Source organism: Lissotriton vulgaris, chromosome 6 (genome assembly GCF_964263255.1).
Source record: "Lissotriton vulgaris chromosome 6, aLisVul1.2, whole genome shotgun sequence".
Taxonomy (NCBI): domain Eukaryota; kingdom Metazoa; phylum Chordata; class Amphibia; order Caudata; family Salamandridae; genus Lissotriton; species Lissotriton vulgaris.
In genome coordinates, this window is record NC_141694.1 from 1,314,762,989 (window position 1) to 1,314,907,167 (window position 144,179).

Sequence of the window (144,179 nt, forward strand, 5' to 3'; positions counted from 1 at the left end):
GGCCTTTCAAAGCCACGCAAAGTGGCTTTTTCGTGGGATCATAAATATGATGTTGTGGTATTCCCTGCAGTAGCATGACAAAAAGTGGTGCTGCAGCAGTGCAAGGGGATCACAAATATGCCTGTAAGTGAACAACAGCTTGTCACTTACGATTGAATCAATTATTACTGTTTTTAAGATCCATGCCAGTAAACTAAAACACAATTTGCAACAATTGAAGTACTATTGATGAGTTTATTATTTATAATAATTGTGATAGAATCACTGGAGTTTTTGAATAAGCAAAATAAGTGGGATTTTTACATCGAATCAGTAACAGATAATGCAACCAGTAAACATGTTTTCCAATAGGAATTAGGTGTTACCGAAGCCAAGAAGTATAACTTGGCTAGCAGTAGTACGTGTCCATGTAGGATTAAACATCGCGTCTAGACCGTGAATAATAAAGGGCCAAAAATAGGCCGCAGAAAGCTAGATCACAAATCTCTGTTTGGGGACGCACAGAATTTTAATTCGCAGAATAACATAAACAAGATGTGAAAGCTTTTGATAAGTGTCCCCTCTAGCCCCAAAGGCGGGTTGGTGATGTCTTCCTCCCTCTTGCTGCAAAGCAAGAAAGACCATGTTTATATATTTTCGCACTTTTTTCTCTGGCCTAATTAGAACACTGCAGCTTAGTGAACTCTTCGTGCACCCCATCCGTCAGCAACCAAGGAAAGTAACAGTGATTCATTTGCACGCACACGCCGTGCAGTCTCTGCACGTGTCCTCAAGTCCCTAAGACTTTGGGCCTAGATATTCTCTTCTGCCTCACGCATTCGTGTGAAGGTGAGGAAATACGGATTTAAACCCCTTTATATTTTTTAAGATTAATGAGGATCACATTTTTTAATAGATGGAAATACTGGGCGCGTATACACACCAGAACAAATAGCATTTGTGGTGGTTTGTGGGTGACATTTCCACCTGATTTGAACAATAAATGAAGAAAATGTGTAGACAGGATGTGTACGCCCGTTTGTGCATGTTTTTGGGGATTGCCCATCATCTACTCAATACTTTCTGGACTATATATGGGAGTCGCCAGGGGTCGCAGTTGCGACTCCTACCTTGCTCCCTGCTGCCCCTGAATTATCATCAAGTGATCATACATAAAAACATTTTAACAATCATTGTAATACTGTAGGTTAATAACGGTTTTTGTTTTGTAGCACAATGGCATTCTGTTAAAAAGAGAAGTGTAATGTTTTCCTAGAATCACGTTTCAGCATTCTAATTAGAATACATATCTGAATAAAAAAGTTGTATATTAGTGTTAGCAACTGCTCTGTTATGTTAATGGTGCACGTATTATGGGGCTTTTACCGTCATCGATGTTAGAACTGGGGGTCTCTAATTGGCAGAGGTAGGTACCGTTCTCCAAGTAGGGACCCTTGCTTCTAGTCAGGGTAAGGGGGATACACACTTTAGATAACCCCTGTTCACCCCCTTGGTAGCTTGGAACTAGCAGACAGGATTATCCCAAAGGAAATGTGCAAATTATTTGTACACCAAACACACAGTAATACAGTGAGAACACCACAAATGGACACCACACCAGTTTAGAAAAATAAAATATCTATATCTCAACTCAACAAGACTAAAACGACAAAAATCCAGCATACATGTAGAAAGATAGCACTTAAAAAACTGGTATTTCAAAGAAAAGCTTCTAGAAAACAAATAGCTTCACCTGGGGCTATTATGAGATTGTGATAGCAATAAATTGATAATACGGCGCTGACAGCGAGGTGCGCAGTGTTGGGCACGGAGTCACATGGACCCCCAAACAAACAGTACCTTGGAAAATGTATTCTATGACAATGCACGTCGTGGTGGTGGTGAGGCGTCGGTGATGAGGTGGAGGCCCGCGATGCAAAGTCGGCGAGTTCGTTGAGTCACCCTTGGCAGTTATCGGCGCTGCGATAACTGGATGCAGGCTCTGGCAGTGACGGAGTCGTGCGAGTGCTTGCATCTAGATGGCCAATAACTTCAGGTGTTGTGCACTTCATGAGCTGTGCCCCTGGCCTCGGTGCAGTTGGCAGCATCATGGCAGCATCGCTGACTGTGTCAGAGATTGCTTTTCTTCCTTCTCTAAGGTTTCATTTAGCTCCCAACAGCAGGAACAACTTCCAGAGACCCACAACTGGAATAGGTGGTCCTTGCAGATCAGAACTCCCAGCAATGGAGTTCAAGGGAGCTGGTGGTTGTGTCCTTGAGACTTCAGCACGCACAAGCCCTTGGAGATTCTTCTTCAAGCAGGTTTCTCAGGAAAGTTCCAGACTTGGCCTTTTCCTTGGCAAAAACAGCAACTGCAGGCTAACCCCACACAGCACACAGCAGAGGGGCAGTACTACTCACAGCTCTCAAGCTCTTCTCCTTGGCAAAGGTTCCTCTAGAGTTCAGAAGTGATGTATAGTTCTGCAGTTTATGGTCCATTACCTATAGCCCATTATAGCTCACAAGGTCTGACAAAGGGGCGGAGACAAGAGGTACCTCCTGAGTTTTGTGTCTGCTCTGGCAGACTATGTTGTGCGAACCTTGCTGGGACAGATCCTCATACCTAGCACTTACTTAGATTTCTTTTGTTTTCTTCTTTCAACAAATTTCTATTTCTGGCGAGAAGTGGGTGTGTGGGGTTCTTTGCCAAAGCCAGGTTTTGGGGTGTCTTCATGATTTTAGGCTGCAAGAAGTAAGCGCTCTTTGCAGACGCCCCCCCACTTTTTGACCAAATTTGGACTTCTATAGGCTTTTTTAAAAATCTGAACGCACACTGGATCCTGCTAACCAGGACCCAGTGCCAGTGCTCATTCCACAAAACTGATATGTGTAAATTGGCAATTTCAATTGACAAGGACCTTACCCTCCTTAGAAGTCCCTAATATATGGTAGCAAGGGTACCAATGGCATAGGTGGTATAGGGCTCCCTGGGCTACAGCATGGTTTTCCGCCACCTTTGGTGACCCAAGGACAGTGGTGGCTCCTCCATACAGGTGTGGGGGCATCACCCCACTGCTTTCTTGCAGTGCTTTCTCGCAGGAAGAAACATAAAATGGTAAACTACCAAGCGAGAAAGCAGAAGTGCTGGAGATCCTGGATGTGGGCGGGCGGTCCTGCTAAAGGGCAGGAGGGGATTGGGTTTGCCCACTGTTGTGAGTACTGACTGTTTGGTCAGCCCCAGGGCAGACCAACTCAGTCATGCGCACTCTCCCTTTTTCTCTATGTAGGCTGCTGCATGCAGCCTACATAGAGAAAATAGCCCGGCTGGGGCGCTCTGCGCTGTGCCTCACCAATCACAACACTGCCATTGCAGCGTTGTGGTTGGCTAGGGTAAGGGAGGCTGCATGGCCTGATGGCTCCTTCAGTGCTTCCTTTAGGAACACGCAGACCCGACTGCAGCATTACACACCGTCCAGGAGCGGAGGCCACGCAGTACCCAGGAGTAAGGTAGGTAAAGTTTTATTTCTATTTCCCATCGGGGACCCGCAAACACCCGCGCCCCCATCTCCCGTGAGCATGCCGGCCGTGGCTGGAAATTAATAGATAATTCACAGTTTTGCAGAGGGAAACAATTAAAGGAGTGGTTGAGTGGAGGATGGCCGACCGTATTTAAATGTTCATGTTGATACAGTGACATAGTGCACCCAGGAGACATTATTGTAGTTACTGGGGTCTGGAGCAGAAAAATCATGCAACAGAGGCACAGGATCAGGGTATTAGTTCCAGGCGCAGTTGTAAAATCAAACATAACTGGAAGTGCCTGGGGTGACCAGGTAATCCATGTCATTTTTATTGAGCCAATTGGGTATTACACTGATACCAGTGATGTGTAAAAGTCAAGCAAAGACCAGGAACAGAAACGTGGTGTGTCGGTGACAAGGAGCCATCTAGTCACAGTGTCCCTTCACTGATTTGTGACTTTCTTTGTGTGTGGCGTTTCAAGGGTGACCAGATTTTGGAAACTGCAAAGCAGGACATTTCACAAAAATAAAAGAAAGGACTATAGTTTTACACCAGATGAGGGTCAGAGACTGACTGCGCTCATAGAAGAAACAAACCGGGCACTAAGGGAAAACATTAATTGCAAGTTTTAACCCTAGAATCATATCTGGTAATTACATTGCTTTTGGATACGCTGCTAGCAAGTCCTTCTTGGCACACAAAATAAACCTTCCTCCTCATGTTTTCAGTCAACCCATGCTAAAAAACAGGACATTAGTGACTTTGCCGAAATCTGCCGGGACAACTGGTTGAAAACTGGAAATGCCCTGGCAAATCTGGGCGCCTGGTCACCCTAAAGAGTGGGTGCATGCAAGAACAATTAAGAACGGAAGCCTCAGAGTACACTTGAAGGGCAGAGTGCATGCAGGGGGAATGACCGAGTGTCTGGACTCGCCAGTTATTGAAGATGCGCTTTAAGTTATGGAACAGATCTATTGGTTTTGCAAATGGTTGTCAATACGCTAATTCCATTCAGCGTTGTGGGAAAATATGTCAAAGCTGACCTATGTTGTTGTTGCCTTTTACTGTAAAATGCATTATGATTCACATTTTTGGGAATGCCCTGGATTGTGTCAGAGTGCTAGCTAGCGTCACTAGCTGATTCTGAAGTGCCTGTTGAGGGGTGTTGTGATACAGAACTTGGTGGCCCCTTTAAACTGGGCATCAGGCCACTGCCAGTGACAGGTTAAAAGTGTGCAGGACTCTGTTCCCTCAGTGATATGTTTTTTTATCTGTCAATGATATGATTGTGGAGGTCCTTGGTATCCCTGATGCCCGTTTTGCTGTCCTAGCTATTCACAGTAGTACATGTTTTGTAGTGTGGTTTATCGGTGACATGAACTGGATGCAGTCACGTCACAGTGGTGTGTTTGGCGGTCTGTCGTCTCAGTGAGCTCAGCTCATTGGTCACATTGGTCTCTGCTCTCCGTTTTGTCCGCGGTGTGAGTTGCCTCGTCTGTGAGTTGAGATTGGTTGCTGTGCATTGGCTTCTGGTCTCTGCTATGGTTTATTCTTAGTTGCTGTTTTGTGCGGTTGATGGCGTGCTCACCTGTGCTTTTCAGGGAATGCATTCCTTTCCAGGGCCGACCCAGTACTTAGGTGTCGGCGACCAGGGCACAAGTCGTAAAATAAGAAGTGGGGGGACACTGTCACCAGAAGTGACGTAACAACAGGAAGTGATGTCATGAAAGGTGCTGAGCTCCTCGTCCCAGAGAGGCCAAAGAGTGAAGTCCAGCTGTTTGGCAGGGGGGATGGCGTCCCCCGGTAAAATAAGTGGGGGACGCCGTCCACCCACTTGGTACCCCGACTCGAGCCCTGTCGGTGACCCTCCTGCGGGTGCCCTTCACTGCAAAGGGACCGTAAAAGGCCTACTGAGTTCAGTCTCTTCGTGAGGAGGGGTGGCCTTAACATGGCCAGAAAGCACCGCCAAAGTCTGATCGGACCTGGTGGTACAAATTGTTGATGAGACAAATTCTGATGCGAGTGCTGAGACAGTTTGATAAGAGAGTGCTGCTAGAGTCTATCAGACGCAGTGCTCAGAGAGTCCTGCAAGAGAAATCTGATGAGTGCTGTGAGTCTGATCAGAGTCAGTCTGATGATCTGATCAGAGAGCCATGAGAGTGCGCTCAGGAGTCGGGAGAGCTAGTGCTCGGAAAGGCTCATTTAGGTAGATTCTGATAAGATAGTGCCACGAGAATCCGCTCAGATGGTGTCTAATGAGAGTACTGCGAGAGTCTGATCAAAAAGAGCTGGTGACAGAGTGCTGAGGGAGTCTGATTAGAGACTACTAAAAGAGTGCTGCGAGCATCTGATTGGATAGAGCGACTGACCCGAGAGAGTGTCATGAATCATGATAATCCATTCAGACTGGTGCAAGAGTCTCATCAGATAATGCTACAAGAGTACCATCAGAGTGCCTGTAGAAAAAGTACTGAGACATTCTGATAAGAGACAATCTGATAAGAAAGTGGTCGGAGAGCTTGTGTACAAAGTCGCAAGCATCTGATAAACGTCTAATGTGAAAGTTCGGTCAGAAAGTGTCTGGTGAGACAGCCTGTTTGGAGAGAGTTTGAAAAGAGTGCTGCGAGAGTCCGATTAGAGAATGAAATGGTCTTCTAACCAGCGTACTGCGAGATTCCGATGAAAGAGAGTCTGATCAGAGTGCTGCGACAGTCCACTCAGAGAGTGTCAGGAGAGCATGCTGCGAGATTCTGATAAAAGAGTCTGATCGGAGTGCTGCGAGACTCCGCTGAGAGTGTCTGTGAGAGTTAAGCAGGAGTCTGATCAAAGAGAGTCTGGAGACAGGGTACTGAGGGGATCTGATTAGAGAAAGATACAAGAGTGCTGCGAGCGTCAGATTGGAGAGAGTCTTAAAAGAGTGCTGAGAGGTTGCGATCAGACAGTGACATGGTGTCTAACTAGAGTGCTGCGAGATTTTGATTAAAGAAAGGCCGATCAAAGTGCTGTGACAGTCGAGGTAAGGTGATGCGCGGGGCAGATACGGGTGATGTATTCATGGCAGCTATTTGGTTATACTGAATAAGTAGCTACCTATGTTATGTGACATCTCTTTATTAATGTAATAACTGCACTTTCACAATTGCTTTATTAACCTTCTGCTTTCTCAAATTTGCTTTAAAATGCACCATTAGTCCACTTTTTTTCAAAATTTTCTTGTGGCAGAACTCTTCCGAACCCCCTGTAGATTGTTACCGCTCACTCGCTGCGGTGCAGTATTACAATAATTTTACACCATACCACTTTCAAATGTCACCAGCCACCACTGCCCAAGGAAACTACTGCCAGTAGAACTGCTTTTGCAGACTGCAGGAGCAGTACAAACTGCTCGAACTCGACTGCCCTTACCATGTGTGGCACAGTCAAATGTACTACCTTTAACATTTGTCAAGCATCTCTAAGGTAGGCCTTCTCAGCCCAGGAGGCAGAGTGCAGTATATTAAAGGAGAGGACATACAAGTGCAAGCCTATATGTCCCTTTAGTGCCGTTTGCCACTGGAAAATACTATAAGTGTTAGCAGCCAATATGAAAACTTGAGCTGCCACCTGGGCTTTCTCGAGGTTGGCAGCTCCATTAAGGTTCAGCCAAAATATGTTATGTTTGGTATCAAACAATGTGCCTTCTCACCCTTGACATAAATCTCATGCCCTGAGTACCGTGGCATGGATCCAGGTAATTACCTTAGAGGTTACCCACCTAGTTTCCCCAGCTTCTCTGTTCTCTGATTAGCATGTCCGTGCTTTCCCGTGCCTGCTGCCACCAAGACAGGATTCGGAACTCCTGCCAGGCAGTGTGATCACTCCCAGGAGTCAGGAACAAAGTCTTGGGTAGGAATTCGGTCACATGTCCCTCCTCCCAAGCAGGATAGTGAAGAGGCACATGAAGGCGGTGAGCTTCAAAGGCTATACCACCTTTGATATGCTTTATATCTGGCTCCCAGTGGAGAAAATAGCCCCAGTCCTACCCCAGGCACATTTGCTCCCAGGCAGGTGAGAAATTAGCTACAAAGGGAGGTGTACACCCTGGAAGGCTAGCCTTACATCCAGGGCAAGCAGCCTGGTCTGTACACCGCAATTGGATTTTTACAATCTTTAGGAATGCCAGAATAAAGGGTTCTGGGTAGAAAAGATGACCTACACCTCTAGATGTGGTAACTTAAGGGGCAGACTATCTGTGGGACCAGCTGCCCATTGGATACTAGCTCCCACACCCATAACTCTCCTAAATCTAGGAGTTAAAGGGTCCCCCCTTACCCCAAACCTCAGACCTAAACAACTGGCATCAAGGAAGGACCAAGAAGAAACCAGTGTCATCAAAAGGCAGGAGTTTGCCCACAGCACTAAAGCAAAAGAGGGATACTTTGTCTCTGTGATAACAGAATTGTAATTGAGTGAGCGAGCCTCTCCCTTGGCAAAAACTCGGCACTCCCAAAGGGAGGGACCACTGTGGAAACTAGAAGCACCCTTAAGCTCCCCTGGAGGATCACCCAAATCCAGGTGATTCAGTGCATTGTGGGAGTTTTAGTCCCACCTGCCACAAAGTTTCAGGCTGCTACCTCACTCCCCGGGACCTACTGAAGTTCCAGTACCTTTTTGCTGTGCCTACCGCTGCCATGGTCTGTTGGTTGCAAATCTGGCAACTAACCCCCACACTTGATGCTGCATCAACAGGGAACACTGTGCAACCTTTATACGACATCAGCAGCTTTTATCAGTTGTTTTTTTGCACCTGTTTCTTGTAGCACCGTGTAAGCGGTAAAATCAGCATCCCGACTAACAGAGCGCGTTACAAATCAATATATAACATACCATAACATATAACATAGCATTACACTGTGAGGTCTAACCCCCACCACATAATACTCCACTTTCTTACATATGTTATTTGTTATGTTGGCCGTTTCCAGTAGGGTCTGTATTTTCTATGTTTTCAAAGAGACTTTTGATGAAGGGGATGGGGACTTTTTTGTCTTCTGACCTGTCAGTCCACTTTCTTCCTGCATCGCCTATTCTCTGTCGCTTTGCATTGTCATTGCTGTTTGCTATGGCAGTGCTTTTTGAACTTCACATGTGACTGTTCAAGGTCATTGTTTCTGGAGGTTGGTGGGCCATGCAGTAATGATTCTCAGCCAATACCAGCTCCCTGCTGTTGGCTCAAAGAAGGTTGGTGAGGTTTGTGATTCTTTGGGGTTTAGCCTGTGCATGGGTCCCATGGTCGGGCTGTTGCCTAGTGGCACTGATGTTTGGAGTGGAGTGGTCCATTGCCTGCTTGAATGGTGAAGAGAGTATGTTTCTGCACTCTGGAATCCTACCACACCGTTGGTCCAAGTCCTCTCTTTTGTTCACCTTTTGTTTGCGCTGGAGTGAGTGGTTTTGGGGTCAGTGGACCCAACCAGTCTGTCTTCCTGTTGTACCCCATGAAGGGGCTCATGGTAGTCAGTTCTGGTTTTTCTAGTGTCCTCTAAGGCTCCCTTATCTTTAGACTTACAACAGTTTGTTCTGGAGCACTTTGCTTCCTCACATGTCTCCTATTAAGCTTAGGTTGAGCCAAGGCCATTCTGGTTTCTCTTAGGCCCTTGCAGGGCTTGATGTGTTTGACTGTGGGCATTCTTTATCCCTCTTGCGTCTCTAGTGAACCTGAAGTGTGTGATATTAACCCTAGACATCTTGACTTTCCTCTTGTGCTCAATACTGGGCTTGGAGTGTTGAGGAGGTAAGACACTGATTTATTATCAATGAAGTTCTTTACAACAATAACCCTTCTTTGTACCAGTACTTCCACACCACCCTCCTTTCTCATGGTTATTACCTCGATCCTTTTTGCTTTAGGATTTCAGGAAGTTCTGCTGGTCTCCACCACATTCATGGCCTCTTGTGAGAGATGAGATTTAAGGGGGCTTTAGTTTTAGCTTAGTCACATGATGTCCATGGGAAAGTGAACATACCTCAATTAATGTATAGTGGGATAAGAAATCATAATCAGAGCAATGAGTAAGTAATCAGTGTATTTTCTGGCACAGGCAGTTAGCAGCAGGTAGAACATGGTGGTAATTGCCTGATCTAACACAAAAGTGAGTGTAATTTGCATGCAGTTCCTAATGTGGATCAAGGCTAACGGGAGGAAAAACATTTGCACCCATTGAATTGCAAATGTAGGGGTCCAAATTAACTAGTTTACATATGCCAATAGACCAGTGTGTTTCTATAACATGGTATTCCATTGTACAGAAACAGAAACAAATCTGAGTGTAGTTTATAGATTATTCTGTATTGTTTATCATGTGATGTAAGTAGCATGTGATTTTAAATCTCTGTGTTGCAGGTTAAATAGACATCGATTTGGCGAGGCCTAGGAACCACTGTGCAAGTACATTGACTGCATTACCTACTTTCATCAAGGATGTTGATGCGACTTGATATGATTTGGCAGTTACTCCACTAAAGGGACCATGGAAGAATTTCTAGCTATCACTAGATTACACGTTCTAACATAGGCATGTTTCCACTTTAAATGGAGGTACCCCACCACACTGGTGCACATGATTATATGATATTTCACAGCCTCTTTATAAAATTTCTGGCAAAGAGAAAATTCACTTTCCCTTTTTAGACACTAAATAGTTCTTAACTGCCAATGTTTTACATTTCAGGGAGGAAATCATGATGTGGCGGGTTGTCTTCCTTCAGAGGAGCAGAAGCCTTGACCCACTGTACCCGCTACCCCCACACCCCAAGGTTTAAATAACCACCTCCATTTTGACTAGCAACTTACTAAACCATCTCAGCACTTGTTGCTCTTACAGTGGCCTGAAGCTTTTTCACTTTATAATATGACTCACTTGTAACCAAAGTGTGGTAAACGTTTATAGTGAGTTCTGAAACAATCCACACCTGTAGTCTCTACATGCCTTATGACATAAATTGTGTGGATTAACACTGATATGTTTCTTTTTCTTGTTTGTGTTCAATTAGGCTTCATTAGATAAGTTACTCAACATACTGTTGTTAATATTATGTGTGTAATTAATTTGTTTCATCTATATTGTACTGAGTGAACAATTTATTTTAATTATATTGGTTAAATATTTAGGTTCCCATGAGAAGAGGGGTAATCTGGTGTTATGTACAGACAGGCAACCTACACAAGCAATCCATGCATTCTCAGAATATTATATGGTACACAGTGAGTTTTAAGGCAAACATCCTCTATTTGCTTGTTCAAATGCATCAAAGGTATATCATGACTTAACTAACAAAAGTACTTAAGACCCAACAGCTTATGTCAAACAAATACATCACAAACAATTAGGTCATATATTCCCATGAGCTTTCAAGCTTTCATTGAGATGTATCTGGTAACTTTCTTGTTCTGTATTTGAACTTTCAGTGGACAACTTCACTTTTCTCTTACCAAGGTTGAATAGGGAGAGAAGAATGTGAGCAGCAGCCAAAATGCAGGTCTCGGCTCAACTTTGGTTTAGCAGGACCATAGGATAAGGATGGAACTTGACCCAGACATTTGAACCTAGCCAGTCTCAGGCCTTCGTTAGCTCATCCACCAGTTGATAAAATGCAACAGACCCTAGACAAGTACATACAGGTTCAAATTCAATTGGACATCATACGTTTTTCCCTTGAGAAAACAGCAGCCTCACAATCTCAGGAAGAGATATTCAAGGAAAGGGTTGATAAACAGCTTGGAAAGCAGAGAACAGGAAAAAAACCGAACGAGCTGGTGAACTGACATTTTCCTGGACAAAACAACACATAACAGTAAAATGAATAGTACAACTTGACATGTTAATCACCTGAACTTAACAAACCATCATTGTTAATCCCTAAGGAACAGCAGTCTATTGGTCACATGCCCACTAACTCAGGTGACCAAGATTTCCTTTCCATCAATCACACACTTCCTTCAAAACCTCCTTTCAGAATTCTGTCCCTTTAGAAACTCATGCTATGGATTCTGAAAACCCATCTACATCTTTCACAACCTTGTCGCCTTCTTTAATTCCCACCCATTGACCAATCATCATACTCTGTCTAGTTGTCCCATGCTTCCTGTCATGATGTTCATTGTATAAGCCCTGGAAGCATTCTGTCCCCTGTTCCCATTCTGAACCCTACCACACCATTGGGCCAAGTCCTCTCTTTTGGTCACCTTTTCGTTTGCGCTGGAGTGGGTGGTTTGGGGGTCAGTGGATCTAACCAGTCTGTCATCCTCATCCACAATCTTCTCTAGCTTCCTATTTCACCTCAACCAGCGAGGCAATATATATCTTGGTTAGGAATCCTGTCCCTCTAGAGTTCAAGTGCTGTACAATGAACAGCTAATCATCTCCCAAGAGTTTTTTTCACAATCCTCCATTCATTTCTTGCTGGCATCTTTGAAGGAATGCAGATGTTCTCGGCTCCCAAAAGGGATCATTTAATTTGAATTATGTCAAAGATAAATTGCACTACACGTTAGCTGGCCTATACATCCTTGACTCTGCAGAAAACCTCCATCGTTAATGCAATCATACCCCAATTCACACAGAAAAGTTTACAAATGGAGCAAATTCTCACAAATTGGCTCGATCATATCATACAACTTTTTTGCATTTCACAAACAGGTTTAAAAATGCCCACTGGGAAATGGGATCCTGGGGAATATATCCTATAACATTCACAGTACTATTCTTGGAAACCTCCACCTGATGCGGCTTACCAACCTACTACTTAAAATGTTTGCGAATTTTCAGAAGTTGTAAATTTGCACTGGTCCATATTTTATGGGTTTAGATTTACTACTTTCTTTGTGAATTTACCCCAGTTTGAATGTTTACATACAACTGTCCCAGTTCCCTATCTACTTTCTAATACACAGTATTTATAATACTCCTATATATATATATATGCATTTTTTTTAACAGAATTATTCTGTGCAAATAGTCCCACGCTTTCCCTAATCATTCTCACACACCTTTTGGAATAATATCTAATATGCTTCACAATTTATAATTTCCCTCTCACAAACTCCTAAAACCAATACACACATTGGCCTTCTGGGGAAGCGATAACTATTGAATCTTTTAAAATTCAATAGTATTTGGATTGTAACTTGAAAGGAGAAATAATTATAACCTATTACAAGTTGCGTCTTTCAAAATAGGTCGTAATGTGGATTTTGGGGATTCGCACATCACTGTCCCGGCAGGAATTTCCAATCTGAAAAATCAATTAGGTTTCACCTGACAAAATTTGCCGGTGGAAAATTGCAGGGAAAAGTTGCAATTACCAAATATTTTGCAGTTCCAACCCTTGTGCAAACAATAGTTTGTGCAGGGATATGAATTGAATGGGCCACTAGTATTTAAGGCACTTGGCCCAGATTTACTAAGCTTGAGGCTGCACTGCTTCTCAGAGAAAATTCTTTGTGCTGTGATGTGCACATCAGTTTTTCCAGTTTAGCTCCATATTTACTATGCCAAGATGCACAATGACACAGAAGCACAAACAAAGTGATACACCCATACATCACTTAAAATGTCAATGTGCTGGGCTAACTTTTGATAGAGCGCTTGCAGCACTCTAAATGTTATGTGTGCATTGTACTCATGGTTTAAACGCACTCACATGTATTTCATCGTTTGCAGTGTTTTATGTTTATTAAGATGCATTTATTTACGCTATATAAGTATTGAAATGTATTGTACACATTCAAGCAGGATTTTACATATATTAGAGACATTTATAATTCCTGTACGCATAATGTGCAGGATGACATTATACCCATATAAATGTAACTGTGTGTCATTTAATTTGCCTGTACAACAGGCCTAGATCTGCTGGTTGTAATTAGTTTCAAATCCATGGTTGCTCAAGAAATAATTAAATGCATCCTTTTTTGTGTGTAAGACAGTATGTTCTCATCCTTCTGCAGGTGCAGAAATTCGACCTTGTTATTCTTAGTTTTAAGGAGATACCCAGAATGTCTTTGAAGAAGTCTGAAAGGCGAAAAGAGCGGATGCCTTCCGTGCCTGGCCTATCTGAAACTCAAGGTCACTGAACAGGAGTTGAACAACACAGCTCCGGTGGACCAGTACAAGCAGAAGAGATTGCAAAGTTTTTATGTGATGTATTAGGGGCAGAACTTTGTCTTTTTGTATGTTGCACAGGGACAGAGTAAAGGGACTTCTGCATTTTTTCGGAGGAGAAGGAGCATCTTAGAACGAGCTCCATAGCCTTAAGCTATTTGACCCATTGGCATGAGTACCTCTTAGGAAGTCAACATGTGCTGACATCTTTTGGGTATGATATAAGGGAAATAGGCAGGGCCCTCAGTGAGAGCAGTGTAGGGAAAGATAATCTTTGTTTAATTCCTCATGATAAAGGATTTGGACTCAGCTTCCATCTGAGTTGCATTTTGATTTCAGAGCTCATCACATTATGCCTTCTATGCCAAATTAATTATATTTGTAGGTTCGGCTATGGATTGATTTTTATGTACCTATATTCTCTAATTTTAATGTGTGTTTATATTCAATTATTTTTGGCCTTATAATAAAATCCATAAACTAGAAATCAGAGTCTGTGGTCTTTTAAACATGACTACCTTGTAAGTATAATTTTGAATTGTTTACTCCCCTCAGCCACTTTTCGCAGGCATATAAAAGTCCATCTGTGCTAAATTTAGTAGGGAAGACAAAGTTTAAAATTCAGCATAATGAAATGGTAGCAGAGGATAGTTTGCCTCCAAAGTGAGGGGAGAATGAAGGATTTAGAGTAAAAAAAAACAGAGGAAAATTGGGCTCTGGACTGGAGTAGACGACGGCGAAAAATGAAGATTGATGGAGGTTGGCGGATGCTGATAGGGTGGCAGAAACAGTGGTAGAGTGAGTGGGAAACTGTGTGGCGTGCTTGATTGTGGTGAGAAATAAATTGTGTGATGGCTTGCGGAGTTGTGATGCAAGCTGAGTGGTTGTGGGTTAATTGGTTTACTTGTCCGCACACGTGCGGATCAGGCAGTTTGTTGAACAGACTCAAGAGAAGTCCAAGATCCCGGTATAATTTTGTATATGTGATTGTCTGATCAAAAATTGTGAGTGTTGTGAATTGCTATTGGCGATCCACTTGTGATAGGGAACTTTGTGTGAATGTAGGAGTAACGTTGCGGTGGAAAACCTCGGGTACTGGGGCTAGACTACTGTGATTAGGTGACCAACGCAGGTCGGGGGTCACAGCAGATGTTCTTGTAAGAGTGTTCTATCCATCTTTTAGAGGACGGACAATTACTGTATCTGTAAGTTATTGTGGCTGTTAGTAAGCAGTTACTTGGTTTAATAACTTTGGATAATACAGTTACTTGTTAGTACGAATGTGTGAGTGAGTGTACGAAGTGAAATTGTAAAGGAGGGTGAGCCGCTGCAAAGAGGGAGTTGTGATGTCAGTGCAAGCTGCGCTGGGAATGGTGGAAGTTAGTCCAAAGTTGCATATTGAATTCTGGATTGCAAATAATTGATTTTCACAATGAAATGTTTTATGGTGTTGCATGATTTGTTTAGAGGCGACACAGGGGTGGTAACTCGGATGGGAGAAGACGCTCCACCAGAGGATACCCCAGCACATTACATGGCATCCGATGTAGGACTCCATACTATATTGTGGCTGCAAAATTGGCATAAAATTACACAGAAAGAGGGTGAATTGGCTTTCTCTCGTTATGGGTCATTTCGGATGGAGGTGCTGTACTTGCTGAGAGAAATGATGTCTTCTCTGAAAACCTCCGCCTAGACCAACGCAATTTGAGGCAGTAGATGCATGGATGAGAGCAGCAATGGCAAAGAGAAGAGAAACTTCACAAGGAAGAATGAAGAAAGCAATGAAAGCATAACATGATGAAAGGTAGGATGCACAATTGAAGAGGTGGAGAGTAGACACCAAGAGGGAGAGCGCTTACAGCCGTTCAGGTTGCTAAAAGGAGGGTCTGAATGACAGAGTAAGACAGAAGAGGACAGTGATACAGATAATAGTTTCCTTGAAAGATTGCTAGCAGAACGTCCTCCACCTAGTGACTCCGGGCCGGAACCTGAGAAAACGCAGCAAGTTGGGGAAGCTTTAGGAGTGGGTCGAACAGGTTCAGAGGAGAAGACAACAGGAGTAAGAGGGAGAATGGCAGTGGGAATAAGAATTCCAGGGGATCAGGAGGGCCAGGATATGCAGACCATGAGCACTATGAGAATGCATGTACCATGCAGTTACCAGACTCTCTTACGGTACCAGTTACATTTGGACCTATGGTTTCAGTCTATAACCCAAAAGAGAGAGCAGGTGAAAGTCAACAGCAGACAAGAGGAGAGGAACAGATTATATCTGGAGGGAGTCTTACAATGAGTGGAACAGGTATGGCTCAGATGCCAGTGGAAGCTAGTACTCCATTGCCAGCTACTGCTGATCCATCCAGAATGGACAGTGGGCCAGAACGAAGATAAACAGAAGCTTTGGCAAGATCTTGGTCAGATATCAGAATGTGGGTTCCGCCAGTGAGGGAGTCAATGATACCAAGAAAGGAACTGGAAATGAGATGAGAGGCACCTAGAGTACTATTCGAACCACAGGGTTTGTGTGAAGGTAACCATTGGAGAAGTCAAAGTTGTGAGAGGGAAAGTCGTCCAGTGTTGAGAATAGAGGAGAGTGGAGGTCCAAGGAGGGTACAAAGTTGTGGCAGGGAAAAAACAGGAAGTGAGAGGGGTCAGAGAATCATACAAGTGGCAATGAAGGAACCATTGGTGGATGTGGTATGATTGAAAGTTGAAATAGATGAAGTGATAGTAGGGAATCTGCCATTGGGCAGTATTGAAACATATGACCCATGTGAGTTGTTATTTGTAGCTAGGGATGTTACTTAAAAGGCAAAGCGGGCTCATGAAGCATTGGCACAGTTGGCATGAAGGTATGAGGTGGATCTAACCAAGACAAAATTGATGCAGGGAAGCTGCAGAATAAATTATACTGATCAAGATGTAGAGGAAAAGCAAAGAACAGGAATAAAGACACAAATTAGAGACTTAATATTAGCTATGCGACTATGAAGAGAACTAGATAAATGGGAAGAAAGATGGTCGAAAAAGAAAAGTGCCAAGAAAGTGATAGAAGATACTCCGCCTCCGGGTGGAAGGATGGGATCAGCAGGAAATTACCATTTGAGAGAAGAACAAAATGAGGGGTATGTACATGTGCCATGGAGCAGGGGTGATATGGCAGCATTTACAAATGATTTTCCTCGGCTGAGGGAGAAACCTGCTGATTGGTATAAACAGATTGACCGGTTTGTCAAGATTTCGAAGGTGTTATAGATTGATTTGAATACCTCGTTTGATATAGTGGTCCCGGGTGATCTATGAACGGCATGTAAGGTTGCCGTTGATTGGCCTGCTGCAGAACCGGTTAGAGATGTGGTGACTCATGGTCCTTCGGCTGAGGTAATGAAGAAATATGAACAAGTGATTACGTGGTTGCAGACTAAAGTAGCTCCACAGACTGTTGACTGGCTTAAAATCGATCGTACTGCTCAAGATCCTAAAGAATCGGTACATGACTATTATGAGAGACTTTTGGTGGCATTTAAACAACATAGTGGATTGGATACCTTGAACCAAAGTATGTGGGACAGTTTGTTTTGAAGTTTGTGTTAGGATTGAGGTCCGACATCAGTTTGATGATACAACACCACTTGATATGTTGGCTGAACAAATCTGTTGACGAACTTTTGCGTTATACAAAATACTGCAGTGAACAGGTAGATGCAGCACAAATGAAAACAAAGGAGAAATTGATGTTGGTACAATTGAGGAATGCCGAAAGGCCTGATTGGGTGCAAGGGGTTGGAGGAGCAGAAGGCAGAGGAAGAGAAAGTGGTAGAGGAATGAACCAACAGACGGTATCACAACCAGGTCAGGGAAGAGAAAGGGGTACGGATGTCGGTATGGAAAGTGATTAGGTAGCAAGTCAGAAAAAGGTCACAGTGTGCCACTATTGTCACAAAATCGGGCATTGGAAGACAAGTGTCGATTGAATCCAGTAAATCAAATGCAATATGAGGGAGAGGGACAGATGTCAGAAGGTATGAATACTGTGACAAGACACAGATCCATGTATGGGGAGGTTGTGGGTCCCAAATGCAGATTAAGCATGTGTGAATTTTGCGAATTCACAATTCGCAAATTTTGCGAATTTGCGAATTCGGGATCCGCAAAATCCGCGAATTTGCGGATTTTGCGGATTGTGAAGGGAATGGCCGGGCGGGAAAACGGTGCACATCACTAGTTTGAGGGGCAGGGCCAAACGGGGGCGAGGCTTATATGCGAGTTCACATGCCTCTTGTGTGCATAAACGGACAGGCACGGATCAGAGAAGCTCGTGGTCACAGGAACTGCACTGGGATTGAGCTCGGGAAAGTCAATAATACAAAGGCCTCCATCAAGCATCATAGCTATTTTTCGACGATAGATATGGGGAGAACGCACACCTGCCCAGCCTCGACAAAACTCACATTTTTGGGGGGGGCTGACTAACTTTGCCATCACACCAAAGAGCGCCGAGGTCCCTCGAGTGAGCTGTCCATCAAGTGGGTAAAGGGCGCGAAGACGGTGCACACACCACTAGTGTGTGGGGAGGGGCCAAATGGACGGGGCTTATATGCGAGTTCACATGCCTCTTGTGTGTATAAAAGGACAGGCACGGATCAGAGAAGCTCGTGGTCACAGGAACTGCACAGGGATGGAGCTCGTGGAAGTCAATTATGCAAAGGCCTCCATCAAGCATCATAGCTAATTTTCGACAATAGATATGGGAGAGCGCACACCTACCCAGCCTCGACAAAACAAACATTTTTTGGGGGGCTGATTAACTTTGCCATCACACCAAAGAGCGCCGGGGTCCCTCGAGTGAGCTGTCCATCAAGTGGGTAAAGGGCGCGAAGACGGTGCACACACCACTAGTGTTTGGGGAGGGGCCAAACGGACGGGGTTTATATGCGAGTTCACATGCCTCTTGTGTGTATAAAAGGACAGGCACGGATCAGAGAAGCTCGTGGTCACAGGAACTGCACAGGGATGGAGCTCGTAGAAGTCAATTATGCAAAGGCCTCCATCAAGCATCATAGCTAATTTTCGACGATAGATATGGGGAGAGGGCACACCTACCCAGCCTCGACAAAACACACATTTTTGGGGGGCTGATTAACTTTGCCATCACACCTAAGAGCGCCGGGGTCCCTCGAGTGAGCTGTCCATCAAGTGGGTAAAGGGCGCGAAGACGGTGCACACACCACTAGTGTGTGGGGAGGGGCCAAACGGACGGGGCTTATATGTGAGTTCACATGCCTCTTGTGTGTATAAAAGGACAGGCACAGATCAGAGAAGCTCGTGGTCACAGGAACTGCATAGGGATTCAGCTAGTGAAAGTCAATTATGCAAAGGCCTCCATCAAGCATCATAGCTAATTTTCGACAATAGATATGGGGAGAACCCACACCTACCCAGCCTCGACAAAACACACATCATCCTAACTAACTATTTTAGGATGGCGCCGGCAAGCTGCCAGCGCCATCCTAAAATAGTTACTAAATTAGCTTCATCAGGAAGCACTAATAGATAAAATAAAGCAGGTGCTCGAGCACCTGCTTTATTTTATCTATTAGTGCTTCCTGTTGAAGCTAACTAAGTAACTATTTTAGGATGGCGCTGGCAGCTTGCCGGCCCCATCCTAAAATAGTTAAAAGTTCAACAGGCTTGAACTTTTTCCCCCGAAATCCGCCGCTTGCGGATCGGATTTTCAGTAAATTCGGGGAGTTCGCGGATTTTCGGTAAATCCGCGAAATCCGCGAGCGGAACGGATTTTCCGCTCATGCCTAATGCAGATACCCCAGCCTCCAAGAATACCCATGAGTAATCAGGTATAACACCAGATGCCTTACTTTGAGAAACAAGACAGTTTAGGTCAAATACAGGTTATCATGAGTATCAGAGTGCGGTGCAGGGAGAGGGCATTTTGGGTGCTTAGGTGTAAGGACATCCTTTTTGTTAGCGAAATAAAAGGGGATGATGGACGGAGCGTTTGAGAAAATCACACACCCAACCCCAGTCAACTGATCTGGGTTTAATCCATCACCATTCTTTAGCTCACTCAGCCACCCCAGTTCAGACATGGCCATAAGCAAATCAATCTGACCCTGTGCCTCATGGGAACAGTCCAGCCCAAACTGCCAAGCCATGTCTTCCCTGGACTGAAAACAAGCATCCTGGGACCGGTTTCGGATTCATAATCCTCATCAGCCAGGCTATCTTGAATCCAGTGGCCAAGTGAGCAAGGGACTCACGTCTGAGCATACCTTGCCAACTTAGGGCGAACAAAGCAAAACAAAAGGGGATGATGGACGGAGCGTTTGAGCAAATCAAACACCCACCCCCAGTCAACTGATCTGGGCTTAATCCATCACCATTCTTTAGCTCACTCAGCCACACCAGTTCAGACATGGCCATATGCAAATCAGTCTGACCCTGTGCCTCATGGAAACAGTCCAGCCCGAACTGCCAAGCCATGTCTTCCCTGGACCAGAAACAAGCATCCTGAGACCGGTTTCGGATTCATAATCCTCATCATCCAGGCTATCTTGAATCCAGTGGCCAAGTGAGCAAGGGACTCACGTCTGAGCATACCCTGCCAACTTAGGGCGAACAAAGCGAAACAAAAGGGGACGATGGACGCAGCGTTTGAGCAAATCAAACACTCACCCCAAGTCAACTGATCTGGGTTTAATCCATCACCATTCTTTAGCTCACTCAGCCACCCCAGTTCATACATGGCCATATGCAAATCAGTCTGACCCTGTGCCTCATGGGAACAGTTCAGCCCGAACTGCCAAGCCATGTCTTCCCTGGACCGGAAACAAGCATCCTGGGACCGGTTTCGGATTCATAATCCTCATCAGCCAGGCTATCTTGAATCCAGGGGCCAAGTGAGCAAGGGACACACGTCTGAGCATGCCCTGCCAAGTTAGGGCGAACAAAGCGAAACAAAAGGGGATGATGGACGGAGGTTTGAGCAAATCAAACACTCACCCCCAATCAACTGATCTGGGTTTAATCCATCACCATTCTTTAGCTGACTCAGCCACCCCAGTTCAGGCATGGCCATATGCAAATCAGTCTGACCCTGTGCCTCTTGGGAACAGTCCAGCCCGAACTGCCAAGCCATGTCTTCCCTGGACCGGAAACAAGCATCCTGGGACTGGTTTCTGATTCATAATCCTCATCATCAAGGCTATCTTGAATCCAGTGGCCAAGTGAGCAAGGGACTCACGTCTGAGCATACCCTGCCAACTTAGGGCGAACAAAGCGAAACAAAAGGGGACGATGGACGCAGCGTTTGAGCAAATCAAACACTCACCCCAAGTCAACTGATCTGGGTTTAATCCATCACCATTCTTTAGCTCACTCAGCCACCCCAGTTCAGACATGGCCATATGCAAATCAGTCTGACCCTGTGCCTCATGGGAACAGTCAAGCCCAAACTGCCAAGCCATGTCTTTCCTGGACCGGAAACAAGCATCCTGGGACCGGTTTCGGATTCATAATCCTCATCAGCCAGGCTATCTTGAATCCAGTGGCCAAGGGAGCAAGGGACTCACGTCTGAGCATACCCTGCCAACTTAGGGCGAACAAAGCGAAACAAAATGGGATGATGGACGGAGCGTTTGAGCAAATCAAACACTCACCCCCAGTCAACTGTTCTGGGTTTAATCCATCACCATTCTTTAGCTCACTCAGCCACCCCAGTTCAGACATGGCCATATGCAAATTAGTCCGACCCTGTGCCTCATGGGAACAGTCCAGCCCGAACTGCCAAGCCATGTCTTCCCTGGACCGGAAACAAGCATCCTTTTTGTTAGACACCGGAGCTGCGCGCCCCACAGTAAAGACAGAAGTGGTCCCAAATTTGTCCCTGTCAGGAAAATCGATTCAAGTGGTGGAAATAACCAATCTGAAAATGATTAACCCATTAACAAATGAGTTACCTGTGAGAAAAGGACCCTTCCAGGACAAACACAAATTTGTGGTGTGTAATTCCAGCCCAATTTGTCTATTGGGACAAGATGGTTTGTGTGAGCTAAATTGCACCATATCTTGCACTCCGAGGGGTGTGGAGTTGCAAACCTATGATGACGACGCTGATTTTAAAATGGCCAATATGAGCTTATGTGCAGAGCTGTTTGTGGTTCTCACAATACAGGACCTACCATATGATTTGAGAGATTCTGTTTCTCCAAAGGTGTGGCATTTCACGGGTGAGGAGACAGGGTTGATTCGAGGAGTCAAACCTGTTAACATACAGGTCAAACCGAATGCTGAAGTCCCATGAACCCCACAGTATAAATTGACTCCAGAAACTGTGACTTGAATAAGACCTGTAATCGAGTCTATGATTGCACAAGGCATTTTGAAGGAGATAAGAGGAAGTCTGTGTAACTCACCTATAATGGGATTACAGAAGCCTAGCAGCAAGTACAGAATAGTGCCGAATTTGCGCAGGGTGAATGAAATTGTGATCCCATGTTGTCCTGTGGTACAGAATCCAGCTGTTATATTATTTCTGATACCATGTGAGGCAGAATGGTTTACAGTCATTGATTTGTGTCAGGCGTTTTTCTCCATATCACTTCACAATGATAGCCAGTATATTTTTGCCTTTAAGATGGACGACCGTGTGTTAACAAAGGTATACAGAAAGTCCTTCTATCTTTAGCCAGTGTTTATAAAAGAATCTTGAAGGGCTAGTGACGCCCCAGAGCTCAGTCTTGGTACAGTATATTGACAACCTTTTGGTCGCCTCAGAGACTGAGGATGCTTGCAGGATCGATACAGTGGCTTTGCTGAATCATTTGGCAGAGAATGGACACAAGGTGTCCCCAAACGAGCTTCAGTATTGTCAAACAGAAGTACAGTATTAGGGTCATCGAATTAAGAAGGGAAAACGAACGGTGTCACCAGATCGCCTAGAGACAATTCTGTAAATGGGAACTCCATAAACACAGAAGGAAGTCTGCATGTTTTTGGGAATGGTCAGCTATTGTCCACAGTGGATCCAAAATTTCTCCTTGCAAGCAAAGCCATTCTTGAAGTTGACTCAAAAAGGACATTAGTGATCCGGTACCATGGGATGATGACTGCTTGACAGCCTTCCATGAGCTGAGAGAGAGCCTATGTCACTCTCTAGCTCTGGAAATGCCATGTTACACTAAAGCATTTTCACTCTTCTGCTGTGAAAAGGAATGTGCATTAGCGGTCCATGTACAGACACATGGAGGTGCCCTTAGACCAGTGGCTCAATTTTCTGCTACATTAGATCCAGTAGCTTCTGCGTTGCCTGGATGTCTCAAATCCATTGCTGCAACAGGTGTCAGCATTGAGAGATATGAAAGCATAGTGATGGGTCATCCTAGTACCGCATTCAGTAGAACTGTTAATGACAAGAACAAAATTACAGTATTTAACAAATAACAGACTTACAAAGTATGAGCAAGTTATATTGGCTTCTGAAAATGTTATCCTTAAAACGCTGCACTACCTTGAATCCTGCGACATTGTTACCTCTTCCACCAGAAGAAGGAGAGGATTGTGAAGAGCATGACTGTCTGGATGTTACTGAACTATCTACCAAACTCAAACCTGACATTGTCGATGAACCTTTGCCTGAATCTGATTTGATCCTTTTGTCAATGGTTCATGCTTAAGAGACAATGAAGGGTGTTTGAGGCTGTAATCCTGGGTGTAGTTTGCGTAGTATCGCTACGCATAGCTACGCAAACTGCTCTTTGCACAACGCAAGCTATGCGTAGCTACGCAAACTGCATAGTGCAATGTGCAAAATGCTGTTCGCACTGATTGCACAGTGCTGGATGCTTATCCGCACTGTGCAATCAGTGTAAACTGCATCTTGTACAGTGCAAGCGGTTGTTTTCTGCCACTCAAGTAGATTTGTACTTGAGCGGCAGCTTTCTCAATGCAGACTGTTAGTTTCTCATCGTGAGTGGTCACGAGCATACACAACCACTCGCGATGAGAAACCTGACCTCCCCGCTTTGAGAATCTCGCCGGGAGGTTTACTTTCCACGCTCGCGATCAGCTACTTAATGTTTCTGATCGAGAATGAGGAAAAGTCTCACCACAATGTTATTTTGCTCGTTCGCGGTCGCCAACTTGATGTTGAGGACCGCAAGCAAGCAGAAAATGCCTGCTATGTGTTTTTGCACTGCGCTACGTGCAATTTGCGTAGCGCGTAGTTGCGCAAACTACGCAAACTATGCAAGCGTAGCGTAGTCCTACGCCCAGGCCTATTTGAGAGCAGCTTTTGCTGTGTTTACCATCTTGGGGGTGGTTGAAGCTGGCTGTTTAAAAAGAGTATACTCTGCTCAGGTGGCCGAAATTATTGCTCTAATACGTGCCTGTACCATGGCGGATGTAGTTCGAGTGGCTATCTACACTGACAGCCAATATGGGTTTGGAGTGGTTCCTGATTTTGGACAGCTATGGTCTCAGAGGGGATCTTTAACGTCTTCAGGATCCCCTATCCATAATGGAGAATATGTACGGCAATTATTAGAAGCTTTACAGAAACCTAAAGAAATAGCTGTAGTCAAACGAGCAGCCCATGGGAAGGGAGAAGATTTTGTCACCAAAGGTAATAACTATTCCAATGAAGTAGCTTGTTTTTGTGCAATACATGTCTGTGTTTTCAATGGAGAATATGTAGGAGAGATCACAGAAGAGACCAGGACGCCCCTTTGCTGGGGCAGCTGTGCGCGGTATAAGTAAAAATAACATAACATAACCGAGCTCAGCATGAATGTTAGCTGTGGCCGATACATGGGATGAGGTGAAGCGGCTGTAGGATGAGGTCTCAGAGGAGGAAGCTGCATCATGGGTTAAAGCAGGCTGTGAAAAGAGAGAAGATGGTATTTGCGTATCGACAGATGAAAGAGGAGTGTTACCTAACTTTTTACTGATCCAAATGGCAAGGCAGATTCATGGAGCAGTTCATTTTGGAAGAAATGCTATGGTGTGAGATTTTAGGCAAATATGTTTTAATTCACGATTTGTTTGTGCATGCTGAAGCAGTCTGTCACAGGTGTGTTACAGTTCAACAAATAAATGTGGGAAAAAGAACTGTGGTTGCGATGAGCCACATTGGAATATCAGGAGGTCCTTTCACGGATACAGTTGGACTTTATTGAGATGCCGAGATCCAATAAGCTGAGATATGTTTTGGTGGTGGTGTGTATATTTTCACATTGGGTTGAGGCATATCCAACTAGACGATGTGACAGTCTCATGGTGGGAAAACTGCTCTTAAAGGAACTTATACCGCTGTTTAGATTTCCGACCTCGGTGGAGACAGATAGAGGAACACACTTCCATAATGAAATCATGAAATTGTTGTGTACAGCTTTGAAGATTGATCAAAGATTGCACTATAGCTACAGGCCTGAGGTTTCTGGTCTTGTAGAACAGATAAATGGCACAATCAAGATGAGGGTGTCAAAGGTGTGTTTGTCAACTTCATTGAAATGGCCAGGTGCATTGCCTTTGGTATTGATGGGTCTGCGTAGCATTCCCGATAGGAGGACAGGGCTCTCTCCCCACGAAATATTGATGAGAAGAGCTATGCGATTGCTTATGGTGCCAGCATTGATAAACATCACAGATGATTTGGTTATGGATCATAGTAGGGGACTGGCTGATGTGGTTAATTCTGTGTCCCACCATGTTGAGGCTGCGACTGCATCCACCTCGAGAGACCTGCTGCCTGATCTTAACCCTGGTGACTGGGTGCTTGTCTGAAAGCACGTGAGGAAGAGCTGCCTTGATGCTAGCTGGCGGGGACCATATCAAGTGCTTTTAGTCAGACGTATAGCGGTGAAGTGTGGAGGATTACTAAACTGGATCCATGCTTCACATACTCACAGAGTCCCACTACCTGTTGATGATACGACTCCCCTTGTTCTGAGAAGTGCAATCGAGAGTGCAACAGAAACATAAAGAACAGGTTAGATCATGACAACCCTTGATGATGCTGAACAATCAACCGAGCAAGAAAGAATAAATCAAACAGCTCCCGAAGTGAATTCAGACTCAGAGATAAACAACATTGTAGAGGTGAACTTTCAACTTTGAACCAGAGCAGAGTGAACAGCCTGATGCATAAGGATCAGATTGAGAGGAAGAGAAGAAAGCAGATGCTGCAGCAGCAAAGTGGCCAACAAAGAAAGAAAGGCTGAACATAAGGCTTGAATCTGAGAAAAATGTCGCTCCGAGCGCTGAAACATCTGAATCCGACCAAAGTGAAGCCGAAGAAAGGCCGGATGGTCTAAGATGATCCAGAAGGTAGAGAGTACCGTCTCAAAAGTACGCATCTGCTAAGTGGATATACCTGGCTGCAGATGCCGGGACCGGAGAGATCTGGGAGGTTGGGGTCCGGCACAGTGAGTCACGAAGAGAGCACTCTGACAATTGACATTCAGCTAATAATCCCTGGAGTTGATGCCTTCGAAATTCTGACTCTGACAGTTCCCAATCCACCAAGGCTGAGTGGTTTGCGTTTATTGATCCTCAACCAGGTTTCTTTCCCTACTTTTGGTCGACAGCCTACCGCACAAGAAGAGTTTCGTGCTGAAATACTACAGCTTGTTCTTGCTATGCTTGGATCTAACACGATAAATGATGAGGTTTGAACTGTGAAAGAAAATCTTTTTAGCCATAGAAAGAAGATGACCTAGCCCCAAGAGGAAGAAGATTTATAATAGGGACTTTCAATAGAAGAAGAATTGAGAATTAGGGCTGCCTACATCTCTTCAATAGGTTTAGTATCGTTAGACTGTAATTTGCAAATAATCAAGTGGAAAAGAGCAATACAAATACATTGTAAATAACAATTCAGCAAAGAAAAGAAGAAACAAGACTTTGTTGAGTTCCTTTACATCTCAAAGCAAACAGTGGTTCAAAATGAAGTCCGAAAAGTCAGGATGAAAGCAAAAATGAATATTTGGTACCCTAATTGTTGTGGTGAGTGTTGCCATAACTGTGGTGATTGTTACATCATTGGTTGGGTCTCACGAAGCTGAAAAGAATGGGAAACAAGTGACACCTACCCCTTCTACCACAGACGTAAGAGAGGGTGCATCGGCAAGATAGAGATAGGATTAGGTAAACTAGTCGGATGCTACACGTAGATTTGTCAAAGGGGGATTTCACGTTAAATGCATATGCCTGTTTGTTGTATAAGTATGTCGATACAATGGAAGCAAAATATTGTTATATGTGTATGCAACTGCCAGCATCAGTAGAAGAGGGCATCCAATATCATCACTCACCTTTGACTTATGGCATCACATGTAGCATGTTGCTGAGCATGTTTTATAGTAAGGCCCATTTTTAGTACAACTTTTCAAATTATGACGTGGTACTCTCAGAAGTTCTATTTCTCAAGTATATAAATAAATATGATTACTATAAGGTGGTAGAGAGGATGTGCGTACTATTACTCTAGATACATCATACGCTCATAGACATAATTTGACTTGCATATTGACTGACATTGAAAAGAAATTTGTAGATCAGATAGAAGATTGGCACAGACAGGTACCTTATTTAGACCAGACCCAAAGCATAAGGTTATTCCATGGACACAGGAAGAATTAGATCATAAGGCAAAGGGAAGCTCTGGGTAATAGCTCTGGACTTTCAGCAAAAAGGAAAGTTGTGCATTAGACACCCGTCAACATATTATGACAAAATATTTGTGGGTGAGAGTGACTGTGAACACATTTTTTGATTGAGGAAGCAATAAGAAAGGCATTATTGGATAAATTAACCATAGTTCCAAATGTTTTTTTTGTATGTGGAAAAAGTGTCTATGTGAAATTGCCCAAAAATTGATATGGTACATGCATGTTATTTATCAGTGGTATTTCCCAAAGTCTTTCATGGAGATGATCTATGGTCCTTGGAAGGAAAAAGCGTTCACAGAGGAAAACGTGGTGCAAGTGCTGGAGAAATTGTTGGAGATGTATTTGGAGCCATGATACTGAGAGTGGATGTGATCTTGAATGATGTGAAACTTAGAAATCTGGCAACAATAGTGGATAAACTCTCTGTTAATATGGCCCAAATCTTATTACTTGTTGATAGGGAGATGGTTTCAATAAGGGCAATGGTTCTTAACACCTTGGCTGCTAGGTGTTTTCCCCTCCTGTGCTGCACGAGCCCACTTTCCCATTGTTCATGACGAGCTCAGCTCGTCATCAGCACAGCTCAACCGTGCATCATGACGAGCTGAGCTCGTCATCAGCATCGAAAGGGTTAAAAAACTTCTTGCTTTAGACGTCCTATTAGCAATGGCTAGAGGAGTCTGTAAATTATTGAATGTTCAACAGTGCTGCAAGTATATTCCAGACAATAGTTGGGATATACGGAAATGCATCACTAATATTTCAGAGATACATCAAGATTTACGTGATTTAGCTGCAGATGGCATTTGGGAACAAATTGTCAGGGCATTTGGGAAGATTGGAAGCTGGTTTGGAAGTCTGGGACAAGGAATAATGGGGTACATCTTGAAACCTATTATAATAGCGGTCATTTGTTTAATCGTACTATTAGGAGCCATCAAAGCTTACAAATGGCAAAAGGCAAGCCATAATGAAAACTCCTAGAAGAAACAAGAGCAGCAGTTAGAATGACTGCAGGACAGTCATTATCTGCACCTTAAAGGGTAAGAAAGATTTTACAGAGACAGCAATTTACAACTTTGTTTAGGTCGATCTCTTCAACAAGGAGAAAACTGTATGAGAGTAAGATGTTGGTGTTATGACACTAGTCATAAGAGGGGGAAACTGATAGAGCGCTTACATCACTCTAAACTGTATGAGTGCATTATACTCATGGTTTAAACGCACTCACATGTATTTTATCATTTGCAGTGTTTTACGTTTATTAAGATGCATTTATTTATGCTATATAAGTATTGAAATGTATTGTACACATTCAAGCAGGATTTTACATATATTAGCAACATTTATAATGCATAATGTGCAGGATGACATTATACCCACATAAAGGTAACTGTGTTTTGTTTAAGTTGCCTGTACAATAGGCCTAGATCTACAGGTTGTTATTAGTTTCGAATCCTTGGTTGCTCAAGAAATAATTAAATGAATCTATGTTGTGTGCAAGAAAGTATGTTCTATTGCTTCTGCAGGTGCAGGAGATACCCGGAATGTCTTTGAAGAAGTCTGAAAGGCGAGGAGGGAGGATGCCTTCGTTGCCTGGCCTATCTGAAACTCAAGGTCACCGAGCAGGAGCTGAACAACACGGTTCCAGTGGAAAAGTACACACAGAAGAAATTGCAAAGTTTTTTTGTGATGTATTAGGGGTGGAACTTTGTCTTTTTGTATGATGCGCAGGGGCAGAGTAAAGGGACTCTGCATTTTTTCAGAGGAGAAGGAGCATCTTGGAACAAGCTCCATAGCCTTAAGCTATCTGACCCATTGGACGTGATTACCAAGGAAGTTAACATGTGCTGACATATTTGGGGTATGATATAAGGGAAATAGGCAGGACCCTCAGTGAGAAAAGTGTAGGGAAAGATAATCTTTGTTTTCTTCCTCATGAAAAAGGATTTGGACTCAGCTTCAATTCTATGTTGCATTTTGATTTTGGAGTTCATCACATTATGCCTTCCATACCGAATTAATTATATTCGTAGGTTCGGCTCTTTATTGATTTTTTTTTATGTACCTATGGGCCAGATGTATCAAGATACACTTTTGCGATTCTCAAATAACGTTTTTTAAGGAATCGCTATTTGAGAATTGCAAAATGGTATGAATGTAGAAATTCGCTATTTTTTTGAAATTTCTTAAAATTCCTTAATTGGGATAAGCAAATTGCTAATCGCAATTAAGGAATAATTTCCCATTCATTTCTATGGGCCAGGAGGCCCATAGGAATGAATGTGAAATTATTCTCAATTTGCAATTCGCAATTTGCTAATCGCAAATTGAGAATATTTTCAAGGGTGCAAGGGTGTCCAAAGGACACCCTTTTGCACCCCTGAAATAAGCATGGGTGCACATACATGCCCTAAGGGCATGTATGTGCATCACATGACACTTTGAAAATGAGCTTTTTTCAAGAAATTCGCAAATTACCACCAACTTGAAGTTGGTGGTAATTTGCGATTCCTTAGGGACAATTAGCAATTTCTTTTTGCATCATACATTGCATTTAAGGAATCGCAAATTTTGTGATTCCTTACATGAAATCACAAAATAAGGAATTGCAAATTTGTGATTCCTTATTTTGCACTGAAGTTTGCTACATACATAATATTTTGCTCAGCGTTTGCGAACCCATTTGAGCTTTATACATCTGGCCATATATTCTCTAGTTTTAAAGTGTGTTTATATTCAATTATTTTTGGCCTAATAATAAAATCCATAAACTGGAATTCAGAGTCTGTGGTCTTTTAAAAATGACTAAATTGTAAGTATAATTTAGAACTGTTTACTCCCCTCAACCACTTTCAGCAGGCAAATAAAAGACCATCTGTGCACAATTTACTAGGGAAGACAAAGACAAAAATTTAGCGTAATCACTTTAAAAAAGGAACACAAAACGGTACAAAACATCCAAAACATTCTGCAAACATTGCAAGCTAGGGGAGAGTAGGGCACAAGCCAGGATGATATAGACCAGTAGATGAAAACCTAGGGGGAAAGCACTCGGGTGAGTACCAGGAAGAAGAAGTTCAGGTTGACCCAGGAGGAGGTGGAGATTTTGATCACAGAGGTAAATAGACATAAGAAAGATATCTTTGGCACGTGAAAGGCACTTAAGATGAAGAAGGCTGCCTTGTTACCAGGCGTTTTTGATAAGTTCAATGTGGTGGCACCAACCTGCAAGATTGTCGGAAATTTAAGAAGAGATAGTATACTTATAATCACCTGATGAAGGAGAAACTGGCACGGAACTGGAGGGTTACTATGATCACAAGTTGTGGCCCAAACACCAAGTAGCAGCTGGCACTCATTGAAGAGCAGGCGGTGGCAGTGATTGACCCTGAGATAGTGGGTAGAATGTATTACACTAACACCTCCAGCCTGGACAACACCAGTAAGGTATACCAGGGTAAGCAAACAGGTCAACGAAAACATGGTATCACATGCCACACACTCACTGATTTCTGTTGTCTTAGCTATTCGGCTTACATTTGTATAAGGTGTGAGGTACTGAAAATTACGAATTTGTTCGTACTTAGCCTCCATTTTTTGATCGCCGCCATTTTGTGTTGCCCTCACTCAGCAGCTTGGCGAACGCAATGTTTTTGTCGTTTCTGCCCTTGCGTGTCAGGTGGCTTCTCTGCTAATGTTTACTAGTGAGTGTCAGGGTCTGGCCGAGTACACTAATTCCTGTCTGAGCTGATTAATCCCCGTCCGGACTACATGTTGGTTCACACCATTGTTTCCTTTAGGTTATCTTATCTGCTGTCCTTCGCTACATGTCTCCTGTATTCTCCTGTTTCACGAATGTCCTCCTACGACACACACCTGTGTGTTTTCTTTGCTCATAAACTGAATAATGTGGATTCATTTGTAATTTACTTAAGAGGTCGAGTGACAAACGGGACAGGGATTTTGAGTTGCCTCAGTCTTAAAACATTGTTTCTAATGTTTGCCTATAGCTCATGCTTTTGTGAATTTGCCTTTTTGCATTGTGTTGTGCTGTATATAAACCTGTGCGCCACGGAGTTAAGTGGCAGTCTCTTTTGAACCTCGTTGCACTGACGACTTCTTAGACCACTGTACTAGCTGCAGCTAATAAATACCATCTTCTACGCCAGACGAAGAGTCTGTGTCTCTGTATTTGATAAGGCAGGTGAAATCCGGGGATTTAGGTGTACCCTGCGCCGCCGGGCCTTAAGGCTGCGGTTCTCCAGGTGGAATACTCCATTTTGAGTTGAGCATTCTTATTTTGTCGTGGCTAGACCAGGGTTCTTCAAAGTCGTTCCTGGAGGGTCAGTTCCATGCTGCCAACTGGCGCCCAACGTGGGGCGACTTCAGCAGTAGCGGTTGAGCCCGAGGGTCGTGAGGAGCCCCGCCAGAAAATTCCGGAGGAGGCGCACCTCCTGATCGACCCCTGTATGTCGGAAGTGGACCGAAGGTCTTTCACAGCACAGCTACTCCTCTCCGATGGCTGCTGACGACTGCTGCCCTGACTGTCACCCTGCCTTGGACCCTTCTGATGACGTTTGGTAGAGCGAGACAATAGACGAACCTTCGCTGGTGTGGAACGATTCTTAGTTAAGTATTTGGTGAGTCGCTCCCACAGACCTTTGTTTTGTTTTTGGTACATTCAGGTATTGCAATCCCTGAAGCCAAGGGGTGAGTACGATTGTACTGTCTTACTGTTTTATACCCCTTGTTGTTTGGGATCAGTCTAGAGAAGTAACGATGCCTGGACTGAGTAAGTTTACGAGATTTTGTTGTTTAGGTTGTACAAGGGATTCCAAGTTAGAGGAATCGTGCCCGATCCCTCCAGTTGGAACTCCCACTTATGAGCTCTATTCGAAACATGGTATTGGTCCCATTGCCTTTAACGAGACACGGGTCCGATATACGAAAAATAGTGGAGTTTTAAGATGGCCCCAGAATGGTAGCTTTGACCCCACTATACTAGATAATCTAGAAACGATTTTATTTAAAAGAAAAGCCTTTGGCGTAAAGAAGCCAAACAGAAAGAAATTAAACAAGCGAAAAAGGAAAAGAAAGCACAAGATATGTCAATTTTACAGGCTGCCCAACAGCTTAAAGATAATGAAGAAGATGGTGCGAAGGAGGTGTCAGAGAGACAACATCGTATGGCGATAGATAGATGCTATCCAATGCTGCCTACTTCCTCTTCAGATAAAAATAAGGAATTAGAAGAAGATGCCCTAATGACTTGTTTGCTGAGTACCCCTCCGCCCTATGTGCAAAATGCTACCGCACCTCCGTTACCCCCTCCTGTTGCTCAGTAAGTGGTTGCTCAGTTGCCAATTGTTCAGCAACAGGCTCAGCCTGTCAATACTTCTTTTCCTACTTCTGCTCCGTCCTTGCAGTCTGTGATTCAGCCTCCGTCTTTTCCTGCTCCTACTCTTCAGCCTGCTATGTTTCAGTCTCCGCTGCCTTCTACATCTGTCATGCCTCCTATTCTTTTGAAGGATTCTCCTACCTCACAGAGGAGGATAGGGGATGCTGTTTCAAGTTTCCTTTCTCCTCTCATCGGGTCTTTCAATTTGTCTCCAGCTTTTTCTAGACGATATTCTCGTTGTCAGCTTCCTCTTACGGACGAGAAAGTGGTTTTGGGTTCTCTCGCTCATAGATGGATTGAGAGGGATCAGAATACAGTACTGCAGATATTATGAGTAACTTCTATCAGTGGTCAGAACCTACGCAGAGATATGTTTTTAATGTCATGTGTAAACTCTTATTAAAAGTTGGGACGATATGGAGTCAGATACAGTTCCTATGGAATTGCTGAAGTTACAGGCTGACTTCAATAAAGGCGTTATTGCAGGAAACGGGGTTGAAGAGGCAGTGAATAAACTCATTGCCTTCCGCACTATGTTCTTGTCCTTGTCTGTTTCCGAGGTTAATCCCGCCAACAAACAAGGTAGTAAGAATTATCCGATGCGTGAGGTTCCTCCCATATGGAGAGAAGCGGTGGTTGGCCCACCTCCTGTCCCTCTCATTTCCAGCGTATATGGGTCCATGAGCCTTGGAAGAGGTCTGAAGTTTTAGCACTTAAGAGCACTCTTCCGGACCCTCGTCACAATCCTGCTGGATACTATAAAGAATTGTCCCAAACAGTCGATGCTTGCATTATGAATTTGGCCGACATTGATATGCTATTCGGAAATGTGGTTCCGCAAGGTATATGGGCCCGGATTCGTAAGGAAAATCACTTGGTTGAATTAGGTGGCGATTGGGCTGCCATTAGAGACGCAGATGCGAATCAGGTAGGCGGTGCGAAGCCTGAGGATTTGATTACGGCTCTTCCAGGTAGAATAATTGAATTAATGAAGACAAAGATGCCTGCAGCGCGAGTAAATTGGGATACGCTGGCTGCGTGCAAGCAAAAGAAAGACGTAAGTGTCTCGGATTTCTTCACTCGTTTTGAAGAGACGTTTATAGACCACAGTGGTCAGCGATTATTTGTGGATAAGTTTGTATACAATTTGCTTCCCGAGTTGCCAAACAAATTAAAGAGTTCTGAAAGTGCATGGGCTGTCTCTTCCCCTGCTAAAATATTGGCTACTGCACAGTATTATGAGAACAGAGATAAAGAGGAAAAGGAGAAACAAGAGAAGAAAAATAGAGATCTGAAAACAAAGGTTCTTTTGCAGCAGGCGTATCCGCCTATCTCGAATCAGAATCAGCAGTCTTCCCAGTTCCAACAGCCCCCACAGTTTCAGAGATTGTTACAAAAGCCTGAGTATTACGCGCCGCGACCTTCGTTAGGCCCTAATCAATGTGCATATTGTAGGGAAGAAGGGCATTTCAAGAATAATTGTCCGGTTCTATTATAGCGTAATAATGGGATGTCTGCTCCTCGAGGTCGTGGTAATTTTCAAGCAGGATCTAGAGGTAGAGGACGGGGTGCGTCCTCTAAGGAGCAACGATCTTTTCCTTCATCTACTTCTAATTATTTTGATCAACAGGCAGTTCCGTCCACACAATATTACAATGATGATTATCATGTTGAAAATGGAGTCGCCGACTTTCTGATCGAATAGGACAGCCATGGACAAAGTGAGGGAGTTGTGTCGATTCCAGTAGATCAAAATGGGCCATATGTTACTGTCAATACTATGGGAATTTTAGAGCCGTTTCTTTTGGATACTGGTGCGATGAGAAGTTCTATTATGCATTCTAAACTCCCTGGGGCACCTTTGTCTGGCTTTATGAATACATCTGTGGGATTTGCTGGCGCACCAGTCTGTAATCCGGTTTCTTGCCCTTTGCCTGTCTCGATTGGTCCTTATGATTTTGAAACTTCCCTTATCTTGACAACTGGTTGTGGGGAGAATTTGCTGGGTTTGGATTTGTTAAAAAGATTGCATGCAACATTGTATTGTTCTCCTTCTGGTGTGCATCTTACATTGGGAAAGAAATTGATGTCTCCCATGTGTTTGTCTCGAGACCAGTTTCCACCTGAGTTGTTTTCTCTCCCGGAAAGTCTTTGGGCCACGGGTCCGAATGATGTGGGTCGTCTTGCGATCCCGCCGTATGTTGTTACAGTTAGAGAGAATGTTATGATGCCACGTATTCACCAATATCGTATCTCAAGTGATGGAGAAAGAGCACTGTTGGCTATTGTTGATGACTTTATTCGGAAAGGTGTGGTCGAAGAAACGAGAGGCAATGTTTGTAATAGTCCTGTTCTTCTGATCCTTAAAAGAACAGATCCCTCACAGCCTCCTGTCTATCGATTTGTTATCGACCTGAGAGAGGTCAATAAAATAGTGGTACCGCAGTTTCCTGTTGTTCCGGACATTACAGACTTATTAACGATGATCCCTGCTTCAGCGGCTTGGTTTTCAGTGATAGATCTAAAGAACGTTTTCTTTAGCATTCTTATAGCTGAGGAAAGTAGAGACATCTTTGGTTTCTCTTTAGGTGGCCGAAGTTTCCGCTTTAAGAGAGCTCCTCAAGGCTATTGTGAAAGTCCTTCTATTTACAGTAAAGCTTTTAAGTCCCAGCTTGATGCTTTTTTGCCTCCAGGTGCTATGCTTATTTAGTATGTGGATGACTTACTGGTGGCTGCTGATACGGAAGATGTGGGTAAGAGTGCGACTGTTGCTTTGTTGCATCATTTGTCTGCTTTGAATCATAAGGTGTCACCCTCGAAGCTGCAATATGCCCGCCAAGAAGTGACCTATTTAAGTCATCTCTTGTCGAAGGAGGGAAGGCGATTGACCCCAGAACGTATTCATGCTATTTCACAGATGTCTGTACCTACTACACAGAGAGAAGTGCTTGCCTTTTTGGGTATCACTTCTTATTGTAGACAATGGATCCCAAATTTTTCACTCCTGGCGAAACCATTGCTGGCACTAACGTTGAAAGATACGTCCTATCCGCTCCCTTGGACGGATGAATGTCAGCAAAGTTTTGTTGATTTACGTACTACCTTGTGTTCTGCTCTGGTGTTAGGTACCCCAAATTATAACAAGTCCTTTACATTATACGATCACGAGAGAGAGGGTTGCGCATTGTCAGTCTTGACACAGCAATTCGGAGATAAGCAAAGGCCGTGCGCCTATTTCTATGCTACATTAGACCCAGTAGCTAAAGCTTTGCCCATTTGTCTCAGAGGTACAGAAGCAGCTGCAATCTCTATTAGACAGTCTGCTGGATTAGTATTGGATAACACACTCATTGTTATGGTTCCACATGCAGTGGACACCTTGCTGAACAGAACTAAGACGCAGCATCTCACGAGAGCTTGTTTGTCTGGTTACGAGCTGACACTTCTAGCGAGTCATGTACACATTAAAAGATGTAACACGTTAAATCCAGCTACGTTGTTGCCACTTCCAGATGAGAAAGATGGTCAGGAGAAACATGACTGTTTTCTCCGAACGGAAGAAGAAACGAAGGGTAGGATTGATTTAAAGGACACTCCACTCAAGGACCCGGATGGGATCCTTTGGGTGGACGGTTCTTGTTTTAAGCTTCCGAATGGAGAAACCACTTCTGCCTATGCTGTCACTACTTTATGCACTATTGTTGAGACGGCACGTATTGAACATAATTCAGCCCAAGCAGCTGAATTAATAGCCTTGACTAGAGCGTGTGTGTTGTCAAAGGGAAAGAGAGTGAATGTGTACACGGATAGCCAGTACGCTTTGGCGTTGCACATAGTTTTGGCAAGTTGTGGAGGGAGAGAGGATTTTTCACTTCCCATGGAACAAAGATTCAACATCTCCAGTTAGTGACGGATCTTCTCGAGTCACTTACCTTACCTACATAAATAGCGATCATAAAGTGTAGTGCACATAAGAAAGTTACAGATGATGTGGGTCGTGGAAATGCATTTGCAGATGAGGTAGCGAAAGCAACAGCTAAAAACATTGCTAGCCGAATGTATGTGGCAGGCCCTGCAAATTGGGTTATGGAAATTGGAATGTGTGAAGACACGATTGAGAGTGTGAAAACGATTCAGGGAGAGGCTACTGAAAAGGAATTGAGTACGTGGAAAGAAAGTACGGGAATGTTAGACCAAATGGGCTGCTGGACAGAATTGTCGGAACATCAGCGATGGTTATTACCGGACGCTTATGTGTTACCGGTTGTGACTATGGCTCATGGTCCAGCTCATATTAGTGCGAAGGGCATATGTAAGCTTTTGGCCCCGGTATGGCAGAATGAAGGGATTCCGAAATGTGCAGAAAATGTGGTTAAACATTGCATTGTTTGTCTAATGCCTAATCCAGGAAAGGGTACCCCAACTCCAGCAGGTCATTTTGCCCCTCCGTCATATCCTTTTGAGGTGTTGCAGATTGATTACATTCATATGGATCGCTGCAACAACCTCAAGTATGTTCTGGTGGTGGTATGTGCCTTTTCCCGGTGGATAGAGGCCTACCCCTTGAAAGATAATACTGCTTTGTCGACTGCTAAGGTGCTAATAAAGGAATTCTTCCCTAGATTTGGTTTGCCGCGCATTGTCTGGAGTGACAATGGGAGTGAATTTGTGGGCCAGATTATGCAGAAAGTCTGTTCTGGTCTTGGTATACGGCAAAAATTCCATGCGGCAAACCATCCACAATCAGCAGGCTTGATTGAGTGTTACAATGGCACACTCAAACTGAAATTGGCTAAGATTCAAGCTAGCACTAGTCTTGCTTGGCCTGATGCTTTGCCCCTAGCTCTTTTGTCAACCAGAACTACTGTACACTCTCGTATGGGACTTAGTCCCTATGAAGTGGTATTTGGACGCCCGGCAAATGTTTGGGGTGTCCCTCGTCCCAAAAGATATTCTGACATATCATATCCTTTGTTGATTGACTATCTGCACGATTTGACTACTAAATTTAGTGTTATTCGTCAACAGGTGCAAAGTGTTTTGCCGGAGGCCTCCACAGACCCAGGTCATACGATTCGACCTGGAGACTGGGTCTGTGTGAAGGATTTTCAACGGACGAAGAATCTGGAGCCTCGCTGGTCTATGCCTACGCAAGTTTTGCTCGTCACCCGCACAGCTGTCAAGGTGGTGGGAAAACGGAATTTGGTCCACGGCGTGCACTGTAAAAGAGTGCCACTGCCGTTGCCCTTTGACCAGTGGATTCGTAGTGGTGTGAGAGAATCGGACACTGCAGCTATTCCTCGTTTCGTTCCCTTCAGTGACGCTCAGATCTATGGGACTCAGTCAGAAAAAGCGGATGATGACATTCTTCAAGCTGCTGTGCCCTTGCATCGTCGGATAGATACTACAAATCCAGAAGCTCTATTTCAGGACCAGACTGTGCCGAGCAAAACACGTTACGATTTAAGACCCAGAATCAATAAAACAAACTGAATTTTTTTGTGAACATTCTCCTATTTAAAGACATTTCTTTTTGAACTCTTCGTATTTTTCCTTCCTTGTTGATATAATTTTTTAGTTTTAGATGTGCCATCTGTCTCCGTCGCAGAGTCACGGTAGGAGTCTCAGACTGTAATCTGGTTTTTTACCTTTTAGTAAATGGCTAGTGCCTCAGGATTTACAGAAATAAGTAGCTGAGTGATTAAGGAAGAGTGTCGTGAGCGACATTTTTTTTTAGACAAAGATGGATGGCGCAACAGCCATATATAGGGAAAACAGGAAGCAGGAAATGCGAACCAAGTACTGTAAATTACTGCGTAGTCGTTTTGGCATAACTTTGAGTGTTTGATGGATTTATGTATTTTATTAGCTTGCACAGGATGGATCGTTCATATTTTGCAGATCAGAAATGTTGCTAATTCTACATCTTCTTTGCCTTCTCGTCTTTCTGTCCTTTCACATAAAATGCATACTATACCCCCTCATGAGCAAATTAGGAGAGCCTAGTATATGAACAATACGTTCATTCAACTGTTACACCAACATCAGTTGGCTGTTACATGACTGGCTGTTGGGTGTGAGGTCTTATGCCACATAATGCGCAAAAGGGAATGCCATATCTGGTTCTTCCTTTTTCATATGAAGGTTCAGCTTGGGCTTATCTGACGATGTTCTCAGCCACATACCACAACAGACTTAGAAACCCTGTAAGAACTTCTGGGGTTAGACTAGATTTTAGTCATAGTTCCCTAATAAAAGGCATAGTAATAATGGCTAAAATCGTAGAGAAGAGTAAGATTCCATTAGATGAGAAGAGAGCTTACGATGGATGGAATGTTGCCCACTATGTCTCTATTCTTGGGGACAAAACTAAGAAGGGTGAGTGTTCTCCAGTATGGACTGTGCCCCATCAAGGTAATTTTTGTCTCCAAATGAATAGCAAGAAAGCTGACATACAGCAGAAATGTGCATATAAATACTTATTTTCATCCCTTGATTTTCCTCCGTTGGTCCCGTCACACGGAACGTATTTTGTGTGCAATGACCGAGCTTATACTTGGCTTCCTTCCAATTTCTCTGGAACTTGCTACATAGCTTTTCTCCTTCCCCCTACATATAAGGCTCCGTCAGACCATCACAAAACTAGACATAGCAGAGGTGTAATTGATGTCAAAGACACGGCAGAGCAAGAGGGAGGAGACTTCCTTAAAGGATTCCTTCCCTTTTGGGGTCCGATGATTAACAGCAGACATATTAGGCAACTGGTTCGAGTGGTTGAGACCACTATTAATGTTACTGCAGGTGCGATAGGTAACATTACAGCAGAGCTTCAGGCTGACCGTCTTATGACGTTGCAGAATCGAATTACACTAGACGTCATTCTAGCAGACTGAGGTGGTGTCTGTAGATTGATCAGATCTAGTTGCTGCATTTATATTTCAGACGACGCTCCGGCAGTATACCAAGCCATTTCTAAATTGCACACAATCTCCGAGTCGATTCATCAGGACGAAGAAGATTGGTCTTTTATTGGATGGATTTGGGGAATATTGTCAACTTGGAGATGGAAGATCTTAACGTTTCTTGGAGCAATCTTAGCCGTCATATTCTCTTGTTGTGTATGTGTGCAATGTGGTCCTGCAGTCTGTGGCCTGTTGGCTACTCTATGTGTTCCACAATCTGCTACTCAGAAGACAGAGAATATTCGAATGATGGTGCAGCAACAACTTGAAGACCTTATGAACATCAGTGTTTACTCTGACTCAGAATAGCGTTAGTTGGTTTGTCTTTGCCTGAGTAATGGCAGAAGGAGGGTCTGAGGTACTGAAAATTACGAATTCGTTCGTACTTAGCCTCCATTTTGTGATCGCCCTCATTTTGTCTTGCCCTCACTCAGGCAGCTTGGCGAACGCAATGTTTTTGTCATTTCTGCCCTTGCGTGTCAGGTGGCTTCTCTGTTAATGTTTACTAGTGAGTGTCAGGGTCTGGCCGAGTACACTAATTCCTGTCTGAGCTGATTAATCCCCGTCCGGACTACATGTTGGTTCACACCATTGTTTCCTTTAGGTTATCTCATCTGCTGTCCTTTGCTACATGTCTCCTGTATTCTCCTGTTTCACGACTGTCCTCCTACGACACACACCTGTGTGTTTTCTTTGCTCGTACACTGAATAATGTGGATTCATTTGTAATTTACTTAAGAGGTCGAGTGACAAACGGGACCGGGAATTTGAGTTGCCTCAGTCTTAAAACATTGTTTCTAACGTTTGCCATTAGCTCATGCTTTTGTGAAATTGCCTTTTTGCATTGTGTTGTGCTGTATATAAACCTGTGCGCCACGGAGTTAAGTGGCAGTCTCTTTTGAACCTCGTTGCACTGACGACTTCTAAGACCACTGTACTAGCTGCAGCTACAGTCTGTGTCTCTGTATTTGATAAGGCAGGTGAACACCGGGTATTTAGGCGTACCCTGCACCGCCGGGCCTTAAGACTGCGGTTCTCCAGGTGGAATACTCCATTTTGAGTTGAGCATTCCTATTTTCTTGTGGCTAGACCAGTGTTCTTCAAAGTCGGTCCTGGAGGGTCAGTTCCATGCCGGATTTTTAGCATATTCCCCATTTAGGTAAATGTAGTTATCTTAAAAATCTTGCATGGATCCGACCGTCCAGGATCGAATTTGGAGACTATTGTTGACTGCCTTATAAAGAGTGTGTAGCAGCTCCTGGGGCCAAGGGTGTCTGATTCACAAACTATTGGTAGTGCCAGGTTCATACAACTTGATGTTTTATTGAAATGTGAATGATTTTCAGGATGGCAGTAGTGCAATGGTAATATTTCCTTGTGAAAAGTATGCCACGTGTCTCATTTTAAAAGCCTTGGGCACAATCATTTTCTTTGCAAAATATGTACCTTTGCATTTTCCAATTAATGCTCACACACTTCCATCTCTAAGTTCCTACTTCTTATGCACACTCACACTCACACTGCCTGCCAAGGATTCCCTCTGCCCATTCTGCTCACACCCTGCCCACTCGATACATTGGCCACCTGGCTTCTTGATATGCCCCTCTACTTGCTTCCTGACTCACAAGATCACACAATGACCATACACAACTATGCCCTCTGAGCTGAAAAAGTAATGGCACCTGTGTGCCTATGTTGGAAGTGCAACTGAGTTCTATATTGAAGTGGAAAGCTAAAGTTCCCATTTCATCAAGGACAACATTAACCTGAAATCGCCTTTCAACGTCATACATTTTAGTAACACACCTAACAAAAATCAACAAGCTCATTGATAGGAGCCGAGTAGTAAGAAAGAAGCCTCCAAACCCACGGGTGAAGCTAAGAGATCTAGGTTGTCTATAAAGAATCCCAATATCCATATGCCCACAGCCATATTGTACATCGCCCGAAGCAAAAAGACTAGTCTTTACAATGGTTGCCATGTCTTAACATTTAAGAATCTGCAGCAAATAATTCTATGGAAACTTTAGTTTGAGAATGCTTTTGGTGAAACGTTGTTTTGGACACTGCTGTTAGGCATCCATGGTCGGTAGGTGAAATGATACCTTGATGAAGTGTTTGTTTAAACTATATCTTTGCTGTTATGAATTATGCATGTTCTTAAGTGAACCCTGTTTAAACCACCCTCCTTTAAACCTCCTTATTTTCATCTGTGAACATAAAAATAACGTCCTTGAAACTGAAGGATATTTTAATTTCTGATGTTACCAACCTTTAAAAAGTTTGTAGTCTGTTTTTTTTGTTAGATGTCCCAGAGTTTGAGATGCTGCCAATGTCAGTTTGCAACAGAGTACATTTAGCGGTCAGATGCATTTAAATGGACAGAAATCTATAATCCTGTCTTTTAAAGAAAAAGTAATAAGATTTCTTTAAAAAAAAAAACATGGTTGTGAGTAAGTGACATTAATACAGCATATCACAGTGCGTTGAGATGACAAAATGTATTTTAGATTTGGTCGATAACTGGTTAGCAGAGCCACTTTTTACAAAGATATATGTTTTATTCAATTACCTGCATCAGTACTCACAGATGTAGAGTGTGTTTTTTGTAATTACACTCTTGAGAAGTTAAATCCTTGTTTTGAAATGTGCATAACATTTGAGACAGACATCCCACACACATACAGGGCTTATTTATAAGCCCCTTGCGCCGCTGGTGCATAATTTTTTGTGATGCTCCAGTGGCACAGCAGCCTTCTCCATCTTTATCAGGCACCACTAAACAACCTTTTTGGCTCAATGCTGCCTTGTAAATATTGTTCTCTTTAACACAGTTTTCTGCATTAAAATGGCATGCAGTGGGTGTTATCGGGGGAATTCTCAGAAACATCTATAGCTTTTTGACAGTGCCCCAGATTTGTGAGAAATCGTAACTAAAGTAGGGCCAAAAACGTACCCCTCCCCAGGAGAGGCGTAACAGAGGCACAACAAGGTGAAATATCTTTATTTCTCCTCGTTTTTCCTTTTTCTATGTGTGCTGCATTATGCAGCACACATAGAAAGAGGAAAAAGCCTCTTGTGATTGTTTTTGAGCTGGAAGGTTTCCCTTCCTGCATAAAAAATAATCATCCCCGCAATGCAGACCCATTTACACCATGGTATAAAGGAGCCTTTCTTGGCGCACAGCAGCCCATTGTGCACCAGCGCAGGGGAAAAGGACAGGAATGCGCCGTATCTAATGGATACTGCTAAGCAAAGAGATGATGGACAGAATGCTGAATAAATCATACATTCACCACAGTCAAGACATCTTTGTTCTTTTGCTCACCTTGCCACCCCCAGTTTAGACCCAGCCATATGCAAATCAGTCTTGAACCCGTGCCTCATGTCCAGACCGAACGGCCAAGCCAGGTCCTCCCAGGACCGGAAACAAGCATCCATCCTGATGGATATGGCACATTCCTGCCATTTTCTTTTGCCATAGGGCAGCTCAGCAGGAAGCCAAATGAGGCCCATACATAGACATGTCAAGGAACACATAATTTTACTTTTCTTCTGTGGGTGCTTCAACAGAAGAGTAAACAATAGCAGTAGTCTTGCAACCATTACCTTCTCAGGACATCTTCCTTTTCTGTTTTGAGTACCACTTTTGTGTGTTGACATCTAAGTGAATGTCACTTACGTATGTTACTGGAAGTACATATGTGGATATTTTAAAGTTTCACATGGTCTTCCTTGATATCCATGCGTTCAAAAGAGCTGTTGCATTGTATTTTTGTGTCATGATTTTTAGGTTGTTTTAAATTTGTGCTACAGGCATTATATTATTTCCGACATAGATTTTTGTAATGTGTTTATGACCCTTATGTGACAATGTTACACAGAATTTTTATCACACAGTGCCTAACTTCTCATGACACTGACAATAACTCACTCATATACGCAGCTAAAAAGTCCACAACGCCAGGAAGTTGGAGGAACTGTGAGTATTTATTGCAGAGAAGGTAAATGTGACCGACAGGACAGGCAGCACCCATCAACTGTCAAAACCTGTCCATTTCAGATTCCACCTTAGACACAGTTGTCAAGGTGGCCCGTTGCTCTAGGTTCTAAAACAGAACCTAAGATATCTTCTTCCTCATGTTGACAAAGAAACCTGCCTCCCTCATTAGAGCAGAACATAAAATAGAAAGATATTAAACAAAGAAAATAACTAGACCTATGAAAGTAAACTTAAAAATTACCATGGGAACACAAAAAAATAACAAAGAAAAGACAATGAATCCTTCCCATTCCGTAAATTTAAGTACACAAGGTTAACATCACCCAAGTAATGCACAGATACTTCAAACTAATCCTTGTGAAGTGAAAGTGGTCTTCTTTCACCTGCAGATCTCAATGACCTCTTCTCCTCCTAAGAAGACAGCAAAGTGTCACGAGCTGTGGGCACCCTCGGCACTGACCTCCTCCTGGACTATTTTTCTTTATTCCATCATTTAGCATTGCCAGGTTGAAACACTCTGTCCTTGTCAGTTTTCATTTGTACTGGCTCAGAAAACTTAGATATACCCTCAGAGATTATAACAGGCAGTTTCATACTCACTCAATCCCCCACTCTGCAATTAGCTTGGTGCCTCCCTTTGGATTTCTCCTTGCTCACATACTTTTGTTGAGCTTTCTCTCCTTTAAACTTGACCTGCTCATGCTTCACATCAGGTACTTTTAAATTACCCATCCACGGTCTAACCAACTTTGAGATGGCCAGCCTGCCTTTCAATAATGCAAATGGTGAAAGATTGGTTGTGGTATTGAAAGTTCAGTTCAAAGCTTTATTTCGATAAACACTTGATATCATAAAAGCACATTCAAAAGATAAAAAAAGACCACAATTCATAGGTCTTTACAGTTTGCAGAATTAGTTACAATAAAAACATCCGTATTACAATAAATAGGTTAAGAAGCATATTAAACAATAGCAGCTTTGTGAAAGTAAAAATTAGGAAAGTTTGATTCAAAACTGAGTCATCTCAAAGATTTTGCTCTGATTACCCAGGCCCAGCTCAAAAATTTAGCAACCCCACAAACTAGACGTGTGCTGGTGTCGGTGTTTAGAATTCTCAAAGCTACGGAATGATTCCTTTTTTTTTTTTTTTGAAAAAAGACCTTTATTGCGAACGTTGCCAACTGTCAGAATACAAATGTCATTGCAGTTCGACTGTACAGTGCATCAAAATTAACATAAGTTCCAAGAGCAGGTTTGCTGCACCTAATACACAGCCTTTGTGCCGGCATCCCGGAGGCCCAGCGGCGTGACTCTATGTCATAACTTAATCAAGAACAATGTGATCGTGCACCGTTGGTCCCCAGCGTGGTATCAAGACAGTCGACAGTCAATAAATGTAGGCGTATTAGGACTGTCTTTCACGAACCAGGAAAGGGTAGGAAAGCAAAAGTAGAAAAGGGAAAAACTAACCCAAACGCCCCCCAAACACCCCCCAGGCCCACCCCGTTTGCTATTTCGTACCGTGAAGGAGTCCTAGTGCCGCTTCCTGTGAGCGTGATGTCGTGTACGTACCGTGTATGTTCTGCACCCGTCCCCCGCTAGCCCTGCCCCCTAAGCCATGACACACCAAACCCCCCGTCCCCGTCACCCACCTACACTTTTCCTGTACCCACCTCCCTCCAAAGGAACACTAAAGCCCCCCCTGCGGTAATTGCCTCCGTTCCATAGCAGTATCTAACCCCTCTTCCTGAGGGTCCACGTCCTCCGATATGTCACTGTCGTCCACCTCCCCCTTTTGTTGGTACTCCTTGTAGAGCCCCCAGAAGGACTTCGGTCTACTCTTGGGTGGCAGCAGCTCGCTGTACAATTCCGTCTGTGTGCAACAGTATTGGAGATCCCTGAGCCATCTCGTCTTGGTGGGGAGAGGACCGCGCATCCAGCACGCAGCCACCACTCTTCTGGCCAGTAGCAACGCTACGTCTACTAATCTGCGCAGCGCAGGAGCCAGCGGCTTGGAGAAGCCCAGTAGCGCGAGCGATGGGGATCTCAACAGCGGTTCCCCTATAATCTGTCCCAACTCCGCGAAGACCTCCTCCCAGAACGCACTCACTCCCGGGCACAGCCAGGCCAAATGAAGGAAATCAGCGGACCCGGTCCCGCAGCGCTCGCACTCCGAGGAGCCCCGTAGGCCGTAGCGGTGTAGCCGCTCCGGTGTATAGTATACTCTCTGCAGAAATTTGAAGTGCACCAAGCGGTGTCTGCCATTAAGCGAAACTCTGCGAGTGTTGGCGCAGCAGTAGCGCCACATAGCATCGTCAATGGGGATTTGGAGATCCGCTTCCCACGCCGCCCTCGGGGCCGAAGTAGGTAAGGCCTGAAATGAAGGCCCAAGCCTGTGGACCGTAGAGATCAATTTGGCCGGAGTTTTTGCCCTGATGATGTACGTCAGTTCCGGGATCTCTTCAGGCTCCTGTAGCGCGGGGCCCAGTATTACTCTGCAGGCCGATCGTATCCTGTGATACTGAAACTTCTGCAGTAGTGACGGAGCCGGGGCGACAGGGGGGAGTTGTTCCCAGGTTTTCAGCGCTCCGTCCAGGAACAAGTCCTCCATTGTGTGCACGCCCAGGGCCTTCAAGGCCTCTGTCACCCCCCTCTCATTGAGCGGGTCCAACCACAGGGCCCAGGCTACCGGCATCTGCGGGGAGTACAGTAAGGGACTTCCCCTTTCTTTCAGCAGTGCTTGCCACGCATGGTTCGTTGCCTTAAGTGAGTCCATTCGCCCAACTGCGCGGTCTGTTGGGAGACAAATCGTGGCGGGAAGGGGAAGTGGGTCAGCGAATAGTTTCTCCAGTATGAGATGCGGAATGCGGGCATCTCCATGGATCCAGGAGTGTAAGTGGGTCGCCTGTGCCACTCGGTAGTAGCGCTCCAGGTCCGGAGCCCCCAGGCCCCCCATTTCACATGGGAGCATCAGTGTCGTCCACTTAACACGAGGTTGCTTACCGCCCCAGGCGAGCTTAATCAGGACTTGGTTTAAGCGCGTAAAGAACGATTTCGACAAAACCACCGGTATATTAACAAAGAGGAAGAGAAACCGGGGGAGTACCACCATCTTCATAAGGGCAATCCTTCCCATCAAGGAGAGGGGGAGCTTAATCCAGGCGTCCACATCATCCTCGAGCTTGGTAAACGCAACCCCATAGTTATCGCGGATCAGGATCTCTGGGTCCGTGTGGAGGCGGATGCCCAGGTATCTCACCGAGTCGTCCGTCCACTGTAGGGGATACTCCATCTCAAACGGCCGCGTGACTGGGGTCAGGGGGAAAGCAATGGACTTGTCCCAGTTCACTTTGAGTCCCGACAGCGCCCCAAAGCGGACCACCTCCCTGAGTATCGGTGCTAGATTAGCGGCCGGGTCCCGGACGTACAGTAAGGTGTCATCTGCATAAGTGGAGATGCCAATCTTGTATGTGGGGAAGCTGACACCCTCCAGGCTATGATATTCCCGCATGGCACACGCTAGTGGCTCAGCCACCAAAGCATATAACAGGGGGGATAAGGGGCATCCCTGTCGGGTGCCTCTACCTATATGTATCGGTGCCGAGACCCTGTCGCCGAGACGCAGGCGTGCTGAAGGGTGATGATAAAGAGCCCCTATTCTCTGAAGAAACGGCTCTCCCAGCCCCAGTTTGCGTAGGACCCTGATCATGAACGGCCATTCGACAGAGTCGAACGCCTTCTCCATATCCAAGAATATCGCCAAGGCGGGGTTATCCTGCTTCACATGTTGTATCGTCCCCAGCACCGTGCGGATATTATAGGTTAGGTTCCGGCTAGGTACAAAGCCCGATTGTTCCGGCGCCACTAGGTCCGGGACCAGCAGCGCGAGCCTGTTCGCTAGGACCTTCGCGTAGAGCTTCGCGTCCACGTTCAGCAAGCTGAGCGGGCGGTACGACCCACATTGGTCCGGGGGCTTCCCTGGTTTCGGGATCGTTACCAGCAACGCTTCCCGCATTGAGGTTGGCATTTCGCCCTCTTCGCAGACTGTGTCAAAGAGGGCGAGCAAATGTGGGAGTAAGAGGTCCTTGAAGGCTTTGTAAAAGCCTGCCGTGAGACCGTCAGAGCCCGGGGCGCTCCCCGAACGCATGCCACTCAGTGCATCCAGTATCTCATCCTCATGAAAGGGGGCCATCAGGAATTCCCTGTCTGAATTCTTAAGGAACGGCATCGTGATGTAATCTAAATAATCATCTATCTCGGTGTCCACACCCCCCGCCCTGGAACGGTACAGATCCGAGTAATATCGGCGGAACGTCTCCAATATTTGGTCCTCCTCAACTGCTCGGACTCCCTCCGGAGTTTGCAATTCATCTACCACCAACGGTTTACGGGACCCCTTGGCCATACGCGCCAGCAGGGCCCCCGGCCTCTCCCCCTCTCCATAAGCCCGAGCCGTGGCATACTTTCCCATATAGAGAACTTCCCTATCCGCAAGCGCGTGATATTCCGCTAACATGGGCGCTAGGTCTCTTCCCGCCTCCCCCTCCGGGTCCGCCAGTCGTTCCTTCTCCAGGGCCGCGATCTTGGTCTCGAGTGTAGAGAGATCCCTTCTAATAGAGCGTAGGACACTTGAGTGTTTGGACATGGCCATCCCCCTAATATAGACCTTGAAGGCCTCCCACACGGTGAAGAAGCTATCTATGGAGTTAATATTGGTGGCGAAAAATCGTTCTATGTCTTCCGCTAGTTCCCCGCGGAAGGCGTCATCAAGGAGCGCATAGGGCGGGAAACGCCAAGTGTATGGCGGGATCCCCTTCCTAGCAGTGGAGAGACTGAGCAAGACCGGGGAGTGATCCGATAACGTGCGTGGGAGAACTGTACACGAGCTGATGCCACCCAGCACCGAGGAGGAGGCGAGCCAGTAGTCTATCCTAGTATGTATGTTGTGGTATGCGGAGTAGTGCGTGTAACCGCCCTGTGTAGGGTGCTTCTCCCGCCAAACATCCACCAGGTCCAGCTTCGTCATTTCCGCTCTCATGTAGACAGCAGACGCAACTGGTCTCCTAACAGGGCCCGCCGAGCGGTCCCTGTCGGGGTCAAACACGAAGTTGAAGTCTCCCCCCCATAACATTTTGGTGTATGTGTGTGACCTACAGGTAGCTGACAGTGCTGTGTAGAACTCCGGGCTGTCATGGTTGGGGCCATAAACATTCTCCAGGAGCAGGTCCAACCCCCTCCCCGTGCACTTAGCCACTACATATCTACCCTCAGTGTCCACAGATAGAGGGGTAAGTTTCAGTCTCGAGGTAGGGTTGACCCAGGTGATTACACCGCGGGCGTGTGAGGTGAAACCCGCTACCGCTATATTCCCTGCCAACCCTCTGATCTGTAACATCTTACTGTGGACAGGTAGGTGTGTCTCTTGCAGCAGAGCTACATCCACTTGGTGCCTATTTAGGTAGCTCATCACCTTTCGTAGCTTACGGTGGTCATTCAGCCCTCGCACGTTCCAGGTTATCAGGGACAGCGCGCGTATCGGCTGCGGGTGCTCAGTCACTACAGTATCAGACATCCTGAATCATAGCACGCCATATCGACTCCGTCGGGAGGTATTGGACCCCCAAACAGCACAGCATCACACAAGGCAGGCAGACAGTCACCCCGCTCCCTCGCGCACTCCATTCGCCAGACATTCATAGCAAACCACAGGCCCTTCAATCCCCGGACAGCAAACCCCTCAACTTTCTCCCAACCACCATCCCCCCTGACCCCGCCCCACCCACAGCTGACCACCCCCAACCCGGCCAGACAGCACCCCCCACAATTCCCCATCAACTCAAATGCCCCAAAGTAGCGGGCGATACTAGTCCCAACTCCCTAGGGAGTGTCTCAGCCGAAAGCACAGGGGCAAAGCGTGCCGAAACTGCGTAATAACCACCAGAGGTGCAAAAGTTCTCTTCTCTCCCGTTCCGTCCCCCCGCTCAGCCCCCCCGTGTGGCAATGCCTCAAACTGAATCCACTCGGTTCCCCCCCCCGCCCCCCAACCCGTCCCTGAGCATAACATTGTGAACACCTCACCAGCAGTCGTGAATCGGTACAGTAACAACAAGGCGGTATGAGTCGACGTGACGAGCTTCCACCCGTCTCTCAGCCATTGTCTCTAGTCGAGTCCAGGCCACTGCCCACCACAGGGAGTCTCAGAGTGCATCCACAGTATCTCATCCAACAAACACACTACTACTGAAAATAAAGCAGGTGCGGTGCCTCAGTCCTGTTCCTCCATCGTTGACGACTCCTCCAAGTCCTCTCCATGCCGCTGTCGGTGTTCCTTGCGTTCTTTGGCCCAAGTTTTCAATGATTTCTGCAGTTCCTTCGGGTCCGTGAAGAAGTACGATTTCCCGCCGGTGTTAATCCTCAATTTGGCCGGGTACAGCATCGCATAGTCTAGGCCCAGCTCGCGCAGATGTTTCTTGTGCGGTATGAACTGGCGGCGTTCCTCCTGTACTTTGGCCGTGAAGTCGGGGTACAATGATATCTTCATACCTTCCAACTGCAGTTGTCCTTTCTCCCGAGCTAGCCGCAGAGCCGTGTCTCTATCCCTGTAGTTTAGGAGCTTGGCAATGATGGGTCGAGGAGGCAGACCAGGTTGGGGTTGAGGGCCCAAAGTGCGATGCGCTCTCTCCACTATGAACATCGGGGAGAAGGCCTCCTCCCCAAGTAGCGTTTTCAGCAGGCGTTCCACGTAGAGCTCCATCTTGCCCGTCTGAGTTGATTCCGCCACTCCCGTTATGCGAATGTTCGACCTGCGGGAGCGCGCTTCCAAGTCCTCGGCCTTATCACGGATCACTTGGAGCAGCCTGCCGAATTGTCGGCGGTCTTTGTCCCACTCTGTCTGTGCCTCCTCTGCTTCCGTGAGGCGTCTTTCTGCCATGTCGAGACGCTCAGCATGTTTGTCCACACGTTCCGCCATGCGGTCCATGCGGTACGATAAATCGTCGATCTTGGAGCCCACCGCTTCTATACTGTTCTGGATTCCTTTCTCCATCGCCGCCAGCAACTCTCTGAGGTCCGCAGGGGTCGAGGCCGCTGCGGCGCCTTTCGGGGAGGCCTCTGCTGCCTGCGACTCCGGCCCCCTCGTCTTCCGGCGGTCAAAGGAGAGTTTCGCTTGCGTTGCATCGTTTTTCCCCATGGTGAGGGTCCGATACCAGTGCGGACCTCACCCAGCAATTGTCCAGACAGTGCCGCAAGTGTAGAGTACCGCACACTTCTGAGTCCCAGCCACGGCGGCACTGGCAAGCCTAAAATGGCGGCTGCGTCGCAGAAGTAACCTCCGGGGTGCCCCTCGTGTCGGTTTGCGCCAACCACCCAGCACAGCTTCTGGTCTCGACTGGAGTACGAATGAAAGTGTCTCTGCAGGCTTCTTGTCCCTGCGCCTGGTTATCCGAGTGAGCCTTGGCGGGCGTGCAAATCGTCCCAGTCTCTGCGTGCTGCGCTCTCCGGCTCCTCCGGGCGACAGGTCCGCACGTCAGGTGACGTCGTGCGGCCAGCTCCGCAGGGCAGGTCGCGGCTTCAGGCCTGGTCCGCGACTCTCTCCGTCGCCAATCTCGTGCAGGTCGTTACCCACAGCCACCGGTGTTCCGGGCCACTCAACCGGGTCAGGGGGTCCACCGGGGGTCACCAGGTACCGAACCCAGTCAATTCGGCATTAAGCAGGATAGTTTGCAGGATTTTTAAGGGGCTTAAGCGGAGAGCCGAAAGCTCACACGTCCGCCATCGACGCCGGCTAGCTCCGCCCCCGCTACGGAATGATTCCTGGTACCGAGCAGTAAACATGCAGGTTTTAGCCATCTCTGTCTCGGCTTTGCATAAGCTGGGCACACAAAAAAAAAACATGGGCAATAGTTTCAGTGACGCCATTACAGGTAGGGCAGTCGGATGGAGATTGGCACGGGGGCTTCCACTTACAAGTGTAATTGTGTAAAGGTAAATTTCCCAACCTGAACTGGATGAACAGCGATCTATCCCTTGGTTTTACAATAAGGTCCAGGTAAGGCTCCAAGCGAGGCTTGATTTTATGCCGTTTAAACTCCTCGGTCAGCCTACCCTGGTTTGGGTCCCTTAGATCTTGCTCGTCCACCCAGTTCCAGTAGACTCGCTTGAGTTCAAGCTTGGATACGGAAGCTCCACACTCCCAACTAATTGGCAAACCAGTTTCGCTCAAAAGCTTCTTAATGTTACGGATCCAACTGACTTTATAAGAATCATTAAGGTTCATAACCTCTATCAAGCCATCAAGGTACTTAGAGAGCTCGGGGGTCCGCCATAGCCTGGCCCAATATAAAAGAGGTCGTAGCCTAGCTAAGTCCCGGATAGGGCGGCGACCCAGATCGCTCAATAGTGGTTTGATGGGGGTACCCATTGGAAGTGATGCTAGCTCTCTGAGGAACTTATTCTCAGAAGTGGTAAGTGCACTAATACATTCGAATCCCCACAGCTCAGCGCCATAAAGGGCACTGCCCACAGCCTTTGCAGCATATATGTCTAGGGCAGGGGCAATGGGCTTAGAGATGGACATGCGATGTTCCCGCCCCAAAACACCAGTCACCCTTTTGTGGTTCAAAAGCATTTTATCAATATGGGGCTGCCACTTCAAATGATGAGAAATTCTGATTCCCAGATAATCAAATTCTTTTATGCGCTCCAATGGTTCTCCATCAAGAAAGAGGGTGGACCTGGAGGACTTACTCGGGTTGAAGCTTAGTTTTGGTGGTGTTAATGACTAGGCCCCTAAGTTCGCAAAACAAACTAAAGCGATTCAGCAATTTTTGCAAGCCCACAGGGGTTTTTGAAACCAACAAGGTGTCATCTGCGAAGAGTAAGGTGGGCACTTTATCGCCTGCAAGAACCGGGGCATCTGCGTCAATTTCAAGTAAAAAAGAAACAACACCATTCACAAACAAAGAAAAAAGTGTTGGGGCTAACACGCACCCCTGTATAACCAAACGCTTAACAGGAATCCTATCAGTTTTTTGCCCTTGAGAGCTCCATCTAATGCGGGCATAAGTGCCATCGTGCATACGTATCAAGAGATTTAGGATTGGAAGCGGGATCCCCATCTCCTCCAGTATAGTCCACAGTCGGTCTCGACGAACCAGGTCAAAGGCGGTCTTCAAGTCAATAAATGCCAAAGAAAGACCGCCTTTGCAGATGGTAACCACCTTCCAGTGGAGGAGGAGCAACCTAAATGCTTGATCAGTTGTACCAGTACATGCCCTGAAACCTGCCTGGTAAGGGGAAATGATTTTGTTCTCCTCTGCCCACGAGAGGATCCTTTCAAGGAGAACCCTGCCAACCAACTTCTGTCCCGCGTCTATCAGACTAATTTGACGGTAGTTGGCAGGGTTCTCCCTGGGGCCCTTCTTATAAATGGGAATCACCTCGGCCGCTTTCTTGGAACTAGGGACTGGAGAGCCTGCCATCAATGCATTTATAAAGATAGTAAAATACGTTGCCCAACCTTCGGGGTTAGCTTTAAAAAGGTCACCAGGCACTCCGTCCTGTCCTGGGGCTTTGGCGGGAACTATTTTGGCTATTGCAGCGAGAACCTCTTTTTTATTAACTATAGTTGGCGTGAGCTGACCGGAACCATCAACCAGAGCACCGCTCAAATGCCCGGGGACTCCGGGCAGGTCAATCCCTCCATAAAGCTTAAAAAAATGTTCAAACCATTCACTATCCGTGATATGGTTTGGAATTAGGTTCGAGCTGCACCCAGATGATTTTCTAACTAGTGACCAAAACAAATTGGCATCCCTATTTCTACTTGCATCTCTGAGATTTTCCCAATGGGACTCTTCCCAAGCCCTTTTTGCGGCTATAATTGCCTTTCTATAATGCAATCTTGCCGAACGCACAGATACTGGGTTCGAAGATTTGATGGCAGAAATTAAATCAGTTTTCCTCCTTCTACAATTACTATCAAACCAGCTCTGCAGTGGCTTGGTATGTGCCAGGTTCTTCTTGGGTGGGACCATAAACAGCTTGCCAATGTGATCCATTGTGGCAGTATAAATATTTTCTATCTCTACTGACCCTGCCTCCTCATCGCAGACTACAGACAGCCTTAGTACCTGCTCTGCAAGGATTCCATCCAGCTCTCGCAATTTAGAATCATCCAGACAGAACTTTGGCCATTTTAAAAATCTATTACAATTCGATGGAATATGTTCTTTTGTTAATAAACTCCTGTCTTTTGAGGATATACGCTCCTTTCTGTGCCATGGGTTTTGCAGTGTGAGGGACAAAGGGTTGTGGTCACTCTCAACCGATGGAATAATGACCATATCCACTACAGACTTCCAGGTCCTCCTATCTATCATTATGTAGTCAATCCTACTCTCGCGCAACACTCTATTGTAGGTAATAGCACCCTGAGCGTCGGAGGTAGTACGGCCGTTGGCAGCCCGTAAACCTGTTTCTGTCATTAAGCTGTTTAATTGAATGACTACAGGAGACCATCTCCTCACGGGCTTAAGGGTTAGGGACGGAACGCCCCTTTGTGCGTCATCCTCATGTATTCCTAAAATATCCTCTACTGCCAAGGGTTCGAATGAACAGTTAAAATCCCCAGCTACTAGGGCTAAAGAATCAGGAGCACACAACCTTAACAAATCGGTTAATGTCTCAACTGTGGGCGATTTGCCCCCTCCCTGTGTTCCTCTTATATAAACATTGAAAAATTCCCAGACAGGGTCACCATTAATACTTTCAACAGATAGTCTCATAATGTCCGGACAGGGAAGAGTATGATGTGTAATCCTAAGGTTAAGATCAACCCTTACCCATGTTATAAGCCCACCGGAAGGACGACCACGACCAACCGATATAGCGGGTACACAAAAGCAGGAAAAACCATCCATATACAACGGTTCTAAGCTCCATGTCTCTTGAAACATGCAGATGTCAAACCCATTGATAAAGTCAGCCCAGTCGGGTAACAAAAGCTTGCTTCGCAGACCCGCCACGTTCCACAAAACAATTTTAAGTGTACTAGCATTATCTCTACCATGGGATACAATGTTTGAAATGTCAGTCAAGGTCGGGGAGGCCTTAGTGTTAATAATAACCACCGGGTCCAAGGCTATGCCAGTGGGTTTTATATCCTCTAACATTTGAGGTACAGGTAGTTCTACGGGATGATCACCCTGGGTGAAAGAAGAGATACTTATTTCACTTGCAGTAGCATCTGGTCAATCAACTGCGTCCAAGCAGTCATAGCGATTGTGGTGAAAACAACTATCAACATTTGCAGGTGGCATGGACCAATCTCCTCGTACTACTCCCCTCCTACGCCCAGGAACCAAGGTCCATCCGTCAGGTTGAGAGGAAAAATGGCCGGGGAGGTAGAAATAGGTTAGAGGGAGGGAATGAACAGTCGTGCCTGTGCTAGGGTATCTCCAATTGCAAATGAAATCGACAATTCTAGGGTTACTGAAATTAATCAAAATACAATCTCCCCTTATGTTTTTAGCCAAATGTCCCACCCATGGAGTCCTGCGAATCATAAGTATTTTGCCTGCTAGGTATGGGGGCAAGGGTCTATTCACATTTAGCCAGTGTATCACTCTGTTCCATAATTTTGTGGGGCTTTCCCTTTCATTTGTGGCCAATTCTGGAGCTCCCGCTAGCACCACCACAAATGGACAAACCTCCGGAGGTAGATTTAAGATCTTTTTACCTGCAATGAGTTGGTTGACCAATTCCCCCCCATCAGGCATGTTTTGATCTGGGGTTTTCGTTCTTTGAGATAAGCTATTCACATTGGGACGAGTTAGTTCTTTAGGGTAGGGATAGCTTCAGAAACAGGTATAGTCGTCTGGGCTGAACCTAAATCTGCTAACTCCTTGTTGGTCACTGGAACGGGAACTATTTCCTTACGGATTTTAGGAGGTTTAGACAGTTTTGCAACTGGGGGTGGAACAACTCTGAGAGTGGGTTCAACAAGGCCCTTGACATCACGTTCGATCCTTTTCAAGTGGGCCTCGATCTTGCTCAACCTCTCTTCTAATGGAGCTAACAGGAGCCTAATGGTGTCATAGACAGCACTAGGCTCCACCTCCAACACCCTCTGTGGCATTTCCTGGCTTGGTAACCCCCTTAAAACCTCTGCAGCCCTGCTTTGTGGAACGGGGTCTATCAGTCCAAGAGGTGATTTAACGACTCCTTGCACCGCAATAGGTGAATTTGCTTTCTTGCCCTTGCGGCCTTTGTTTCTCCTCCCACCTGCTTTATTAGGTGACTGGTATTGAAAGTGGTTTCTAAAGCCCACAACAAATTCCTTAGCTCTGTTTTCAAAATTCAACCAGCTCACCACAAACAACTGCATGTTATCCTTTATTATTCTATTTGCAGTGCTCAACTAGGCCATTACTGCGCGGATGATACAAAAAAGTTGTAATATGCTTTATGCCCCAATGAGACAAACATTCCTAAAATTCATTTGATATAAATTGCACTCAATTATTACCGACTAAGTTGAGGCACCTCTCTCAAGAAAATACTTTGCAGGAGGGTGTGGCCTGGTGGAGGAACAAGATGGCTGCTTAAGCCTGAAGCTCCGGAGTCCACGCCAGCATTGCTTGACCTGCACCACGCCCGGCTGACCTATTGTTTTCCAAAGTAGCATGGTGGGGTGTGCTGCATCCATCCGACCCGATGAGCTGTGACTCGTATTCCTGGTCCTTGACAACGGGACTCAGAGGCTGGGAGCAGTTGAGGCCTGATACAGCCGTCAGAGGCCCTGCAATGGCAGGGGTCTCGGGCGAGCCTTTGGAAGGGGCTGCGGCTGCACCTGGCCGCTCTGCCATATTCGCGGCCTGCGCGACCTCCAAGACTCCAAGACTCCAACTGATGGCGCCCTGACTGGTGGGCTCAATAACATCGAAGCCATCCACCCGCTCATGCACACTGCTTTGAGTCTGCAATTGGCAGTGAGTTTTACAGTGTGATCATGCTATGATCCCAGCTGGTTTTAGCCTCTGTGCTGCCAATGCTGAGAGGTGGTGACCGGCTACTGACGGCTTGTCGGGTGCAGCACTATGATTTTAACGAACTGATGCCTACCTGCTACATTAAGCTAGTCGTATGCTGTGTCTGCTGAAGCTGTGAGCTGGTGCATATGCTCCTTTTCCGACATGGTGCACAATACTCAAAGATCCTGACTATACTGGCTCACACAGCATGCTGACTGCAATTTTGGTGAGCTGCCTCAATCGATGAGTGATCTTGCCTGCTACTGATTAGTGCTGGTCTCTAGTGTCTGCGCCCCACCTGAAACCTACAGGGGCATGCTCAGTACATTGCTGCTGAGACACCACCTTGAGCGCTTTCAATACACGCTTATAAACTGACAACCTATTGGCTTGCCTGCTGTCCCTGACTGTGTCAGACCCAGAAGTGCAGTTATCAACTACACTTACATGCAGATCCTCAACTTCTCCTGACAGACATCGCCCCGGGCCTCTTCTACCTCCCAGCACAATGGGGCTCTCTGACTCCCGTCAATGCCAAATCTCTTTTGATACGGCCAAGACCCCTCGGCGTGGAGATGACGATGGCTCCCATGGGGCAACATCGGACACTGTGCCTGAGGTAACAGCCACTATACTAGCTGAGCTGCGGGCAGGGTTCAGATTAGTGAACACCCGCTTGGACACACTATTGGACCGACTAGAGAGCATGGATAAAAGAACTGAACAGCATGAAACATGCATTTTTGCCACCGAACAAGGCATTTCGGATCTTGAAGATGGAGGCTCCTCTGGCACCAAATGTATTGATAAACTTGAGAGGATTCTCAAACAAACTGCCACAGAAGCAGAGGACTTGGAGGTGAGATCATGTAGAAATAATATAGTCATAGCGGGAATCGCAGAGTTCACCAACACTAGTCGCATGGTCATTGTCTGCTCACGGAACTCTGCGGCAGGGAAGCTTTTTCATCCATGTTGCATATCGAAACAGCTCACAGGACCCTCGGCCCATGACCGGTATAGGGAGCATGCTCCCGATTGATACTAGCCAAGATTCTCAAATATCAAGATCGCAACACAATTCTATGCCTCACTCCAATTGTGCAAGAAGCCCGCCGCAAGTTTACTGATGCTTTTTCCAAAAGGCTAATATAAAATACTCCATGTTATACCTGCCACAACTATGAGTACCACTAAATGGCAAGACCCATATCTTTGACTCTCCTGCTGAGGCCATACAATTTTGCAAGCGGAACCATATTGGACGGGACCCGCCAGCTGACGAATTTTATGCAAGGGAATGACAACAAAATGGTTGTTGTTTTACCCCGTATACATGTGCCACCAACCTTATCCTTTTATTATATACCTTTATAAATGTCTGTGCCCACTGCTGAGGTCGAGAATGTGCCATTAAAATGCATAACTTGGAATGTACAGGGGTTATCCAACCCACAGAAGGGGCACCAAGTACTGTCATACTTAACCAGACATGACATACAGACAGCTTATTTGCTGGAAACCCAGCTTGCTCCTGGTTGTCTTAGCCACTGCACTACCTTTTGCGGGGAAATTGTTGTTTTGCAAACTACAGCATGCACGCTAGAGGTGTGTGCATTCTAGTACACAGGGTGACCCCTTTTGTATCATGTGAAATAAAGGTAGATGCTGAGGGTCACTATCTGTTAGTCTCTGGCATGCTAGCTAACATGCCCCTCCTACTGGCTAACATCTACACCCCCAACGAGGATGCTCCTGAATTCTTCACTGACATTTCCACACACCTTAATCGATTGCAAGCCTACACAGTGCTTATTGGGAGCAATTTCAATTTCACTATCGATCCCTCTGTGGATTTGACTGGTACAGGGCTCATTATCAAACCTCACTCCCTCTAGGCATTCTCTACTGTCATTCAATCCTCTGCAGGCAGACGCCTGGTGTTCCAATCGCTTATTTGCTAGGAGTTACACTTTTTATCTGCCCCACACAGATCCTGGTCTCGTACTAATCATTGGTATCTTACCCCAAATGTAACACTAGCACTTACTGACTTCGAACACCTCCCCAAGACCTTACCGGAGGACTCCCCGGTACTCCTCACTCTCCAACTTCCCAAGGCTGCACTGGCTCGCGCACCCTGGCACCACCCCACAAATGCCCTTCTTGATGACGTTTTCCTGTCTGAAGTGAGGCATGCAATAAATTAATATTTTCAGCTCCACACAGGAACCGTACAGCAATGCTCAATACTTTGTGGGTGGTTTTAAAGCATACATCAGAGGGGTGTGCATAGCCAAGTACTCTGGATTGCTGCACTTCATACAGGGAGGGCTGACAATCTTTGAGCATGCACTGAAGGACCTTGACATAAAAACGCTTACCAATGGTTCCCCTTCATGCAATAATTCCAGGATCTGGCTTCCCGAGAAGTCAATTACCCTGGTAAATATGTACAGGCTTGGGTCTATGGTGAGGGTGAGAAGCCAGGATCAACACTGGCTGGACTTCTACTCCCCACCTTAGCAGGCTTCATCAATCACACTCCTTCAACTTGACGATGGCTCCACTGTCACCAGCAGTGACAATATAGTTGGCACTTTTCTTAACTATTATACTCGGCTGTACACATTGTAGATGCAGTCGTAAATTACCTGGCAGATGTTGCCATGATTTGGTTAGATGCAGGACGGCAGCAATTTCTTGATTCCCTGTCTCATGCAATGAGATTACACAGCCATTGATGGCCCCACACCTGCTTGAGGTTTATGTGGAGTCCCTGACTCATGGAAGCCTCCCACGACAATGTGCGAAGCCATTACTACCTTATTGCTCAAACTAGACAGACCCCCAGAAAAGTGCACCTTTTATAGGCCATTGTCATTAATGAATTATGACAATATTACTTTAGCAAAGGTTCTTGCCACTCGCCTTTCCCTACTTATGGACAAAATAATTTCTCCATTACAATTGGGGCTCACCCAAAATTGTTCTACATCAATTAATTTGCTGAATATATTCGTTACACGTCGAAAAAGCGATTGACTCGCTATAATGGCCTTTCCTATTTGCTACATTGAGTAAACTGAGTTCCCAATGGCTTCTGAGAGCTTGTTTGCCTTCTCTATACTACCCCGCTGCCTCACTTAAAAGTCAATGGCACCATTACTGACCAATTTATATTAACCCACAGCACCAGGCCGGGATATCCTCTGTCCCCCTTCTATTTTTCATTGCTATGGATCCCCTTGTATGACATTTCCAGGAGTGTGACTTAAAGAGGGGTCTCCGGTTCCACTGAGGTTCCCTCCTAGCCTCCCTTTATGCAGATGATATAATGCTATTTGTCTGAGGCCCAGAGACCAACCTACCACCCTTACTCCATGAGGTAGTCCGTTTCCAAGCTCTCTCTGGTCTCACAATTAATTAGAATTGTCACAGCATTTGTCCCCTGGAATTCCCTTTAAAATTTTGTTATGCCACTATTGCACTTTTGTTAGCGAAGCGCCAGGTACCTTTGCACTAGGGTAACACATCAGTTGCAACAGTCAAGGGATGGATCCAAGACCTAGTGTGCTGTATCACTATGAGTGACACTTACGCTACTGTACAGCCGCCCACTTCCAGGCCTAAAAATATATGGCAACCGCTGCTTAAATACTTACTGCTTCACTCACCTGGTGATGGGATGCCTACCCATGCCTAAAACATATTCAGATCCAAGATGCACACTGCTAACTGTACAAAATGCGTACATAGTCCCACAAACAGTGTGTTTGGCAGGGGTTCCCCTTGCAACAGACCCCCTAAAATGAGTTTTTCTTTCTGGATATTTGCCCTCCCTGTATGGGTGTTAAGAACTCCCCAAGTCATTGATCGACTTCCTGCCTCACATTACCTCCTTGCAAGCACTATTTACCTCTGTACATGTCCATTATTGTTGTTTTTTTATTTTACAGGAATGCACAAGCAAATTGTGTCTGTTTACAATAGATTCCTCCCATGATTTTTTCTTTACTGATGTACGTTTTTTTGTGATGTTTGTCCTTTTTCCAAATAATCAGTAAAGAAAGATATATATATATTTTTTAAATGCCTTGCAAACACATTGCCACTTCCTCAGTGTTGGGTGTTTTTACAAATTTCACCTCCATCTATCTAGTTCCACAATCCACCAAAACCAAATCGTACCTTTACCTCTAACACAACACATGCATAGGTCCGATAATGTCCAAACCCAATTTGGACCATGTTTGTTCCAGAATAGATATAGCCTCCACAGGACTGCAAAAGTTCACCTCAGTTTTATCACTTACAGCACATGCAATGCTCTTGCTCACAAAGTGTTCCACTGGTAAGTCCATACCCGGCCACCAAAACATTTCTCTGAACCGTCTTTTCATGGCTCTCATACCCATATGCCACTCATGAGCTAAGGTCAATGCTTTGTTCTGCATCGTACATGAACCATAAGTAACTCCATTCTTCTCCTTCTAATCCATCCTCAGTTCCTTAATTTTAAAGTGGCAACCTAGATAAGCAGTTCACAAAGACGTTTTTGGCACCCAGAATGTACTCCAAATAGAACTGAAATTCCAATATCCTGTAATGTCATTTGGCTATATGAAGCATGGCATTGCCAGCGCCGAGCGTGGTGAACACACCCATCAAGGGTTTGTGATACATACTAATAGTAAATTCGGTGCCCCAGAAATAATTCCTGAAATGGTCAATACCCCACCAACATGCTAGGGCTTCATGTTCGATGACGGCATAGGTCGATTCCCCACCTTGCAGTGGCCTTGAGGCAAACACCACAACTACTTCTCTGCCATCTCTTTTCTGTAAAAGAACTGCCCCCAAACCATGCTGACTAGCATTTGTCACCACCACTGAAGAATCACAGGTGTCAAATGGTTTCAAGGGAAATAGCAATGGCTGATTCATTCTTAATGATCTGAAACTCCTGATCTTGATTATCAGTCGTACAAACTGCTGATTATTTTTCATTAGGGCTCTCATGTGAGAGGTTTTCTCAATACAGTTGGGATTAAAGCGGGCATGGAAATTATCACAAGCCAAAGAATAAGCAGAGCTGATTCTTACTCTGAGGCACTGGAAAATCTTTGATAGCTCTAACCAGACTATATTTGGGTTCTTGTACCCCCTAGGAAGACAGTTTGTAATCCAAATAATCCACAAATATACTGTGAATTTACATTTGGCTGCTTTCAATGTAACTCCTTTTTCAGTTAAAATGGTTAAAACCATGCCTACAGTCTTGTGACTTTCCATATTGTTCCCATACACTAAAATAGCATCCTGGAAGCATTTCAGGTTGGCAACCCCTTTGAGCATAGCTTCCACCATGCTCTGAAAGAAAGCTGAGGCCATCCCTCAAGGCATTGTTTGAACCTAAATGCACCATTTAGAATAACAAATGAGGTAAGATGACCACTGTTTTTGTGTAAAGCTATCTGATAATATGCAGAAGACATATCCAGAGTAGTGAACACTTTTGTTCCTTTGTGAAAACCTAGCATTTCAGTGATATTAGGCAATGGATGTCTATCCACCCATGTAATTCCATTAAGATTGCATTTGTCTATGCACATCCTTGAACTACCATTCCTTTTTCTAGTAAGAACTGCAGGTGACAACCGCTCAGAGGTCTCAATAGGTTCAATTATGCCTTGTTCACTTAGGGATTTAAATTCCAGCTCCATTTCCTCCCTCATGGCCTTAGGAATCCATCTCGCCCTATGAATAATTGGTTTCACACCATCTTTTAAAATTATGTGATGGGAAAAACCTTTAATCTTACCAAGTTTCTCACTGAAAACTTAAAGAAACGCTCTTTCCCACACTCGCTCCTCAACTGTCCCTAGAAACATGGATTTCCCCTTTAGCAAAACTTGTTCAGAACTTATCAGATCTAAAATGATCCATAGATTCTTCTGCTCCAACCACCCTAAAAGGCAAGACCCATCCTTCGCATAAACTGTGGCATGGGTGTTATGTCCTTTAAGACTAAAGGTACATTCAAATTCGCCCAGCACTTCTTCAGGTTTACCCCCATATGCCACAAGTCTGATTAGAGACTTCTTTAACTCAATATTATCAAACTTCAGCCATTCATCAGGACTAATCAAGGTAAAAAAAATAAGTAGGATTATGTAAAGGTGGACTGCAAGATTTAGAACACGTTCTCTTTGCCTGTCCAAATAAGTCTGTAGTAGCAGCCAGGAACAGATATGTAACACTGATCAAAACAAAATGTAATATTAACTCTGTCCAGAATCTGATTTCCCTCTGCAACGCACCACCTAATGAATTTGTGTGTATTAACATGTACACATTTTAAAATCATTCTTAAAATTATATTAGAACGATAATTTTATTACTAAAACTGTAATTTTTATTGTCAAATATTTGCTGTTCTCGGAAGAGAACTGAATCAAATAAAATATTTCAATTATTTCAAGTAGGATCAGCCATCAAGGGTACAGAAATCACATTGATGTCTGTTAGAAAGTGCCATCTTTCTTGCATTGGTATGCCCCCACGTTTTGCTGAACTGCTGATTTGCTTTGACTGAGTGTGCCCTGGGCTCCTGCCAACCAGGTACCCAGGGCCTGTGTTCCTTCCCTAAAGCTGTATTGAAACAAAACCCAATTGGCATCTCTGGTCACCTATCAGTCCATAGTAAATGGTACCCTAGGTCCTCAGGGCATGGTGACCAGAGAAGACCCCCAAGGGCTGCAGCATTTATTCTGCCACCCTTAGGGGCCCTGTACCCTGACACCCACACACTGCATTTGCAGACTGAGTGTCTCAGTACAGAACTAAACATAGAGTTGACATGGCCCACATCCCTGTGTGCCATGCCCACAAACCCCACAGCCCTGGCATACATCAGTCACCACTCTAGCTGGGTGCCCTATGCCAGTGGTGTAGACACAGGTGCAGGAGCCCTGTGCCCCTACAGTACCCAGGGCCATTCCTGGGCACTGTAAGTGTGGTGCTGCCATTTAAGATTATATGGTGCTTGGAGGTCGTCATTACGAACTCCACAGCACCAAGATGGCTTCACTGAAGACAGAGAAGTTTGGTATTAAACTGCTCAGCACATTAAACCCGCACTGATGCCAGTGTGAGGTTTAATGAAAAATGCACCAGAGGGCATCATAGAGATGCCCCCCGAAACCTAAACCTACCATCCACGTCTGGACTGAGAGGCTGCCTTGGCTGCCACACAGCAGAAATATTGCTGGACCCCTGGGTGGAGAGCCCCCGCTCTCCTGGGCCTGCAACAATGCACATCCTGGGTGAGGTGCTAGGTCTCCTCCCCCGGGATAGGCAGGGGAAAGCTTCAAAGGCATCGCCTCTGTGAGCTTCTCCAGACCATTTGCTGTACCCAGTTCTGACCCTCACTGTGGCAGAAAGACTGGTAGGAAACCCTACATCAGGAAAGTGGGTGTGCCAGCCTGTGCCAACCCCACCCCTCAGGTAGGGAAGGCAGGGTGAAGCACGACCCCGGGCTCCAGCCATCTTGAAGATGGGGAGCCCTGCCCAATCCCAGCTAGATTCCTGCCCCCCTCCCACTGGAGAGGAGCAGGCTAGGGGGTGTACCCACCCCAGGACAGGGACCTATTGGTACCTGCCCTTACCCTACCTGTAACTCCCCTAAATTCAATATTTAGGGGCTCCCTGAACCTTCCTTCCTCAGATCCCGATAAGAAAAGAAGAAAGAAGATCAAGAAGAAGAAGACACACCGTGCAGCTGCTAACAACAGGATAATACCGACTGACTGGGACCCAGCCCTACCGGCCTGTCGATCCTGGAGCCTGCTCCTGCTTAATCCCGGCAAATACTGAGGACAGCAACCTCGTGACACCCCGAGGACCTGCCTGCCTTGACTCTCTTAAAGAATGAGACTCCCATAAGCAGAGGCTCTGCTTCAACAACCACCCCCCTGGTGCCAGCCAGGAAGCTCAAGACCTGCCCACTCTCTACCCACCGAGCCTGGCCCGTGCCTGAGTGATCCAAGACTATGAGGACATCCCCCCGGTAACTGGGACCCAAAGTCCAGTGCCCAAAGACCTTCCTCGACGAACCAGGCGACGCCTGCAGCCTCAAGAACCAGAGACCCCACAACCGCGACCAGCCAAGGGTAAGATTCCCAACACCAAAAGACACCTCTGCACCAGGCTCCCTGCAGCCCCACGTGCTTGTCTTTGGGGTACCTACCTCTTCTCCAAGATCCAAACTTTCCTCTCGAAGTGGTGGTCGCACCTGAAGAATCACTGTCCCCGAGTCTGCAGCCTTTGTTTCCTTTTTACTTTTCCCATTGAACAGCATTGACCGCCCGACGGCTCAAAAGCACCCTGCACTCAGCTGCCCGAGTGCCTCTGGCTGTGCAACCTTTGACCTATCCTACTTCCCCCTTTGCCCCGAGCAAGTGACCAGGAGCCCAGCGCCCACAGCCGTGTGGCCTGCTAGTCAGCAGCCACCAACTGGAGGCCCCTACCACTTGTTGGATAACATTGGGCCTAACTACCTCTGCACCCGGCTGCCCCTGTGCCACTGAGGGTGAACCAACTGTACCTACCTGACCCTGGGGGACCCCTGAGTCTATGCCCAGAACCCTAACTTCACCAGTCGAGTACTGGCCTGGAAACCGGTAACTCACTTACCTGCCAAGTGGGAAGTTTTGAGAACTTAAAATCTTCCCATGAAATCAACTAAATTCCGAATTCCGAAGTACTCACCTGTGATCAGGAGAGCAGCCAGTACTGCATCTTGTAGCGCAGTATTGAACCGCGAAAGTAATCTTAGCCGGGTTTACTAGTAATTTTTCTCCATAGGATTCCATTTTGTGCTTTTCTGTGAAATTTCTTCTGTGTACTTTTGAAAACTTTAAATATTCTTTAAAAATCATACCAAATACTGAAACTTAATTACTTACTTGTTTTAAGTTGAAACCCCAGTGCTGGACCTAGGAGCCCAGTACTGGATTACAAGAGTAACAAGATCCGGAAAAGCCGCCGTGGAAAATTTATGATTTCCGCAATTCTAATATGGCTGACGGTGTCTGATAAAAACCGCCAGCCATGTTAGAGCTTTTCCGCCGCGGTCGGAAGGCGACCGCGGCGGAAATGCTGCGGAAGGATTTTGAGACCCACCGCCATCCTAATTTGGCGGTGGGTCTTTTGTGCCTCAGCAGCGGTTTTCCCGCATCCTCCGGGCCGGCGGTGGCTTCCGCCGGCCCGGAGGATGTGGGAAAACCGCGATCCTAATGAGCCCCTTAGTTTCTGGTACTGCACACTGTGAAACTGTGTTTATCCACTCCTAGAACCTGCTCTATTTTTTTTTCAGAAGGATTACTCCAGCTCAAACGAGATGGATATCCTGTATGCTTTATTACAAGTACCATACAATATGATACACTTGAAAAAAGGCAGGCTGGATATACATTTCATCTGTAATAGTGAAACTAGTTTGTCAAACACTAATTCAGGTCCTTATCATTTTCAATGTCTAAGCTGCCTTTCACCCTTTTGCACATAACATGGGTAAATTTAGACTCTGGAATGCTGCCCATCACCTCATCAGATCAGGGGAGATTCAGGCCTTTGCCACTCAAGCCGAGCATTATAGCCATGTAAGAGATGTCTGTCTAACTGTTGGGAATCTTGAAACTGAGATAAAAACACTGGTGTGACTGTTGCTCTGAAGGCAGAGCACATGTGTCTTTAGTCACTTCGTCAGAGTTTTTTGTTTTTTCAAAGCAAACACCCAAAGTGTGTCAAGGTTATTATTCGATTTTCCTGGCAAAAATTGCCAGGTTTCTCATACCGTTTCTTGGAAGGGGAATCTAGTGACGGTCACACTCTATAAATAGGGCGACGAGTGTGATTGCTACTATGACCTAACAGACCAGTGGAAGACAGGATATCAAGCATGGCTGTTTTAACAACATTATAGGCCCCCGGGCAAAGCAATCCACTGGGCCCTGCCTACACAACCACTCACAGGAATACAAATGTAAATGATCGCCAATGGTCACATTCTGGTCTGTGTATAGATAAGAATGGGGCTCCTATGCTCGTGGGGCCTCCGAGCGCCTGCCCAGGATGCCCATGAGTTAAGCTGCAAAGCAATCCTTTTCATGTTTTGCCCCTATCCCTTGAAATTTTATTCCGGAGGACTTTAAAAGGCTTCTAATGTATCTTCTAAAAGGCTCTGAAGAGCCCTTTTTTTCATAACATACTTCTCGTTTTAGTTCTACTTAGCCACATTTCGGTGTCAGTAGTCTTTCTTTATTTAACAAGAAAAATGTCATTCTAAGTCATGCTTCTCCAACAAGTAGCTCGTGAGTTACTGGTAGTTCTCCAGCTACCAGTAAGTAGCTTGCCTGTGCGCACCCCAGCCTAATAAATAAAAAGCTTTTGCTTGGATGCATTTAACATATGCACCACAAGATTGAAAAGTGTGTATTCAAGATGACAATATGTGTCTTTTTAGAACTCGAGCTGATGTTGGAAGAAAAATTGATTCATTTCTAAAATATATTTAAGGTGATATTTGAGTGGTAAATCATGAGGGCATGTGGATACGTAGTACTAAAATTATAATCTCTCTGATATGGGGGCATCACAGGTAACATGTGTTAACCATGTAGAGTTGGCATTTCAAGTTAAAGCCTTCTTCACATTACTGCTGGCAACCCTGCCTGATGCACTGAGGTGATCACTGCTGGCCATGTTGCATGGATTGGCCACTACTAGCACTCGCATAATATTAGTAGCTTGGTATAGTTTTCATTGAAAAGGAGTAGCTCTTATTACAGAAAAGGTTGGAGACCTTGTTCTAAATTCATATTGTAGTCTCTGCAATGCAAAAGGAAGTGTGTGTGTTTGTGTGTGTGTGTGCGTGCGTGTGAGTCAACCTGCATGCGTGACGTTTGTTAGTGGATGATGGTGTGTACTTGTTTGTGTATATGTTACAAATAACGAATACTAGGTAGCACAAATATGCCTATTTCCAGCAGGATGTATATTTGGTAAGTGGTGTTTTAACGGAAGATGGCTCGTGCAGAGGCAGCTGCCAGAGTCCACACTTTTCTCACAATACGTCATCCTTTCTCTCCTTGGTTATGTCAAGCAAATTGGTCCTTCAGGTCTGCAATTCAAAGCCACGCTTAGGAACACGCTCAACTCACTCTAACCTCAGGCCAGCTGCGATTTTCAGCTAGACGGCTACTCGGTTCATCCCAATGGACATGCTCAACACAGAAGAAGTAATGTAACCTTCAGTGAAAAGAAAATAACAAGGACATCATGATGAAGCTGCCCTGAATTCTGCATTTTTAAGCTGCCCGAATCTGTTTGCCTTCAAATGGTGATTCATGCACTAAAAATGTCACTTAGCGTCAGTATATTTGGACTGCAAATCGTCTCTATGTTATTTTCATCCTTGATTGCATTTTGAGACCCACACCTGTCACACTCACAATCTTAGACGACTTCTGAGTCAGCACAGCAACATGGGCTTGGTTCACTGGGGCTGAAAATCACAAATTTCACCCTTTCAATCAACGGCGCCTCCTGCTAGGAAGCAGCTCCCACAGTCATCTACAGTTTTCCGAATATCATGTTTTACAGCTGCACAGCACAGTGATGTAGCGCTTCACAGGCAGATGGTTCCTGTCAGACGGATTGAGGCACTAGGTAAGTGCCATTCTTCCCCTCACCTCAGTGCATGCAAGACGGCTGTGCTACAAAGCAGGCTGTTCAAAACAGAATTTCAGGTGCTTTATTTCCTTTTTACCTTACATTTTAATTGAACTTTAATGCTAACCACCACGGACCACTGCCTACTCTTAAAAAACGAAAAGCAAACTATTCATTTTTATTTTAGAAATGCACCCCTTTAAAGGAAGACGGGCTGCAATCACAAACATGGTGGTCTGCTGACCACAGCAGGCCACCATCCCCGTGCTTTTTGCGATTCCTAGGGGGTCGCAAGTTGTGACCTACCTCATTAATATTCATGAGGTAGGTCATTTGCGATCCCCTAGGAATCGCAAAAAGTGTTCAACACACTTTGGCCCACATGCATCATTGTGACATTTTGCACTTCCTAATTTGCGAAAAATAAGGAATCGCAAATTAAGAAGTGCAAAATGCTATGCATCATTTTTTTCGGTATTTCTTTGTGATTCGGTAAAAATCGCAATTTTTACCGAATCCCAAAGAAATACCGAATTCTTAAGTTAATTTTCGCAATTCCCATTGATTCCTATGGGCCAAAAGGCCCATAGGAGTCAATGCAAATTGCGAGTGGCACTTAGAAAATTTCATGGGTGCAGGGGGGGGTCCAAAGGACCCCCCCATGCACCCCTGAAATGTATTTTTCGCATCATGTTGCACACACACATGTCCTAAGGACATGTGTGTCCGTAACATGAATATTGAAAAAAAAGCATTTTCAACATTTTAAACACTTTTTCCAAATTTACCGAGTGGTTCAACCACTCGGTAAATTTGGCACCCTATTTGCGAATTTTCACTTTTTAAAATAATGATGCATTGCTTTTAAGAAATCGCACATCTGCGACTTCTTAAAAGCATCCGCAATTTTAGAACTCGCAAACATGTTACGAATTCTAAAATTGCTTCATGCATCCCAAAAAGCACTTTTGCATTCGCAAACGGACGATTTTAAGAAATCGCACCGTTTGCGACTACAAAAATGCTTGATGCATGTGGGCCTTTATGGCATGCCGTTTTTCAATTTCCTCTTTGCGAATCACAAGGATTCACAATTAGGAAATCACAAAATGGTTTCTTCATGCATCTGGCCCATGGAGTGTTTGGTCTTAAGAGAACAGTTTCAGAATTAACAAGATTTTTGTGCATTGCAACAAAGAGTTCTTAAGCATTTCAGCAACTCTTGCATGACTTTTGCTCAGAAAAATGTTTTTAAATCCATGGACCTCCCTATTTGCTTACAAGTTTCAGGATTTAGGCCCACATGCATCAAGCACTTTTGCATTCGCAAACGGTGCGATTCCTTAAAATCGGCCGTTTGCGAATGCAAAAGTGCTTTTTGGGATGCATGAAGCAATTTTAGAATTCGTAACATGTTTGCGAGTTCTAAAATTGCGGGTGCTTTTAACAAGTCGCAGATGTGCGATTTCTTAAAAGCAATGCATCATTATTTTAAAAAGTGAAAATTCGCAAACAGGGTGCCAAATTTACCGAGTGGTTGAACCACTCGGTAAATTTGGAAAAAGTGTTTAAAATGTTGAAAATGCTTTTTTTTCAACATTCATGTTACGGACACACATGTCCTTAGGACATGTGTGTGTGCAACATGATGCGAAAAATACATTTCAGGGGTGCATGGGGGGGTCCTTTGGACCCCCCCCCCCCTGCACCCATGAAATTTTCTAAGTGCCACTCGCAATTTGCATTGACTCCTATGGGCCTTTTGGCCCATAGGAATCAATGGGAATTGCGAAAATTAACTTAAGAATTCGGTATTTCTTTGGGATTCGGTAAAAATTGCGATTTTTACCGAATCACAAAGAAATACCGAAAAAAATGATGCATAGCATTTTGCACTTCTTAATTTGCGATTCCTTATTTTTCGCAAATTAAGAAATGCAAAATGACACAATGATGCATGTGGGGGAAAGTGTTTTACATTTGTTTTAGGAAGGGACCTTCCGAATAGCAATTCAATATCAACAAAATGTGACACTGTCAGCAATTGCTTAGTGTTTTCATTCTAGGTGTGAAAGAGAAGGTTACTTTACATTTAGGGGTGGAAGACAAGGACAAAGCTTGTTGGCGATATCTACAACTGTGCTTCCTAAACGCCTGCAGCCCACATGATTATGATCAAAGGTGAGCCAAAGGCTCTCTTAGGTATCTTTGATTCTCATGTTTAAATCTAACCTTGCAACAGGGTTTGCAAGAAACAGCAGCCACAGGTTAAAGCAGTTAAAATGCATTGAACATAATTCGGAGACAAAGGGTATACCAAAAATAGCAAAATGTAAAATAACAATATGCATTTTTTTCAGAAATTACTAGGATATTGAAGACTCAAAATGGAACAAGAATATCACAACACCAAAAAAATGGTTTTAAATGGCTAAGACCGCTATAAACATTATCCAAGAAACTAATTTAACTTATGGTAAAAGAAAAATGCTCAAGAAAAGAGTCATTTACACCTTGGCTGGTGACCCACGTGCCTGCCAAGTAAGCAGAGGCCATGGTCTCAGCTCCCCTGCCAGAGGAAAGCCTGTGGGATTTAGACAGGCAAGCCAGGATTGCTCCACTGTGGGATTAGTGAAATACTGAGTGAATTTCATGTTGTTTTTTTCCCACTCCTCATTTCTGCTTGTTTTAAACAAACAAACTCCTAAAGCAGAAATCTGTTTTTGTAAAGCAAATATTGGTTCTGACACCTATTGAGTTAAGTGACCGTATTGTGACTCTTCCTCATCTGCAAGGGTGGCCATCATATTGACCAACAGCAGATGAACCACATGTTCATGAGTGATAGCCAGTTAAGTCAGTTTGAGGTGGCTGACCCACAGACTTGGTGGGGCAGGAGCCCTATAATTTATTGAATGGCTCTACTCCACCAAACTTTATTTTGGGGTTAAGACTCACGGCTGGTAAAGCCAATCAGGGACATAGATGGCATATGGTAGAAGGTTGCTATGTGAGAAACAAGGACCCCCTGATATGGATCAAGATTCTGGGACAGGGTAAACAATGTATGCAAAGTAACACTCCCAGGCACACAAATAAGGTACTGGCACAATATAGTTGGCAAACAAACTATAGTCAATAATAATAAACAACTAATTCAAATTAAGAAATACATTTTAATTCAATACAATAGAGAGAAATGATAAAAATCATTAGTTCATTGATAAGACTCGATAAAATAACATTGTAATTTTACATATGTTTTCACAGTTAAAAAGAAATATATTCTAAAAAGTGGATGGTTTCCTGTCAACCACGATGCTAGACAGAGAGGCAGAAGTAACAATAGCTCGCCAGAACCTGATGGAATTTCTGGTGACTACGGACTTGAATGATTATATCACTGTGGAAACACCTGAATCTAGGGTCCCACATAAATTATATGAAAAACACTCCAAATGGAGGAGGACAAGCCCAGGAAAGTTAGAGGTCTCTTTTGGGAGAACCTGACATTTGGCTTTGACATACCATTAGCTGAATAATATTGGCCACCAGCATTCATCATGGACCGCCCTAGGGGAGAAACATTAATTTTACCAGCCTTTTCCGACCCTGTACCCAAATATCTAAAACACACATATGCACAGGAGTGCCCTAGCCCCGGCATTATATATACACCATGTTGGATGGGATGAGGATTCAACCCACCACATAATTCCATTAAAAAATACTCCAACTCCACAGAGGCAATATCCAATAAAGCAAGAAGCTAAAAAACAGGTCTGGGAGATCTTATATGAACGTGAATACCAAGAGGTGATTTAAACTTGCACCTCTAAAATGAATAATCCTTTGTTTCCAGTAATGAAACTTGACAACACATATCGTCTAGTTTTGGATTACAGACATTTAAACACTTGCATTAAAACATTTGCAGTACAAAATGCACACAGTGCTGCATTAATGAATAATACTGTGCGGAAAATTTACAAAACAACACTAGATATCTCAAATGGATGTTTTGCCAAAATACATCACCTGAAAGCAGGTATTTAACTGCATTCTCCACGTTAGGCTCTCAGAGGCAATTTTGTAGACTCCCCAAAGGGTATAAGAACAGCCCAGGTTTTTTTTCGGCCAGAGTAACCAAATTATTTCAAAATCTGGATGAAAAGGCATTGTCCTATGTGGATGATATTAATCTAATGGATGATGACCTGGAGGAACACTGGAACAGAGCAAATACCATAATATTGGGGTTTGTGTCTCGAGGCTGCACATTTAATTAAAGAGAATCAAAGATAGCCCATCTCAATGTCCTTTTACTGGGACACAAGATTTCAAATGAAAGAAAAAGCTTAGCAGCTAACTTTTTTGAAAAGTATGCACTACTACAACCTCCAAAATCATTAAGGAACTTACAATCACTACTTGGATTCCAGAACTTTGGCAGAAGAAACATTTTGGATTACGCAGAAAGAGTTAAACCTTTCCATGATTTGATAAAACCAGACTTTTCAGTTAGACAATGGACACTGGAACACACAGATATTCTTCGTTCCCTACAAGCTGATATGATAGCTTCAAAACACTTACAGACACGCTTTAATGTATACAACTTAGTGATCCGTATAGTTGCGGGTCAATCAGGATACACCCACATAACATATAATGAAGGTGAAACAGTACCAATAGAATACAAATCCCATTTGTACACAAATGCTGAGATGTGCTTTGCATCAACAGAAAACATTCTTACAGCAGTACATACTGCTGTAGTGAGAGAAAGAGCACCGGCACATTGGAAGCGAATAATTGTCGTAACCCTGGTACCGGCTTTAGAGGCTCCTACAAAGGCTAGCGTTCCTACTGCTAAAGCTTTACATCCGATATGGATACAATTGACCAATTCTCTTACTGCAAGTGATGTAGAAGACAGGTATAACCCAAGTTTAAAAACACAAGCATTCCTGCAAGACGAACAAGAATATCCTCCCCCGGAGGAGGAGCTTAGCGGGCATCTAAGATGGTCGCGTGAGCACAGAGCTCCCCGGACCCTCGCCGCTCCTCGCAATTTATCCTGAGTCTATCCTGATTTCTTGGACAGCTCTTCAGGGATGACCCTCAGCTGAGTCCAAAACTCTTCTCAGAATTGAAATCGGCGGCCGAAGTTATGGTACTTTGAAGTTCTCTGGCCCACCTGGAGGCTGTGCCGGGGTCTTGGCCACTTGTGGATCCGGGACGGAGTTGAACAACAACGGCAGTGGGCCTCCCTGGAGACCGTACCTCTACTTTCGGTTTCGTTCCCGGATCTCCGCACGGTCGGATTGAGAGACCGCTTCGCCCGGTCGGGGACCAGTCCAGCCCCCACTTAGCCTCTGAATACTTTTCTCATTTCAACTCTTTTACTGCATCGTGCCTTTTCTCGGTCCTGCGAGCCAGCTCTCGTGGTCTCGTTGGCGCCCGGACTGTCGGCGGCCATTTTCACAAGGTCGTGTGGTCCCCTCCGGAGAACAGTTTCCAGTATGACGGGAAGGGGAGATGCCGAGAGGAGGAGGACAAAATCGTCTCTATGTGGTGGACCGGTCCAGACCAATGTTATGGATCGGTACACCCAAGCTAAAGGCTCTCCTGGGCTTTCTAGCCGAACCCCGGAGGACGCCCGAGACGACTCTTCGGCTCCTGTCGAGTTGTCCTTGCAGGACATTATGGGCGCCCTCACTGGTATGAGGGAAACCATCGGCCAGCAGTACGAAGCCCTGGCTAGTAAAATTGACACGGTCGCGGTGGATGTCACCCTGATCTGGGCTGACTTGTCCAAAACGAATGAAAGGGTTAAGTCGCTCGATTTGAAGACCTCAAGCCTCACGGCTGATGTGGTGGAACTCCAAACGGAACTTGGGAATTTGAAATTGGTGAATGACCAAATGTCCCATCGGCTGGAGGACTATGAAAACCGGGCAAGACGCAAAAATATCCGCGTCATTGGGGTCCCAGAAAACCCTGAGTCTCATTCTGTGGATCTCCTGATCGAGGATCTGATCCTCACCCATCTTGCTCCCAATGGCCTGAGTAAATTCTTCGCGGTGGAGCATGCACACAAAGTTCCGGGCGGACAACCCAAGCCTGGCGCCCCTCCGAGGCCCATTATTGCGAGACTTTTTCCCTTTAGAGACCGCGATGCAATTTTGCAGGCATCGAGAGTGCATGGCCCAGTGAAATTTGAGAACTCCTCGATTAACTTTTTCCCGGACTTTACGCAACTTGTGCATCGACAACGGATGGGTTTTCTGGGAGTGAAGCGACGTCTCCGGGACCTGGGCCTCAAGTACGCCATGCTTTTCCCTACCAGGCTTCGTGTGGAATATCAGGAACTGACCTACTTTTTCGATCGACCAGACAGTGTGGGCGACTGGTTGGATTCCCTGCCAGGGCGAGGCGATCGTACGGAGCACCCTGGCGGTGCCGAGGGTGGTGAGCCTAAGCATTAGTGACTCTTTGGTCCTTGATCTCTGAACAATGGACTTTGCTCAGCTGGGTGCTATCTTTCTATTTCTGTCGCCTTGTAGTAGTCCACATTTGGGTGGTGGGTGGGAACGGGCCTCTTTCCACCTTCGGGGTCTTTCTGTAGAATGGGGTTGTTAGGGCGACAGGCACACTGCATTTTGGGGTGGTTTCTTGTACTTTTGCAGGGGTGCAGGGAGGGGGTGTTGAAATGGGTTCCAGTTGGGGGTTGGGGGGTGTGTTTCTGTTTGTGTTTTCCTTGGTCAAGGCGGCATATTGATTCTTTCTCTGATCCTGATGTCCTGCTCTTCATGGGGACCCCCATGTAACATGTTTGGGAATGGGGGGTAGTGGGCTGAAGATTATATTGTGGAATGTCAATGGTTTGGGTGATCGTTTAAAATGGGGTGTTGTTTTGCAATATCTACGACGTTTGTCCCCCGATGTGGTACTCCTGCAGGAGACGCACCTAGTCGGCAATGTGTGTCATGAGATGAATAGATGGGGTTACAGACTGGTAGCACATTCTGGATTTACCACTGGTTCTAGGGAAGTGGGTATTTTGATCCGGTCTTCCCTCCCTCTTGAGATCGATAGCGCTACTCCCGATGACAGGGGGCGCTATATCGCCCTCACTGGTAGGTGGGAGGGTAAGACTCTTTCTTTGGTTTCTGTCTATGTGCCCCCGGGGCTCCAGGCCTCTACTTTTTCTGATGTGGGTCGGTTGCTGCTGGGACTCCCTGATGGTCTTCTCCTTGTGGGTGGAGATTTCAATTCGGTACTTTCCAGCGACATGGACCGTCACCCCCCCAGGGACCTTCACGCGTCTCAATCGTGGTTGGGCGGGTTCTTGGACACCTTTGATCTGGTTGATGCCTGGAGGCTGATGTATCCGACTCTACGTCACTATACCTTTCACTCTGGTGCTCATAGGAGTCTCTCCAGGCTAGACTACTTTCTAATGCCCGCTGTCCAGTCCTCATACATCGGGGAAATCAGCCATTTGGCCAGAGGTATCTCAGATCACTCTCCTGTTTTGCTTCTTTTTGACGTGGGTTTACATACTGTGGGACGGGTTGCCCCTATCAACCCTTGGCACCCTAAGACTCGCGCCAGCCTCACTAAGTCCCTTGATCACTATTTCCTTCAGAATGAGGGGTCTGTCTCGTCCTCGGTGTCCTTATGGGAGTCCTTTAAAGCTGTTATTCGCGCACACGCCCTATCGTTAATAGCAGAGACCAAGAATGCGAGGGACGGGGTGGTCGAGAGTCTTGAGGCCGAAATATTGGGCCTAGAAGACGTGAAATGTTGGAAGACACATCAGATTTTTAAACAATGTATTGCTATCAACATTATGGTCATCACTTTTTGCACAAATCTGCTAATCCCAGATATGTTTTCACCTACCATCAATGGGAACAATGCCCAACACCGACGAAAAGCAGTTTAAAGACATTTGCACAGAAATTTCCATATTTTTCAGGGTTTAACACGTCAGACCCAGCCTCCTAATATTGTAAAGTTACACCAACAACAGCACAAAAAATATGTTGACAAACACCAAACAGATTTATTCTGCTTCCTTTATTACCCAGTTGTCTGAACAAGGTTTCAACTTTTAGAAAGACACTATAGATTTGAAATCTGTCTGGGGTACTAGAGACTGGCAGGTCCAAGGAACAGAAGCGCTATTTAGAGCATGCCTCATTCCTTGCAAATCATGTTATTAAATGTAACCGTGCAACAAATGTCCTGTCTTGGAATAGCCAAGAACAAAGACTTTAATACCACACCATCACACACCAAGGGTAACATATTATCACATGAAGGGATTACGTTAGATAAAATCATGCCATACAATAGATAAGACCCCAATTGGAAGGGATGGTTGATTAGGCCCACAGACACCAATAGATGTCAGGAAGATTCATGGGTAAAACCAAAGGGTTTAATATCCACAGGCTGGACCCAAGCTATGTACAGAGATAACATCCAGGGGTAGTGACACCATACAGTATTGGGAAGTTATGCCTCTATTGACTAAAAACCTCAACACTTACAGATATGAAACAAGACTTATCCTCACTTACAGAGGATGTGGACCTACAGGATTTTTTGTTAGGTCCAAGAAAGCCACTTCATAAACGTTTCTATTATGCTGTCTATAATTAGATTTGGAAAATAACAAGAGGCTGCAGAGACATTAAGAGAAATAGATTGTATAAACCTAGAGAAAGCTCTGACGGTGGTTGACAATGGTATAACTACACTAACCTCCAGGATACATTCACTGGGCAACATTGTATCTTCACTGGGCAACATGTATCTTCTGCTATCTTCTGCTATTAATCTACTAGAATAGGATTTAACAGAAAAACAGATCGAAATGGCCCAAAGGGGAACAAAGTATACAATGCTGCATATTGAAAAACTGGACAGATTAGCTTTTACAGTGGCAGAGTCACCGTCCACAGAATGGTTAATCCATGGCCACATAACATACCGGTCACTACTTTTTAATTTCAATATTGCCTTGAACAAATGCAGGCGGGTAGATATGAAGAAATGGGTAAGGAATTCATCAAGGAATCTTGGGAATTACCGTACAGATTCCTATGCCAGAGTGGGGATAGAGAAGTGTTTTTAATGAGTACAAACTGTGAGAACACTTTAAGTGGTTCACTCGTATGCCAGGATATAATACTGCATGGGACCTGTAATTGTTCAGTCACTTAAGGGGGGCCCCAGCTGCCGTGATCACTCCAGTGATCAGGCTACTTTTGAATGGGAGTTACTTGATGCTGAACGATCAAGGTTGCTGAGGGATGCTTCCGGGCATCCCATATCTGGTGACAGTCGGTTACAGGGTTACTTGCTGTATGCAAATATTGTTTCCACCAACACATACTTTCAGGGAGGCACCGTTATGGCCTTCGCTAAATGTTCATTAATACGGTTTGATCCTTTGAGCAGATTGAAACCCATGCTTTTACATAAGTCCGTGCCCTTAACCTCTGCTTGAGAGACTTTTGACCTCCAGATCACAAGGTCTTCAGCAGATATACAGGTGCTCATATGTACAAATTGCCCCTTCCATTTCGAAGAAATGGTAAATAGTATCTTTAACATGTCTGATACGACAGGCATCATCCACCTATTTAAGACTATAGATTCTGGACTATTAAGCACCTTTCAGATGATCCTCAGAGTTAGACCAATCTTCACAACCTCAGTATTTGGAATTTTTTTGGGAGGATTGCTGCTGATCCTGCTTCTTATAGCAGGTATCCTGATTGTTATTTTTCTGCTATGCAATGGACGTTCCAGTCGCCAAGGAGATGGAACTGGCACTCCTGGAGCGAAAATACAGTGATCGGGAAACAACACTTACAATGCAACTTTTACAACGCACTACCTTTACAACAAAACTTTTACAACGCAACATCCATTACAACGCATGCCATTACAACACAACCATTACAACGAATTTCACTACAACGCATACCACTACAACGCATGTCATTACAACGCAGTCATTACAACGCATACCATTACAATGCATACCTACACTATCCAACACTTACCCTACTGTTGCACCCCCTGGAGTTAGAATAGTAATTTTTACCCCTCCACTATCCAACACTTACCCTACTGTTGCACCCCCTGGAGTTAGAATAGTAATTTTGACCCCTACACTATCCAATACTTACCCTACTGTTGCATCCCCTGGAGTTAGAATAGTAATTTTTACCCCTACACTATCCTGCACTTACCCTACTGTTGCACCCCCTGGAGTTAGAATAGTAATTTTTACCCCTACACTATCCAATACTTACCATGCATGCAATGTAATGGTATGCATTGTAATGGTATGCGTTGTAAATGTAGTATGCGTTGTAGTGGAATGCGTTGTAAAGGTAGTTTTTAGAGATGCGTTGTAATGGCATGCGTTGTAATGGAATGCGTTGCAATGGATGTTGCGGTGTAAAAAATGCGTTGTAAAGGTATGCGTTGTAAAAGTATGCATTGTAATGACATACATCCCCGTGATCACATGGTAAAACATCTAGGCACACCTCACCTAAGAGAACTAAGTGCGTCTTGGTTCCTGTCATTTAGACCAGTCTGTAATGGCTGCATTTTAGTGGTCCTCCGATGCCTGTTTTGCGGAGAAGAATGCGTGTTGGATCTCTGTCTAACACTCCCATCATATGTGCAACCGGACATTGATGCTTTACTGGAACTGATGACAGCCATGTTCTGCAGTGTCCCCAGCATATTCCAATGTTGATGGAGGTATTCCTAGAGCCACCACAGGTAAAATCGGCTCCTGTTAGTATTGACATCGGCTCCTCCTCTGACACCCAAGCCTTGGATGGTGCACAGGCTTCCCCAGCTTCGGTTGTGGACAGTACGAAAGATCATTTGTACTCAATTGACATAATCTGTAAAGTGTTACAGGGACCGTCGTCTGAGGATGCTGGCAGCGACAATGTAGCATCTACCAGCCAGGACACATAAACATTTGACTCACTTGGCTTGTCCTGGAATAATTTTTTTTTCTTTTAAAACAAACTAAAACTGAAACTCCAAAACATAATTGACATTCTTTTTTGGGCATGTATGTCTTTCAAAATGCTTGTAGTAGTTCGGACTCTACCTATGGACACATTAAAGCTATGTCTTGAGTGACAATTTCCATTTCACCTTTTTAAAAGATTTTTTAAAACTTTTAAACATTATTTTTAGCAAAACAAGAAACTAATGTTTTTTTTTAAACTATTTGTGTACCAGTATCTAGTCAGCCTAGTTGTACATTTTGAATTTAACTATGTCATCCATTCGGAAGAGGAGTGGGTGTTATATTTCATGTAGATACCATGATATAGGCCCAGGTGAATTTGTAACCCTTCACCGTTATTTTTCCCTGCATTACACTTATAACAGTTTGCAGGAACTGACCTTTTACCTAGATACAACACTGCATTCAGAACGCAAGTTTTCCCTACTTCTAAATCTTATACATTATACTTGAGTATTCTTAGAAGCGCAGCAGGACTACCATCTCCTGTATAATATCTATGTATAAAGTTCATGTCTGGCCTCAACCTCAGTCCGACAGAGAAATTCAGCGAGGTAGGACCCCTGGGGAGACCTCTGGGTATATATACATCACATCTTGCTGAGATAGACAGAGGAGACCAGGACTGCCCAGACGACACACTAAACAGAGAAGCTGAGGTTCCTGCATGCAGACACTCCAGCTCGTAGTGGTCTCCCTTGCGGGGTGTCCAACTCGAGACCAGGACGGGGTCCCACAGTCTCTCACTTCAGGTAATGGGGTTGACTTTATCCTAGGACGATTCTTGGCTTAACACCTACACACATGCTAGGTACACTTAGGTATATCTAGTTAGGGAGGCATCTTTTTATCATGTATTTTATATACTTGTATGTATTCATGATTACTGCAAGATGGTAGAGGTTTACCATCAGTTTACTTTCATAGTGCTTCTAATCATTTATATCTTTAATTGTCTATCGGTTGTTGCAGCTCATCTAATCCACACCAGAATAACAACTGTTCAATAAATACCTATTACAAATGCCTAGCCTGTTTATTCTGTGTATCTCTCTAAGACAGACTAAGTGAGCTCGAGTGACTGAGTGAAAAGTAGTACACTGTCTCCACGGTTCTGAGGGATCAGGGTTGTCATGTTCGATGGTTGCAAAGAACTATTCTCTTCTTGGTAAGAGGAGATTATAGTGGCACTGTGAGCTAGCTGATACAGAATGCCAACATACTTGGTGGGGGTGTTCAGCCTGACACCAATCCTACAGTGTATGCTGTGCAAACACGCAGATCCTGTATAGGTTTTTATAAGAACTACACGACATTCCTAGAAGTGGCGCACTGAAATCTAATAGATTTCAATGTGCGACTTCTATGAGCTTTTCTTGCAGGGGAATGCCCACCTTGCATACATTATACTTGACACAGGTATAATGTGGGCCATGGGTTTACAAGGTGATGCATTTGCCTAGGTACGTGACTTTGTTAATATGGCGCACGCTGCCGCTGCGTCATGGATAGTGACGCAATGGTGGCGGCAAAGTGTCACAAGGGCTCTTAAATAAAACCCTAAGACTTCATGCTGGAATACTTAACTATTAAACTGACACAGCAGCAACAACACCGATCATCTCCTTCCTCGACGGAAGAACACAGAGAGTCCGCCTACCACCGTACAAGTCAGAGGCCACCGAAGTCACCTGTGGCGTCCCTCAAGGATCCTCACTGAGCCCCACCCTCTTCAACGCCTACATGAGCCCCCTCGCGGCCATCGCACGCCAACACAACCTCAACATAATCTCCTACGCCGACGACACCCAGCTGATCCTCTCCCTGACCAACGACCCCGCCGCCGCCAGAGCCAATCTGCATGAAGGGATGAAAGAGGTAGCCGAGTGGATGACGACCAGCCGCCTGAAACTGAACTCAGACAAGACGGAGGTCCTCATCCTAGGCTCTTCGCCCTCCGCCTGGGACGACTCCTGGTGGCCTCCCGCCCTGGGCACCGCACCCAAACCGACAGACCACGCACGCAACCTGGGCTTCATCCTGGACTCCTCCCTCTCCATGACCAGGCAAGTCAATGCCGTCTCCTCGGCGTGCTTCAACATCCTTCGCATGCTACGGAAGATCTTCTGGTGGATCCCCACCGAGACCAGGAAGACCGTCACCCAGGCCCTCGTCACCAGTCGACTGGACTACGGCAGCGCCCTCTACGCCGGTACCACCGCCAAGCTCCAGAAGAGACTCCAGCGGATCCAGAACGCCTCAGCCAGACTCATCCTCGACATCCCACGAACCAGCCACATCTCCGGACATCTCAGAGACCTGCATTGGCTCCCCGTCAACAAAAGAATCACCTTCCGCCTCCTCACCCACGCACACAAAGCCCTACACGACCAAGGCCCGAGCTACCTCAACAACCGAATCAACTTCTACGCTCCCAAACGCCACCTCCGCTCAGCCAACCACGCCCTCGCCGCCGTCCCCCGCATCCGAAGAGCGACAACAGGAGGAAGGTCCTTCTCCTACCTGGCCGCCAAGACCTGGAACTCCCTCCCGACCGGCCTGCGCCTGACCCAAGACCACCTCTCCTTCAGGAAGAAGCTGAAGACCTGGCTGTTCGAGCAGTAATGGCACCCCCCTCCCCCCAGCGCCTTGAGACCCTACGGGTAGGTAGTGCGCTCTATAAATGTCTTTGATTGATTGATTGATTGATTCAGAGACACTAGCAACAGGAAACTAATACAAGATGAAAAGGGAATAATGACTCTGGGGCTCAATAACTGGCTCTAGGCGAATGACACCAGGAAACATACTCAGGTGCAACAATACTGATAGTGTGACGTAAACATTAAAAGATTACACAGGGACACAAACATTTACACTAGGCCACTCACAGCGGTATGCAAACTAACATGGGGACACAATCATTGGGTAAAAACATTGACACATTAACACAAAATTATCAACACAGGCACTGGGACACATAAATACAGACCTCAACAATTATAAGGTGAATTGATACAGCAGCGCTGTCACAGACACATGAATGCACATCGATGCAGGAACGCTGGTAATAGGACAATGACCGAGAACACCCTATTCAAAGTGGGATATTGCTACAACCCTTCTAGGAAACAACAATACTAACAAAACACTGGCCTAAGGGCAATGATATGGTGATATTGGCATAGAAATATTGAAACGCATGCACTAATAGTGACACAACAACTCTGACATGAGGAAGCTGACCATAGACACTGATACAGTGATCTCTGGTAAACAAGGATAGTAATTCAATTTTCACTGACACTAGAACAGTGATCTTGTGACACTGCCACAGAGACTCTGACATGGGAAACTGACAATAAGATAATGTGGCACAGAGATAGGCACACCGACACAAGGACAGAGAAGCAATGACAGGAGAGCACTTACACAGGACCAATGACATGGGCCTTGTGACATTGGGGCTTGGGTATATGGGTGTGCAAAGACACTAAAATGGGATACTGACATTGATATGGGATGCTGTCACTTGGGCTATGGTACTAGGACATGCTTCGACTGGTATGTGGCCAGAAAGACAGACGTAGGGAGACTGACTCTGACAGTGAGACACTGATATGTGAAGACTGGGTTATTTTTGCAGGCACATTGAGATTGGGAGCAGAGAACTGGAACAAGGGGATACAGAGACAGAGGGTTACTGGCCCAGACTTTGATGCTGGTCCTTGGGAACACTGGGATACTGAAGTGGGTGCACTAAAATTAGGTCAGTGAAATTGAGCCTTGTAGACTGTGAGACAAGGACACCTGGAGATCATTGGAATATGTGCAAGCAACTTTGAGGACCCAGCTAAAGAATTTAAGTTACTAGGTGAAAAGAAAGAGGTCCCAAAAAGTAGTCACAAATTGCAAGACAACCTTTTATGGTCCGTGCCTAATTTTGTGATGCAACCTACACCTAATAGGTTGTGTTGAAAAATCTACATTAGAAGGGGCTTGCCGAACGAACCTACCTACAAAATATTAATTTTGCTTCTTGCTGCTTGCAACTCCCTGTGGTTGGATACAAACATAGGGATGGTGCCTTGCAAGGCAAGGCAGACTACAACCCCTATGATTGCATGTCCATGTTCCTAAAAAATAGCCTATTTGGGAGGACACACTGGGGACCATTGTCTGTGCCCCCAAGATTGCCTGACAGAATTCTCAATAGGAAAGCTGTCTAACAGGAGTAGCTTTCAGTTTGTGAATCTTTTATCACATTCTTTGAGGAGTCGGAAACGTATTACTAGTTTATGCATGCAAATGCAGTCATACATCATTGAAACATACCATTCTTAAATGCATTTATGAGTGGACTCCCATTCCATGCCCTCTTCTAATTGTGATTCACAATGAGTTTGCAAAACCCATTTTACAAGTTGGTAATGCTTTTCCGACTCACATAAAGGGTTTACTACACAGTAAAAAAAAATTGCAATTGCAAATCCTGCAGTTTTTCAAATCATGGTTTGCGACTGCAAAATGGTTTTGTACATGTGGTCCGCAATTCTTCAAAAGCCACTAGCACCAAATGAACACATCACTGACAGATATACCAGTACACAATCTTTGTTGAGGACTGGAAATTGAATTAGGTATGCGAAGGATTGCAGGCATTCAAATTGTTATTGTTTTCTGGACATTCTTACACAATATGGCTCACACTCACTATTTTCACGGTCCCACTACATGGTATCTTAGCACCATTTGAACACAGAGAAAGGGACAGTGCAATTAATGTGAATTATATTAATACATTTATAGGCCCTGTGGCCTAGCAGCCTAACGTTTGAGGGGTTTGGGCTCATAGCAATTTCTGTAAAGGAGGAAGACACTGTAAATCAAGCTTATTGCATGAATACCAAAACACTGCTGGGATTGTTATATCCTATGCCTTCAACTCTTTTCTGCCCACAGCTGTTGCCAGTGGGGGCCACTAGCACTCACTTTTGGGGACCAGCACTTATTATTCGGCATCAGACATTTACAAGGTCAAGAAAGGGAAAAACACACAAAGAGGACAGATGGAGGAAGTAAAAGACCCAAAACACCTCACAGAGCGAGAAGGCAGGAACCTTCAAGACCGCGATAAATTGGCAGGAAGCCTCTGATTGATAATGGATTTAAGAGATATCCATTGGGTTCATGACTACTTAGCCTTGGTATTCGGCACACTGACATTTGATTGCACCGGCCGGGGGGGGGGGGGGGAGTTGGGGGGGGAGGGGGGCACCAGCACTCATTATTTTACAAAGTAAGCACAGGTGGCATCCTGTTACAAAATGCTGGCCTTGTCCCTAACACTTATGATCGATCTGGAAAGATGCTATGGTGCTGCCCCTGAAGAGAATATCAGCCGTTATAAGTTATTTATGGCTACTCCTACTAAAGGTGCTGAGTTGTGTTGTTACTGAAGTAATATTGTGGGGATTTAGGGGCATATCATCAAGGAACGGCGTTAAAATGATTGCTGCTTTAGCGGCAGGAAACTGCAGCTAAAGCGGCGATAATGGGCTTGATAATATGCCCTTGAGAATTCCAATAAAAACCCATGTTCTGGTGTTAACATCGGTTTCTATTGGAATTCTCTACAGCATATTATCAAGCCCATTATCGCCGTTTTAGCTGCAGTTTCCTGCCGCTAAAACGGCGATAATTTTAAACGCTGTTCCTTGATAATATGCCCCGTTGTGTGTTCTTAAGGTAAATTTCACCTCTCAGCTTATCACCAGCCTGATACCCTAATAAAACCTCAGCTCAGTTCCAAGGAATATCAGAACCTCCCCTGCACATGGTGAGTTTATCTGTTTTTTTGGCAGTTGACAAATCCATGTTTTCTTTGGTCATGGAGCAGAAAAAGGTAGCTTCAATCAATCGTAATGTCTTTGTAAACTCAGGCATGGTTTAACATCTGTCTAAAGGTGCTTCACCACAAGAGGAGCACTACAGTAGGGCATCTGCATGGTGAGGAGAATAGAGAAATATCTTTCCCTTTGTGGTAGGGCCTTCTTTTACATTCTGAGTGTGCTGCATGCAACATGCCCATCCAGACATGAAGTAGCAAACTGGAAGCCCTCAGACAGTAACGGATACAAGAACAGGGAGGATGTCTGGACTGATTCTGTAACATAAACAGAGTCAGGCCTATTAAATGAGGGCTGTGCTACAACCTGAGGACCACTTGCTCAGAACAGAAAAAAAGGAGTTGTAGACAACCCACATAGCCGGGACACAGCAATAACCTTAGCACTAGTATTTTTTTTTATTCGCAGGATGCAATATATACAGAGCTGTTCGCCTACAACCCTTCTCAGGCCGGCATCATATTAAAACTGGTCTGTAAAGTACATAACAAAAAGGCAGACAGTTTTCTAGTCACATACTCAAATTGGTGCCACCGACGGCAGTCACCGGTCCATCCTATCTTTAGTATCATTCAACATTTTATTATCACTTTTTCGCCCCCCCCCACCCAAACTCCCTGCCCCAAAACTCCAATTCCCCTACTGGTGCTCCATCTACATGGCTGTGCAACAGACTCGAGTGGTGTACCTAGCCCTGGTGAGTGTGCTCCAAAACCACCTCCTGGGGCTACCTGTACTCCAACTACAACCTGATGCTTCCTCCCCCTGGGGGGGCCCCCAATCCATTCCTTGAAGTCGAAGGGCTACCCTTATGCCCACCCCCCCCCATGACCCCAACACTAGTGTATTCTTCAGCCCTGCCCCTCTACTCCTGCGCTGCCTGAGGTTCTGTGCCGTCCAGTTCTGACTGCCCTTCCCGTGCCTGCACTGGGGCCTCCTCCACTGGGTCTTTTGAATATATGTAGGTTTGGTACAGTCCCCAGAAGTTCTTAGGCTGGCTCCTGGGTGGAAGCAGCTCACCATAGGCTTCTGATTGCGTGTTGCAGAACAACATATCACTGGACCATCTTTTCACTGTGGGCAAGGGGCCCCTCATCCAGCACATTGCTACCACTCTTTTTGCAATTAGCATGCCCATGTCTACCAGCTTTCGCACTGCCACTGGCACCCCTTTCGAGAATCCAAACAGGGCGAGGGCAGGGTCCACATTCAGCTCTAAGTCGACGATAGTGCCCAATTCAGCGAATAACAAGTGCCAGAATTTCTGCACTCCCGGGCAAGCCCAGGCCATATGCATAAAGTCCGCCACTGGGGCGTGACGTCTCTCACACTCCGGGCTTTCTCGCAGGCCATATCTGTGCAGCCTCTCCGGCGTGTAGTATACACGTTGCAAGTATTTAAAGTGGACCAGGCGATGCCTTCCGTTCAGCGATATTCTTCTAGAATTTACACAGCAGTACGTCTACATGCTATCGTCTATATGCATGTTTAAGTCGCTTTGCTAGGCTAATCGCGCCTTAGTGTATCGCAGTGCAGTGTGATCCTGGCCTATTTTGTAAAGCTTCATTATAAGTTTTTGGGGCACGGCCGTGTTAATGACATACGTCAGCTCCGGAATTTCGGGCGGCTCCTCCAGATCCGGCCCCAACAGTTCCAGCAATGCACTACGCACCCTGTGGAATTGGAATTGCTGCAGCAATGAAGGCTGTGTCCCTCCCCGCTTGATTTGCTCCCATGTCTTAACGCTTCCTTGTTCAAACAGGTCTCCCATAGTGTGTACACCCAGCTTGCGGAGGGCTCCGCGGACTCCAGTCTCTACTAAAGTCGGCAGCCATAACACCAAGTGTATAGGCATAACCGGTGAGTACAGCAGCTCTTTGTCCTGCCTCCGTCGGGTTTCAGGGCAGGCTTTAGCACTGAGACTGCTCTGATAGAGGTGGCTGAGTCGATCAGGTGGTCTTTAGATTCAGGAGCATCGGCTATGTTGGTGCTCCTGGATCTATCTGCCGCTTTTGATACTGTGGATCATGGGAGGCTACTGTCAAGGCTAAATAACACAGGCCTGGAAGATAAGGCTCTGGGCTGGCTACGGTCCTATCTCACGGATCGTACCCAGAAAGTAGCCTTGGGCCCCCTTTCCTCAAAACCTAAACCCCTCTGGTGTGGTGTCCCTCAGGGATCGGCCCTCAGTCCACTACTTTTTAATGTTTATCTGGCTCCTCTCTTTTCCCTTATTGCTAATTGGGGTGTCAAGGCGATTTCATACGCCGACGACACACAACTAATCTTCCCCTTCTCGGATGTCTCAGAGGCAGCCTTCAGCAATATGAAGGGATGTCTGCGAGATGTTGCCAAATGGATGAATGCAAACAAACTCAAATTGAATGCAAGCAAGACGGAGGTCATCTTTTTTGGCAAACATACTCGGCCCCCCCCAAGCCTGTGGTGGCCCTCCGAAATGGGCAACCCTCCTCTACCCACCACCAACGCGAAAAATCTAGGAGTGAGATGGGATGAGAGTCTCTCCTTCTCTTCACATATACAGCAGGTCTCTGCGTGCTGTCTCCAAAAATTAAGAAACCTTCGCAAATTTCTGTCCCTCCTGCCCGAAGACTGTCGCAAAGCGGTGGTCCATGCGACAGTCACCTCCAGACTGGATTACGCAAACGGCCTCTACCTTGGCCTACCCAAATATCTGGTGCAGCGACTGCAGATCGTGCAGAACGCGGCTGCGAGACTGCTAAAAAATATCCCTTTTAAACAGCATGTCTCTCCGTACTTGCGCGATCTGCATTGGCTCCCTGTAGCCAGCAGAATCAAGTTTAAAGCTCTAACGCTGGCGTTTAGGGCCCAAAAGGGGACCTGCCCCTCCTATTTAAAGCTTAGACTCCCCAGATACATTCAGGAGAGATGTTTGCGTTCCAGTTCACGCAACCTGCTTTCCATCCCCCGTGCCAAGAGAGCCAGACTCGGAGGCAGATCTTTCTCTACCTGTACGGCGACACTCTGGAACGCCCTACCGGTCAACATCCAACTGGCTCCAACGGAAGCCAGTTTTAAGAGGTTGCTAAAAACCTGGCTCTTTTCCCAGAATAACTAAGCTCTTCTCCCCCTCTCTCCGCCCATTCCTCTCTGAAAACTGATCAATCAGCGCCGGGACACCTCCTTGTGAGGTAGCTGTTCGCGCTATATAAATATCGGTATTATTATTATTATTATTAGGGAATGCCAAGCATGGTTAGTGGTCATAATAGAGTCCAGTGTCCCCACTCTGCGGTCCATAGGGCTGCATATCGTTGCTGGGAGGGGCTCCTTAGCCTGGAACTCCGTGAGAACTGCTACGCGGAGTTGTGCTCACGGAGTTCCAGGCTCAGGACTGACGAGTTGACAAGCGATTAACGCCCTTTTGCTGCAACTGGAGCGTACGGAGCGCATCGTGCGTCCGAAGTTAACGGCTTCACTCGATTCGGAAAGCCAATTTGCCCTTTTCCTTCATGTGAAGATTGATGCATGGTTTTGACTCGGTAGCGAGACGGGTGCAGGCAGCATCTGATGATATTGGCTGTAATTAACTTTGAAATTTGAATTGCCTCTTTGCTGTGAGCTAAGATTCACGATCCCAGATTGCCATTGATCTGTTCACAATTACAGTGCAGTGAACGCTTATTAAGTAACGGTTATACCTGTCGCATGCAACCGCTTTTTGTCTACTAAGTTTTCTGAGATTCATTCCTTTGGCGATCGACTGGTGACTCACGCACAGTCTTTTGCTGTTCCACGTCGTGAGCTCTGTGGGGCCACAATCCCATGGATTGCCCCCCACTCCCCTTGTCACTTTTGTCCTGATGAAGACCCCACTTAAGGACTGAACTCAGCCTACACATAGGGGTCGAAACGTCGACGCTGTTTCTTCATACAACTTCCGGCACCTACCCTCGACAGTTCCGTACTGACTGTGTGTCCGTTGAAAGTTACCATGCGAAATAATCAATTATTGTATGCCTAGAATTTTTTGGCTTTTGAATTTGTATTTTTGTTGACTGTTTTGCTAATTTGTGTATTTACCACTTATATCTCCAACTGTGTTCATCATTCCCTTACACTCCCTTGAGCACTTCCCCTCCCTTCCTCCCCCCCCTTTCTCTCTGGGGCACTTATTATCACAATTGAAAAAAAATTCTCAAAATAACAGTGCAAGGTACTGTAAATAAACTACAGTATTTTCCGAGAAAGACTACTCTGATGTTTTTCTTGATGTTTTGCTACAGTTTTTGAAAGTGTATTTTTTAGTGTTGGTTTGTTGACACAACACCCTCTCTCCTTACGGGGATCCCCTTTACATGTACTAGTTACCGCCCAGGTCCCCGTGACTACTTGGGTAAAACCCCCTTCTTGTAATGTGCATTTGTAAGGCGGCAGCTGCCGGTCGTCTGGGGGGCCCTGCGGATCTGTCCAGCTCAGTGTTGAATATCAGGTTAAAATCCCCCCCCCATAGGATTCTAGAGGCACTCAACCCTACACAGTGTCTGGCTGCAGCAGCATAAAAGTCAGGTGAATCATAATTGGGGCCATACACATTCATGACCATAAAGTCATGTCCTTTACCCACACACCTGGACAACACAAACCTCCCCTCCGGGTCGGCACTCAGTAGCGATAGTTGCAATTTGGACTTAGAGTTCACCCATGTAAGGACACCCCTAGAGTGCGTTGTGAAGCCCGCATGTGTGATATTGCCCAGCAGCCCCCTAGAAGAGAGCATCTTGCTCGTATTGGGCAAATGCATTTCCTTTAGTCTACCTGGTGCCTCTGTAGGTAGTGTAGCACTTTGCGTAGCTTTCGATAATCATTGAGCCCCCTAACGTTCCAGGTCATGGCTTTAAAGGACTCGGTTTCCCCTACCGAGCTTCCGTGGTGCTCTTCAGCCATACTCACAGTGGTGCTCTATCACGGGGAGCCTCATTGGCTGTCTCTGAGACCCCCCATCACACAGAATCATAACAGGGCGGGCACAAGTAGGCAAGACTATATCCACATTGTGTAGAGGTGCATATAGGACATCGCTATTCAGACCCGCAGACATGTGATATCTGTCCCATTGAGCAGGAACTTGCACACTAGCACACAAACCACCTAAAGCCCCCAGCCTGAGCAAAACAACCATCGATTTCAGGGCCTCCCTCAATTCACCTAAATCCCACCCACCATGAGTAAACAACAACAGAACTCCCCTTCCCCCCCTCCACCCACAGCCGACCACCCCCAACCTGGTCAGACCGAGTCCCTACCTCCCCCCCCCCTTCCTCCCCACCAAGCATCCGTAACCAATCCCCAAACAGGGCCCAATATAGACCAAAAGTGCTGACAGCGCTAGGGCAGAGGTCGCCAAACAGTTCCTGTAGTCCTGCTCCTTCAGTTTGTCTCTTACGTAAGTGTTTTATGAACCTGCCCCTGCACCATCACCCTTCCCATCTGTGCTAACAGTGGCCATGTGATTTTCCTAAAGACTCGATAAATGGAGTCCCCTCCCACCCCACCGCCACTCAAAGACTCAGCACTGGTCTATTCTGGCCGAAGAAACACTACGCACCAAGCTGGTCTAGAGTCTTCCAAGTGTCTAACATTGCACCCCCTCAGCAGTGCTGAAACAGCATGTAACGGTCTTACCCAGCATAGTTCCTGTCAGCCTCTCCACCAGCCATCACATGTGCGCAGGGCAGCACCGGCCATCGCACTGAAGGGCCTGCAGCTTTAATCTACCAGGTTGAATTCCACCGCAGTCCCATACGTCGCCGCACTTTCCACCTAGTTCTGTTCGTCAAGGTCGTTGTTGTGCTCTGGCTCCCCGGCCTGGCTCCTCGGGCTGCCCGCCGTTCCTTGGCCAACACCTTCAGTGATTTCTGCAGTTCTTTAGGGTCCGTGAAAAAATGCGAATGCCCCTGTCTGTTGATACGCAGCCTCGCCGGGTACATCATCGCATAGTCCAGGCCGAGATCCCGGAGCTGCTGTTTGTACGGGGCGAAGTGCCTTCTCTCCTCCTGCACTTTCGCCGTAAAGTCCGGGTACAGCGATATGTCCATGCCCTCATACTGCAGCTTTCCTTTCTCCCGAGCTGTTCTCAGTGCCGCGTCTCTGTCCCTGTAATTTAAACCTTAGCACTAGTAATGCTTCTAAAACAGGCTACTACTATTGTGTTTAATCTGGCCTTCGGCCCCCTAGCCGTATTGGAATGTTTTTTCTGATGCTTCAAGAAAAATCTTTCCAATAAACTGTTCTGATGTGCAGACATGCGTAACAGCATTTTAAATGCTTTTTCCTAAAACAACAACAAAGCACTGAGCAATGTCCACAATGCACAAAAATGTCCTACACCCATCTTGGAATGCAACTAAGTAAGTAAGTAAATAATTATTATTGGTTAAATAAAAGCATTACAATTAAAACATAAAAAGCCTCAGGGGGTCATTACGATTGCGGTGAATCCGCATACTCCGGGCCGGCGGAAGCCACCGCCGGCCCGGAGTATGCGGATTCACCGCGGCGGACACTCAAATTAGTTGAGTTGAGTTGAGTTTAGCCTAAGCGCGCCCCCCCGCTCTGGTCATCCTGCTGAGTAAGATGTTGTGTCCTTTTGGTCAAAAGCGCCTTGAGACCTGCCAGTGAGTTGGCGCTATATAAACCGGAAATACCAATACAAATGATCCCCAGCCAGATTAGGATGGCTGGGGGGTCATTTTTACGTCCGCCGCTGTCGCCTTCCGACCGTGGCGGAAAAGCTCTAACATGGTTGGCGGTGTCTATCAGACAGCGCCAGCCATATTAGGATTTGAATTTTGTAATGCCTTTCCGCGGCGGCAATGCCGCCATGAAAAGGCATAAAGACTTTTCTTTGGGGGCCCGTTGTGGGCCCCCTGGGTGAAGGGGGGTGGGGGTGCACATGGGGGGTACCTTTGGTACCCCCCTGTATTTGCATGCACAAAGCGGTAGGCACCGCGTGTTGCCTGTAAGCATGGGCGAATTTTGCGAATCTCGCGTTCGCGAATTTTGCGGATTTGCAAACTCGCAATCCGCAAAATCCGCGAATTCTCGCGAATTTGCGGATTTTTTTTGTGTGTTCGCGCGGGTTTCTGCCAGTTCGCAAGGGTTTTGTACAATTTCGCAACACGCGAACTTACCTGTCGGGTCGCAAGTTTCGCGAACTTGTTGTTTCTACGTGTCCAGCCTGTTTGGGACACTCTTCTTCATCACTGCCACTCTCTGTCACCACTGCCACTCTCTGACTACTCATGCCACCCTCTGGCCCACCCATGCCACCCTCTGTTTCATCACAGCACCCTCTGGTTGTCCAGTCAGTGTACATTATTGTGGCAAAGCAAGCACACCTTCCCTGCCTCAAGTGACCTGAATTAATTTGGGGCTGATTAATGTGTCACAGAATATTTTTTTAGCTGGCACCTGCTTCCTTAGTGCTTCCTGATTAGTGATCTTTTGCACTTGCTAAGTGCTTTCATTGTTGCAAAATTAGTTACAACACCTGCCCTGCCCCAACTGACAATAATGAATTAGGGGCTGATTAATGGATTTGAACTTCCAGCCTAGCTCCTGCTTGTCTCCCTTAGCTGTAATTCAGGACCTTTGTGGCATATGTGTAACTATTCTGAGGTTCAGAGCAGGGTCACATAATAGTTGCAACTGGCAACTGAACTCTGGAGGGGCCCCTCAGGAAGCACTACAGGAAATGGCTACTAATGATGAGCCTGAACTTTTGAACCTGGTAAGTAGTTTCAGTTTTGCTAAGATCGTATTTCTGCAATTTTGCGCTTATTCGCGGGGCGCGAAGTTGTACTGGGAAGCCGCGAACTCACGCGAACAGTGCGAGCAAGCCATAAAATCCGCTGCTCGCGGATTTGCGGATTTTGCGGGAGATTCGCAAATCTCGCGGATTGCGAATTTACCGAAAATCCGCAAAATCCGCGAGCGAAACGGATTTTCCGCCCATGCTTAGTTGCCTGCCACTTTGTGCGTGCAAATGCACTGATTGCATTTTTAACATTGCGGCGGTTGCTGCTTCAAGCAGCACCCGCCGCAATGTTAAACATACAGGATGTGACTGCCAGGGTGGCGGTCACATCCTAATTTGTACGGAGGGACTGCCGCTGCCCCTGCGGACGGTCCCTCCACCTCTGGGGTCCTTAGTTTGGAATGATTAATCAATTGGTTTAACATCTATTGCAGGTAAGCACCAAGTATTTGGTTATAAAAATCAGAAAGCAAAAGTGCCAGTGCGTTGTTCATAGCAGTTTTTAAGCTTTGCCAATGCAGCTCTTGCGTTGTCTCTTCGAGACATGCTGTATTCAGGATCTGGGCAGGAAGCTCTGCCCACTTTCCCCCCATCTTTTTAATGAGCTCCTGTCACTATCTTTTGTAAATGGTGGCTTTTCATTGGTCAATAGGCTTAGTAGTCCCTCCTTATTACCGCCTTTTCTCTTCTTGTAATCTCCCATGAAGACAACCCCTGTTACATGTGTTGTTACTCTGTACGTTTTAATTACGACCTCGGGGCACTGCTTTCTTAAATGGCTTTCTCCTGTCTGCAAAGCTATCCCACAATGCTTTTTTTTTAAATGTAACCAGTGTGGCTCGCCTCAGATGGAATAATGGCGACCACACCTTTTTTTTGTTAATTGTGAGTGCTAAAGAGGTTGCATGCCTTTTTTCAGTTTTTTATTTTTGTTACAATGTTGGAACGCACGCTTTAGCTTTAAACATCTTATGCTAAAGCCTGCGTGCTGTGATTGCTTCAAAAGTCAAGAAATAGACAAAAATGCACATGCAGGCACCCTTGCTATGTGCCTGAGCTGGCGCATGGCAGCCAATTGTGTGCCTGTGCAGAGGAAAGCACAACGATGCATTGTATTGTTGTTAATAGGAAGTATCCCTATGCTTTTAAAATGAAGCAGCTCGGCACAGCAAAAGGGCTTGCGACATTGAGCTGCTTCAGTTTTTTGCGAATGAGGCCCTCTGTTCCCTGACAAACCAGGAGGATTGAGTTTCTGCAGAGTCAACGAGTTACGGCTTGCCTACAAGTGCGTGCACGCAGTTGCAATAAGACTGATCTGAGCAAACTCCTTCTGTGCTCTAATGTGCTGGACATATGCATAAAATGTGGATTACTGTCTCTTGTTTATACCTACATAAATGGCAGCTTAGAATTGATGGTCGACTCTTCCACGAAGGAATAAGGGGGCATATTATCAAGGGGGTTTAAAAGCCAAGAAAGCGGAGATAAAATTATCTCCCTATTACCTAGCTGTCGCTAGCACCAGTTAGCGACAGCTAGTAGGAAATAGCGACGATCTTGGGCCCCACTTTGCATGTCAGTGATATTTATCACTAATGACATGCAAAGTGGGCGTGCCAAGATGTTAGCGACTGGAAACAGTCGCTAACATCGCTATCTCCTATTACCAACTTTTGGAGATATTCACGCTAAGCGCGAATATCTCCAAAAGCTAACACCTGCCCTGAGCAGTTCTTAGCCATGTTATCCAATGGGAGGTGGATAACATGGCTAAGAGCATTAGCTCGGTAATACATGAATATCTCTGACTTTTCAGCGATATTCATGCATTTCGGCCGATTTTTATCGCATTTGCGATAAACCTTGGTAATACCAAGGTTTATCTGCGATAAAAATCGCCGCAGCTCAGCGGTAAATTTTTGTCTCTAACCAAGAAATAGCGATAATTATCGCTATTGCTTGGTAATATGCCCCAAGGTCTTTTGTTTCAAATTGCCTAAAATTAAACTATATAAACTGATTGTCAGAAATGGGATTTCTGGGAGAAGGGGCATTTGGACGTGGCAACCACTTGCCATGCCACATCACTGTAGCGGTAAACTGCATATGCAGGCCCTGCAGCGGCAGAGGCCTGAGACAGGTTTGAAAGGCTACTCCGGTGGGTGGGGTATGCAGCGCTGCTAGCCCACTAGTAGCATTTAATTTACATGCCCTGGGTATATGGGATACCTTTGAACTAGGGAATTACAGGTAAATTAAATATGCCAAGGAAGTGTAGACCAATCATATCAAGTTTACAAGAGAGAGCACTGTAGCATTGATCAGAGGTGGTAAAGTGCCCAGAGTCATAAAACCACCAAGAGCACGTCGGAACAGGTCAGAAAAAATACAGGAGGAAGGCAAAACGTTCTGGGATGACCCTGATATGGACAACATATGATTTGTTTGAATTTTTACTCATCTGATACTCTAGTTCCTGCCAGCAGAGATTGTTCAGAGAACCTTTTTCAGAGTCACGAAGGGTCTAATATAGTTTTACAAACGCATTTCTTCTTTGCAGCTCTTGGATCGTTAGGCCCAATCCAAACTCTACTTGGACTTGAGAGGTCAACCTTGGCAAACGGAAGATGTATATATAGATGTTGGTTTGTAACAGATTTAGCAAGAAGGCTGCCTCTTTTCCATGGGCAGCCATCAGAAGTAGCTGTGCGATCCTAAATGTAAGCAAGTGCTGACATGATGATCAACTTACCTTCTTTTGCAGCTGGTTGAATGTAAAAGATAATGAATGTGCTTTGGCCCGTACCATGACAAATATTTAAGACTCAACTGATGTTCAATCAATATTCCAAGGCACTTGTGAGCAGATACAACTTTTATCCAGCTGATCTTAACAAACCAATTGGGAGACTTTTCCTTTGCATGAACCAAGCAGACCATCTACGTTTTATTTAGGTTAAGCTCAAGACCTTGCTACTGAATTTAACCAACCAGTGCATTTATTGACAACTTAAGATGACTATATCGTCCGCATATTGCAGATGATTTCCATCTTAGAATTATTTGACTTTGCTGCACGAAAATCATTCAAAGATGGTTGCTGTTCATCCTTGCATTGATACCATTTTTAATCGCTTTTTTATAGTTTGGTTTAATTTGCTAAAATGGCAATTGGCCACTTCAGATGATAAATTAAAAATCAAACTATGCCTCAAATGCCATACAAATAGCGACAAGTGAGCAGTTTGGTAGCAGTTTGCAGCTGTTAGACCTTTGAAAAACGTGGTAGAAAAAAAGTGGAGATCCAGAATCTGTGGCTTGGGTGGATGACACTTTGGGGGTCATTAGGATGGTGGGGGGACTTTGTCCGCCCACCATCCTAATGTAGAATAGGACCGCCCACCATCGTTGTGGGGGTCCTGTCGCATACATTAGGATGCGGCCGCCACACAGGCGGGCGCATCCTCCATTCCTGACACTGCGGCAGGCGGTGCACTCAGCACCCTGGGGGTCCGTAACCGGCCCCCGCAAGCCCCCGCATGCAGACTCCGCATGCCTTTCCGTGGTGGCAATGCTGCCACGGAAAGGCATGTTCCAGCCCACATCCAAGTATGGCTGGCAGTGTCTAACAGACACCGCCCCCATATTGAACCATTTTCCGCAGAGACGGACGGTATTTCCGTCCGCCATAGACCCCCAGCCATAGTAATATGGCAGAGGGTCTTTGCTGGAAAGATTGGGGGCGGATTGCCCCTGCCGTGCCGGCGGTGGCTACCGCCGGGACGGTGGGGGCGATCCGCCCGTCATCCTTATGGAGCCCGTAGTGAGGAGCAAATAGGAAAAAGTGAATGGCCCAGAGTGAGAATGCTAATATATAATAATTCTAATATGAGGTATGTATTTTTCTGTCTCTGTTGGTCCGGTAACTTACCGCCTTCCTTAAATCCATCTGAGGTCGGGTTATTTGTTTACGTGTGTTTCCCTTGCTTTTATCTCCCTTATGTAGTTTCCTCTTGAATAGTACCGTTTCCATCGATAGTGCTCTACGCGCCCTTTTGTTGAGGTTAAGGGATTAGAAACGTTGTATATTTAATCTGGGATTTCGGTGGTTACATTTGGTGAATTCACCCCTACCTAGGTCATCTTTTACCAAATTTAGGGGTGGGGTACGCAGACTTGATGAACTATAGATGGAACTGTTTGTGACCTGGTATATGGGAATTTGGGATAGCCCGTACATTCGTGTGTCCTGGGCTTCTATCATATTTTGACTTTTTCAAGTAGCCGCTACCATACCTAGGATTCTTTTTACTTGCTTCATTTGTGCTCTGTATATTTTTTCTCCCATCTTTGGGCTCTTTAGTCTCAGGATTTTCTTGGGGGTCATCGCTCTACGAAGTTGAGGTGACCTGGAAGCATTGTCTTTTATTGAACCTACCGGTAGGTCTTATTGTGGTAACTTTCCTGGAGATGTGATGGTGATAAACTCACTTGGTTTTCCTTCCTTTTTCACGGGCTTTGTTGCTGTATTTTTGTTGTTCTTCACTTGTCGATTCTTTATCTTGCACAGTATGACTCTATATTTTTATACTTGACACTTTTATTTTTTGGTTTGACACCTGGGATTTTTGCATGTCATTATTGGTGTCGGTTTCCTCAGAAGCTATTAGTAGTATGAGATTTACAGTGCATTTCACTTATATTATTTCTCATTGTCCCCACAGAGATAACATATGTTGCTGTTTATTAAATGCCATAGATAGCCCCTGTTGCCTGGTTATCGCTTGTACAGTGGACCTATGTATTGAAATATGAAGAGTTCAGCATTACAGAAGAAACTGTATATATAATTTTTGGTTGCGCCCTGACGAAGGAGCTGTGAAGACTGTCCTTTCCGAAACGCGCGTCGGCGTTTGTTGTTTGTTTGTACATTCTTTTGTGCCTTTTGCTGTTTATATTAATTTTTTCTGTTTCTGTAATTTGTGATATTTGTGTAGTGTTGTGTTGGTAATTGATGTAGTGTGGTTGCCTGTTAGTATGACTGGTTGCCTGCAGGTGTTTTGGGGCTGTGATAGATGTTGATAGATGTTGAATTTATAGAATTGCATTGTACATTATATGTATTAAACTTTTTTGAACTGTACAGTATATTTTTTATGAAAGAGTCTTCTTTTTTCCAAATATAAAAAATAAAAAAAGTAATATGTTTTTCAAATAATTTTTCCTGTGTGGGACAATATTGATATTTAGAAATTAATGGATCAGTGACCTTTACATTAACTATTATCTAGGAGAGGTCCTCTGTTTTTGTTGGTTCCAGAGAGAGTGTGCAACATATGGGTGCTTATTAAAAGCCCCAAAAAATAAAAAATAAAAAATAGGTTGGGCAGGAGGGAAAGGGAAGAGAGAGAGAATAATGATCCCCCCTTTAGTGCTGATGCAAATCTTAAAAATAGCCCTCTCTCATCAACAGAAGAAAGATACAATATAACCAATCAAAATGATGTACTGAAGAAATCAACTAACACAAGAAAAGTGAGGAAAGCTATTTAATAGGGAGCAGGCAACTGATAGCCATGTAATCATTAACAAAGGATTGACCCAAATTACACTCCACACATTTTATTGTGGACAATAGGCCTTCAACAGCAGATAGCTACACCTGTGTGTGAGCAAGACCTAAAAAATGGTCTGTAAAACAGACATTTCCTTAGTGGATGATGGGTCGCACGCAAGTGGCAAAATGCTATTTTGCCTGCCGTGCCCAACATCCATGCACCATGTTATGTTATGTTATGTTATTGGAGCTTGTAAAGCGCGCAGCTGCCCCAGCGAAGGGGCGTCCTGGCGCTAAATACAGAAGAGGAAACCAAGAGTGGAATAATGGAATAGGCACAACAGAAAGAAACGTTTATGGAAATAAATATGTTTTTATGGCTTTCCTAAAGACGGACAGGCTTTCCATTTCTCTAATGTGAGTTGGTAAGGCGTCCATTCTTGCTTGACTACTCCTGCTGACAGGGCATACTTAGTGCTGCTCGGATTTGGATACTGATACTTGCTAGGCCTTGGTCGGCTATTTCAGGTCCCTCATTTCTCCATAGCAAGGTCAAGCTGTCTCTCTTAGATGATAAATGCTTCCTTTAAGGGTTCTTTCATGGCTGTAGTTTAATGTTACATAAATGCAATACTGATTTGTCTTACCTGAGAGCACCACTGAGGACCAGCAATTTTGTATTGCAATAACAATTTAAATATGTAAAAGTCATGATTTTTTAAGAAAAGGCTCCTGGTTTGAAGTAGTGGAAGCTTGCAGCAACCTTCAACAGTTATTTTTTTCACATTTTTACTTCTGTTCTTTGAAAGCCTAAACGCTCAAGAAGAATAAATATACTCACTCTGGATTTTGGAACGCAAAGTACTTTCTAGCACCAGTCTCCGGAAGCCCATTTGACATCATGACGCCTATTCATAGCATGCAATTTCACGAAATGTCATGGCACAAATCCTCCTGTCAAACGAAAAAGAACACACACTCGTTTTAAAGATTTGTCTCGCTGGTTCGATGCTGTGTTTAGGGGAACATAAATCACTGAGCAGATGGCGAGCTGAAGTTCTACTTTCTACACCTCTGAGGCAGCAGGCAGCAGACTTGAATAACTGCATCCTCGGTTGGGCGGTGTTCTACCACCTCTGAAATCTGAGGTGAAGTATGAATTCCTTCCTTTTTGTTACATGTTTATTCATCTTCCTATTCAAATTCCATGTCGATTGGAAATGACTGATCCATGAAAAATAATATGGTTTTAAGGTTAAAGTGATTTTAATTTGTATTTTGTGTTTTATGTATATGTGATTGTTAGACAGTGTGATGATTTATGTAAGGAGACTTGTCAAAGGTTGGCTGGACTAATCTATGAGTTGGAATTTCATTACAAGACTGGAGGCGACCATTATGCATTAATCTTTCAATGCCAACTCTACACAGCCACGTTGAAATATTACATCACAATAAAGAATGTTCGGGAACATTATACAGCTTTTCTATAATAGCCATGCACACAGAGCAATCTGCCTCTTTTAAATGCGGCTCCACACAAATAAGTACCTCCCTTATCTTTGGCTCTATCACCTTTTACTGTAGTTTCTTATGGCTTTCTTCATATCTTGATCAGTTTGTTCATATCCTTATCTGTTTATAGCCTTTGTTCACATCTGTATAAGATTGTATGCCTGCCATTAAATTCCGGTTTGTCGCATCATTTTCAAATCAGGCTTCCAATTTATGGTTGCCTGCGCCTGCCTCTAGTTACTCCCTGCCACTCTGGCAATACTCAGAGCTTTTCAGGCCTCCAGGTGCCTTTATTGCTTTGCATATTTACAACAAGGGGTGGTGAGGGACAGAGTCTCTGAATTAAACAGAATACTCTCACCCAGTCAAGAGATCAGGGCTAGATCCAACACCGTTTTTTAGCTCACTGCACCATCCCAGTTTCAGAACCTGGCTGTATGCAAATTAGTCTGTTCCTGTCCCAGTGCATGATGGGAACAGGGCAAACCAAACTACAAAAGCCAATTCTTACACTGGGAAGGAAACAAGCTACCGGGGACCGGTTTCTGGCATTTCAGCCTCTTCGGCCCAGCTTGCTTGAATCCTGATGGTGCAATGAGCAAGGGACTCACATCTGAGTATACCCTTCCACGCTTAGGGTGGACAAAAATATTTACAACAAGGGGTGGTGAGGGACAGAGTCTCTGAATTAAACAGAATACTCTCACCCAGTCAAGAGATCAGGGCTAGATCCAACACCGTTTTTTAGCTCACTGCACCATCCCAGTTTCAGAACCTGGCTGTATGCAAATTAGTCTGTTCCTGTCCCAGTGCATGATGGGAACAGGGCAAACCAAACTACAAAAGCCAATTCTTACACTGGGAAGGAAACAAGCTACCGGGGACCGGTTTCTGGCATTTCAGCCTCTTCGGCCCGGCTTGCTTGAATCCTGATGGTGCAATGAGCAAGGGACTCACATCTGAGTATACCCTTCCACGCTTAGGGTGGACAAAAATATTTACAACAAGGGGTGGTGAGGGACAGAGTCTCTGAATTAAACAGAATACTCTCACCCAGTCAAGAGATCAGGGCTAGATCCAACACCGTTTTTTAGCTCACTGCACCATCCCAGTTTCAGAACCTGGCTGTATGCAAATTAGTCTGTTCCTGTCCCAGTGCATGATGGGAACAGGGCAAACCAAACTACAAAAGCCAATTCTTACACTGGGAAGGAAACAAGCTACCGGGGACCGGTTTCTGGCATTTCAGCCTCTTCGGCCCGGCTTGCTTGAATCCTGATGGTGCAATGAGCAAGGGACTCACATCTGAGTATACCCTTCCACGCTTAGGGTGGACAAAAATATTTACAACAAGGGGTGGTGAGGGACAGAGTCTCTGAATTAAACAGAATACTCTCACCCAGTCAAGAGATCAGGGCTAGATCCAACACCGTTTTTTAGCTCACTGCACCATCCCAGTTTCAGAACCTGGCTGTATGCAAATTAGTCTGTTCCTGTCCCAGTGCATGATGGGAACAGGGCAAACCAAACTACAAAAGCCAATTCTTACACTGGGAAGGAAACAAGCTACCGGGGACCGGTTTCTGGCATTTCAGCCTCTTCGGCCCGGCTTGCTTGAATCCTGATGGTGCAATGAGCAAGGGACTCACATCTGAGTATACCCTTCCACGCTTAGGGTGGACAAAAATATTTACAACAAGGGGTGGTGAGGGACAGAGTCTCTGAATTAAACAGAATACTCTCACCCAGTCAAGAGATCAGGGCTAGATCCAACACCGTTTTTTAGCTCACTGCACCATCCCAGTTTCAGAACCTGGCTGTATGCAAATTAGTCTGTTCCTGTCCCAGTGCATGATGGGAACAGGGCAAACCAAACTACAAAAGCCAATTCTTACACTGGGAAGGAAACAAGCTACCGGGGACCGGTTTCTGGCATTTCAGCCTCTTCGGCCCGGCTTGCTTGAATCCTGATGGTGCAATGAGCAAGGGACTCACATCTGAGTATACCCTTCCACGCTTAGGGTGGACAAAAATATTTACAACAAGGGGTGGTGAGGGACAGAGTCTCTGAATTAAACAGAATACTCTCACCCAGTCAAGAGATCAGGGCTAGATCCAACACCGTTTTTTAGCTCACTGCACCATCCCAGTTTCAGAACCTGGCTGTATGCAAATTAGTCTGTTCCTGTCCCAGTGCATGATGGGAACAGGGCAAACCAAACTACAAAAGCCAATTCTTACACTGGGAAGGAAACAAGCTACCGGGGACCGGTTTCTGGCATTTCAGCCTCTTCGGCCCGGCTTGCTTGAATCCTGATGGTGCAATGAGCAAGGGACTCACATCTGAGTATACCCTTCCACGCTTAGGGTGGACAAAAATATTTACAACAAGGGGTGGTGAGGGACAGAGTCTCTGAATTAAACAGAATACTCTCACCCAGTCAAGAGATCAGGGCTAGATCCAACACCGTTTTTTAGCTCACTGCACCATCCCAGTTTCAGAACCTGGCTGTATGCAAATTAGTCTGTTCCTGTCCCAGTGCATGATGGGAACAGGGCAAACCAAACTACAAAAGCCAATTCTTACACTGGGAAGGAAACAAGCTACCGGGGACCGGTTTCTGGCATTTCAGCCTCTTCGGCCCGGCTTGCTTGAATCCTGATGGTGCAATGAGCAAGGGACTCACATCTGAGTATACCCTTCTACGCTTAGGGTGGACAAAAATATTTACAACAAGGGGTGGTGAGGGACAGAGTCTCTGAATTAAACAGAATACTCTCACCCAGTCAAGAGATCAGGGCTAGATCCAACACCGTTTTTTAGCTCACTGCACCATCCCAGTTTCAGAACCTGGCTGTATGCAAATTAGTCTGTTCCTGTCCCAGTGCATGATGGGAACAGGGCAAACCAAACTACAAAAGCCAATTCTTACACTGGGAAGGAAACAAGCTACCGGGGACCGGTTTCTGGCATTTCAGCCTCTTCGGCCCGGCTTGCTTGAATCCTGATGGTGCAATGAGCAAGGGACTCACATCTGAGTATACCCTTCCACGCTTAGGGTGGACAAAAATATTTACAACAAGGGGTGGTGAGGGACAGAGTCTCTGAATTAAACAGAATACTCTCACCCAGTCAAGAGATCAGGGCTAGATCCAACACCGTTTTTTAGCTCACTGCACCATCCCAGTTTCAGAACCTGGCTGTATGCAAATTAGTCTGTTCCTGTCCCAGTGCATGATGGGAACAGGGCAAACCAAACTACAAAAGCCAATTCTTACACTGGGAAGGAAACAAGCTACCGGGGACCGGTTTCTGGCATTTCAGCCTCTTCGGCCCGGCTTGCTTGAATCCTGATGGTGCAATGAGCAAGGGACTCACATCTGAGTATACCCTTCCACGCTTAGGGTGGACAAAAATATTTACAACAAGGGGTGGTGAGGGACAGAGTCTCTGAATTAAACAGAATACTCTCACCCAGTCAAGAGATCAGGGCTAGATCCAACACCGTTTTTTAGCTCACTGCACCATCCCAGTTTCAGAACCTGGCTGTATGCAAATTAGTCTGTTCCTGTCCCAGTGCATGATGGGAACAGGGCAAACCAAACTACAAAAGCCAATTCTTACACTGGGAAGGAAACAAGCTACCGGGGACCGGTTTCTGGCATTTCAGCCTCTTCGGCCCGGCTTGCTTGAATCCTGATGGTGCAATGAGCAAGGGACTCACATCTGAGTATACCCTTCCACGCTTAGGGTGGACAAAAATATTTACAACAAGGGGTGGTGAGGGACAGAGTCTCTGAATTAAACAGAATACTCTCACCCAGTCAAGAGATCAGGGCTAGATCCAACACCGTTTTTTAGCTCACTGCACCATCCCAGTTTCAGAACCTGGCTGTATGCAAATTAGTCTGTTCCTGTCCCAGTGCATGATGGGAACAGGGCAAACCAAACTACAAAAGCCAATTCTTACACTGGGAAGGAAACAAGCTACCGGGGACCGGTTTCTGGCATTTCAGCCTCTTCGGCCCGGCTTGCTTGAATCCTGATGGTGCAATGAGCAAGGGACTCACATCTGAGTATACCCTTCCACGCTTAGGGTGGACAAAAATATTTACAACAAGGGGTGGTGAGGGACAGAGTCTCTGAATTAAACAGAATACTCTCACCCAGTCAAGAGATCAGGGCTAGATCCAACACCATTTTTTAGCTCACTGCACCATCCCAGTTTCAGAACCTGGCTGTATGCAAATTAGTCTGTTCCTGTCCCAGTGCATGATGGGAACAGGGCAAACCAAACTACAAAAGCCAATTCTTACACTGGGAAGGAAACAAGCTACCGGGGACCGGTTTCTGGCATTTCAGCCTCTTCGGCCCGGCTTGCTTGAATCCTGATGGTGCAATGAGCAAGGGACTCACATCTGAGTATACCCTTCCACGCTTAGGGTGGACAAAAATATTTACAACAAGGGGTGGTGAGGGACAGAGTCTCTGAATTAAACAGAATACTCTCACCCAGTCAAGAGATCAGGGCTAGATCCAACACCGTTTTTTAGCTCACTGCACCATCCCAGTTTCAGAACCTGGCTGTATGCAAATTAGTCTGTTCCTGTCCCAGTGCATGATGGGAACAGGGCAAACCAAACTACAAAAGCCAATTCTTACACTGGGAAGGAAACAAGCTACCGGGGACCGGTTTCTGGCATTTCAGCCTCTTCGGCCCGGCTTGCTTGAATCCTGATGGTGCAATGAGCAAGGGACTCACATCTGAGTATACCCTTCCACGCTTAGGGTGGACAAAAATATTTACAACAAGGGGTGGTGAGGGACAGAGTCTCTGAATTAAACAGAATACTCTCACCCAGTCAAGAGATCAGGGCTAGATCCAACACCGTTTTTTAGCTCACTGCACCATCCCAGTTTCAGAACCTGGCTGTATGCAAATTAGTCTGTTCCTGTCCCAGTGCATGATGGGAACAGGGCAAACCAAACTACAAAAGCCAATTCTTACACTGGGAAGGAAACAAGCTACCGGGGACCGGTTTCTGGCATTTCAGCCTCTTCGGCCCGGCTTGCTTGAATCCTGATGGTGCAATGAGCAAGGGACTCACATCTGAGTATACCCTTCCACGCTTAGGGTGGACAAAAATATTTACAACAAGGGGTGGTGAGGGACAGAGTCTCTGAATTAAACAGAATACTCTCACCCAGTCAAGAGATCAGGGCTAGATCCAACACCGTTTTTTAGCTCACTGCACCATCCCAGTTTCAGAACCTGGCTGTATGCAAATTAGTCTGTTCCTGTCCCAGTGCATGATGGGAACAGGGCAAACCAAACTACAAAAGCCAATTCTTACACTGGGAAGGAAACAAGCTACCGGGGACCGGTTTCTGGCATTTCAGCCTCTTCGGCCCGGCTTGCTTGAATCCTGATGGTGCAATGAGCAAGGGACTTTGCAAGCAGCAGGCGCAGTGACTAAATACGTGCCGTGGTCTCTAGCTTGTTAGCTATTGTCAGTGCACACTACGCGTAGCTAAACCCACTGCGTACCTTCACTGGACGCACCACCTCCCCACCAACAGCACTCATGACTCCTTTCCCCAAGTTTAAAGTGACTGGACGGTCGTTCCCCATGTCCTCCTTTCTTGAAGCCTCTCCCCCTATGCGTAAAGTCATCATTGCATGTTGGGAGAAATTAGAAGAATAAGGCAAGCAACGGCTCACAAACCTTCATCATAGACACAGCTGTTTGCTCGAGAAATAATGAGCAACACTGACACTTGCCACATCTCGTAGAACAGCGGACAGTCTACCTGCTACCTGCCATTAACTTAAGATCTTTTTTTTGCCTATATGTAAAAAAATAAATATATCTATATATATTCACTGAAAAAAATTATAGGTTTCAGCCACGCTATAGTTAGGAATTAGCATTTAAAAAACCTTAAAAATTCACTGAAAAACCCTAGGTTTCACACATGTTATAGTTAGCTGGACATTTCACTCATACAAAACCATTGAAATTACACTGTTATAGTTAGTTCAGCTAACTATAACTTGCGCACCCGCAATGCACTGCTGATGGCGTCACATATTACATCACTCATGACATGGTCAGTGACATCACTCATGACACACTCATGACACGCTGTAGCCCGTCTTAAAGGTCCCTATGGAAAATTGCATGGGGAGATCACGTCTTGGGACCTCCTTTTTTCTAGTCCCCTGCTTCACGAATCACCCCCAAACTTTCAGCGAAGGACCGGAGCAGGCCATCTTCTTGGAGAATTTCACAAAGATTCATCGACCGGCGCCAAAGTTATTCCAAATAGAATGGAAACTAGGTCCTAACTATAACTAACTACTGGCGACTGCCAGTTGGTAATATATATATTACTAGCAGCCCGTCCCGACCTTGTCCAGGAGCAATTATGGCTTAGGGCCCCCGCCCGCCCTGACATAGTGCAGTATTATGGCTGTATGTTTACTTTTGGAGGCTTTTGTAACCTGCACATGTTTGTTAACCTGCACGCTCCTCACTGCCCACGTCACTTTTTGTCACCTGCAGACGTTTCTGTGACTTTTTCCTCCTGTAATGGGCTGTTTGCTACCCTCTCCACGTTTCTTTTTCCGTGGCCGCTGGCGCCCTGCACACGTTTCTTAACCTGCACGCTCCTCACTGCCCACGTCCCCGCTGCCGCTTTTTCCTCCTGTAATGGGCTGTTTGCTACCCGCTCCCCGTTTCTTTTTCCGCGGCCGCTGGCACCCTGCACACGTTTCTTAACCTGCACGCTCCTCACTGCCCACGTCCCCGCCGCCGCTTTTTCCTCCTGTAATGGGCTGTTTGCTACCCGCTCCACTCACCTGCACACGTTTCTTTTTCCTGTGGCTCGCTCACCGCTCCTCTCTGCCTCCGCTTTCACCCTACCTCATACGCCGCTCAGCGCTCCTCCCGCCGCCGCTTCTCACTGCCTGCCCTCCAATCGCCGCTCATGTCCGCTGCTCCCCGCGCTGATCGTCACTGCTCCTCCCCGCGCTGTACGCCGCTCCTCCTGATGTCAGGACGCACGTTGCGGCCGGCGCTACTTTGGAGGGACTACTATTTTTTTAATATAACTTTTTAAATAACGTTTATTTTTAAGATTTATATAGCCTATAACCCTCTACACACCCTGACGATTTCAACGGTGTATCAGGTGTGTAGATTGGTGCTGTGGTTCCCGAGTTTACCCGCCTCAAAGCCTTAAAGTTCTTGCTTTATTATAGTAGTATAGATATATATATTTCAGCAAGAAACAATGAAAATACATCATATTTACCCTTATTTACTAAATTTGCACTTAGTTGCTAAAAATAGTACTGCCCCTGGTGTAGTGCCAAACCTCTCCCCCCCCAAAAAAACCTCCCATTATTAAAATGTCTGATCAGGACCCGGAGCCCAGACCCCACCCCTTCTCAAGTGTAAATGAGTACTTGATTAGAAAATGAATCCATCAGGAAATGCGTACCTGTGTGCGTGAAAGCCCACATCAAGTGATGGGCAATAAAAGACCCAACCTTTCTGAAGAGAAAATTGATCCAGACTCAGTACCTGGTGAGGACTCAGATGCTGGTTAAAAAAGAATAAACATGTAGACAGTCTTTCTTGTGAGGGCATTATGGGAGGGTCAAGCTCCTAAACACAATTTGGAGGTGTAAGCACCTCAAATGTGAAGGGAGGTCTCACCCCCTCAAAAAATACTGGACGTCTAACACCTCAAATATGCTGGGTCCCCCATGTGGTACAAAAGGGGGTGGTGATGGACGAAGCATCTGAAAAAAGTCAAACACTCACACCCGTCAACAGATCTGAGTTTAATCCATCACCGTTCTTTCGCCCACTCTGCCACCCCAGTTCAGACATGGCCATATGCAAATCAGTCTGACCCTGTGCCTCATGGGAACAGTCCAGCCCGAACTGCCAAGCCATGCCTTCCCTGGACCGGAAACAAGCTTCCTAAGACCGATTTCTGGCATTACAGCTGTCTTCAGCCAGGCTTGCTTGAATCCAGTGGCAAAGTGAGCAAGGGACTCCCGTCTGAGCATACCCTGCCAACTTATGGCGAGCAAAGCGGTACCAAAGGGGGTGGTGATGGACGGAGCATCTGAACCAATCAAACACTCACACCCAGTCAACAGATCTGGGTTTAATCCATCACCGTTCTTTAGCCCACTCTGCCACCCCAGTTCAGACATGGCCATATGCAAATCAGTCTGACCCTGTGCCTCATGGGAACAGTCCAGCCCGAACTGCCAAGCCATGCCTTCCCTGTACCGGAAACACGCTTCCAAGGACCGGTTTCTGGTATTACAGCAGTCTTCAGCCAGGCTTGCTTGAATCCAGTGGTAAAGTGAGCAAAGGACTCACGTCTGAGCACCCTGCCAACTTATGGCGAACAAAGCGCCAGGAAACCCCGGTTGGGGTATAAGTGCGCTTTACAAGTACAAATTTATTTCATTTCATCAACAATGTCCTATTTCTCTTGTCCATACTTCTGTATGTGCAGAATAGTCCCTGAAACACTAGCTGTATGGTATGTGCTCCTATCAAATCAAAAAAGCCAAATACTAGCTTATTCTTGTTGGACACATTGACATTTTGTTGTTGGAAATTGTCAAAGCACTTACATTAAGAAGACTGGAACAGACAGCAAGGGCAACCCAGAGGACTGCACTCAGTGCCTGGATCAGAGTTTTGTTTCACACCGTTTGCCGACTGGGCAAGCTTAGCTACCTACACAGACCGACTCATAATAATAGTAAATAATAGTAGTAGCACAGAGACTGATGGTAGAGGCAGGATAAGAATGTAGAAACAGTCTACAAGAAGATCAAAGACTATTTTATAAAAAATAGAATTAGGAAACAATTTTGAATGAATAGGACCTGTAAAAGTTAGGGAAGTATAAATATCAATATTAACAACAGAAGAACTTACTGGGGCCAGCAGAAGAGCCTGCAGAGGACCGTTCCTGCCCACCTTGTTCCGCCGGAGTTTCAGTCTTCTTGCCCCTGGGAGGTGCTGATGATCATGAAATAAACACAAACATGGATGATTGTTTTTTTTTTAAATATTTGATTTCTTTGACCACAATCTAAAATTATCTCGGGGAAACAAATTACCAACAATTGCACTACATGTATTGATTGACCTATCTGATCTGGTCAACTAGGATAGATAGTACAGTATTGCTGGATTCGCAGACCGTCCACTTGGAAAGTTATGTAAATCACTAACTAAACCAACAACAAAAAGGTTCTACTACGACTGCCAGCACACAAAAGCACGCGACGTGACAGACACAGTCCGTTATCATGATTGCAAGACCACTAAAAAAATGTCCAACTACTAAATAACAAGTCATAATATACTCAACCTATCAATCCACCACTATCTCTTCTTACTGGCAGTACAAAGGAAGGACTAGACTTGAGTCTCTAGTCTCTCTAGCATTACGCAGTTCTGCTCTCAAATAAGCAGAAAGTTGCTAACAAGTAAGCATAGTAGCAACGCCACTGAGCAGGCAAGCACCTGAAATCACAGAAACTATTTAAACGTTAAATTTACCTGCAATGTAATCAAATCAGCAGCATTCTTGCTCTTCGAGAAAAACATATATTAGCAATATAACACAGAGTAGAAAAAAACAAAGCAGTTATTAAATATCTACTCACCAAGGCCAGGTATCTTAACACCTAGCAGGTGGAGCAAGTCCTGCTCGCGGTCAAGGAGGTCCGACCACCGGTGCGTCGCTTGATGGTAGGTGCGCCGGATCCTCGACTCCCTCCGCATGGCCCGGCACACCTTAGCCCACAGCTGGCGACGCTCCCGGAGGCCATACCCTGATGCGTGCCTGCCCCCTGCTGCCACGGTCTTGGGGAGATGGTGCTGCACATAAAAGATCAGTGCAGCCACCTCCACCGGGCTGAAAATCTCCCTGGCCGTCACATCCTCCCCTCTTAAGCGCCCGCAAGGGAGCCGGCTACGGGGTGCAGGACCCTTCCCCTTCAGATCTTTGCCGGCTCCCTTTGCCATGGTCCTGGACAGTAAAGTAAAATAAAAAAAGGAAAGAATAGGGAAAAAGTAAAGAAAAGAAAAAAGAGTAAAAAAAGTAATTTTAAAGTAACCAAAAGTAGAAAAAAACACAAAATATAGACGTAGAAAAAGAGAGGGATAGGAAATGAGTAAAAAAGATTAAAAAAAACATCTAACAAAGAAAGGATGGCAAAGATTCAAGCTGGATACAAAAAGCATGCCCAGGACTTTTGCAATGAATGAAAAACAAGATGGCTGCACCCACTGAGGACCGTGTGGGTAAGTTTGCACAATATTTCCACCGCAAGCACGCAAAACCGCACGCGAACACATAATCGCGCCTCGCACACAACGCAAACTTGCAAATAGCGCCCAGAAACAGAAATATGCAACGCGCACAAGATGGCCGCGCCCATGTACAACCGCATGGGTAACGTCACGGTCCATGCGCTGCAAGCGGCCCGCGAATACGCAAAAAGCCCGCGAACATGGAAAAAGAAATCCGCAAATTCGCGAATTTTGCGGTTCGCGAATTTGCGCATTTCGCCCATACTTAGCTTTTTTCAATTTTTGCGATTCCTTATTAGCAAATTCGCTATTAAGGAATCACTGTTTGAGTAATCACTCTTTGATTCTACGAATTTTTGGTAATTGCTATTTTTTAGAGATTTTTCACCTACATCGCGTTTTGCAATTCCGAAAATGCGATTAGCTGAAAATCGCATTTTCAGAATCGCAAAAATGAATTATCCTACAGATGCCCCTTTATATCTTGTCTTGACCAAGGAACATGATCATATCCACCTTCTCGAACTTCTCTTATTGGATATATAATTTCAGTCGTCGTTCCTGTCCCTGTCTCCCTCACTGGATACATAGGAGATGCACCTTTGTTTGCAAGCATTTCTTTTTTCTTTTTAGCCAATCTGCCTTTCCAACGTTCCAATTCACCCCATCATTCCAAGGTATTAATCAACTCCTTAATCTGCAATTGTTTGCCAGAAGCATTAAAATCCTCCAAATCTTTATCACTAAAATCCAATCTACATGTCTTTTGCAATGCCTTTGATTTTTCAATATCCACGCCATATGTGTGACCAACTTCAGCTGCTCACGTCCATATTTGTATTCACTTCATTTGACACCATTCCTCTAATCCATTCATCCAATTCCTCTGGTGATGGTCCTACTGATCCCCCTGAAGTAGGTGTCACTTCTCTCACATTCTGCACTAATCTTCTAGGCTCTACTTGCACATTTCGCTTTGGGGTTTCCAATGACCTCTCTGAAATATCAATCAATGTTCCCATCTCATTTGCTCCAACACCATTACTACTCCTAGCATTATAACCAGACAATGACAAAGCATGCACTTGTGAAATATTTTTACCCTCACTATACAATGAGACTATGGGACCAATTGTCACTGGAACTGGTAATGCCTCTGCATTTAAATTCATTTGATTAATTATTTTTGTCAAATCATCTTTTGCCTTATTAATTACTTCTACATTTCTCTCTTGGGAAGACTGAGAAGCTTCAATCTGAATAAAAGAAGCATTTGGGGTAATTCTTTCCTGTTCTTCCTGATATGGTGTAGGTCTATTTAATAACAATTCATCTAGTAATTCATCATCAATTTCATTTGGATCTGGATCTGTACATTCCAATTTTTTCTTTTTCTCTATACATTTTCCTCCTGCCTGATCCTCAACAACAACCTGATATAAACCTTCACCTTCTGCAATCACATCTCTCCTCCATCTTTTCATCTGAGCATCCCATTTCGCTTCTGAATATCAACTCACAGTATTTCTATATTTATTTTCAGACCTGTCTCTTTCTCTCCTATACGCTTCATGTTCCCATTCCTCAAGTGCTTCACACTGAATAGGTCTAGGATTTGGTCTCAATTGATTCATCTGATATCTAACATTTTCTAAAATCATCACATTAAAAGTACCATGCTCTGGGAAAGTTATATTTCCTTCGCCTTCTGTATATTTCACCCAATTCTCCAACCATGTACATGTATGATATCCTCATTCTAATGACATAAATGAAGCAGGCGTATCAGCAGGTGGCATAGGAACTTCCTCTCTTATAGGTATTGGCTCATCCTTTCTAAACAAGGTCCTCATCATTCTCAACAACTTCATTCCATTTTTCGTTATCCCACTAAACTAAACTCAATATAAAATCAGGAAAACTCTACCGTAATTCTACTCTCACTATTCGTTCACACTGCCCAATACCAGCGTGACCCACACCAACCCACCAATATTATCACACTATTCTCTGATGATGTTTTCGCTAACTGACCAATGCCAGCGCGGCTCTCTGTGATGTCAGTATAACTCCTACTACTGACCCCCCCTTTACAAAATATCTTGGCTATGGATTATGGAATCTTTTTCTAAGAAATTAGGATTAGAGACAACATAAAACAATCCTGCTTTGTTTGCCCCACTGAAAAAGAGATAGATTCAATCACTCATTGAAATTCTTTTCCTACCAGCAGAAAATCAACCAGCGTTACTCCACTCTTAATCAAGTGAAAGACTCCTTGGGATTTCTTCTGTTGCGCTTTCCAAAGGTACTCAAAAATCTCCACTATTACTGACTCCAGAGTTCCCTACGCAATAATAACAACCTCTTTCATAGCTTAATATCACATCAGCAGATAAAACTCTTCTCCAGTGTGTACTATCCACACTATTCCTCTGCCCATTAGTCTAAAACATCCCCAGATCTTAGGCAACTCCGTACCTGAATTTAAGGTCAAACGACAGACCACTACATGTAACAATAGTGCAATATGTTAATCACCAAAATCATTAATTCCAACCTAATAATTTGCCTAATTAATTAATTAAACCATCAGTCTGCTAGCAAACCTGATCCAGCGATCAGGAACTAAATACATTTCATCACCTGGACCCAATTCAATACCCTACAAGTCCCTTACACGCTGGGTGAGTGTAAACCAAATTTACCAAATCTTCATTACCATAATCTACATATTATCCTTTTTGTGGCGATGCAGTCTTTAATATGTAATCATGGTTTGGCAAAATAATAATTGGACCTAGAAATTAACTATTGTACACTCTTCATATAAACAGTCAATAGCACTAATTAAGACAAACTAATTTATGAGTTAATATTGTTTATCAAGTACAATACAGATCGAATCATAAATCATCATAAAAGAGCAATAACAATGGAAAATGACATAAGAACATCACAAATGCAGTGCTCTGAGTGAGAGGAAAGGAGCAGAGACAAAAGAGCAGAGATATAAGTCATTTGCAAAACAGTTATGCAAATTTAGAAATTCATACTAACCCAAGATCCAAAAATTTGAAAAGCTACCCTCTGGGCATGAGAGTAAGCAAGGCCCCTCAAGAAGAGTTAAGGAGCAATGTTTTTAGAGTCAGGTTTCAGCAGAACATCAGCCAACCAATAGAATTTAGGAAACAGCAACACAGCTCTCTCCTCTCGCAGAGTAGGAAAATCACACCTTCTATTCCCACCTGAGTACCTGTAGTCATACTTTATATTCTCTAAAGTCCAACCCACATTGTGTCATAACACACAATTTTCAATTCATTCTATTGGTCAAAACAGGGGGTATTCTAGCACACCACTCTTGACATTACAAAGTTTGCAAAAGATCCATTGTTCATTTATTCTTTTTATCGACTTCCAGCCAAGGAAATACATATTTCAAGCCTCCATAAGGTTTGTACGCTTCCTCCATCTCAGTCATGTATCAACTTTTGTGCCTCGATTGTTTCAATGCGCCGCTCACTGAGGAAGTGTGCCATTCTGTATTTAATTTAATTTTCTCCAGGTAACCTTGGCAGACACACAGAACTCTGGAAGGACAGTTCACATTTTCCCCCTTCTACATTTCTAACACATCTTTTTTTTTTGTTTCAAAAGAGACTCTCAGGCCTTTTCTGCAGAGCAGAAAAATCACACTTCTAGGAAGGACAAATACAAGTGTTATTGATTGTTTATAAAGTCACATTATTAAAACACCCTATTTGACTCATACGTTCTTGCCTTATGCACATTTTATAGGATTATTATTTTGGTTCACTTTAGTGTATAATAAAACTAGCAGTTTTAGGGCCCGATGTAGGTAAATCAGATTTACCGATTTTTAATTACCGAATTTTACCGATTCGGTAATTAAAAATCTGTAAATCTAATGGGTGGATATGTAGGTATTTCCAGATGTGGAAATACTGAATCTGTAACATTCGGTATTTACCGATTCTGTAAATACAGAATCAGTATTTCCCATTGATTCCTATGGGCTTTGAAGCCCATAGGAATCAATGGGAAATACCGATTCTGTATTTACAGAATCGGTAAATACCGAATTTTGCAAGGGTGCAGGGGGTGTCACTTTGACACCCTCTGGCACCCCACAAATAGGCATGTGCACCATGTGGCACACAGACATGCCCTAAGGGCATGTCTGTCTGTCACATGGCTAGGTGTGCATGCACACATGTGCATGCACACCTTAATTCGTTATTTTACCACACAATAGGATTGTGTGGTAAAATACCGATTTTGTAGGGCCTTTGGGACTCAGAAGAGTCCCACCTACATCTGAGATTTACCGAATCGGTAAAAATACCAATTCGGTATTTTACAGAATCAGTAAATTTACCGATTCAGTAAATTTACCGATTCTGTAAAATTGTGCCCCTACATGCCAATTCTTGAATACCGGTCGGTAACGGCCGAAAATACCGATTTCCGGCCGTTACCGACCGACCTACATCTGGCCCTTAGTCTCTTATTTTCACATGCATTTGCGGCCTACCACAGCACTTTAACATGCGCTTGTGCAGTTTTCGTTTTCACCATTAGCCTTTTGCTTTTAGTTTGCACATCACTCAATGTATTTTCACACAATGGGGGTTCAATCTGAGCAGGTGTTAGTTCGCAAAAACCCTACTCCATCATATGTTCAAGAGAGTAGAGCTGAGCACGGATCCCTGGGAGACTCCCCAGATCTGGTGTAAGGTGCCATGTTGACTAGGTGTGTCCTGTGAGGGAAACCCAAATCAATCAGAGACTATATCCTCTTTTTCCAGAGTTGTTGTGGTATTGGGTGAGTATGTGGTGTGAGACAGAATTGAAAGCTACAGAGAGGCTGAGCAGGATGAGTGCTGCTGTGTCCACTTTCTCCATAATTATGTGAATATCAACAGTGGTGGCAATGAGGGTGGTTTCAGTGCTGTGGTTGGCATGCTGTCCAATTGAGAAGGGTGATTATTGTTGAGATGGCCTAATAGTTACCTTTTGATGAGATTTTCAAAGAATTTTGATAAGCAGGGAAGCAGGTAGATAGGTTGGTTGTAAGACGATATCTTAGCATCTGCTGAGGGGTTCTACAGGAGGGGAAGAATGGTGGCCATCTTCCAGGCTTCTGGGAAGGTGGCATAAATTAAGAAGTTGTTGAGTGTTGGGTAAGCATGCAGCAGATGGATGAGTTTTAGTCCTCTGGTGAAGATTAAGTGAGGGCAGGGGTCTGAAGGGGCTCCAAAGTAGATGGATCGCATAGTTGAGGCTGTTTCTGTCATGGAGATTGCTTGCCAATATGTCCGGGCAGTTCCTGGGTGGATCATCTCTTGCAGACCAGTGAGGAAGAATGGGTCCAATTGCCTGGCAAAGTTGTTGTACATATTTCTAAATTTGTCATGGAAGAAGAGGGAGAGCTGGTCCTGTGAGGGGATGATGGAGCTGGCATATGGAAGGTGAAGTCTTTTACAATAGTGAAGATTTCATAGGCGTTGTTGGAGCTATTTGTGAATCTGTCAGTCGGGGATTAGTGCCAGGTGTCTTTGATTTGCTGATAGTAATGCAGGGGGGTTAATTTGAAGGTGCATTTGTCATTGTAATCATATGTGTGCCTCCAGAAGTGTGGCAACTGCTTGCAGTGGCGCCTGTAGAGTCTGAGATCTCCTGTATACCAGCTTGCTTCTTTTGTTGTTGGTGAGGTGGTTGTGAATGGAGAGAGGGAGATAGCGCAGGAGGTGATTCAGACTTGAATTGCATGATGTATTTATGAGGTTGTTTAGGGTTTCAGGGAAGTTGATTTGGATTTTAGTAATTCAGGCTTCTTCTGAGATTCTGCTCCAGTTTACTCATGCGGTCTTGCAGGGTGTGGGTCTGCATTGATGGGAGATGTGCATGCTGAAGCTGACCAGGATTTGATCTAGCCAGGTGAATGTGTGGGTTGGTCTATCATGATGTTGTGGGTGGGATCCTTCACGGGTTGGATGAATCAGAGAGAGTTGAGGCTGTCCAGGAGGTTAGTCTTCAAGATGGAAATTGAGGTCTCCCAGGTAGATGAAGGAGCTGGAGCTGAGTACCAGGGGGCGATGAGTCCTGTGAAGGTGTTTCCAAATTTGGCCCATTGTCTAAGTCGTCGGTACGGGAGAGCACTTTCCAGGGTGATGTTGTTGGAGATGTGTAGTTTAATGACCATGTGGCTGTCAGAGTTTGTACAGGTAGTGGAGAAGCTGATGTATTGTTAATGGATGATGGGGAGTCCATCTCCAGGTTTGCTAGTTTAATCTTGCCTTTTTATCTTGAAGTTGGTTAGGGTGGCCACAGTGATTTTGGAGGATGACATCTGTGTGAGCAAGGTCGTGGTCACAAAAAGGAGGTCTGGTGAGGGGTCTGTCAAGAGGTGCGATGAGGGGTTTGCTTTATCCATGGGGATACTGTGTGAGGAGTGTTTATGAGTATGCAGGACTGTGGAAGGCAGAGGATGGGTCTGCTCATAGGTAAAGTAGAAGGTGGGGCAGGAGAAGGTACCTTCATTGTGGGTGGTGGAGGTGTGTAAGGACATAGAAAGGTCCTCTTGCATGCAGGGTACAGAGGTCATTAGTAGACTAGGGCTTGGGTTCATAGCAAGAGGACAGATGACCTGGGTTCCTGGCAGAGTGTGTGGACAGGGCACAGATAAGCTGTTGGAATGGCTGAGGAATGCCCGCTGCACACGCCTGTGCTGCGACCATCATTAAGTAGGTCAAGGAGGGAGGAAGACAGCAGAGGTCATTGGGTCGGGCTGGGTGGGGCTAGAGAGATTTGCGGGAGGCAGAAGAGTGGAAGAGAGTGGTGCATAGAAAAAACACAGGCATCCTGCAGCAGGGTGAAAGAGTGCAAGAAGTAAGGAGCCTGAGACGAGGGGGCACAAAGGGGCAAGCATTGAGGCAAAACAGGAGAAGAAATGAAAAGGACAAAAGGAAAAACTGGTTAAAGGAAAACAGTGGCAAAAAGATTGAAGGATGCAAGAGAGAGTGTAAGAATGGAAAACAGCAGCAAAAAGATCAACTGATACAAGAGACAGAGTGGCATATTATCAAGAGGGGGCCGTAAAATTATTGCCGCTTTAGTGTCCGTTTTCGGCCGCAAAGCGGCGATAATGTTATCGCATTATTACCAAGGACACGCTAGCACATGCTTTCATGTTTTAGCACCCGTTTTACTCACGCCTCGCATCGCTAATGAGATGCAAAGTAGGCGTGCCTCACAGAACTTCACTGGGAAATATCACTAACGCAGCTTCGCAATATTTAAAATGAGGCCCCGACCGTTGTAGCGATAACAATAATTGCTCCAACTCACCATTAAGGCAGGAATCTAATGTCTGCTAAATTCCCGACTAAGGCATACTTAACATAGGAGATGGATTATAGGGTTAAGGCCACATGCTCGTATTAGCAAGCTTTTTGCCATTTTGCATTGATTTTCGCAGGTTTTTCAGCGATGTGGACCCATTTCCCCGCTATCGCTGGATTTTATATCGCCAATGCGATAAGCCTTGTTAAAACAGTGTTATCATTGCAATATAATCCTGCGATAGCCGACAATAGTAAAAAACGCGCTAAGCGTGTTCAGCGATAATTATCGCTGCATCTTGATAATATGCCCCCGGTGTGTGAAACTGAAAAAGAGAAAGCTAAATGCAAAAAGCACAGTCAGTGGAGAAGCATGCAGAAGAAAGAAACAGTGGCACAAGACAGATAGATGTGAAAGAGAGTGTGAAAGCAACGGTGAGCATGAGCAAGAAGCTGAGAAGCCTCTGCATCACAGGAGCAGAGTCTGCAAAGGTCAGACCAGGTCAGAGGACCAACTTTTCAAATTGCTATCCAATACATATAGTAATGATTCTTAACATTCAGGAATAACCTCTGCGCAAAAGTTGACCCTCAAGCTCCGTGAGCCATTTCCGTCAGATGGGCCATGTCTGAGTACATCTCTAACACATCATTAAGCCTATCTAGATAATCGTCTGGAGACTCGCCTTTATTTTTTTGTAATTGGAAATATTGGCTCTATCAGTTTTTACCAGGCATATTTCTTGTACTGCAATCAGCATTGCATCCTTCAATGTACTCAACTCTTCTTCATTTCCAGATCCGGTATTGGTCATGACAATTTCTCCGCAAGGACTGTCTCTCACTTCATGTGGCACTATTAGTTGTAACAGCGTATTCACATTCAGTCAATTGAGTTTGTACACCTCAAATATGCTTTGCAACTCCTCTCTGAACTGTGTTGGATCTTACTGAATATTGGGAAATTATTTCTTTGTATTCATTAAACGAGAGATAGTCCAGGGTAAAGACACCATAAAACTGCCCAAGGATGCTGGGTAGTCCCTCAAAGAAATGCTGCCATTGGATATAGATCCACATTGTTGTCATTGCTCAAGTGGGTGACTGGAACGGCACTTCAAGAGTTGCCCTGAAGTTTGTCTTGAGCTCTCTTGAGTAATAGTGCAACTTTACTCTCTCTGGGATCTCCGCCCTGGGGCAAAGGTGTGGATGAGCTTGACCAGTCTTTAGCAATAGAGTCATCCTTTGAACTAATCACTCTACTACCGGTTGCTCTCATCGCAGCGCTTGCTTGTGTGTTACCTCCTTGTGCTCTGTCTGATGGTGGTCCCAAACGCGCTACTCCATTTCCAGTTGCAACTGTGGCTGCACCTCTTGTACCACCAACAGGTGTGGGAATATGTACAGTAAATCCTCCTCCTGTTTATCCTCACTTTCTTTCTTCTATTTCTGTTCAGTAATTTAGGGAAATGTGTAAGGGGGAGGCAGAGCAGTCAGAGCACAAGTTCTTACCCGATCTTTGAGGGGAAGGATTTGGTACTCTACGGGGCATATTCTCAAGGACTTATAGACAATTTATCCCCCCATTCTCAAGCTGGTGCAAATTGCCAATAGTGGCAGTTTTCCAGCGATAGCTGTCACAAAAAACATCACCACGGATGAGAGCGACAAGTAACTGTGGTAACCGTGACCAGCCATGTAGACAAACCAAACCATCCACATCATGGCATCTCTGCCACACAATTGCAGAATGTGGGGAGAGGTGGGAACCAAGTCTGTGCGAAGGAGGCAAGTAACCCATGAATAAGAATGTACACAATGCGAAGTGTGGGGGTGATGTGCTGTACAGACTTCATTATGCAGAGCACAGACATGTCCATGTGGACATATACTGCTGGTGCTTGTAGTGTTGTGGACAGTGGACACAACCATGTTACCTCAGGCAGTGGGGACTCCTGTACAGCCCGGAAATAGTGTGCAAGATGGTCATTGCATGTTGAGCATTGCACAACATGTATGTACGCACCAATGACCCACGGATCCAGGTGCCAGATGCACCGGACGATAATGATGAAGATGAGGCAGGTGGACCACATCCCAGTGCAGCTGCAGCAGGAATAGCCAGAAGGAACAAAATCATTAACAATTTCTTCACATTCTTCACATTTTCTAGCAATCATGGGACAGGACAAAATGAACATAGGCACCGCATGTGCAAATAAATTCATTCCAACACACATTACCTGTGTGCATGTCACTCCTCTGCATAAGCACATCACTCTGACAAGCGTAAGTGCAACATTTAGAGCTAACAGTCTCACAAATGGCAATTAGATGGTGGGGTGTGTCACCTCTGCACAGAAAGGCTGTTTAGGGTGTCACATATTCAAATTGTCAATTCAGGGTGTTAAAGATAGTAGGTAATCCCACACAGCAGCGTATCACATGTGTCCAAATTCATAACATAAAGGCTGTCATTTGTGACCAAGAAAAGACAACAGGGTGACTTTTGGGGTCAAATATGTACAAAGTCATCAACAGTTTCCATTCAGGTTGTTTAAATGCATACCACAAATGCTAACACAGCCCTTACTCCATCAGTCAAACAAAGATCACCAATGAGTTTCATAGACACCAAAGCAAATATTAACGTATTTTCTTCGATACAAATTATTGGAATTAAAAAATATATATATAATACACAGTCAACAATATCACAGTTGGACCCAAAAATACATAGTTAATATAAGCAGTTTTTCCATTAAAAGAACAAAATATGTGAGAATACAAAGAAGATTAAGACAAGGAACAATAGCACCACACCAACAAATTATATACACCTACAGTGCCCCATCGGGTGCTGTCCGTTGCTTTGAATTAAGGTTAGGGGCACAGATATATGAAACCACCATGATGCATAGAGTTGCACCCTGTGACTCAAGTCCCACAACATTAGCAACATGGAAGTGAGGGGGAATCACTGCCCCTACATTCATCCATACTTTCATACTTGATTGATCATAGACGTGACACATCAGTGTGAATTAGAATGTTTTATTCATATTCGGTGGAGTGTTGAAGCTGGAGCAGCACAGGGCCCTGCACACCCCAGTTTACATTGTTGCCCCGTGGAGGGCCAGCCAGAGTCTTTTAGGGATTTACAAGTTCATTGGTAGAGGAAGAGTTCAGTCCGCAGTATGATTGCTGTGTCCTTGGTAACCAAACAGAATATGGCAGTCCATGTCGAGGTCCAAGGTGAGTGTCTCAGAGTGTTTCAGGGGACAGTGGAAGGTGGTGATGCAGAGGGATGAATCAAGCAGAAACAGGCCATTAGGCAGAGATGAATGCTACCCCTTCCTACTTACCACTAAGGCAGAATCATTCGCATCTTCGTCCTCTGATGTTTCATGTGCCTCACATGTGGGTGGTGTTGTTTTGTCAGCATCACTGTGTGGCAGTGACACATCAGTGGCCAGAGGTGGATTGTCTGCAGCACTGTGCGTCACTGACACTTTAGGGGGCGGAGATGTGGATGGAGTAGTAGCACCACCAGCATTCATCCGCGCCAGGCCTTGTGGCAGCAATGCCTTGATGAGGGTCTGCAGGGCATGGAAGAACCCAGCTACATCTCGCTGGTGTGCAGCCGGGGCTGCCATTCTTTCCACCTGCATCCGGTCCATGTTCTCCATGATCCTCCGCATGTGTCCCAACTCCCGGATGACATCGCTGGGGCCACTCTGACTAGACAGTGGTCTTGTCTCAGAGTCAGGAATCCAGCAATGTCAGCTATGGATCGTTGGAGAGCATGGAGCGGACTGTGGGTGTCCGTTAGTGACTGTAAGTGGTTCTTGATGGAACTTAGACACCCACGTATGGAATCTAGTTTGGCTGCCATGAGGTCGAATCCCACCCGCACCTTATCAGCCATCCTCTCTTGGCACCCCAACACATGACGTTGGAAGGCCATGTGTTGTTTGGGGGGTCCTGGGAGGCAGCTGTGGTGGTGGATGCTTCCTGCTGTGTGGTCTGTGCAGGGGGTGAGGTCTCCTTGATGCAGCTGGGCTGCCCTACTCCTGTAGGTGAAGTGCTGAAGCTGTCCATGAGCTCTTGAAGGGCGTCAGTGTCAAAGGTGTGGAGGTCCTCTTCGTCATCAGTGAAGAGATGTTCAGTCTGCTCTGCAGGAGGTATTGATTTTCCCTCTGCAATGTGAAGGGGAGATGCAGTTTAACATTGTGTTCACATGTATGTTGACACATTGTACAAGTTTACCTACAGGCTGCATGACAATATACATTGTGACTGTTTGGGAGGAGCTGCCTATTTGATGCGGGACAGTGGACATTTTGACAACATCATGTATGTGTGTTTGTACTTGTACATTATTATCTCACATTTCCCTGCTATGCCAAATGGTATTGGGCAGTTTCTACACACAAGCGGCACCAGTTGCGTCCTCTGTTCTGTTGTGAACGTGTTGCAGTTTGTACCACATTGTTGTCAATGTCAATGTTGATGTGCTCTGAATGTTATGTGTGTGTGCGCATTTTGGGAGGGTCACCCCTGCAGCTCTGATTTTGCTGCACCTTATCCCTTTCAGGCGGTGTGCCTTTGACTTCTGTGCTTATACAGTGCTGAGATGTTGCATACTTGTGTAAATTGTGCTCTTGCTGGGAGTTGGGACAAATGTTTTGTTGATGTCAGGGCTTGTTTGTGCACGTGGATGTGTCAGAGTGTGACCTGCTCCTTTATGGATGTGGTCCACACTCAGCCACCTGAGTGTCGTGGCGTGCAACATCTCATGAGAAATTGACTACAGCCATACTGTTCGTCATGCAGTGCCACTTGCATTGTCAGTGTGGCTCACAGACACACCTGCTTTGCTGGGTTTGGCACATGTGCATGGGTTGGTTGTGAGATTGGTGATGTGTGGGAAGGGCCCCCTCTGGGCACATAGTTGATGGGGGCCAACTTGCTGTTTCTAGGTATGCTGCAGTGTGCCAATGGGATCAGGGACATTCTCCAGAGTCATTGTGGGTGTGCACTGTGCTATACTTAATTGTGCATGTGTACCATTGTGCCCATCTCCCCCGTCCCCCCAGTCCCTGGTCGTTACTCACTCTGTTGCTGTTGTTTCAGGTCATGTTGAGCAGTGTCCGGTCCCCCAACTCCTTCCACCGTCTCCACACTGATGACTGTGGACACAAATTTCTCCATTTCATCCAGCTCCCTCTGTGGCGCTGGACTCCCACCTTCAGTATGCATTGCTGCTTTCCAGTTGTTGCCGAGTTTCTGCTTGGTTTTGCGCTTCATATCATTCCAGTACCTCTTGACCTCTTCAATTGTCCTCCTCAGGACTCCGACTGCATTTACCTTGTCCACAATGAACTGCCATATTCTATTTTTTGTTGTCAATGACAAAGTGGAGGTGACCAACAGTAGTTGGTGGTGTTTTATCAACTCCGTTATCAGGATCCTGAAACCGCGCCTTCCTCTTCTTCTTCTCCTTTCCCTTCCCTGACCCTGAAGTCTCAGGCTGGTCCTCCATGGGGCTTGTGGGGTACTGGTTGTCCTCTGTACTTGCTCTGGCTAACTACATTGTGCTTTGCAGTTGTTTTGGTTTTGTTTGTGGGTTTTTTTTCCTGCTTTTATAGTGATTTTCCCGCCTGACGTGTGTGAATTGCAGGCCTGGCGCAGCTTATCATGATTTGTTTTATCGCGGTTGGACCCATCGCCACTTTTTTCACGGTTGGCTTTAAATTTTTATCACCGTCCCGGTAATTTTATTGCAGACATTTGACACGTTATTGGGAAACTATCGCATGTTACCACTGTGTTGTGAATACGACTGTAACACTGCGTTATTTTCCCGTGAAAGACGACAATATGAAAAATTGCGTTGACCTATTTTGGCGATGACTATTGCACGTTCTTGAGAATATCCCCCTACGTTTTCCTGTATATCTTTCATGCTCCAAACATGGAAATCATTGGAGCAATAATAGCAACTGTTCTGCACTTATTTTATTCACAGGGACTTTCAAGCTTTTAAGTAGATTAGATAACCTTTTTATGTTGAAGGTACTATGTTCTGGTAAGGACTTCTTTCTTCTTTCCATCTTCATTTGTGAGTCCCAATAACTCTTTTAACAACCTGCAATTTCCTATGTACTGTGGTTACATAGTAAGGGCAGGAGTGCCTTTCTGTGAGAGCTTGTTACTTTTAAATAGTTCTGCTCTATCGTGATACCCTGTAATCATTCATATGTTACAGCGGAAGCAGTACACTGGTGAGACATAATAATAAATAATAATAATAAAATTTATAAAGCGCATGGTTACGCCATCTCGGCGTGTTCCCGCGCTAGGTGAGAGGGAAAAGACAGAAACAACAGCAGGAACTACCTTACACTAAGCAGAGAACAGGTAGGTTTTCAACAGCTTTCTGAACTTAGTTTCAGAGCACTCCAACCTCAGGGGTATCAGCAGTCTGTTCCAGTTCTAAGCTGCTAGACACCGAAAAGAACGACCACCCATTTTGGCCTTCTTTATCTTGGGGATTACCAGTTGCCCCATCCCACTGGATCTAAGAGATCTATTGGGAACATGCTTGGTGACTAAATCTCTAAAATATGCCGGCGGACCCTTGCCCTGGACAATCCGGTGGCATATAACAAACATTTTGTACAGTACTCTTTTCTTAACTGGGAGCCAATGCAATGAGTCAAGTGCCTTTTTTGTAGCCGCTGTCCTGGACTGCATAAGAGTCAGAAGAGCGGCGGCATTCAGTAGAACTTGTAGTCTCCCAAGGCCCCTAGCAGCGGCTCCCAGATAGAGTATGTTTGTATAATCAAGGCGAGACGTAATTAGTGCGTGTATCAACGTCTTCCTAGCCCCTAATGGGAGAAGATCCAGCGTTTTCCGTAGTTTTGTTAATACGCCAAAACATTTCCCCACCACTTGTTGAATATGACCCTCATACGAGAGAGTAGGATCAACCCAAATCCCCAAATGTTTTGCCTCAGTGCAAGGGGTAGGTATAGGACCCAAACTCGGAGGCCACCATTTCGAGGTCCAGCTGGAGTTGTTGCCTCCCACCACCAGCACCTCGGTCTTGCTTCCATTCAATTTCAGGCAGTTCTTATCCATCCAGGAGGCAAGCTCCTGCATGCTGGCTCTGAAATTGGAAGCCGCCACTCCAGGTGCCTGGGATAGGGAAATCAGTAGCTGGGTGTCATCAGCGTAGGAGACTACATCTACTCCGAAGCCCTGCACAATCTTCGCCAACGGAGAAATGTATAAATTGAACAGGGAGGGACTGAGGGCAGAGCCCTGGGGGACTCCCAGCTTCAATGTAATGTCTTCAGAGTAGTGTACACCCTGCCTGACCTGGAAACTGCACCCAATTAAAAAAGATGTTAACCATTTCAGGGCCGCACCTGAGACACCACCCTTGTTCAGACACTGTAGCAAGGTGTAGTGTGCCACAGTGTCGAACGCGGCACTGAGGTCAAGCATGATCAGTGGTGTCATGGTATATCCCGTGTCTGCCCCTTGTCTAAGGGTTTCCGTAGCACAAAGTAATGCAGTTTCTGTGGAATGACATGCCCGAAAACCAGATTGTGAAGGGTGCAGGAGACAGGCGGCTTCCATATGGGCCACAAGTTGGAGATTGACCACCTTCTCCGCCACTTTAGCCTGATAAGGCAAGAGAGAAATTGGACGCAGATTTTCTAATATGTCCAGGCTTATATTCGGTTTTTTCCTGATTGGGAGGACAATCGCTTGCTTCCAGCTATCAGGCAACGTATGCTGTGTGAACGAGGTAGTTAATACGTGCCTGATATACGGGTCAAGGGCGTCCAAACTTGCCCCCATCACTTTGGGTGGAGCAGGGTCTCTAGGATTTTATGCTCAGACAGATGCTCTTTAAGGACTTCAGGGGGGGGGGGGACCACAAAATTACTCAGTCTCAGCCCTGAACTACTGTCCTGCACCTGTTCATCAAAATCGGCCCCACTGACAATGCTGCCTGAGAAGGAAGAATAGATTTTTTCCACCTTCTCCGAAATATACTCTGCTATCCGATTGCACTCTCTAACGGACCTGCTGCTCGGCACTGTAGCCAAGGATGATATCTCTTTAAAAATTTACAAAAGTTCTTTGGTAGAGTTCTCAGCCACCCCAATTCTATCTTTGTAATGAATGGCTTTAGCCCGTCTGAGCATATTTTTATAGCTCCTCTGCTCCAGCCTATATAGCCGCCTGTCCAGGCTCTTAAAACCTTTCCTCCACTGTCTCTCTAGGTTCTTACATACCGCTTTGGCCTCCTGTAGGGCGGGAGTAAACCGGGGGGAGGTTTTGCACCCTCTGCCCCTCACTTTGCACGTAAGCAGCGGTGCCACCTTATTGAGGGCCAAATTAATGCACCTCTCCAGGTTCTCACATGCAGTCTTAATATCAGACCCTCACGGCGGGCCCCCTCTAGTCAGTTCTTTGTTAAAATTGTGCAGCACAAAGTTTTTCCACTTTCTACACTGGTTCCCGCTAGAATTTCCCTCCTGGAAGACATTCGTGGACAGCGATATTTTAAACGGGACCAAAAAGTGATCAGACCAGGGTATGGGGAGAGTAGTCAACCCCTCAACTTCCTCCCAGCTAGCAAACACCGGGTCGAGTAGGTGTCCTAGATGATGTGTAGGACAACATGATTTTAAGTCCAAATGTAACAACTGTAAATCTTGACGCAGATCGACTGCCTCCTTATGTAAGGGGTTCTCCAAGTGTAGATTCAGGTCCCCTAAGACTAAGAGTTTGCTACGTCTTATAACTAGATGGGCAATAATATCAAGCACACTGGGTCTAAAATGGATTGAGGAGCCTGGCGGCCTATATATCAAAATCCCAGTAACCAAGCAGTTGGAATTAATCTTTAATGTAAAAAGGCCGCCTCACTGTCCCATATAGAAATAGGCTCCATCATGCACTCCAGGGGAGATCTGGTGATGATCGCAATCCCACCCCCTCTGCCTTCAGCTCTATCAATTCTGGTCATGGAATATCCAGGTGGAAGTGCCTCTATGATGTCCGGATCAGAATCATCTCCCAACCAGGTCTCCGTAAGGAACAGAAAATCTAGATTCGCGTCCGCGAGTAATTCCAAAATTTTAATTTTATGTTTGCTCAGGGATCTGCAGTTTAATAAGCCACCGAGAGAGACCCTCTAACCTCCTGCCAAATGTCCCTTGGGCTCCATATAAAAGAGCAGTGTTGACACGTGCTAACTTGCATAGCTGACATGCTGTGCCTGCAAGCAGGGTACAACCACGGGCATAAATTTATCAATTCCTCCCTGCCATACAGAATTTCTGCCTCTAAATGGCCAGGGGTTGGGGCCCTGGCCCTTGACTGTCCGCGGACGGGCTTACCTTTGGCTTACCTTCAGCGCGCCATTGGCGCGCCCGCAGCGCGTCCGTTTGAGCATTCGCCTTATATCCCTACTGCCTGCTGAGGATCTGGCTACTGAAGCGCTAACCGTCCCCCAACCAGAAGTGCCTGACTCTAGACCTTCCACGACCTCCGCGCAACGGTGCTCTCACCGCGTCGGACCGGGGTGGGAAGGAGAGAATAGAGACCAGGCTTCCAAGTCCCCCTATAGCAGGCCCCCAAGCAACTAAGTGCCTGTATTTCAGTACCAATTAAAAGAAACACTCTTCGTGCCCCCTTAAAAATGCCTTAAAAGTACTGTGCCAGTGATAGCGCTACGGCGATACACAGACCAGGTTAACAGCAATAGCGCTCAGCAGTAAGCTGCCCTGCCACTGCCCACTCACCACATCGCAGCCATCCTGTCTTCGCCTTATATCCCTACTGCCTGCTGAGGATCTGGCGACTGGAGCACAAACCGTCCCATAACCGGAAGTGCCTGACTCTAGACCTTCCACGCCCTCCGCGCAACGTGCTCTCACCGCGTCGGACCGGAGTGGGAAGGAGAGAATAGAGACCAGGCTTCCAAGTCCCACTATTGCGGGCCCCCAAGCAATTAAGTGCCTGTATTTCAGTACCAATTAAAAGAAACACTCTTCGTGCCCCCATAAAAATGCCTTAAAAGTACTGTGCCAGTGATAGCAGCTACGGCGATACACAGACCAGGTTAACAGCAATAGCGCTCAGCAGTAAGCGGCCCTGCCACTGCCCACTCACCACCTGAGGAATTCCATAAGCACTGTGCACTTGGATGATTCAAGTGGTTCAACCTCACTTCATGACTGAAGTTAGAGAGATGTAAGGACTCACTACAGCCTCAACCTTACTGCCCGTTGTTTAAACATCTCATATAGGACTGTATGGGCCACAGTGTTGTAGACAACAAATAGAAAAAATAAAAATAGAGACAGGTGTCCTAAGTGTAATACTTCAATTATGCCTGAAAAACACACAAAAGGCTGTGAAGTATTTGAGAATGAGAAGGACTGGCTCTTGATCGCTGCCCTCCACAGACACAGAGGGCCAAGAACAGGCGGTTCTTGGTCAAGGCTGGTGGAGCTAGCCCAGTGCTTTTGGGTACCTATACAAAGGTTGCCACTTGAAAGATAGTGTCTGGCAACATCCCATCAGTTGTATGGCTCTCGCTCAGTTCGTCATCACATTGCATCCTCTGCATTTGTTCTTTTCTTCCATCCCCGGTTTGTGTGTCCTCTGTTATGTTGTTGTCTTACCAGTTTTCCCAGTTGGGGCCCTGCTCTCCATGAAATTTGAGCAGATTCGCGCCATTTCAGCTGTTGGCCTGCAAACTATTTAGCAAGCTTCTAGATTTCATTGTTGCCATCTCTTTTGAAGTATCTGGTGAGATTGAAATGTGTAATTAGATTTTCTATTGAAAGTTAGAGGGATTTTGTTTGCTTTCATATGTTTCTCAGGGCCAGAGTTTCCACTTATTCTTAATTGGTCCCTGCACCATCTCAGTCTACCGTTAATTTCTGGATTTTGGCAACCTTGGTCAAGAAAACTTCAGGAGGCCTCACAGTACTGTTAGTACGAAAAGGGGTCCATTTTTAGCGTGCGTGGGCAGGAGAGTTCCTGGTGGATATTGAATATTTCCTGTTTATGATTAGTGCTTCAAGAATACATTTCAAACAACAGGACTTTTTGACTCTCCTCGTGGCTTTGCTTTAGTGCTCTTTTGTCTCTTGCAGGGTATTTTACCCTCCTTGGTCTTTGACTTATGCAATTGTGTTCCAGATCTCAGCTATTGCGTTTCAGCTCTTCAAGTTTCCCTTTGGCTGACTTGGTAAATTTAAGGTCCACCTTGGGTTATCTGGGTTTGGTGTGAGATAGAGTCCCTAGAGAAAATGATAAATATGCTAGCAAGAGTTCATGCCACTTCGCGGGACTTAGCACTGGTACAGTACCTTAATAAGCTGCACAAATGCCACCAAAGGCTGCTCATGAAACAATATTAAACTGCCATTTATCATCTTCACTCACAGCTTATTGGTAAAGAAAACAAAGTGAGAATGTACAGCAAAATTGAAAGACCAAAAGCTGAAATAACAGGCAATGGCAAAGACAATAAGTCACAGCAGTGGAACCTATGTGTTCCCAATAGTTTTTTTTAGAGATTGTAGGCTTGGATGTCTGCTCATATGTGGCAGCTATCTTTAAATGGGTTTGTTTAAAGATTAGAAATACATTCAAAGAGGGCCAAAGTGAATGTGTGCTTCCATGGCAGCCATATTTGAACGCATTTGTGATATTTCAACAAACTCATTCATAGATGGCCACAGTTGTCTGTGCATCTATATTGGCCAGATTTAAATGCATTTGTAATATTTTAACACACCCATTAAAAGATGGACTGGTGGTTATGTGCATCGATATTGCCTAGCTTTGAATGCATTTTGTAATATTTAAACACATGCATCAAAAAATGTCCTTGGATGCATGCACATCCGCGACTGTCATCTTTGAAAAGGTTTGCTCATATAAAACAAACCTATTTCTTGGTGCTCACCACCCATGCATCTCTAAATGAGTAACAACCCACTTTAAATAGTTTACCATCGATAACACAGCAGGCAAAAATCAAACAAATCAAACAAAAATAATGAAAGTTCTAGTGGCGGACTGACAAGCAACGCGGGGTTGGGGGCAATGAAGGAGATAAGTGGGTAAATAAAAAAAACTAGAGGGATTAGAAGGGAGGAAAGACTGGGAGAATTGAGGGTAAAGGGCCATAGATGCAACAGGGAGAATGAAAACTGGTTGGATGGAAGCAGAGGGGAAATAACATGGAGCGCATGGGCTAGTGAGAGCAAAGTGAAGAGGGCATGCAAGGTGACATCAAGATAACATATTCACTCCCATAGTATGTTTGCAGGGAAAGGAAAAAAGTAGGGGCCGGATGTACGACCCTTTTTTGCGGCCGCAAACAGGAGATAGCATTTGAGACTCCCGCTATGAGGAAGGGGCGTACCATGCCATGTACAATTGATTTGCGACTGCATTTGCGGCTGCAAAACACTCGCAGTTTACCACCTACTTCAAGTAGGTGGTAAACCACTCGCAAACGGGAAGAGGTCCCCAGGTGACTGACCCCCTCACCTTTGTGAGTATGTGAGAAAATAGTTTTTAAGAGCAGGCAGTGGTCCTAGGGACCACTGCCTGCCCTTTAAAAATGAAACTGAAAAGTTGTATTTTTCTCTTTTTAATGCATCCCGTTTATCTTTAAGGAAAGCTGTCTGTTGTCGAGACCTAAAAAAAGTGTAGTGCAGGGACAAAATGGAATGCTTTTTGTATAGAAATCTGAAATAGAATTAAATGTGACAAAAGTGTGATATTTGAGTGTAGTTTTCAGATGTAAAATAGTCCATCACAGGGGGGGTCTCTCCGTAGGATGCAAATGACAAATCAAACATAGCAAATGGTGAGTATTGTTCCTTAGTGGTGAGCAAAAAAAGGTTAGAAACGTTTTAAGCCAATGGTTCAATAGGCTTGAACCAAACAAGCCAATAACTAACGTACTCTGGTTCAAAGTCCACTCTCTGTACATTGGAAACAAAATGCCTTGTAAAGGGCTACAGAGTCATACAAGGCCTAAAGATCTTGAAGAACTTGGAAAAGCAGGCTTGGAGCAAAAACTATTCCAGAGAAAAAAAAGGCTGCTACAGAAGTAAAGAAGTTATGCATAGGCTAAAAATAATGGAGGAGTTAATTTCCCCAATCTCAGAAGATACAGCTCCGCTTTTTCTCTCAAGCAAATATGGTCCTTCTTCTCAGTTCCTTTCTTGGATTTATCTACAGTCTGGGGCCAACAAGAACTAGCCCATGTTGCCCCTTTTTCACCTATGGAGATGCTCATATTTCTCAAAGTCCTAGGACTTTCTTTACACCCCTACTTCTACATGTCCTTTCTGTTGTGACACTTCTACTTCTTAAGTCTAATTCCCTATTAGAAAGTCTTTTACAAATTCCGATATGGTACAAAAAGCATAGTCAATTATATGCGATCTCTCTTTTGGAGGGAATGTATTGACAAAGGAATAAAAGTATTTGGCCATATAATTTTAAATGACTCTGTATTCGAATTCAGGGACATCCAACTTAAATACGCCGTCTCATCCTTTTATGCGATTCAAGTCAAGTCAAGTCAAATAATCTTTATTCGGATAAGAATATCCATAAAAAGGGGGCGTGGCCAACAGCCGAAGGGAATAGTCGCCTGCTAGAGCGGCTCCTGACCCTCGCCCGAGAAAATCCGTTGAATTGATCTGCTTCCTAGTGGGAGACGCTCCCTAAGATCGAGAGGTCCCCACCATCTACTGGTGGTCCATATTCTGGTGGCGACACCAGAGGATTGAGTATAGGGGACGAGAGAAACCGGCTTGGAGGAGTGCGATCTCCCGCGAGCTGACAAGATGGCGGCGTCTGCGATGCCTCGACCCGGGGCCTTGAGGCGGACTGTGTAACTCCTGGGCTTATTTACCGGTTCGGGTACCCCGCGGCTGTCGATTGTGCCCACAGGGTCCCTGCTGTCTGCCCTGAGGTTTTGGGCACTTTCCGTCGCTGGTGAAGCCCCCGCAGTGAGGTGTACGAGGTGGGGCTGTCGCCGCTACGCTGGGCTCTGAGGCACGTCTACGCGACATCCCGGCTCCTCGGCCTCCGTGGGACCCACTGTGGAGGCCTAAGACCCCTGCGCCTGCCTGCCTCACCGGAGTGTCCCTGCTGCCCATCTTGCGAATCCAGAGACTCCGTGGTGCTGGGCAGCACCCCCGTGACGAGGGGGAGAAGGTGAGACTGTCTCTGTGCCATCCTTGAGACGCTCCGACTCTTGGCCTACGCAGCGCCCGCATCCTAGCCCTGGAGTGCCCTGCGCCTCCCGGACTCACCAACATCACCCTTGCTGACCGCCCTGTGGCTCCGGAGGCCCCCGAGGCAGGACGGAGGGGGGGGGTTGTTTCCGCGAAGGCCACACAGCGTCCCGACTTCTAAGCCTGCGCACTGAGCGCACTGAGGACCTGCATCGGATCGGCCCGTGCTGGTGCCTACCTGAGAGCGACAAGATCCGGATTTTGAACCTGTTCTCCTGGCCTTGAAGGTAACAGCCAGGTGGAACTACTTCCTGCTCTCTCCCTGGTGTATGCCAGGCGGGCACCCTAACGCCCGGTGGTGGAGTGTCTGATCCTTTGTGCCTCTCCCCTGTGCAAGTAGTAGTACATACTGAGGACTGCGTCTCCTAGATTGGCTCACCTACCTTCAACTGGTGTGCTGCACTTCTCCACACGACTCCTGATCTATAGCGTAGTAAATGCTTAACTCTGACTCTCCCCCCTGTTCTAACCCCCTTCCATCGGCACACCCTTGGTCATTTTTACACCCGGAATGATCTGATGGTACAACTCCGATCACGCAGGTGACTGCTCAGCCACCCCACAGTGGTGTACTATCCCGCTCCTTGGCTGCTGCCTGCATGTAGACTGGTGGGGTTGCATTGGGAGGTGCCAATTGACCCATAGAATGGCCTCTAATAAGGGCAACAGACCCTCTACGCAAAGGCAGATCAACAAGCTCTCGTGGGGCTCTAGAGGGGAGAGCAGAGAGGCTAACTCGGACATGGACCCCAAAAACGTAACTTCCCCGCCAGCAACAAAATTGCCCACGCTGGGGGACGTGATGGAGGAGATAGCCGGCGTCCGCTCTTCTTTGGAGAGCAGTATATACTCGGTGATCATTGAGGTCACCCTGTTACGTGCAGACCTACGCAAGATGGACTCCAAGGTAAAAGACATAGAGGTCAAGACCACAGCACTTGTTGACGACACCTCCACCCTCCAACAACATGTGTCCCAACCACAAAAACAACAAAAGATGATGGGGGAGCTCCTGGATGATTATGAAGGACGCGCACATCGCAACAACCTCCGCATCCTGGGAGTCCCGGAGCGGATGGAGGATTCGGCCACTGACCTCTTTGTCGAGAACCTCATCCTCAAACATCTCCAGCCCAAACAGCTATCTAACTACCTCTCAATTGAACGGGCGCACAGAGTTCCGGGATGTAGGCCAAAAACAAGAGCTCCTCCTCGCCCTATAATTGCAGGGGTTTTCAACTTCAGAGACCGAGATGTCATCCTCCAAACGGCACGAGCGGGGCCTCCCCTGAAACTGGGGAATGCCCAAATTACAACCTTCCTCGACTTCACAGTCAAAGTGCAAGTTTTCTTGAGGTCAAAAAAGCTTATCATAATATAATATATCAACAAGGTCCTTCAAATCATGGATTTTTATTTTATTTTCTCCAAATTCAAATCCTCCACAATCCACATACAGAAGTCATTGGATTATTCAGCCTGAATAATCCAAGTCAAAGAAAAGAAAAGAAAAATCCATGATTTGAAGGACCTTGTTGATATATTATTTTGGATTACCCACCTGGGACTGCTTTGGATGAATCCAGTGGAACTTTACTATTTTGGATACTGAACTTTATAAACTGAGAGTGCTCAGGAAGCTAATTTGTTTTGTAGACCTACTGGATAGGTTGTGTGGGGTGTTGGTGACCGCACCCTTCCTTAGGAGCACCAATATATACTTGGACATTCGTACCATTCCCTTACTTGCAGAGCGCCCTTCTAACCTGGGTTACCGATTGTCTGTTTTTTTTTTCTAAGTAATAACATGCCTAACTCCTTCCAACTCCTGAGAGACAAATGGCAGGGTGACATTGGGGAATAGGAAGACGATGAATGGCAGGCGGCGCTGATGTCCCCGCGTGAGTCGGCTATCAATCATAGATTCAGACTTATACAATTGAAGATACTACATAGAACATACATGTCTGCCCCCCTCCTTGTCAAAATTGGTAGGCCCACAACCGATCTTTGTCTCCGTAACTGTGGGCTTGTCTGCACCTTTTATCACACTATCTGGGGCTGCCCGATGATCCAAGACCTGTGGGAGCGAGCGACCTGTAAGATGTCTGATGCACTGGGAAAGCCTGTCCCTCTATCTCCCAAAGGCGGACTCCTTAATGTGTGGGACCCTACGGATCTCACTGCGCTGGAACGACAATGGGCGGCTCTGGGCTTTCTTTTATTAAAGCGTGAAATAGCAATGCAATGGGTCTCACCGAATAAACCGCTCCTGATCAGATGGGTCGCTGCAATGGATACATGTATGTTGTCGGAAAAAGCTGTGTACAAGGTCAGGGGATGTCCTAAGAATTGGGATAAGAAATGGGGTCACTGGAATGTCTATAGAGGCGAGCATTGTAGTTCCCCTACAACTGATATGGCGATGACCAGGATTGGTCCTCCCTGCACTCGAAACTAGCAATGCAATGCTGTAATGTATGCCTTATGTGTCAATTTTTGTAATTAATGATTGCCACTGATCACTTACTCTGCTTTTGTTCAATAAAATATTTAAAAAAAGAAATAAAAAAAAGAATATCCATAAAAGCACAGTTCATTACCACCAAATAGATAATACAACAAAACTTTTTTTAAAGACAAGTAAATACACAATATCATCCAATATACATAAAATTACTCTGTGTAAAATCAAGAAGACAGGGTAGATGGGCCTACCAAAGCTAGCAGCATATTAACATATTGCAAATTATGAAGTTTGAACCAATATGCAAAAACAGCTGTATAGTGCAAATAGTGTGTAGTAGCAGATAATGATACATACAATATGCCTAGTGGAGAAGCATTAATGACATAGTGCAGGGTATAAAATTCGGGCCAGTGTGCGAATCAGCAATAAAGAAAGTGCAATACTGTGCAAAGGGTCAAGCAGTAATAGCAGCAAAATATAGGGGTGATTCAGCTTAGCACCATATATAGTATATCGTTTTTTCAAATAATGACGACTTCCGACAAAGTAATCTAACTTTCAAAAAATGCCAAACCGTCATAAAAACAAATTAAAATACGTTACACTAGACGGTGTTACAGAATTATTATTTTTTTTGACACATTAGGATTCATTCATGGAGGCACATGATCGTACCAGAGCCTGTAAAAACGTGCTTGCCCAGAGGATCATGTCATCACTTCCTAGCTGTGGAATTTCGTGATTTTGCTAATTTAAAATCAGAAACAGCCTGTTCCTTAAAATAGGAGATCAGATATTGTTTGCTATATCTAATATAAAATCTACAAAAGAATAGTGTAGCAATGTTTGTTTACAGTCGATGCCAAATGGGCAGTACAACTTCTCAAGATTGCTGTTGAATCCTATAGGGAAGCAGAGTGAATATTTTATACTACTGTCCCTAAGAGGAAAAAGTAGGCTCCTATTCCATCTCCCTATATTTTTCGTAAGGTAATTCTGGGGCATATGATATTGCTTGCTTGGTACCTCCAAGAGGGCCATGTATCTTATGATTGATGATTTATGATGTTCTATGTTTTCTCTTTCTTTGCGATACAAATCATACAGTGCCCCCCCTTAGTGATTTTATGCTTATGCCACCCATTAAAAATGGGCAAATGAAGAGATGCTCCTGATTTACACTGGCTAGGCTGTTTTTAACTGCGCCAAGCCAAGATATACTGCCACCCCTATCACACTTGAGGCAATCTGTGATTATCTTTCGAGTTAAGGACGCAGCAGGGTTCTGCCATATTTTTAGCCAAAATATGGCAGGGCGGGACCTAATAAAGTTCTCCACATAGTGTAGATTCAGTTCTTTAGGGCATATACAATTTCGAGATGAAATTTGGGCCCCAAGGATTTTCCTACAAAATCTGTTCTCTTCAAGTTGTATCCCGCTACAATTCACATGCCCCCAGATTTTGGCACCATAGGTCGCCGTTGGTATGCATTGCGATTTATATATCTTGAGCAAGGGTATAACCACCTCTGCTCATTTAGGCTGCCGAAGGCAGATAATTGAATTAACAGCTCTGGCAAGTTTGCTTCTACCATGAGCTACATGGGCTTGCCAGGAGCCCGAGTCTGAAAAGACTAGGCCCAGATAGGGAAAAGTGCTTGTGTGTGTTAAGGATTCGCTGCCAGATGTTATAAAATTAATATGAAGTTTTTTCCTCCCGCACAGCATTATATAGGATTTTTTTAAATTGGTGCAAAGGTCCAAATCAGCCATAAAAGAAAAACAAACCCCGTAATTAAAGTGCAAAGTGTATTCGGGGTGCGGCCCATTATGATCGCATCGTAGGGAATAGTTTGCCATTAATTTTGGGTACATCGCAAGTCAATTTGGACAGGGAATTATGTAATTCATTTATGTACAGGATAAAAAGTAGAGAGGCTAGGACACAACCTTGTCTAACCCCTCTACCAATGGCGATGTCCCCAGAGACATCCCCTTCATTACTTATCCTCACCCGTGCCTTCAAATCCCTGTGCAAATACGCCAACAAATTAACCAAGGCATCCAACTCGTAACTTAAAAGAATCTCCCATAAACGTGATCTATTAACAAAATCAAAAGCTGAGGTTAAATCCATAAAACCCCAAAAAAGTGGAACTTTTTGTGCAATAGTATATTTGTCCAAAATAAGCTCTAAATTCAAGCACTGTTCGACTGTTCCAACATTGCTTCTAAAACCCAGTTGACAGCAATTTAAAATTTGGTTGTCTTCAGCCCAATTCCTGATCTTATTAAAAACAACCCTGCCCAAAATCTTCAAGGTATTGTCTATCAGAGAAATTGAGCCTTTTTTAAAGATGGGCACAATAATACTGGTTGACCAAGTGCTTGGAATGACTGTGTCAGTTAAATTATTGAAAACATTGCACAAAAGAGGGGCCCAAAAATCCGGTTCATGTTTTATAAGATCGATCCATCGGAACCTGAGGCTTTGTTCCCTATACTTTGTTGTATGGTGTCCTCGACTTCAGTTATGGATATTGCAACCTTTGAGATTGGGAGGCACATATGATTATTAGATGTCGTTGTGGGGGCTGTGTAGATTCTACCAAAATGATCCTCCCATGACTCGCTAGATATGTTACAACTTATGGGAGTGATGTTCGATCCCATCGACCTCATAGCTTTTACTTCCTTCCAGAATCCGGTTACATCTTTGAGTGAAGCGGCAATAGCAAGGCTCACCCATCGTTCCTTCAATAGCTCATCAGAGCGAAATTTGGTGGCTTTCTTATAACATGCTCTCCATGCACTCACCAAGGTTATATCCCTGGGTTTGTCCGCTAGTGCTTCACGCAGTTCTCTATTCGCCCGAGAACATGTCCCATCAAACCATCTGGGATTCTTGCTTAAATTTGTGACCGGTCTTGAGATTGCATGTTTGATGCCGGCACATAACCCAGTAAAGGCCACAACAGACGCTGCACCCATAGAACTACTTGAAAGACACGTCTCCACCAATAAGGGGTGTGATTTTATTATACATGCGAGTAGAGCTTTATTGTCTATGCCCTTCCAAATAACTCTAAGCCGGTCGGTGGATACAACCAGATGTTTGACCCCTATTTCCTTTTGGGTTATAAATTTACTAGAAAGTCTGATAGTTGTTAAAATCGGGTTATGATCGCCCTCAATAGTACATAAAACTTCTGCCTTAACTAGATCATTTACCAGTGAAGATGATATAAAAACATAGTCTATGGTGGATGAGCAAACATGTCCCCTGTAAGTAGGTAATGGCCCCTTTTCAGAATCAACGCTAACCTTTTCCATTGCATTCATCAAGTTACGAGGAAATAAGTAGTTCAGAAGATCTTTCCCTCTTTTACATAGGTTAGCCCTGACCGGTACAGTGTGGATACTGTCAATACCACTATGCAAACGTAAGTTAAAGTCCTCACCTAGACAGATTCCATCCAATTTGCCATATCTCTGCTCATCCTCTAATTTATCAATAAAATCAAATAAGTTGCTAAAATTCCTATTAGGTAGTAATGTAAAATCATTATTATAAAAATTAATAAATATATCGTAGTTCCCTGTGAGTAGATCGTGGCTAGAAAATTCTCATTATTTGTCACCAGGGGTTTTATGTTACTCCCTGCTGTGGTCTTTAACCATAATGATAACCCCCCACATGGTCGGCCTGTTTTGGGGCTGGGAACAATATTGTTGTAACATACATATCGCTCAAGAAACAATTCATTTGTACTCCATGTCTCCTGGAATATCAAGATGTCATAATTACTAACCAGGTTGACCCATTCCACAGAATTCAGTTTAGATATGAGTCTTGTGATATTCCAACTAAGTACATTTAGGATGGGGACTGGAGGTCTAAATTCACTGATGTCCGGACAGATCTTTAGGGGTTCCACCTGCACCGCTACAGCAGTCAATGATCGATTCCCTAGTCAGTCTTGGCTCTCTAAGCTAGACAGAACAGTTTATGCGGTTCAATATAATCATATTAGCCCTACCATTCTTCCGCGATTTTTTACAATCTTCGTCTTTATTGATCCACATTTTACCTCCCCCTTTCCCCCATTGATTTTTCCTAAAGGGTAAAGGCATCATATATCATATATATATCATATATCATATATATATATATAAATATATATATATATATATGAAGATATCTCCGAACCCCTCTGCAGTGCCCAGCCGGAACACAGCCAAAGGAACGAAATACAGACTCCAATTTTCGTGGAAATGCAGGTCTTTTATTTTTAAGGTGTTGTCAGACGCGTTTCGAATACCTCCGTATTCTTTCTCAATTGACAAACAGATGGTCCGCTTTTAGTTTTTATACATTTTTTGGTGTGATGCTTTCACCTCATTTAAGTGATAAAAATAGAAGAAATACTATATACATATGCCTGCTGGGTCTTGTAGTTTTAAAACAAAACCTCAAGTCAATTGCATCGCATCTTGACTTGAAACAACATAAAAGCATGAATGCCGGTTCATTTGTAATGTATATAACATAATGCACAAATGTATTGGTGTATTGGCACAAAGCATATTATACTTTAACAGATTGGCCACTTTTTGTGTACATTTCAATTGATTTGCATGAATGCACCTATAACATACAAAAATGTATATCTCTCTTTTAAAAAAAAAAATATATATATACATAATAAATATGCTTGTTATATACAATATAAAAATAGAAATATACTATAAAAATATTGGTAATTCACAATTAAATACACACGTATATCGGAATGAATTGCAAGATTTCATACGGGCCTAACCTCATTAATCTGAACTAGTCAAGATAAAAGTTGTGCAAAATAGAGCAATGTGCAAAAATACAGAACAAGTGCAAACTTTGTTATTATAGCAGCATAGAGGTATTTCTTCAAATAAATTGCTAACAATTGAAGTGATATTTTCCCAACTTCATGAATTTGGTGCTCTTGTTTAAGGGAAAATCTTGATATTAGCAAGATTTGTGTTTTTTAAAAATCATAAGATAAAAATAATTTATACTTATAATGTGAAAGACTAAAACCAAAATTGAGATGAATGGAAAAGGCATTGGGGCCACAGTGAAATTATTAGGCTTCATAACAAGAAATAGGAGTTTGAAAGTAAATTATCGGAGACATCTAACCAATGGATAAGTCCTCAAAGGAAATGATGTAAGTCCTCCGTATTGTTTAAACCATTGGGCTGTCTACTGTCTAATTCTACAATAAATTTAGATTCCAGCTGCCTAAGGCACTACTTCTCTCTATTTCCACCACGCGGATTCTCATTTACTGCTACGATGACAAAATATTTTAAGTCCGCTAGGTTGTTTTGGTGGATTGCCTTAAAGTGTCTTGCGACCGGATACGTGCTATCGTTATTCACGATAGCACGCAGATGTTGCAGAATTCTGACGTGTACTTGCTGCTTGGTACTTCCCACATATCTGAGCACGCAAGTACACGTCAGAATGTAGACTGCATATTCAGTCTTGCAGTCATAGCATCCCTGAATTTTAAATTCCTTCGGGCTAAATGGTGTAGTGTATTTTTTGGTTGTTATACCAAACTTGCAAGCCCGACAGGACGAGCATTTGTAAAAACCCTGTTTATCCGGTAACCAAAGAGTGCTCTTCTTTTTGGTACCAAGGTCTGGGATGCTTTTGGCTATTTCACTTTTCATGGAAATGCCTCTCCGATAAGTTATTGTGGGTTTTTGAGGCAATTCCGGTGTCATGACTGCATCTGTCTGCACTATCCCCCAATTTCGATTAATTATTGATCGAATTTGGCGATGCTGGTTGTTGTAGGTTAATATCAGCCTAGGTGTATTTGGAGTTTCCTCACTTTCCTGCAGAGTATTTTCTTCTGTGTTTGACAACAGTGATTCCCTAGATCTACTATTAGCTTTATCCAAAGCCCTTTGTAGATTTTTTGCTGTATAGCCTCTCCTACGGAATCTTTCCACAGTTTCTCGCATGCACATATTCTGTTGTTTCTCATCACTACATATGCTTTTTATTCTGAGAAGCTCACCATAGGGAATGCTGTCAATTAAGTGTCTGGGGTGGGCACTTGAGGCATGTAACGTAGAGTTACCGGCTGTCGATTTTCTACGCAGCGTTGTTTTTAGCTCACCATTTTCAACATAGACTTTTGTGTCCAAAGAATCTACCTCATTACAGCTTATGTTTGAAGTGAAATTCAGATTCATTTGGTTCACATTAATGTCATGTAAAAAAGCATTTGCATTTCATTGTCCCCTTTCCACAACACAAAGACGTCGTCTATAAGACGAAACCATATTATTATGTTGTTACCATATTTTGACGACAGTTCTTGTCTGAGTGTCTGCTCCTCCCACCAGCCAACCACTAAACAGGCGTAGCTGGGGGAGAAGCAAGACCCCATCGCTACGCCCCGGCATTGTCTGTATATTTTTTTGGAAAATGCAAAATAATTGTTGTTTAGGCACCAGTCAATACTTTTCATGATTACTTTGTTGTGTTCGTAATATTCGAGTGGTCTTGTGGACAAGAAATGTTTAATAGCATCCAATCCCACTTGATGATCTATACAAGTGTATAGGGATTCAATGTCCAATGTTAACATTCTCATACCGTCTTCCCATTTGAAATTGCTGATTTTTGTTAGAAAGTCACCGGTGTCCTTAACATATGATGGTAATTCCCTGACCAGATCTTGCAAAAAGAAATCAATGTACTGTGATAGGTGCTCACTTGCACTTTCAATCGCCGATATTATCGGGCGTCCTGGGACTGGAGTTCTCTCCTTGTGGGTTTTGGGGAGAAAGTATATGGATGGTAATACAGGTGAGTCATTCCATAGAAAAGCATATTCCTCTTTGGAAATCACATACTCCCACCAGAACTATTCAAACGGCATGGGGCGCTCTATAGCAAGCATCTCTTGCAGATGTATCATGAGGCAAGAGATGTGGGTACACTTCCCGAAGACTTGAGGACAGCCACTATTGTGGTGATACCTAAAGAAGGGCAGCCTCCACAGAGATGTAGCTCGTATATGCCCATCTCCCTAATAAATATGGAGACTAAGGTCTTGGCCAGAATTCTGGCCAATAGACTTATGCAGGTCATTACAGGACTTGTCCACAGGGACGAGTCTGGGTTTATGCCAAAGAGGTCGATGAGACACAACCTTAGATGCGTCTCTAACTGGTTGGAGATGGTAAAACACAGAACAGAGCCTCATCTCATACTTTCCCTGGATGCCGAGGAGAAGGCATTCTATACAGTCCACTTACCTTTCTTATGGCACTACTGGATAGATTGGGATTTGGTCCCGAGTTCAGGAGGTGGATAGCCATACTATATGAACGACCTGTGGTGAGGGTTAGGGTTAAAGGGGCTACTTCTTGGAGGTTTCCAATTGAAAGGGGCACTAGACAGGGATGCCCCCTGTCTCCCCTGCTTTTTGCAATAGTCCTAGAGCCCCTTGAATGTATAATTTGAGTGCATCTGAGCATAAAGGGTTTCCGAGTAAATGATTAAGATAATCTCGATGAGCGTATTTCTTTGCACACCAATGATATACTTCTATATGTCACTTACCCTGGCATGACGCTCCCTAACATTATGACGACCTGTGAGGAATATGGCAGACATGCGGAGTACAGAATTAACTGGGATAAGTCATGCATCTATCCAGCAGGACAAAATGATGGAAACGTGCATTATCCCTGCCAACTCCAGGTTGCACCCAGATGGATAAACTACTTGGGTCTTTATGTCACGCTGGATAAGACGCTGGCACTGGAGCAAAACCTGTACAAGATATTAGGAGAATTCCGCATAGACGCAGAGCGATGGGCCTCACTACCCTGACGTTACTTGGAAGAGCTTCACTCTTCAAAATGATAACTCTACCAAAATCTTTATAAGTGCTGCATAATACTTACCATCCAATCCCGGAAGAAGTGTTTATCAAGATTGATGACATCCTAAGAAACTTTCTGTGGGGAGGGAAACCCCCTAGGAATGGTGCAATCAATACAGTGGTGGCATTTCCTTGCCGGACCTTCGCTCCTATTACTGGGCTGCCCAATTGATAGTTATTAACAACTGGGCTTTAGGGGACAGGGATAATCCTACCTATGCGCTTGAACACACACAATTCTTCCAAAAACCATTTTCTCACTATCTTTATGGAGGTAAAGGGGTTGCGAGATTGTTGCCAGCTACACAGACTGTAATCATGGCCTGGAAGAAAGCAGAAAGGCGGACGAAATGGGACGGCCGGGTAACCAAGGAAACTCCGCTGTGGGTTGGAACACAACTCATGGAATTTGCCAAGATGACAGGTTTACAGAAATAGGATTTGGTAGGCATTTCCCAACTCAAAGATAAAGTATATCGTAAGGAGCTGCCAGACTGGATACGACATGAATGGGAGGCAACATTTTAAGTATTTACAACTGAGGCATGCATGGAGTGTGTAGCGTATTGATTCTGGAATACTCCCCGCTGGAGGGTAGGCTGTTGATGGATGAAATTGGGGAATAGGCAGTGTCCTGGACCTATAGAACAATCATGAATAACACACCGAACCCTTTGCAGACACTGAGGTCACACTGATAATTCAGGACTGCAGCCTAGCTATTCTCTCTCCTAATTGATACCATGTACTTTAGGTACATACCATTACTGAATTACCTTGTGAGCCCCTAGTATATGGTACCTTAGGTTCCAAGGACATAGGTACCCCAGAGGCCTACCAGGGGCTGAAGCAAGTATTATACCACCCCTGGTAAGCCTTCCAAAATGCCTTCACAGGTCTGCACTTGCCGCATGGTTTAGGTGGTGTAAACACCCCTTACTTAGATATAGTATACCTATATCTACCTATACATATTGACACATATTAACCTATAAGTCACTCCTATGGCAGGCCTTGACAATAATGAAGGCAGAGTGCTTGGTTTTGTGTGAGATGGTGCCCTAGCATGAGGTGGGCCCCTCTGCAGCTTTCGGAAATCCCTCCTTATAGCTGTTCTATGATATAGCCATACCATATACTCTTAAGTGCATTATAATCCTTGCAGTTAATGCTAACTTTGATTTGGCTCTATCAAAACATGTTGAGTTTGGTGTCAAACACTTTGTAATACTTACCCCCCCCCACCAGTTCTGGTGTCAGGGGTAGCATTCCACCCTTCTAGAGGGAGAAGACATGTACACACTGGTATACCCGGTTAAAGTTTTA